Source organism: Nycticebus coucang, chromosome 19 (assembly GCF_027406575.1).
Source record: "Nycticebus coucang isolate mNycCou1 chromosome 19, mNycCou1.pri, whole genome shotgun sequence".
Taxonomy (NCBI): Eukaryota; Metazoa; Chordata; class Mammalia; order Primates; family Lorisidae; genus Nycticebus; species Nycticebus coucang.
Window position 1 is genome coordinate 41770924 of NC_069798.1, and position 144179 is coordinate 41915102.

At 41.8% G+C, this 144179-nt stretch overlaps 3 protein-coding genes and 2 non-coding genes across 10 annotated transcripts; 2 read left to right on the top strand and 3 right to left on the bottom strand.

Moving 5' to 3' along the window:
- Nucleotides 1-4702: 4702 nt before the first annotated feature.
- Nucleotides 4703-89243, bottom strand: PSTPIP2 (proline-serine-threonine phosphatase interacting protein 2). 2 transcript variants are annotated; one of them, XM_053571805.1, is made up of 15 exons: nucleotides 88872-89243; nucleotides 64034-64134; nucleotides 50206-50283; nucleotides 41131-41165; nucleotides 36465-36568; nucleotides 33319-33381; nucleotides 29841-29939; nucleotides 28956-29001; nucleotides 27899-27978; nucleotides 24046-24144; nucleotides 12883-12979; nucleotides 12680-12761; nucleotides 11094-11128; nucleotides 9141-9198; nucleotides 4703-6313 (listed from the first exon to the last, which is right to left on the bottom strand). In XM_053571805.1, exons 1-14 carry the CDS (start codon nucleotides 88902-88904, stop codon nucleotides 9149-9151), a joined length of 1002 nt encoding a protein of 333 aa, XP_053427780.1. In that variant the 5' UTR covers nucleotides 88905-89243; the 3' UTR covers nucleotides 4703-6313; nucleotides 9141-9148. The 2 variants fall into 2 exon arrangements, with proteins under 2 accessions (XP_053427780.1, XP_053427779.1); XM_053571804.1 differs by having other exon boundaries at nucleotides 36465-36571; nucleotides 88872-89242.
- On the bottom strand, nucleotides 11523-11629 carry LOC128572160 (U6 spliceosomal RNA). The gene has a single exon (XR_008376072.1). It is a non-coding gene; the product is annotated as a U6 spliceosomal RNA (small nuclear RNA).
- A 17649-nt stretch (nucleotides 89244-106892) lies between the features above and the next one.
- ATP5F1A (ATP synthase F1 subunit alpha) lies at nucleotides 106893-116573 on the bottom strand. The gene is made up of 12 exons (XM_053571806.1): nucleotides 116398-116573; nucleotides 114375-114453; nucleotides 113509-113678; nucleotides 111118-111291; nucleotides 110853-111019; nucleotides 110226-110374; nucleotides 109773-109924; nucleotides 109455-109679; nucleotides 109013-109120; nucleotides 108748-108892; nucleotides 107297-107447; nucleotides 106893-107094 (listed from the first exon to the last, which is right to left on the bottom strand). The coding sequence occupies exons 1-12, from the start codon at nucleotides 116455-116457 to the stop codon at nucleotides 107013-107015; spliced, it is 1662 nt and encodes a 553-aa protein (XP_053427781.1). The 5' UTR covers nucleotides 116458-116573; the 3' UTR covers nucleotides 106893-107012.
- A 25-nt stretch (nucleotides 116574-116598) lies between these two features.
- Nucleotides 116599-140257, top strand: HAUS1 (HAUS augmin like complex subunit 1). Of its 5 annotated transcripts, none has more exons than XR_008376003.1 (10): nucleotides 116599-116755; nucleotides 123148-123322; nucleotides 131303-131438; nucleotides 133232-133366; nucleotides 133817-133918; nucleotides 134289-134412; nucleotides 135364-135429; nucleotides 136474-136545; nucleotides 136780-137342; nucleotides 140013-140257. XR_008376003.1 is itself a non-coding variant. In XM_053571807.1 (10 exons), the coding sequence occupies exons 1-10, from the start codon at nucleotides 116666-116668 to the stop codon at nucleotides 140061-140063; spliced, it is 999 nt and encodes a 332-aa protein (XP_053427782.1). In that variant the 5' UTR covers nucleotides 116599-116665; the 3' UTR covers nucleotides 140064-140257. The 5 variants fall into 5 exon arrangements, 4 of the variants coding, with proteins under 4 accessions (XP_053427782.1, XP_053427784.1, XP_053427785.1 ...); XM_053571807.1 differs by having other exon boundaries at nucleotides 137295-137342; XM_053571808.1 differs by lacking the exon at nucleotides 116599-116755 and adding an exon at nucleotides 122291-122365 and having other exon boundaries at nucleotides 137295-137342.
- On the top strand, nucleotides 138123-138182 carry LOC128572183 (U7 small nuclear RNA). The gene has a single exon (XR_008376092.1). It is a non-coding gene; the product is annotated as a U7 small nuclear RNA (small nuclear RNA).
- Nucleotides 140258-144179: the final 3922 nt, after the last annotated feature.

Sequence of the window (144179 nt, forward strand, 5' to 3'; positions counted from 1 at the left end):
ATGAAACAATAAAAATCCTCCAAGAAAGCATAGGAAAAATACTGGAAGATATTGGCCTGGGGAAAGACTTCATGAAGAAGACTGCCATAGCAATTGCAACAACAACAAAAATAAACAAATGGGACTTCATTAAACTGAAAAGCTTCTGTACAGCTAAGGAGACAATAACCAAAGCAAAGAGACAACCTACACAATGGGAAAGGATATTTGCATATTTTCAATCAGACAAAAGCTTGATAACTAGGATCTATAAAGAACTCAAAGTAATCCACATGAAAAAAGCCAACAATCCCATATATCAATGGGCAAGAGACATGAATAGAACCTTCTCTAAAGATGACAGACGAATGGCTAACAAACACATGAAAAAATGTTCATCATCTCTATATATTAGAGAAATGCAAATCAAAAGAACCCTGAGATAGCATCTAACCCCAGTGAGAATGGCCCACATCACAAAATCTCAAAACTGCAGATGCTGGCGTGGATGTGGAGAGAAGGGAACACTTTTACACTGCTGGTAGGACTGCAAACTAGTACAACCTTTCTGGAAGGAAGTATGGAGAAACCTCAAAGCACTCAAGCTAGACCTCCCATTTGATCCTGCAATCCCATTACTGGGCATCTACCTAGAAGGAAAAAAATCCTTTTATCATAAGGACACTTGTACTAGACTGTTTATTGCAGCTCAATTTACAATCGCCAAAATGTGGAAACAGCCTAAATGCCCACCAACCCAGGAATGGATTAACAAACTGTGGTATATGTATACCATGGAATACTGTTCAGCCATTAAAAAAATGGAGACTTTACATCCTTCGTATTAACCTGGATGGAAGTGGAAGACATTATTCTTAGTAAAGCATCACAAGAATGGAGAAGCATGAATCCTATGTACTCAATTTTGATATGAGGACAATTAATGACAATTAAGGTTATGGGGGGGAAGCAAAAAGAGGGATGGAGGGAGGGGGGTGGGGCCTTGGTGTGTGTCACACTTTATGGGGGCAAGACATGATTGCAAGAGGGACTTTACCTAACAATTGCAATCAGTGTAACCTGGCTTATTGTACCCTCAATGAATCCCCAACAATAAAAAAAAAAAAAAATAGGAAAACTAGCCAGGCACAGTGGTGGTCATCTGTAGTTCCAGATACTCGGGAGGCTAAGGCAAGAGGAATTCTCCAACTCAAGAGTTTGAGGTTGCTGTGAGCTATGATCCCATGGACTCTACCCAGGGCAACAGAGTGAAACTGTCTAAAAAACAAACAAACAAAAAAAAAAAACTGAAGACAAAGAAATTTAGGAAAGAAGAATGTAGGTAGACCTCTGGGAATGTGCAACCAAATGTACAAGCCTCTGTATCTCTCATCAAGGTCTACAAGTGAGTATCTGTCATGGAGGAGGTGCAGCACAGCCAGGTAGGGAGGATGACTCATCCCAGTGGAGTTAGCTAGCCTCTGTCCTTGACAGTTCAGTAGTTCCTCAGAGCTCCCATTGGCAGAGTAGCCATGGAGACAGGAATAGAGCTAAGAAAGGACCCCCTACTCACCATCCCTGATCTAGCAACTCCCACTGAATGTCTGGCCAATTAGCCCAGAGGCCAAGGCTGAACCCTAAATATGTCACCAGCCACTTGATCATCAAACCCACTCTACCCTAAAAGAAGCAACATTTCTCTCTACTGGAACTGATTCCAACACCTTTTTCTGACAGCAGTACCTTGCTCAGCACCACTATCCAAGGGGGTATAGAGTGATGTTGTCATTATGGAATTCCATATAACATGATCTTAGATCAGTGTTTTTCAATTTTTTTTCCATTATTGCTCCCCTAAGGAGACTTTTTAGACATTTGTTTCCTAATTGCCACTACCATGAAACCTTAATACCACAGATATACCACCTCTGTTTTTGGAGTGTATGTATATCAGTGCTTACAAATAAAAACAGCTAAGGTTTGATTTGCCAATTAAAAATCAATTTTTATTTGTTTTGGAGCAATACTGCACCCATGGAGAATGCATCCCTTACACCAGGAGATTCACTTTACAGTGAAGGTGGCACGACAACGGGCAATGTCTGGGGGCTCCCTTTGTCTACTATATACCATGTCACCTTGAAGCTGCTGTCCTGATGGAATGTTGGAATGGCTGCTCAAAGGGGCAGCAGCTGGAGAATGAGACTTCACAGGGTTGGGGGTACTTGCCGTGAAGATGAGGTATTGGTGTTTTTATGGCCACAGTATGGTATGTATGTTATGACTATAAGAGATAGAAAACACAGGTCTGGGAGCCAAGAGGTGAGAGTGACCCCATCACCAAAGTTCCTACTGACCCAGAAGGGGATTTGTACTTCTGATCCTTTTAACCTTAGGCTCTGCCAGACTACAGCTCTTGGCTCTAGAAGGCTGGTAGGGGATATGGATAGGGTTCCACTAAAACTGTGACCAATGCCTGGTCATTTGGTCAATAGACCAGCAAGTAAAGAAAGTCATAACAATCCCAATAGGAGTTAGTGATTATTATGAGGAAAAGAGAGTAAGAATGGATCTATCTGGAACTCAGGAGTTTCACTGGCATGACTATATTCCCATGCCTAGTGATAAATATAAATTGACTCATTCTAAAAAAGTCTGGGGTTAAATTTTTTTAAGACCCACCATAAATTGGCAATTTCAGAAATCAGAGTCTAACAAAAGCCTGACAGCCAGGCGACGATCCCTCAGGGTTGAAGGTCCAGGTAGCCCTACCAGTCAAGCAACCTAGACAAGGAGAAGAACTAGCCAAGTGTAAGGGGATGCTGGAATGTGTATTTGATCATTTGCTAGAGCAGCTGTTTAAAAAAAAAACAAACCACAGACTGGATGGCTTACACAAGTGAAATTTATTTTCTCACAGTTCTGGAGGCTGGAAATCTAAGAGCAGGGAGATGACGGTGCAGGCTGGGTTCCCTCCGAGGCGGGTGCCCTCCTGCTGCCTCTTCTCCTGATCATCTCTCTATGCACGTGCGCCCCGACAGCTCCTTTTCTTCTTAAAAGGACATCAGTCCTATGGGATTATGGCCCCACCCCAAAGCCCTTATTTTAACTTAATTTCCTCTTTAAAGATCCTGTCTCTACACACAGTCACATTCTGAAGTACTGGGGTCTGGGTCTTCCACGTCTGAATCTGGGATGGTGGAGGGGATGTAATATGCCCATAGCGGAATGGTAGAGGAAGGAGTTGATGAATATCAATTATGGACTTAGGACCATCTACAGCGACAGGGACCATAGCTTGTCTTGTTACCCTCCTGTTTCGTTTATGTGTGTTTGTTTTGGGAAGCTGGGATTTGACATAGTGACACGATGGAGTAAAATTAATGTAGGGCACAGGTGGATCCCCTGTGTGGGGATCAGATGCTGTCAGTGTCCCATCCACATCCCCTCAGCACCTCCCATTTCATTAAACCAGCTTGGCTGCCCCGTCCCTTCCAGACTACTGCAACTCACTCTGCCAACGTCCAAGGCAGCTGTTGGAAGTGCTGAGAAGTGAATGTGTCCTGGCAGCAGCCCTCGACCAGTGTCTGACAGGAGTTAGTGAGGAAGCGCCTCCCTCACCCCTCAGGTGAGATATCTCCCAAGTGTGTGTTCTGCATTGTTTCCCAGGAGCCCCCAAAAGGAGTGACCTTCAGCTGCCATCCGTGAGCTTGCCTGATGATACACATTGTTTTTCTTCCTACTTTTCTTCCTTCCTTCATTCCTTCTCCTTCCATCCTTCCTTCCTTCTCTTCTGCCCTCCCTCCCTCCCTCTCTTTCTCCCTCCCCCCCTTCCTTCCTTCCGTTTCCTTTTCTCTGTTACACATACTCACTTCCATACTGGTGCTTCTGGGATCACCCCCCAGGAAAAGTATTTATCTCAGGGTCTGTTTCTGGCAGAACCCAAATGAACAAACCACCAGTCTACAGGGTAGCTTACATTTACTGAAGTTCTCATAGGTTCATTTGACTGGCTTCACTCCTTCGTACTCCTTATTTCTCTTTCAAGTGGCTGTTTCTTTAGCTACGTTTTCTTATAAGCCACTAAATCTTTTTTTTTTTTTGTAGAGACGGAGTCTCACTTTATGGCCCTCAGTAGAGTGCCGTGGCCTCACACAGCTCACAGCAACCTCCAACTCCTGGGCTTAAGTGATTCTCTTGCCTCAGCCTCCCGAGTAGCTGGGACTACAGGCGCCCGCCACAACGCCCGGCTATTTTTTGGTTGCAGTTGCCGGGCTTGAACCCACCACCCTCAGTATATGGGGCTGGCGCCTTACCGACTGAGCCACAGGTGCCACCCAGCCACTAAATCTTTTATATTTACTACTATGTATCAGTTCCTGGGGATCCCACAAGAAAAAGGATAGCAAAGGTTCTGCTCTCATGGAGACTAGTCTAGAAAGAAGATAGACCTTCAATAGTTAATTTCAAGAGTGAATCATGTGAAAACAAGGAAAACGGGTGGGTGAAGGAAACAGTAGTGGGATCCAACCTAGTCTGGAGGCTGGGATGGTGCCTCCCAGAGGAAAGGACATGGCAGTTGGCATCTGTGGTGTGGCCCAACCTCCACGTGGCCTCCCTGATCAGCACGTTGCCTTCCTGCAGTCTAACAATCACAAATGGGACAAGGGTCAAATAAAGCTCAGAGAAAAAATAAATAAATAAACTCAGAAAGAAGTAGGACCAACATAAGAAATGCAAAATAAATCCCAAATCACCAATAACCTTTATTTTACTTCATATCAAACTGAAAGAGGCAATAAAATAAAAATATGACTTTCCATCCATGAAACACTTCTACATCATTTACACTGACTGATAGAAAAGTGAATCCCTGAGGAATTGCCACCAATAAATAATATGCTTAAAAATAGAATGTTCTGAGTGTGAAGGGAAAGTTCCTGAGCCCATCCAGTTTGGGGAAGTTTGCAAACTTCAGTTTCTCAAAAGGATATCCAACTGATGCAAACTTCCTGTCATGACAAAAAGCTGCTACGTTCAGTAGCATCTTATATTAAAGGTGGGGAAATAATGGATCTTCTCTCAATTTGTCCATACTTTTGGGAAAGCTATTGCACAGAGCAGGAGAGGATAATATTTGCTCTTTGGGGTGACATAGAATGTTCCAACATACCAAGTAAGATTTTAACTTACTGGTAACTAAAAGGTCCATTTCCTCACAGTGTGCAAGTGTTGCACAAAACGTAGATGATCTCCTTGCTGTCTGTGCATGACAATGAAAGACCAAAATATTTGTGTAAGGATGAGACAGACACTTTAAAAATTCTAGGGCCTATCAAGGCAGAGATTCTCTGTGAAGACCCAGGATTGAAGACTGGCTTTGTAACTTCAGAATTCTCTTAAGGAATAGAATCAAAATACTGTATCTTTTTGATTCTGGGATGTACTTTTTTTCACACACTTTCAAATAGGTTTGGCCATCAACGGCCTATCACAAGTTCACTGGCAACTCCCAAACCACCTTCTGAGTGCAACATAAAGTAATGGCATGTTTAATCATCAGTGGCTTACTATATTATATTAAATATGGTGCTTTGTACTTCAGTACACACAATGATCCACATAAAAATAAATCTGACATTTAAGCCCTGGTAGTTTTTCTAAATGAAAGTGCTGGCAAAAATATTTGGCATCTTAAATTTCAGCATGAGCATCACAGCCTCAGGAAGGTTCAGAAGAATAGTGATATGGGACGGTCTTGGGCTCTAGTTCTGGTTCTAGTCCCTAATCAGCTGGAAGAACAGGAAGGAAATTGATTTTTACACTTCTTGGCTTTGTTTCCTCATCTATAAAATGGGAAAGTACAATCATATGCCTTCTGAGTCTTCCAGCCAAAAAGGAAGATAATTTTAAAGCTTGCACCATCAACAGTGTGTATCACTGTGGAAATTCCATAGCCATGCTACCCAATGCCAAAGGAGCTTCATCTGCAGTTGGTGGCTCAGACTCCTCTGTAGCCACCTCTGCTCTCTCAAGAGTCAGCACTTGCCTGCTTCCCAATTCATTCCCAAAACTCAATTCATTCACAAATGTAGTAACTGACAGGCAGGAATCGTTCTTCAGGCTGGGGCAATTTGTAAACTTTGTCAAAAACCGCAGAACTCTATTAGCTTAAGTCATACTAAATTTCTACCATAAATTTAAAATATCAAAATATTACAGCAAGGGTTCACTTCAAAGTCTTCGTGATTGATATAATTTGGCTGTAGTTTCTGTTGCTCTAGGTGCCTCTTTCCATGACATAGAAGCATTAGCCAGAACAACACTTTGCTTTCTGAAAGAAAATAACAAAGAAATTTTATTTCAATGAACCATGTTTCATCACCTGCTCTTACATTGAGAGTTCAATAAGTATGCTGTCCCAGGAAAACAATGAGGAATGGGTACTCCAAATAATGGAAAATGGAATGTGATGATAATAGCATTACTTTATGGTAAATAATATACAGATTTATATTTTTTGATACAGATGTCTTTAAATTCAAAAATTATAATCTATCTTTACCTAAACATGTTAGAATTAAAAACAAAAATATCAGCTAAAGTCAACAACTGCAAAACAAATTGCAAAATCCTGAATCTTATTTAAATTTCAATTCCAAAGTTAAATTGAATAGATTTAATTTAATTTAATTTAATCTTATTTAAATTTCAATTCCAAAGTTAAATAGTTTCATTGAAACTATTTTAAGGTTTGGCGTCCATAGCACAGTGGTTATGGCACTGGCCACATATACCAAGGCTGGTGGGTTCAAACCTGGCCTGGGTCAGCTAAACAACAATGACAACTGCAACAACAAAAAAAATAGCTAGGCATTGTGGTGGCCACATGTAGTCCCAGCTACTTAGGAGGCTGAGGCAAGAGAATCACTTGGGCCCAAGACTTTGAGGTTGCGGTGAACTGTGACACACTCAAGTGAGGGTGACATAGTGAGACTCTATCTCAAAAAAAAAAGAAAGAAAGAAACTATTTTAAATGTTATGATAAGTTGCTTAGATATTAACTAACCTAAGCTCCCTTTAAAATTCTCTATTGATACAAAAAAAAAATTCTCTATTGATATTCAGTCAATTATGTATATATATGTTGTCCCCCCACTCATTGCAAAGACACACAGACACTAATGAACCCCAAAGCAATTACATAACTCAAGTAAATCAAACTCTTAGACTCTGAGGAACTAGAGTTACTGAGTCAAGTGCTACTATTAAGCCAATATCTATGCTTTACCCAAACAGATAAAGACAGAAACAGGTAAAGGACAGAAAAGAAAGAGATAAAAAAAAATGCCCTGCCCCACAGCTGTCATCTATACGGTGCTCCAGCAAACAGGTGCCACCTCTGAACCCCAAGTCATCAATTTACCATGTTCCTGCTCTGGCCCTACTTAAGGCTTTGTCCTTTCCTTGAGAAAGAGGGAGCTTTTTTGTGTGTGTGGGGGGGGAGACAGAGTCTCACTCTGTGAGCGTGCCTTGGTAGAGTACTGTGCTGTCATAGCTCATAGCAACCTCAACTCTTGGGCTCAAGTGATTCTCTTGGCTCAGCCTCCTGAGTAACTGCCACAATGCCCAGCTATTTTTAGAGATGGGGTCTCGCTCTTGCTCAGGCTTGCCTAAAACTCTTGAGCTCAAGCAATCTACCCACCTTGGCCTCCCAGAGTGCTAGGATTACAGGCATGAGCTACTGTGCCTGGACAGAAAGAGGGAGACTTATGGAATGAAGAAGAAATGATGACTGGTAGTAAAGACTATAATTTATTAGTAGGTCAGAAGTTAATAGAGTTAGAGAATGAGATATTTTATGTCTTCAATTTCCATGTCCTTTATAGCAAAATTGCTTAAATAGTAAATGTATAAATGTATTTCTTAAGCAGTTTAAGGACTCATGCTTAAATATGTATAATAAATACTAGGTGATTATTTCTATTGAATTCAGAACTTGGCTTTTATCCCATATAGATAGTTGGCTATAAGTCACTGGGTTTTTTGAGAGGAGTGAAGACAAACAATATTTGATGTGCTCACTTTTAAGTGATATGGAACACTTTAGGAAACTACCACGGATCACTGTTAAAACTGTTTTGTTTCATAAGTGACAGTGTGTATGTATAACACCAAACCAGGAATAGCAGAAGAAGGGCTGTCCCAGTTCTCTTATGACTGCCTGCAACCCACTCATCTACTTCCTGTCACTTCTAGGAACATAATAAAATCAGAAATATGCAAGTGGATCAACTCTCTAGAATAATTTTTAGTGAGCAAAGTAACAAATTTACATTGTAGACAAATTAGAAGACAGTAAACTAAAAGAAAAAATACATAGCATTACCTGTTTAGGACTGTATCCCCACAACCCTTTTCTTTGTTCATGTATGCATATGTAGTTATACCCCCAAGATATGCCCTTTTAGGGTAAAAATATTATACTTTATGAGGAGTTTCATCTGATATTGCTACATTGGCTTCTGAGGCATTCCCTCCATTTTGTGAAAACTGATTTTGACTTGGAGCATGTGGCAAGTGCATGAGTGCCAAAGGAGAGCCACCGGGCAGTCATACTTACAGGAGAGCTTGGCTTAGCAGTGTTCAGTTCTCCTCTAAGAAACCTTGTGGTTTGCTAGTTCAGAGCATTAATAATCTGGCGCAGGGTTACGCCTACAATACCCTGTGTGAATGGTGAGTGTGATACCATTCGCACCACTTCCACTAGCTTCTTTCTACTTGACTTTTCCCCTTTTAAGGGATGGAGGAGTGCACCAAAAGCTAAATTACTCAGTGAGGCTCGTGTGTTTTCTTTGTAAGCACTGCCTTTAGTGTAAGTGTGTAATAACTAAGAGCTTAGTAAGAGTAGATAGGGAGTTATGGAATAATCAACGAAGGGAAAGTATCTCATTCAAATAGGTATGGAGTGGGCTCCAGTCTGCTTCTAGTTACAGGATTCAGAGAGGCATCCTGAAGGGGCACCACTCTGGCCAGTGTGTTTGCCTGATGCAAGGCCTTGCTGTTGGTGGTGGTGTGACGTATAAAGAAGCTTCAAAACCTTCAAAAACAAAACCACCAGTCTAAATGCAGCTTGATAATATGCAAAGAAATTTCCTTACCCTTGATGTTATTGATAGAGCAAACTGTAGTCACCAATCGTGGCATAACCAGGGTCCTCTGCAGAGGGTAAAACACAGGACAGTATTACACTTCTGTATTTTCACGATACAATCTTAACCGGTTTCAAACCAAAGCATTCCACTTAGAGATTCTGGCAACTGCCCTTTTGTAAGGATAAAATATATCTAGCAACAAAGCCTATAAACCGTAGTCATGACTGTAAACTAGAGGAAATCTGGAAATCACTATTGTGACTTCTTTGCCCTTTTCTTGCTCTTTCTTTTGTCCATGCCTAGATAGGAGCACCCATAGTAAAATCATCTTCAGAAATGGACAATGACATCCTACATTATCAAATGATAATTGTAAAACAATAAGAAATAAAATAACTTAAATCTCATATGGCTGAAAGATGTCATTCCAGACACATGTTTTCAGTCATTAAATTTGGGGGGGGCGGTTTCAATAAAAATGTATTCTCTTCTTAACAGAATATAATTGGACAAATCCTTGGCTTGGCTTCTTAGTATGGAGGTTTTTAAGGTCTAATCTAGGATTTCCTTACCAAGTAGGTTTGTTTTGTTGTTGTTGTTGTTTTGTTGGGTTTTTGTTTGTTTGTTTGTTTCCAGTTTTTGGCCGGGGCTGGGTTTGAACCCACCACCTCCGGCATATGGGGCCGGCACTCTACTCCTTTGAGCCACAGGGGCCACCCTGTTGTTGTTGTTGTTGTTTTTTTACATATACATGTGTTTATTAGGTTTCCACTTTTGCCTTCAAAGAATTAAAAAGGCTTAAAATTTAATAACAATAACAATATTTAAGATAAGGAATAGAAACAAAAACCTCGTAAAGAATGAACGACAATAAATACATTCAGAAAAGAAATACTCTTATCTGACAATGTGAATGTTACTTTCTTTGCATTATTATTATTATTGCTTAACATCTCAATGCAGCAATCCTCTGATTTCTTTTCAGTCATTAAATTTTTACTAAGCTCAGTGCAGCATAAGTTGTCTTCAGCTGTCATCTTCTTGAACATAGATAGGTTTTTTTTCTTTACTCAAATAATAAATACTTGTTGAACACCTACTATATGCTCAGAACCATGTCAGATCTTGTGAGTAATAAAGGAGAAGACAAGGCACCTGCTTTCAGAGTCTTACTATTATATTATTTATCCAGGACATACAAGTTACCCAAAAAGCTAAGATGTATAGTTCTCTCAGAGGCATTACAGGAGTTCAGTGAAAAAAGGAACAAACGTGAGTAGTGAAAGATCTCATTGTAGGCAGTGCACAAGATATGTAAAGCTAAGTTAATAACACCTATGCCTTCTATAAATTACATTTCTATATAATCCAAAAGGAACTATATATCAGTTCTGCTGTTCTCATGGTCCAAGTTAAAATACTCCCCTAGGTAAGATTACCTTAAAATAAGTTTCTTTGGGGAACGGGAGGGTTGGGGAGGAGGAGGGAGCAATAGGAGGGCATAGTAGGGGGACCACAACTATGGAGCACATCATGAGTAGAACACAAATGTCCTGATGCTATAAATGGGTAAATGAGATGAAAGCTATGCTGATTAGTATGATGTAAGCACTCCAATCTGTACAAATAACCAATAAACACTGAAATGGGCATAAATGTATTTATGATCTATGTACAAAAGACTTAATAAAAAATAAATAAAATTTAAAATAAAATAAAATAAGTTTCTTTGGTACTTTGGTTACTGAATTCTCTTAGATAGGCTAATAAAATAGTCCACCGATTACCATATTCCAGTCAATGACAAAAAGTGTTATTGTGAGATTTCAGTATAGGCTCATTCTCCTGAGAATTTAATTCTATTTCATCCTTTCATTCCCTTTATTTCAAAATTCTAGTTATTCAACTTTAAAGAAAAACGAACACAAGAATTTTAAAAGGCTTTTCTGGGTGACATACCTGGTAAAGTTTTAGGAATTGGGAGAGGTCCTCTCCTATAAGAAATGAGTTGTAAAAATACGTTTTTGTTATTTTCATAATTTTCTACTTCACACTACAAGCATATTGTATTCTCATCAAATCTGATTTCTGTGCTCGAAGGTGAAGAGAGCTCAGCTGAAGCAAATGATCTGTAGCACTGATCCACTGAAATCTGAGCTGCAGATGTCATATTACATTTTGCCGGGAGGCAGGATGCATAGTGATTAGGAGCCCAGAGCCCTGCCCCCACAACCCAGACTGGCAAGATTAAAGTCTCAGCTGTATGGGAAAGGTTTCCTGAGTCCTATGTACGTGAACGTCTTCATATGTAAAATGGGAAATACAAACAGCTTCTATCTCATTGTGAAGATTAGATCAGCTCATTCACATTAATTGGGTTTTTTCTAAAAATATATAGAATGCTTCACAAATCTGTGCTTCATCCTTGAGCAAAAGCCATGCTAATCTCCTCTGTATCATTCCAATTTTAGTGTATGTGCTACTGAAGTAAGCACTCATATTAACTGTTTGGAACAGTGCCCGGCATTCTTACATATTGATGATGATTATGCGATCCTTCCCAAACACTCCCCATCTTTACTACTAGACTGAAAAAAAAATTTTTTTCTTTTGAGACAGAGGCTGACTGTCATCCTGGCATCATCATCACTAATAGCAACCTCATACTCTTAAGCTCAAGTGATCCTCCTACCTCAGCCTCCCGAGTAGGTGGGACTATAGGCACTTGCCACGATGCCTGGCTAGGTTATCTATTTTTAGTAAAAATGAGGTCTCACTCTTGCTCAGTCTGATCTCAAACTTCTGAGCTCAAGTAGTCTACCCACCTTGGCATCCCAGAGTGCTAGGCTTATAGGTGTGAGCCACCAGGCCCATTCATACACTGAAAATTTTACAGTTTAGTCATCAAGCTGACACCACATGAGACAGAAGTTTCTCTCCCCTCAGAATCCTTTACATGAGGGGTAGTAAACTTTGCCTGTAAAAGGCCAAATAGTAAATGATTTAGGCTTTGCTGGCTAAGTAACGTGTCTGTTCCAATTCTTCTCAACTCTGCTGGCAAAGCAACCGTAGATAAAAACATAAGTGATGGAGAGTGATTATGTTCCAATACAATTTTATATAGGAACACTGAAAATTGAATTTCATATAATTTTCACATGCCACCAAATAGTAACCTTTTGATTTTTTCTAGCCATTTAAAAATGTGAAAACTATTCTTAATTCACTGGCCTTACAAAATCAGCAGATCAGATTTAACTCACAGGAGGCTAGCGTTTGCTGACTTCTGCTTTCTACAGGCTATAAGGAAAGTGTAGCATCCATCCATAAATGAGCACCCTCACACTCGAGTATGCTATAATCCTCCCTGAACTGTGACGAGTAAAAGCCTTTTAACATTTGTCCTAAAAATGCTATTTCCAAAAAGCTAGCAACCTCGCTAACCAAATGCAGCAATATATGTGTTCTAATATGTCTTAGGACATCAATATTAACAAAATCTGTTAAAATTATTTTTCTTTCCTTGAAAGGCTGGTGGTTATTACCTCGCCAAGTTAGGTGCTGCGGTCTTTCCAAGTGGGGCTGCATTCCTCTGGGGGCAGTAGAAATTCTCATACATGATGGGTGCTAGGAGAAGCATCAAGAAACAAAACATTAAGAGACAGGTGTCTTCCATCCAAAGCAACATTTAATAAGACAGACTAATAGAATTGCCTAAATGATGCTCCCCACCCCCTACCCCAATCACCTGGTGGAGTCTGTCCAGTTTTTCGTTGATTCACAAAGTATTCAACGTCCTTCTCAATGCTGCACATTTCTAAACTCTTACGGACGTTTTCATACATCTATCAAAAAAAAGGTAGGTCAATAAGCAGGAGTATGTTGATGATAATTGTTTCTTCTCTTCTTTTCTTTTGTTTTTTTTAGACAGAGGTGTCACTCTATTGCCCTGGCTGGATTTGAACCCCTGGGCTCAAGGGTCCTCCCCATCTAAGTCTCCTGTGGTGCCTGCCACCACACCCAGCTGTTGATAACAATTGTGACAGAGCTTATTAAAAGAGGAGGTTTTATAAATGACTCTTTTCCAAATTGTGTTGTTTTAAAAAGAAGAAAAAATTATGTTCCCAAGTCCCAGACTCACTTTAGGGCTCTTCTCTGATGCACATCTGCTATTAATTTTTTTTTTTTTAATGCATGGGAAATGTATCTTTGTGGCAGGACAAAAGCCTCAGCTGAAAAAATATTAAATATTGATGAGATCAAAAAATAGATATCGGGGTTGGAGAGCAAGATGGAGGTCGAGTAACAGCTTCCTTGCATCTGGGCACCATGAGTCTGGGGAGATAGGACTTCAGGCATCTCTAGCAGGTGGGATCTGCCTATCATCACCCCTGTGAGGATACAGGGAGTCAGCGAAAGACTTCTGGACCCCAAGAGGAGGACTAAAAGAGTGGAAAACTGGCAAGTGGTCGCGTGTGTTCAATCGGTCTAAACCCACCCACAACTGTAAGTTCAGTAGCAGGGAGACTGCAAACCAGAAAGGCCTTACCTGTGAACTGTTTTGGTGTCTTTGGACTTGGCACTCAGTTGAACTGCCTTGGGGAGACTGAGCGGGAGTGGGGAGAACTTTGGCGGTTGTCTAGGGCCCCAGTCTGAGCCGCTGAGCCAGACGGAGCTAATAGTGTTTGGCTGTGGGCCACAGGGAGCGATTGTGAGTGATCTACCCTGGCAAGCTCCGCCCTCAGGGTCGCAAAGCTAGAATCGGGTGGGAGCTGGTAACCTAGCAACTGAGTAGCCTAAGGGTGGGGTCTGAGCTGCCTTGCAGCCCTAACTGTCAGGGGCAGAGTGAGACTGGTTTTGGCACACTGGGTAAGTGGATAGCCATTTCAGCAGTGATTCCAGCAACAACCACGTTCCTGGGAAAGCTTTTGCTCAGCAAGTTTACAAGTTCAAAGTGCCTATCAAGTGGGCTGAAGAGAGATTTAGGGTGTCTACCTGCTGGGGTTTGAGAAATCAGCAGCCACTAGTCGTATCAGAACTGTGATTAACATCTCATACCCCAGAAGACCACGTGTTGCCCAGACAATATTCAACAACATATAAATACTGCTTTGTTTTTGGTTGTGTTTTTTTTTTCTTTTTTTTTTTGTTTGGTTGTTTTTTTGTTTATCTTGATGTTACTGATATTGTTTTGTTTTTTAATTTCAACCTTCTCCGTACAGATCTTTTTTCTTTCTCAATTTTTCTAGTTTAACTATAATTTCCAATTGCTGCCTTTTTCAATAACTAGAACTTCAATTTTGCTAGTGTTTCTACAGCTATTATTTCGTTTTTCACCCAATTTTATCCCGTAAAGTTTTCTGTTTGCTTGTTTTGGTTTGATTTATAGCATTTTTGTCTTTCCTCTCTACTTGGTGGAGGTGCCTGATCAGGTTAGCAAAGAGCTGCTGACCACAAGGGAACCACCCAACTGGGCATCCCCAGAAGGTGGGTTTTTTTTTAAGGTTGTGTCAAAGTACCCTATTGTACATCTATATTGCTCTGTCTCCCTCTTTCTGTGCCTCTCTTCTTTTTGTCAATTTTCTTTTACACACCCCCTCTCCTTTCTCTATTTTTTTTTTTCTTTTCACTCGGGCCTCCTTTATTGCATCCCTTTCTTGCTCTTCAACCTTCTCACCCTTCTGGTCCTGTACCAAAAGAACTCATTGAACTCTTAGTCACAGGCACGAGAACTTAAAGAGCAAGAGGAAGTGAAAAGAAAATTAGGGTAAGAAAACAGATAAAAGAAATCACACATGAGGAAGAATCAGCAGAAAACTCCAGGCAACATGAAGAACCAGTCCAGAACAACCCCACCAAGGGACCATGAGGTAGCTACTGCAGAGGATTCCACCTATAAAGAAATGTTAGAAATGACAGAAAGGGAATTTAGAATACACATGATGAAAACAATGAAAGAAATGATGGAAACAATGAAGGAAACTGCTAATAAAGTGGAAAATAACCAAAAGGAAATCCAAAAACAGAATCAAATAAGAGATGAACGATATGAAGAATATAAAAAGGATATAGCAGAGCTGAAGGAACAGAAATAGTCAATTAGGGAACTTAAAGATGCAATGGAAAGTATCAGCAACAGGTTAGACCATGCAGAAGAAAGAATTTCAGAGGTAGAAGACAAAGTTCTTGAGATAACTCAGATAGTAAAAGAGGCAGAAAAGAAGAGAGAGAAAGCAGAACGTTCACTGTCAGAATTATGGGACTTTATGAACCGTTCCAACATACGAGTTATAGGAATCCCAAAAGGGGAAGAAGAATGCCCCAGAGGAATGAAGGCCATACTAGAGAATATTATAATAGAAAATTTCCCAAACATCACCAAAGATTCTGACACACTGCTTTCAGAGGGCTATCGGAACCCAGGTCGCCTCAACTCTAACTGAGCTTCTCTAAGACACATTGTGATGAACCTGTCCAAAGTCAAGACAAAAGAAAAGATTCTGCAGCTGCCAGGAGTAAGCGCCAGTTGACCTACAGGGGCAAATCCATCAGAGTGACTGCAGACTTCTCTAATGAAACTTTCCAAGCAAGAAGACAATGGTCATCTACCTTTAATCTACTTAAACAGAACAATTTACGGCCCAGAATTCTGTACCCTGCTAAGCTAAGCTTCAAAATTGACGGAGAAATCAAATCATTTACGGATATACAAACATTGAGGAAATTTGCCACAACAAGACCAGCTCTACAGGAAATACTTCCACCTATTCTGCACACTGACCACCGCAATGGATCAGCAGCAAAGTAAGAACTCAGAAATTAAAGGACAGACCCTAACATCCACACTGATGCAAAAGACAAAACTAAGCAATGGACTCTCACAAAATAAGATGAATAGAATACTACTACACTTGTCAATCTCAATAAATGTTAATGGCTTGAATTCCCCACTGAAGAGACATAGATTGGCTTACTGGATTAAAAAAACACAAGCCATCCATTTGCTGTCTACAAGAAACACACCTGGCTTGTAAAGACAAATTAAAGCTCCGAGTCAAGGTTTGGAAGACAATTTTTCAGGCAAATGGAATTCAGAAGAAAAGGGGAGTTGCAATCTTATTTTCAGATTCATGTGGATTTAAAGCAACTAAAGTCAAAAAAGACAAAGATGGATCTGGGCACCGTGTGTCTGGGGAGATAGGACTCCAGGCATCTCTGGCTGGTGGGATCTGCCTATCATCACCCCTGAGAGGATACAGGGAGTCAGCGAGAGACTTCTGGACCCCAAGAGGAGGACTAAAACAGTGGAAAACCGGCAAGTGGTCGCGTGTGTTCAATCCGTCTAAACCCGCCCGCAACTGTAGTTCAGTAGCAGCGAGACTGCAAACCAGAAAGACCTTACCTGTGAACTGTTTTGGTGTCTTTGGACTTGGCACTCAGCTGAACTGCCTTGGGGAGAGCCTGAGCGGGAGTGCGGAGAACTTTGGCCTTTGTCTAGGGCCCCAGTCTGAGCCACTGAGCCAGACGGAGCTAATAGTGTTTGGCTCTGGGTCAAAGGCAGCCATTGTGAGCGATCTGCCCTGGTAAGCTCCGCCCTCAGGGTCGCAGAGCTGGAATTGGGTGGGAGCTGGTAACCCAGAGACCAAGTAGCCTAAGGGTGGGGTCTGAGCCACCTTGTAGCCCTAACCCTCGGGGGCAGAGGGAGACCAGTTTTGGCACACAGGGTAAGTGGATAGCCACTTCAGCAGTGATTCCAGCGACAAGCACGTCCCGGGGAAAGCTTCTGCTCAGCAAGTGAACAAGCGCAAAGTGCCTTTTAAGTGGGCTGAAGAGAGATTTAGGGTGTCTACCTGCTGGGGTTTGAGAAACTAGCAGCCTCCAGTCGTATCAGAACTGTGATTAACATCTCATACCTCAGAAGACTACGTGTTGCCCAGACAATATTCAATAACATATACATACTGCTTTGTTTTTGGTTGTGTTTTATTTTTTTTTTTGGCTTGGTTATTTTTTTTTGTTTATTTTGATGTTGTTGATTGTTGTTTTGTTTTTTAAGTTCAACCTTTTCCATACAGATCCTCTTTCTTTCTCAATTTTTCTAGTTTAATTATAATTTTCCATTGCTGCCTATTTCAATAATTAGAACTTCATTTTTGTTAGTGTTTCTTCCGCTATTATTTGGTTTTTCCAGCCAATTTTATCCCGTAAAGTTTTCTGTTTGCTTGTTTTGGTTTGATTTATAGCATTTTTGTCTTTCCTCTCTACTTGGTGGAGGTAGTGTACTGTGTCTGATCAGGTTAGCAAAGAGCTGCTGACCACAAGGGAACCACCCAACTGGGCACCCCCAGAAGGTGTTTTTTTTTTTTTTAAGGTTGTATCAAAGTACCCTACTGTACACCTATATTGCTCTGTCTCCTTCTTTCTGTGCCTCTCTTCTTTTTGTCAATATTCCTTTTACCCACCACCTCTCCTTTCTCTATTTTTCTTTTTTTTTTTCTTATCACTTGGTCCTCCTTTCTTTCATCCCTTTTTTGCTCTTCAACCTTCTCACCCTTCTGGTCCTGTAACCCTTAGTCCACAGGCACGAGAACTTAAAGAGCAAGAGGAAGTGAAAGGAAAATTAGGGCAAGGAAACAGATAAAAGAAATCACTCATGAGGAAGAATCAGCAGAAAACTCCAGGCAACATGAAGAACCAGTCCAGAACAACCCCGCCAAGGGACCATAAGGTAGCTACTGCAGAGGATTCCACCTATACAGAAATGTTAGGAATGACAGAAAGGGAATTTAGAATACACATGTTGAAAACAATGAAAGAAATGATGGAAACAATGAAGGAAACTGCTAAAAAAGTGGAAAATAACCAAACGGAAATTCAAAAACAGAATCAAATAAGAGAGGAACGATATGAAGAATATAAAAAGGATATAGCAGAGCTGAAGGAAATGAAACAGTCAATCAGGGAACTTAAAGATGCAATGGAAAGTATCAGCAACAGGTTAGACCACGCAGAAGAAAGAACTTCAGAGGTAGAAGACAAAGTTCTTGAGATAACTCAGACAGTAAAAGAGGCAGAAAAGAAGAGAGAGAAAGCAGAACGTTCACTGTCAGAATTATGGGACTTTATGAACCGTTCCAACATACGAGTTATAGGAATTCCAGAAGGTGAAGAAGAATGCCCCAGAGGAATGGAAGCCATACTAGAGAATATTATAAAAGAAAATTTCCCAAATATCACCAAAGATTCTGACACACTGCTTTCAGAGGGCTATCGGACCCCAGGTTGCCTCAACTCTAACCGAGCTGCTCCAAGACACATTGTGAAGAACCTGTCCAAAGTCAAGAAAAAGAAAAGATTCTGCAAGCTGCCAGGAGTAAGCGCCAGTTGACTCTGATGGGGCAAATCCATCAGAGTGACCGCAGACTTCTCTAATGAAACTTTCCAAGCAAGAGGACAATGGTCATCTACCTTTAATCTACTTAAACAGAACAATTTCCATTCCAGAATTCTGTACCCTGCTAAGCTAAGCTTCAAAATTGACGGAGAAATCAAATCATTTACGGATATACAAACATTGAGGAAATTCGCCACAACAAGACCAGCTCTACAGGAAATACTTCCACCTGTTCTGCACACTGACCACCACAATGGATCAGCACCAAAGTAAGAACTCAGAAATTAAAGGACAGAACCTAACCTCCACACTGATGCAAAAGATAAAACTAAGCAATGGACTCTCACAAAATAAGACGAATAGAATACTACCACACTTATCAATTATCTCAATAAATGTTAATGGCTTGAATTCCCCACTGAAGAGACATAGCTGGTTGACTGGATTAAAAAACAGAAGCCATCCATTTGCTCTCTGCAAGAAACACACCTAGCTTCAAAAAGACAAATTAAAGCTCCGAGTCAAGGGTTGGAAGACAATTTTTCAGGCAAATGGAATTCAGAACAAAAGAGGAGTTGCAATCTTATTTTCAGATTCATGTGGATTTAAAGCAACTAAAGTCAAAAAAGACAAAGATGGTCACTTTATATTGGTCAAGGGAAAAATACAACAAGAAGACATTTCAATTCTAAATATCTATGCACCCAATTTAAATGCTCCCAGATTCTTGAAACAGACCTTACTCAGTCTGAGCAATATGATATCTGATAATACCATCATAACAGGGGACCTTAACACTACTCTTACAGAGCTGGACAGATCCTTTAAACAGAAATTAAACAAGGATATAAGAGATTTAAATGAGACCCTAGAACAACCGTGCTTGATAGACGCATATAGAACCCTCCACCCCAAAGATAAAGAATATACCTTCTTCTCATCACCCCATGGAACATTCTCCAAAATTGATATATCCTGGGACACAAAACAAATATCAATAGAATCAAAAGAATTGAAATTTTACCTTGTATCTTCTCAGACCATAAGGCACTAAAGGTGGAACTCAACTCTAACAAAAATGCTCGACCCCACCCAAAGGCATGGAAATTAAACAATCTTCTGTTGAATAACAGATGGGTGAAGGAAGAAATAAAACAGGAAATCATTAACTTCCTTGAGCATAACAACAATGAAGACACAAGCTACCAAAACCTGTGGGATACTGCAAAAGCAGTTTTGAGAGGAAAATTCATCGCTTTAGATGCCTACATTCGAAAAACAGAAAGAGAGCACATCAACAATCTCACAAGAGATCTTATGGAATTGGAAAAAGAAGAACAATCTAAGCCTAAACTCAGTAGAAGAAAAGAAATCTCCAAAATCAAATCAGAGATCAATGAAATTGAAAACAAAAGAATCGTTCAGAAAATTAATGAAACAAGGAGTTGGTTTTTTGAAAAATTAAATAAAATAGATAAACCATTGGCCAGACTAATGGGGAATAGAACAGTAAAATCTCTAGTAACCTCAATCAGAAATGATAAAGGGGAAATAACAACTGATCCCACAGAGATACAAGAGATCATCTCTGAATACTACCAGAAACTCTATGCCCAGAAATTTGACAATGTGAAAGAAATGGATCAATATTTGGAATCACACCCTCTCCCTAGACTCAGCCAGGAAGAAATAGAGCTCCTGAACAGACCAATTTCAAGCACTGAGATCAAAGAAACAATAAAAAATCTTCCAACCAAAAAAATGCCCTGGTCCAGATGGCTTCACTCCAGAATTCTATCAAACCTTCAAGGAAGAGCTTATTCCTGTACTGCAGAAATTATTCCAAAAAATTGAGGAAGAAGGAATCTTCCCCAACACATTCTATGAAGCAAACATCACTCCGATACCAAAACCAGGAAAAGACCCAAATAAAAAGGAGAATTTCAGACCAATCTCACTCATGAATATAGACGCAAAAATTCTCAACAAAATCCTTGCCAATACATTACAGCTTATCATAAAAAAGTCATTCATCACGATCAAGTAGGCTTCATCCCAGGGATACAAGGCTGGTTTAACATACGCAAGTCTATAAACGTTATCCACCATATTAACAGAGGCAAAAATAAAGATCACATGATCCTCTCAATAGATCCAGAAAAAGCATTTGATAAAATCCAGCATCCTTTTCTAATTAGAACACTGAAGAGTATAGGCATAGGTGGCACATTTCTAAAACTGATTGAAGCTATCTATGACAAACTCACAGCCAATATTTTACTGAATGGAGTCAAACTGAAAGCTTTTCCTCTTAGAACTGGAACCAGACAAGGTTGTCCTCTGTCACCTTTACTATTCAACGTAGTGCTGGAAGTTCTAGCCAATACAATTAGGCAAGACAAGGAAATCAAGGGAATCCAAATGGGAGCAGAGGAGGTCAAACTCTCCCTCTTTGCTGACGACATGATCTTATACTTAGAGAACCCCAAAGACTCAACCACAAGACTCCTAGAAGTCATCAAAAAATACAGTAATGTTTCAGGATATAAAATCAATGTCCACAAGTCAGTAGCCTTTGTGTACACCAATAACAGTCAAGATGAGAAGCTAATTAAGGACACAAACTCCCTTCACCATAGTTTCAAAGAAAATGAAATACCTAGGAGTATACCTAACGAAGGAGGTGAAGGACCTCTATAAAGAAAACTATGAAATCCTCAGAAAGGAAATAGCAGAGGATATTAACAAATGGAAGAATATACCATGCTCATGGATGGTAGAATCAACATTGTTAAAATGTCTATACTTCCCAAAGCAATCTACCTATTCAATGCCATTCCTATCAAAATACCAACATCATACTTTCAAGATTTGGGAAAAATGAATCTGCGTTTTTTATGGAACCGAAGAAAACCCCGTATAGCTAAGGCAGTTCTCTGTAACAAAAATAAAGCTGGGGGCATCAGCATACCAGATTTTAGTCTGTACTACAAAGCCATAGTGCTCAAGACAGCATGGTACTGCCACAGAAACAGAGACATAGACACTTGGAATCGAATTGAAAACCAAGAAATGAAACTAACATTTTACAAGCACCTAATCTTTGATAAACCAAACAAGAACATACCTTGGGGAAAAGACTCCCTATTCAATAAATGGTGTTGGGAGAACTGGATGTCTACATGTAAAAGACTGAAACTGGACCCACACCTTTCCCCACTCACAAAAAATTGATTCAAGATGGATAAAGGACTTAAATTTAAGGCATGAAACAATAAAAATCCTCAAAGAAAGCATAGGAAAAACACTGGAAGATATTGGCCTGGGGAAAGACTTCATGAAGAAGACTGCCATGGCAATTGCAACAACAACAAAAATAAACAAATGGGACTTCATTAAACTGAAGAGCTTCTGTACAGCTTAGGAGACAATAACCAAAGCAAGGAGACAACCTACACAATGGGAAAGGATATTTGCATATTTTCAATCAGACAAAAGCTTGATAACTAGGATCTATAGACAACTCAAATTAATCCACATGAAAAAAGCCAACAATCCCATATATCAATGGGCAAGAGACATGAATAGAACTTTCTCTAAAGACGATAGACGAATGGCTAACAAACGCATGAAAAATGTTCATCATCTCTATATATTAGAGAAATGCAAATCGAAACAACCCTGAGATATCATCTAACCCCAGTGAGAATGGCCCACATCACAAAATCTCAAAACTGCAGATGCTGGCGTGGATGTGGAGAGAAGGGAACACTTTTACACTGCTGGTGGGACTGCAAACTAGTACAACCTTTCTGGAAGGAAGTATGGAGAAACGTCAGAGCACTCAAGCTAGATCTCCCATTTGATCCTGCAATCCCATTACTGGGCATCTACCCAGAAGGAAAGAAATCCTTTTATCATAAGAACACTTGTACTAGACTGTTTATTGTAGCTCAATTTATAATCGCCAAAATGTGGAAACAGCCTAAATGCCCACCAACCCAGGAATGGATTAACAAGCTGTGGTATATGTATACCATGGAATACTATTCAGCTATTAAAAAAAATGGAGACTTTACAGCCTTTGTATTAACCTGGATGGAAGTGGAAGACACTATTCTTAGTAAAGCATCACAAGAATGGAGAAGCATGAATCCTATGTACTCAATTTTGATATGAGGACAATTAATGACAATTAAGGTTATGGGGGGGGAGCAGAAAGAGGGACCGGGGAGGGGGCCTTGGTGTGTATCACACTTTATGGGGGCAAGACATGATTGCAAGAGGGACTGTACCTAACAATTGCAATCAGTGTAACCTGGCTTATTGTACCCTCAATGAATCCCCAATAATAAAAAAAAAAAAGAGGACAAAAAAAGCCCTAATATTAAATCAAAATCAGAAAGCCCATCTTGTCCCCCTTGGAAAATTCACCTCTCAGACACCTCTATGAGGATTAAGAGGCGACAGTTTCATGGGGGTAAATTTATCTCCAGATTCATCAAGTTGTTTATATGAAAATACACACGGCTTTTTTGTGTGTCATTCATACCTCAATAAAATGATTTAAAAAAGAATTAAATAAGATAATTCTTGTAAGCACTCAGCATAGTGATTTGCTAATAGTTTAAGTCACTAAATGGTGACTTTATTATCAGGCAAGAAGATAAGGGCTTACTCTGATTCTTACAAACCTTACAGAAAAATAAAATAAAATAACATAACATAAAATAAAATAAAATAAAATAGATATCAAGTCTCATGACACAAGACCAATGCCACACACATACTTAAAGAAGAATTTTTCCATTCAACTCTATTGGTTTTCTGGGTGTTTATTGTTCTTCCAAGAAGAATGTCCCATCTAAATGAAGGTAGCTATTTCTTAGCAAAGAAAGTTATGATAACTTGATTTAGTGCCTCTGAAACCTAGGGAGCCCCATTACTATTGCTGTGCACAAGTTAAACCTGGATAATGGCTTGGGAGTGTTGCTGTTGAAGTAAATCCTGAGCCCTGGAGTGACTATGAGCCGGGCATGGCTCAGTCTGCTAGTACTTGCCACTGTCCTGGAATAACCCCATTCTAGACTGCAGCAGTTTCTGGGATTCACATTCATGCTGTGACATCTCTAAAACTGGGTTTGGGTCCCTGCCTCTGTCCTCCTGCCCTAACTCTGAATTTTTTTTTCTTTTTAAGACTAGTCAAATGTAGTAGTGACAAGGAGGGGATAAGGGAAATAGAATACTGAATTCAATCTGTAACTAAGAGTGAGCCATTGATGGAGATATCTCACCACCTTTGGAATGGCCTAACTAAATTTCTTAATGAGAAAATCATAGTGGTGAAATGGGCCGAGAGTGAGGCAGGTTACATGTTTATCTGGGTCCTTCTATTGTGTGGCCTTGGGCAAGTCACTTTACCTCTCTGGGCCTCAAAGGAGTTGATAGTGGAAAACCAAGAAAGGTCTGCGCTTCACCTCTACAGAGCGACAGTCCTCTGTGATGCCTCTGACTTACCTCATCACTTGTGACACATTGTTGTGACAGCTGATTCATATGTAACCACAATGCATTCCGGAAGAAGTTTATTCGTTCACATTCTTGAACCTCAAACACCTACAGAAAAACAACTATGTGTATATACATATCCAGAGAAAGGGCCTACTCATTTATACTGGCTGTGACTTGAGAAACAGTGCCAATCCTCAATTATATGTAAGCTTAATGTCCAGCTTAGGGTACATCCCCCCACTGATGAGGAAGGTCATAAACTATAACACAGACAAAGCATGCAAATGGATCCTGACATCCTATTAACACAAACAGAATTGGCTATGGTTCTGAAGGTAAGAAGTAGTGATGATCCTAGACACTAGTGTTCTAACTTAAGTTCCAGCTGACATTTCCAACGTCCTAAGAAACATCTCCACCTGGGCAGCTTGCCAGAGCCCCAGATTCAAGGCACTGCCCCTTCTACCCTGGGATGAATGACTTTGACTGGCAAGATGGTCATAATTGCTGACGCTGATTAATGAGTAGTATATTGATAAACTTTTATTTGCCTTCTGTCTTTGTGTGTTTAAATTTTTCCTTATTAAAAAAGTGAAAATAAAGATTGGGCATGGTGGCTCACTCCTATAATCCTAGCATGCTGGGAGGCCAAGGAGAGTGGATTGCCTGAGCTCATGAGTTCAAGACCAGCCTGAGCCAGAGTGAGACCTCCATCTCTAAAAACAGCCGTGCATTGTGGTAGGCCCCTGTAGTCCCAGCTACTTGGGAGGCTGAGGCAAGAGGATCTCTTGAACTCAAGAGTTTGAGATTGCTGTGAGCTATGACAATACAGCACTCTACCGAGGGCAACAAAGTGAGACTCTGTCTCAAAAAAAAAAAAATAGTTAAAAGTCACTGCCTGAAATATGGTGTTTTGGCTATAAACAAATAGTGCCTTTTGAAAAATCAAACTATTCTACATAGTAAATGCTATCCTATTCAATAGCAGATGTTATACGTCAATATATTTTTAAAATACCGAATGTCATAACTAATCCATTTTAAAACTTTTTATAATATAAAATTTCAGACATACAGAGTAGAGAGGTTCAGAGAGTATGAAGAATCCGCATGTACCCTTCGCCAGCTTAAACATCATCAACTCAGGACTAGTTCTGTTTTTCCTATATCCCAACCAACTATCCTACTTCCTGGAGTACTTTGAAGTAAATGCATTATTTTAGTTCTAAATATTTTAATATCTAAATATAGATCTATCGATATATAACATCTCTCTATATAAATGCGATTACATTACTGTGTTATAATATTACATTATTCTTATTATAGAATATTTCACAAAGGCTCACAGAGAGCAGCAATACATAGTATAATGAATACTTGCATATCAACCAGCTACCTTTGCCAAAAACTCTGGCCATATTTGCTTCAGATTCTGTTAAAGCCCCTGTGTGACTTCCTCAATCTCTGTCACCTTCCTCTTTCCCAAGAAATAGCCATAATTCTAAACTTTATCATTCTCAGGTAGGTTTTTACACTAGATATATATTTTTGCATGTTTTTAAGGCTTATAATAATGGTCTCATTCCAGGCTTTCCATGAGTATGGAGTTAAGGAAGTAAAGTGGAAAAGGGGTATTTTAGAAGGAGCATGGTAGGGAAGTGCCTGTGGCTCAAGGAGTAGGGTGCCGGGGATGGTGGGTTCAAGCCAGGCCCTGGCCAAAACAGCAAAAAAAAAAAAAAAGAAAGAGCATAGTGGCCCACAGCATCAGATGGTAGAGACAGGTCAAATCAGATTACACAAAATCTGTAAAGGCCCACTGGACTTCCACCAAAGGGACTGATGGTGCCCCCACCCCCACCCCCCAGAAAGCAGCTGCAGAGAGCAAACACCAGATGCAGCAGTCTGGGGCAGGCAGGGATGGCAGGACTTGGAGACATCATCAAAGTGTGGCTATGAAGAAAGCAGAGGGTAGTAAATGAGAAGCAAGAGCTAGTGGGTTTTAAAGTGAGGAGATGTGTGCAAGATAACCAAAGTTCACAAGTTCTCTGTGCCCAAGGAGATAGGGAAAGGCTTGATTGGTCAGGGTGAAATCTTGATAGGGCAGGGAGCAGGCCCATTTCACTCTGTGTGTGTACGTGTGTGTATAAATCAGTGGCCTCATACTTGAATTCACATCAGAATCATTTGGAAGGGTTATTAACACAGACATTGCTGGGCCCTACCCAGGTCCCAGTTTCTGATTCATTGAGTACAGTGTTGGTCTGATAATTTGCATCTCTAACAAGTTCCCAGGTGACATTAAAGCTACTGCTCCTGGGACCGCACTTTGAGAGCCACTAGTAAGAAAATGTGTAGGCACAGTGGCAGACATCTGAGGAAGTTTCCAGGTTATGTCTTTTATTTCCTTTAGAAAACTGTGAGGTCATGGGAAGAAAATAAAGGGAGCAATGGTAAAATCAAAGGTGTCACAAAAGTAAAAAACAAAACACATCAAAACCTGCTTACCTGCTCTGTATTTCCCAGAGAACCCAGCGAGTACAGCAAGACTCTCCAAAGGTAATTGCTTAACAACATTTAACTGATTCAGCTGTTTCCTGCTTGCACTAACCAAGCTTTCAAGTCTAAAGTTTAGACTAAGCTTTAAACAGAGCTGAGCAGTATGGTCAGGAGGGGAAGAGGGAGAAAGATGATGCTTAGGGGAAACTATTCCAATCCCTTCCAGGCTTCACTTAAATTTATGATTTCTTATTCACCCCCAAATTCTAAAATCCTTTCCAATCTTATGTTAAACTTCTTTATGTCCAAAATAAAGATTTTCCTGTGCCACTCCAATGTCAGAAGATGTCCAACACATTGTGTGTGTGCATGCGTGTGTGTGTTTTTCTCATTCCAGGACAAAAGGTTAGTGACAATACTGAGTACATTCTTTGGCCCTCAAACACAGCTGATCGCTGGTTATAGGAAGAAACAACCTGGGCAATTTGAAAAACTGATAGTTATTTTAGAATAGACAAAGCTTATGGGAAGAGTCAACAGATCTGATCAGTACCGTGGATATTACAGATTTACAAGAAGGTCCTACCAATGGTGGAAAAAATTACTCTTTTGGCTGATGGAAGTTGCAGTTATGAACAGCTATATCCTTTGCTCATTACATAAGAAGAAGAGTGAAGAAAAAATGGAGATGCACCTTTCTTACAGGAGAAATCTCATCACTCAGTTTGTAAGCAATATGAAGAACAGAAATTCAAGAAAGAGGGGAAGACCATCACCTTCTGACACTGAGGAAAGGCTAAATAGAAGGTGCATTTTATAATGTAAAATGAAAAAAAGATCAACAAAGAATTGTATGGTTTGAAGCAGAAGAAATTCTACTGTGAGACATAAAAGAGGAAGCCTGGAGTTCATCCTGGAGATTGCTTCAAGAAGTATCACACTCAAAAAAAATTATGAACAAAAATAAACAGAGACACTTTAATTATTTTATGTAACCTAAAATAGATAATAAAATCATCAGGTGAATTCGTATGTATGTTTTTCTCTTTTAAAACTGTAGGATAATTACAAGTAATCCACCAACTTCTTTCCCACTCAAAACAAATAAAGAGATGGGGAGAATGTCAGTGGTAGAAAATTTGGATCGGAAATGAGAATGGTGCCATAACAGGGGGCAGAGCATTTCTATAATACAGGGTGGCCGTAAAGTTCCTATGCAATTTAAAATAGTCAACGATTTTAGTCAACTATTTAAATTGCACAAGAACTTTATGGCCACCCTGTATAACACATAAGTAGACTCTCTAGGTTCTAAGCAGAAGACCTGCCCTGGCCCTGCACAGCTTCCAGTTCCGGGTACCTCGCAGGCCTTGATGTGCTCACTCTGCCACTCTTCCCGGACCTTATCCAGTGCGTTGATATGCTGCATATACGATCTGTCTGCAATAGAAGGGAGGCCCAGGTTCAGAAGCTAGACAGGAGGGTGGCTCACAGACCCATCTCACAGGTTCATCTCAGATGGCAAAAGAAACTCAGTTGTGCCGACCTCACCAGGCCCCTAGGAGTGCTGAACATTGGAAGGCCATCTCTCACCCTGGTAATATCTTTGTGAAATTAGCAAAGGAGATAATCACTTTCTTTTAAAACATTGAACCATGCATTAAGCAAGAAATGTTCCAAGGGAAAAAAAAAATGAAAGCTGATGAGAAACCTCAGCCAGGGTTTCCTGTATCTAATTCCACTTCAATATTTCTGATTGCCTTTCACTTTCAGGAAAATTGTCCGATGAGAGATGTAAAAGAAAAGAGCTACCTTGAGCCCTAAAGGGGCACCAAGAGAGTTTAGTTTTCAATTTAAAGACTTCTTAAGTGAACATGGTCACTAGAGGATTTTTTTCCTGCAGGATATTCTAGAAATTATTATAATTTTATTATTATAAAAGCCTTTGCAAACACTGGGTCTAGGCTTGCTTAGATTTCAGTGACGACAAGGCCTTGCAACTTGGCAGTTTCTTTTACAGAAGATCAGGCTACAAGGGCTGACATGAGCTTTTACACAGATGTCCCCAATAAATCAGAGTGAGCACCTGATTACAAAGCAGTCATCACATGGCTCCATCACCTCTGTTCACTTACCGATGAGGCAGCAAGGTCGAAGCAGGCAGTGGCTGGAAACTGCTGCCTCACTGTCAGGGATTATATTTCTTTCTTTCTTCCCTCTATTCCTCCCTTCTTCATTTCTTTTCTCTCCCTTCCTTCCTCCTGTCTTCCCTTGTGATTTCTTGTTAATACTACTATACATGTATAACACATATTCTTTATCGTAAGGTATATAAAACAACCTTTTTCTGCACATATTGAGGATCACGTAAACCCCACCAACCAACCCTTCCCAATCTGTAGGAGCAGCCCCCTCACCAGAGTCCTCTACTGCAGTCTTTGAAGTTGCCAGTTTCACAAAAAGCTGTGAAGACAAAAAAGAACAAGAGTTGGGAATACTGGGCCAGGTTTCCACAGGCAAAACATTTAAAAGCAGTGACTATGAAGAGACAAGGTCTAGTTGAAATCCTACCAAAGTTTCCCTCATGTACGAATCACTGGACTTGCCCTCTAATCTTATCGCTATTGGAAGATATCCATAAAGTGTCCTGCCTTACATCTTCCTAAAGACATATCCCGGCCCTCGAGTTGCTGAAATCTTATATTCATATACACGAGCATGTATTACAAAATTAAGCTTACAGTCCACCCCAGCAAGAGGCAGCTTGGCTACAAAGCATATGAGCTGAGTTTTGAAGAAAGATGAAACCATCAAAACCTCTTCCCACCTCTTACTACCCCTACTCCCTCCATGAGTATCCTTCTCTAGTTCTTCCCCAATTCCAAAATTGTGGGTGCAATTTTTCTAGTTCAGAGGACTCCAACAGCCTGAAGGAAGATATTGCCAAGGGCTTAGAGGTTCTTTTTTTTCAGAGACAGAGTCTCACTTTGTCACCCTCGGTAGAGTGCCGTGGCATCACAGCTCACAGCAACCTCCAGCTTTTTTGGGCTTAGGCGATTCTCTTGCTTCAGCCTCCCGAGTAGCTGGGATTACAGGCGCCCGCCACAACGCCCGGCTATTTTTTGTTGCAGTTTGGCCGGGGCTGGGTTTGAACCCACCACCCTCGGTATATGGGGCCGGCGCCCTACTCACTGAGCCATAGGCGCCACCCAGAGGTTCTTTTTTTTTTAATTAAGATTCTTCATTGGCTTGAACCTGGTATACGTAAGTCTCTCATTCGAGTTGTCAGCCCTCTGAGGTACCTTTTCTTGTTGCTTCGGGTTTACCAGGTTGGCACTCCGGTTGACAGCCTGTTCTGCCTCATCTTTGTCCCGGCATTTCTGTTCATAATTCTTCTTTGCCTTTGTTGTTGTGAAGAAAGAGGACCGAAAAAAAAAAAAAGAAAGAGGACCGAAACAGGTGAGCAAATTGTAACCCTGAAAAGCAGCCACCCACCAAGCCTAGAACGCACAGGACCTTCTAATTAGCGCTATGCTCGTCACTAGACTGAACTTCCATAGGACAGATGCTCTTTCTTATCAATCTTTGAAAGCTCTCTCTCTAGCCTTTTTCTAAATTACATATGTAGTGGCAACATGATCAAGGAAGTAAAACTCCTATTGGGCAACAAAACCAAAGCGTTGGCTAAAACAAGATGGCTCATGTCAATAATCCCAACACTTTGGGAGGCTGAGGCAGGAGGATAGCTTGAGGCCAGGAGTTTGAGGCTGCAGTGAGGTATGATTGTGTCACTGCACTCCAGCCTGGGTGACAGAGTGAGACCCCCCCCAAAAAAACTGACTAAAACATAAGATGGAATTTAAAATAGACAAAATGAAAATATTTATGTAACTCTAAGGTATATAACACAACATATATATATAACATTCATAACCCTCAGAATTTATGTGCAATTATTTGATCGCTAGTATCAACTCACACCGATTCTAATCATGTCTCCATTTTCTAAAGTGTCTCACCACAGCACGTGGATGGTGGGAGGGCACCAATGCCATAGTTTCTTTCGCTTAAGGATTGTCATGTTCCTTTTTTATTTAAAGAATTCTGTTTCATGTAGTTTATTTTCATTTGCTTATTCATTTTTTTGAAACAGAGTCTTACTCATCACCCTGGGTAGAGTGCTGTGTCATCATAGCTCACAGCAACCTCAAACTCTTGGGCTTAAGTGATCCTCTTGCCTCAACCTCTCAAGTAGCTGGGACTACAGGCATCCACCACAACTCCTGGCTATTTTTTTCTATCTTTAGTAGCGATGAGGTCTCACTGTTGCTCAAGCTGATGTTGAACTCCTGAGTCAAGCAATCCACCTGCCTCTGCCTCCCAGAGTGCTAGGATTACAGACATGAGCCACCAGGCCCGGCCGGTTTTACATAGTTGAAAAGTAGATCACCATCCATCCTATGCTTCCATTACTACTAGTATTATGGAAACAGTTCACAAACTGTAATCATTAGTGAATAAAAAAAATTTTTTTCTATTTCAAGTATGGAAGCAAAAACCTGTTCAAACAAAGCAAAGGTGTGAGTCAAATGGCTAATCAATAAAAACGGTGGGGAAAAAAATGTTTGAGAATGAAGACTCCCCCCTCCAAGTCCTTATTTGGCTGTCTGAAAACCAGAGATTAAGCACTGGAGCCAGAGAGCCTGGGTTGGAATCCCAGTCCCACCACTGTCTGTGTGTTTTTGTGCAAATTACTTAGCCTCCCTATGACTCAGTTTGCCCATCTGTAAAGTGAAGATTTTAAATATAAATATGTGTATAATATGTATTTATCCCTCCAATATGTATAAAAATAAATGTAGATCTAAATTGTGTTTCTATAGTTCTCACACATCTATAAACAAATTTATAGGTGAAATTCAAACCCCCAAAACAGTAAAATTCAAATTAATATTAAAAAAAGAATGATGACTCCTTTGCAGAGATAGTTTGTGCTCATCAGATATTTCACATGCTTCCCTTCATTTCTCAGCCTCCCCAGAAATCCAGCTGGGGTTAGCCCTTCAATAAACAAGCTTACAATTCTCTCTCTACGCTACACACACAGAAAGGTAAGTTCATAACTTTTCTTTCTTTTTTTTTTAGTTCATAACTTTTCATAATTGCAAGAACATCAGATATGCATGCAACAACATTCATGTAATAATTCTTTTTTTATGCAACAATATCCCTGTATCTCAACACTTAATGGTTGTGAATACATACACATACTATGTGTATCTATTATATATGTATATATGCCATAATTTTCGTAACCATCTCTACTGATGAATGTGTATCTTGTTTACTATTTTTTAATCACATAAAAATACTTTGATTTTAAGCAGTTTGAATTTATCTATATAGGACAAATTCCCAGAAGTATAAATGTCTGGCAAAAGAGTATCAGCACATCAGACTTTCCTCCAAAATGGTTGCACCAATTTATACTATTAGCAAGAGATGGGGTCTCACTCTTCCTCAGGCTGGTCTCAAACTCCTGAGCTCAAGGGATCCACCAGAGTGCTAGGATTACAGGAGTGAGCCACGCACTGGTCCTCCAAACATTATATGTAAAATACACACAAGCAAGCTCTGAAAGGTAGAGAGAAGTAGACAGACCGGCCAGTGACCGTGGACTGGAAGACAAACCCAACAGTTTAATTCTCTGGGTTTTTTGTCTGCCTCACATATCACAGACTGAGTGCCAAAAAGTGGGCAACTCAGAAATGCTGACAGTCACAGACCAAACAAGCCCCAACAAGCCCCTGCTTTCTCTAGCTAAAAGACCAGAAAGGGGCAGCCTAGCTGGACAGAAACCTTTAGAAAATAGCCATTCAACTGCAGTCAAAACTACATAAAAAAAAAAAAAAAAAACTAGGCCCCTCTCTACATGTGCCAGCAAAAGCCAAGTGGACAGTCTAAACTTCCACCAGCACCAGGCTGTGAAAAGCTCCCAATTCCCCTGTCAAGGTAGCATCAGAGAAAAAATAGGAAACCAGGACTTTCATTTCCACCAGGAGGTAACAAAGCCCACACACACTGTGCCAGTGGAAACCATGCTAAGAAGCTGGACTTCACCCCCATCTGACAGTCATGAGGTGTACCCTTCCCTGCTGGGGTGGAGTTGGAGGAGGTCTAAAGGAGAGTAAGAACTTTAACCACTTTAACTCTGGCTCACATCCAGTTGGTGGTGTCAGTGGAGACCAAGGACCCCTCCTGGACCTTTACCCACATATAGAGGTAATGAGGTAACACTCCTTCTACTGGAGTGGTGCCAAAGGGAGCCCGTTAAAACGGAGGCTTAAATAAGATCCAGAGTCTTAAAACATACAATAATACAGAGAATATCCAAAATCAAATGACTGTCACTCATCACTCCAGGAACCAGAAAGATATCAAGATTCAAAATAGTCACAAGGTAAAATTACAAATCCAACAAGATAAATGATATTGCACACTATATAAGCTTTTTTGGCCTAAAATATTTCAATTAACTTGCTATGTTTCCCCAGGTTACTGGAAAGATAATAACATTATATTTCCACTGTCTAGTTTCATCTTCAGTCTTTCAAAGCCTTGAAAAAAAAAAAAATCCACTGAAGGTTGTTTTCCCTAAAACACTGCAATAATAATAATGACAATATCAAAATGTTGTTTGAGTAGGAAAACGCTCACATGTGGTACATGCCTTCAGAACGTGTTACCATTACCAAAAATGGGCAATAAAGTATGACTCACATCCATGGTTTTCTTGAATTGTAAGCTCTTTTGTTTATGGATAGCATCCATTACAAGTTCTGTCTGTGAAGAGAGAACAAAAGCACTATTAATAAAAACACAAATTATTAGTAATTCTAGCTTCCCTTGAGGGCCAGGTGTTCCATATGGATTATCTCATTCTGGCCTCACACTACCCGGAAGGTAGATGTACTATTTATTACCCCCATTTCGCAAATGAGGAAATTGTAGAACAAAGAAGCCATACAATTTGCCCAAGGTCTGGTGGCTAGTTAATAATGGAGCCCGACTCTGTTTTTGGGGATTTTTTTAATTTTTTTTTTTATTTCAAATGAATATGAGGGTACAAATTTTTAGGTCACATTGTTCTCACTTCTAGGATAAAGTTTCATTTGTAAAAGAGCCCCTCACCCAGGGGGGCATGTTATACACCTCACAATGTGCACATTAGGTGAGATCCCACCTCCGGCCCTTCCTCTTTCTGCCAATCATCCTCCCCCTCTGCCCTCTTTCAAGTATCCTCCAGGCAGGGTCCTTTCTAAGACTCTGAGACTTTATGCTCAGACCAAATCCAATGGAAATTTGATTGCATTTTATTACTGATAACACAACAATCATCCCTGTTACAGGCTGGGGAGAAGCAACAAAGGGGGAAAAGGAAGAAGAGATTTGTAAATGACCCAAATAACCCTGAGATAAATTATTAGAATAGTCACTTTATGGCCCATTTTTCTTTCTACCCACACTCCATTCTGAAAACTGTAAGCATCACTCTCTGTCACCACGGAAGTTCCTTTCTTTGGAGATGGCTCTTAACAGAGGCAAAACGACATTCTTCCCCGACCATCTCAATCTTAGCTGAGATGGTAAAACAAAGTGGGCTCCAGGCGACGGGTGCCTGATCATGTGTTGTTCTTGTCATGCTGAGGACATTTCTGGGCTGGGGAGGAGGTCTCTGCACCCTCAAACATCAAGGCCCCTGAAAACGGTTCCTGAGATTCCCCCTCCCCTGCCAATGCCTGGGGTGAGTGCCTCGGCCTGCATCTACTCATCTTTATGGCCTTTCTCTCTACTGGGTTTAGCATCAGTGTATTTCCTCCACGAGGCCTTCCTGGCCCCATAGACAAGGTTATGTGTCCTCACGGGGTGCTCAGGTGGGCCTCATTCATTTCCCTCATCATGGAAGGCTCATGACATTTTGTCACTATTCCTGCATCACATCCATCTGTTTGGCCAAGCTCTACAGTCAGTAAGAGCAGGATGATCGTGTTCATCTCAGTCAACACCCTCAGACCACTTAGCTAGAGCAGTTGACATGCCATCAGCCTCTGACCAGCCGTTCCACTTGCACCTCCCCTGGTTACTAAAAGAAACCAACTGATAGCTCTCCTTGATAAGTGGAAATGGCTTAATTTCCAAGAAGTAAAATACCAAAATATGCAGAATTTGACCAGTAAAAAAATGACAAGTTAGCACTGACACATTTTCTCCCAAAGGTTTATGTGTTTTAAAAGAAGAATATCTAAATACAGAAGTGGCACAACCCAGAGCTCCCTATGACACAAGCAATCATAAATTTATTAATAAACTTTGCACTTCTTCAAGAAAGCCTTGGAAGTATTTTCCTGCTGCAGATAGCACACAGAATAAAGGGAACTTGGAAGATACTCTATTGCTTAACACAGTTCAGAGCATGTTCTTCTAGCTACAAGAATTTGGTCTGTGTAACTTGTTAGGAGGGGAAGTTTCGGAAGCCTTGCAAAATTAACAAAACTCTCCCAGAAAGGACGGGGGCACTCAAAAATGTGAGGATATGATTCTCCTTTCCTCTTAGGGGAAATCACGTGTGCATAGACTGTGGTTGTCTAGGGCATGAGAGGGGAGGGCAGGCCTGGAAGGTCAGCCAGAGGGTCTGACCAGCTAGTGGGTATAACACCCATGCTGTCTCTGCTCTGAAAAAGCCTCTGGGCCAGAGGCACCTCTCTGCCTGATCCCTGCAGGTGTTGAGTGTGAAAGCACTTGCTGTGATGCGCCCTCAGCGTTCCGATCTGTAAGTACAGATGGTGAAAGGAGAACAGGCAGTAGGTGCTATGAGTAGAAAGGCTCTTGAGGTGCCACTACCCACCCCAGACACTGGTGGCCACAAAGGCAGCTGAAGCTAAGCTACAACTTACAACTATGGGCAAAATTGCTGGAGGTGTGGGTAGGATCAGCCTGAACAGCAGGCTGCGCCCTGGATAAGCACACTGCAGACAACAACCTCATGCTCACGATGATGAAAGGTTTCCAAAGAGACTTCCAGGAGGGGTAAAAGAGGTCACCACAGTCCATGCAGAGCTGTCCTGGGAGACCTGGGTGGAAATCTTGGGGTACAGGAAAGGAAAGCTCTTGCTCCCCATGTGAGGTTGGGTTCCAGTCTTGGAGACCAGATGTAGAAAGAAATTCTGGAAGGGTTAACCTGAATATACAGGTCTCTCAGGGATGAAAGAGAAGGGAGTCAGAGCAGTGTCTGGTGTACTCTAAGTAACACTCTGCTATGAACCTGGACTTCTTTTATCGATCCTTATAACTTCTCAAACATTTGCCAGCTTTATGGACTCTTGTTCACCTTCATCTCCTTCCATGTAGCTGGTCAAAGTAAAGCCCATCAGTGAGAAAAGAGCCTCTACACAGCTGCTTTGAAGACAGAAAGGACTTAACAGCCCCCAGGGCTGCAGCTTCCCATTGGTAGCCGAGCTACACTATGGTCTTCAAGGGCAGTGAGAGTCTCCTGCACTTCTTCCCCACCCCTTATTGCCTTATCCGGGAGAGGCAGCCTCCAGCTGGCCTGTGCTGGGTTCTAGTGAAGACAGACGGTTCCCCTTTCCAGTCCCCGTACTAATGGTGGCAGCAGATCTGAAGAGAAATGCAAGCTAGACCCCTGAATCCTCCAAGAACTTAACAAAAGGAGAACTGACCTGGGGTACAGAAATACATATACCCATCAGGATTGATCCCCACAGAAGAAGAAACTCCAATAATTTCTTAAACTAAAAGAAGAGTGGGCTTGCAGGAGGGTGAGCCAAGCTGTGGAGTGCAATGAGCAACAAGCCTGGGGTTTTCGGCAGCAGAAAAAGGCAATTGCCTAATACATAATTAAGTCCAACCTTCTTCCGTTGTAGCTTTTGCTTTTCCCTGAATTCTTCCATCTTCCTGGCCTCTTCTCTTAGAGTCTGTGCAAGCTGAATGTGACTTTGTGCCACATTGTCTACTTCTGAAAAAAGAATTTTTAAATGACAATAATGAAAGTCTACATATGTCTAAATTCAAATAAATAAAATCATACAAAATAAAAATGTGTACCTATACAAAATATTAGACCAAGTGGTAAAATGAACATCACTTCACTTGTTCACCAACATTTATTGAGCTCCTCTGTGTGCCTGGAATTGTCCTGGCCACCAAGATCAAGGCTAGAAAATCTTCAACTTTGCTTCCTACCCCTAACTCTTACTAACCAGTGCATGCCCAGGGCTGGGAGAAAAGCAGCCAAGGTCCCGGCTTATGAAGCTTATGTTTTAGGAGACATTACTAAAGCCACTGCAGTTTCAAATGTGATTCTTCATTCTCTTTGGATGACCTCTAGGATTTTTCCATCTCTAACATCTCATGAGCATGAACATTTAAAAGGTCATACACCAAAATGTGGCCTACCAATAGTTATCTCTGGGTAGAAAGATTATTGGTGGTTTTTCCACCTTACATTTTCTTAAGATCTTTACAAGGAGTATGTCTTGCCTTTACAATAGAAACCAGTTAACTTTTTATTTTACTTGTTCTAAGGAAGTTAAGTCAAAGCATGGCATTAGATCTAGAAAGACTGAGAGATGGACAGATGTATCTAGGAAAAAAAATTTATGCTTGTTAGTGTCAAAATAACCTCGGAGAAGACTATAAGTTACATGACAAACCACAAAAATATTTGAAATATATATAACAAAGACAAAATAGCTACATAAAAAGAGCTTTCACAAATCAAAAGAAAAATATATTTCAGTATTAAAAATATTAATTAAAGCACATGAAATTCAAAAAACAGTTTACTGGCTAAATGGGCAAGAAACACTTATGAATAGATAAAGGCTTAAAGCTATTGAAAAAATGCAAACCTTTAAAATCCAAACCTTTCAGCATGGCAAAATTTTAAAACACTGAAAGTTCTTCGTATTGGCAAACATAAGGAAAAACAACTGTTTTGGTAAAAAATAATCAGTACAACCTTTCTGGAGGAAATTTGGCATTTTTGTTAGGTCAAAAATTTTAAATAGTGTAAAAGAATAAGGCAGATCTATCTGGACTGAAATTGAAAGCTATCTATGATACATTGTTAAGAAGCAAATTATAGAGAAATATACATAGTATGATCTTATAAAAAGTGTGTGTGTGCGTATGTATATGTGTGCACATGCATGTGCAGTTGAGAGAGAGATGTAAATGCATAAAGAAAGGTCTAGAAAAACATACACTACTAGCATGTTTAAAAGATGATATTTTTCATTTTAAAAATAATTTTAAAATATATATCTTGTCCACCCCACTGCCATGGTATAGAACTATTTACATATGTGAATAAATACATATATACTTACTTACACATGTTTGAATGCATAAAAATGTCTAAAAGCATATTCACCAATAACTGCTTATTGCTGAGAATTATAAATTACAATGTTTACTAATCTTCTTTGTAGTTAGTTGTCACATTTAAATTGATTAAGATCAATATGTATTATTTTAATAAGAAGGAAACAAAAGCATTTTTTAGAGAAAAAAAGAAAATGAAATAACAGCCTTCAAAGAAATTTTTAGGAGACTCAGCTTATGGTGGGGTTCTCTTGGGCCACACTATGGGTGGCCTTATAGTACCTATAAGGAACACAAAGAGGTACCATCCATAGATTGAGAACTGTAATCATTGATGAGTTAAAGAGGGAAGAGGACAACTTCTGCGGAAAAGTTAAGATTAATATTTATTTAGCTAACATTTACAAAGGTCTAACGCCACTCAACTAGGTACAATAACTGTTTAAGCCCACATATATACAGGGCAGGACCCCTTGAAGACCAAGTGCAAGGTTGTCACCCTGGATTTCCTAACTCTGGGTTGTCATCACATTGCAATAATAGGAACTAAACAAAAACCCACTGGCTGAATTCCAACTTACATTTATAACCAAAGCCCACAATAAGGAAATAAGAACTGAAAGAAGAATACTGAGGGCGCCATGACTTGTGTCTTCCATTTCCTTCTAGATGTTATACCAAATAATTCACCACCCTAAAAAAGCAAAGATGACTTTCACAGGAAGAAATTGACTCCTTACCCTCAAAAAAATACAGGGAAGTAGAATTCACCCCAGCAGAGATGAACCCTGACATTTTTTTTTTTTTGCAGTTTTGGCCGGGGCTGGGTTTGAACCCGCCACCTCCGGCATATGGGGCTGGTGCCCTACTCCTTTGAGCCACAGGTGCTGCCCTGAACCTTGACAATTTTGACATTGGTATTGCCTTTTTATTTCCTTTCTGAATCAGCTTTTAACACCCACAAGAAGTGTGATAAAATTAAAATGCTCCATTCAAAATAAGAAAATAAGGCCAAAACATCAGCGAACTACCTCCCACTTGGGCTTCCTCTTAAGAGACTGAAGGAGAAAAGCAAGGAAGGGATTTCATCATTTCTGGGGTCTAGCATCCTGATCTTGGGGAGAAAAGAATAAATAAGAATTCTTAAGGAGACAACAGGATGTGGTTCAAAAAACAGATCTCAGACTTCCTTAAGTAATCACTCTGGAAGATTCTGAGATCAGCTGCAAACATTTTTAATTCAATGCCCGAGAAGAAACATTAAATTTGAAGTAGAATGTAAAATCTAGTACTTGGAAAGTTCTAGACTGAAGATACATTACCCGTCTGTACATTCTCTGTGTAAAGGCGATAGCTAATGCCAGGGATGGGAAGGGATTTATCTAGGCAGATTGAGAAGAGAAGGGCTAGGATCAATGTCTGAGGACCTGCAATACTGAAGAACTGGGTATAGAAAGACAAAGAAAGGGACAGAGATGTAACCAGAAAAGTGGAAAGAGTCAAAGGGTGTCAGAAAAGATGAGGGTGTCAAGAAGGAAGGAACGAACAATGGCATTGAGAGGTACTGAAGAGTCAAATTAGAAGAGGCCTGAAATTGTCCCTTGGACTAAGTGACATAAGGCCTGCTGGTGCCTTTGGAGAGAGCACTTCCAGGTGACGGTAGGGCCCCAAGCAAGAGGTAAGGAAACTGAGACAATGTTTGTTGTTACAATGCTTGTTGTAATTAAAGATTTATCCTGCTTTGTTTTTATTTCTGAGTAATGTCTTGGCTATTCGAGGTTTTTTCTGATTCCATATAAAACGAAGTATTGTTTTTTTCAAGATCTTTAAAGTATGACAGTGGAGCTTTAATAGGGATTGCGTTGAAATTATATATTACTTTGGGTAGTATGGACATTTTAACAATGTTGATTCTTCCCAGCCATGAGCATGGTATGTTTTTCCATTTGTTAACATTTTTAGCTATTTCTTTTCTTAGAGTTTCATACTTCTTTATAGAGATCTTTCACGTCCTTTGTTAGATAAATTCCCAAATATTTTATCTTCTTTGGCACTTGGATTAATAAAGTGTGGTATATGTACACCATGGAATATTTTGCAGCCTTAAAGAAAGATGAAGACTTTACCTCTTTCATGTTTACATGGATGGAGCTGGAACATATTCTTCTTAGTAAAGTATCTCAAGAATGGAAGAAAAAGTACCCAATGTACTCAGCCCTGCTATGAAACTAATTTAGGGTTTTCACATGAAAGCTATAACCCAGTTACAACCTAAGACTAGGGGGAAGAGGGAAAGGGAGGGGAGGGAGGGGGGAGGTAGGTAGAGAGAGGGGGATTGGTGGGATTACACCTGCGGTGCATCTTACAAGGGTATATGTGAAACTTGGTAAATGTGGAATGTAAGTTTCTTGGCACAGTAACTGATAGAATGCCAGGAAGGCTATGTTAACCAGTGTGATGAAAGTGTGTCAAACGCTCTGTGAAGCTAGTGTATGATGCCCCATGATCATATCAATGTATACAGCTATGATTTAACAAAAATAAAATAAAATAAAATATTAAAACACACACACACACACACAAAAAGATTTATCCTGGCTAAAAACGTCTGGTGATCTGGGAGAAATGGCAAGACACCCACCACATTGTCCCAAAGTCCGAAGCCCTGCAGAGGTAGCTCTGGGAGGAGGAAACCGACCCAGACAAGTCTGGCTGTGGTGGGTAGGTGGGTAGGTGAGCACCTGGACGACTATGTCTCTGAGATAGAACTAAGCAGTATAGACAACCCTCTATAGCAGCTATTCTCAGCGTGGTCCCGTGACCAGACATCAGCATCACTTAGGAATTTTCAAGCCATGCAAAATCTCAGGACCCACCCCAGAATTCCTGAATCAGAAACTCTGGAGATGGGACCCAGCACTCTGTGTTAATGACAAGTCCTTCAGGTGACTCTGATGCTCACGTCAGTAAGAGAAGCACTGCTCTAAGTAGGGGAAAGGCACATCACATGGGCAAATGTGATGGGTTCTGCGGCTCATTTCAACTCTTCAGAGCTATTTCTCACCTTAGGAGTTGCTCTAATTTTTTTCATTTTTCCAATATGAAATTGCTGTTCAAATTAAAACCCACCTTTGATGACAGACACAGAGCTTGCCAATGGCAGCAAATGCATTTTTAAAAATCACTTACGCTGCTTGAAGACTTCAAGGGCCCGCTTCAGGGTGCTAAAAAACAAGCACATATATAATCTCAGTTCTGGAAATTGTACAATCTTATTATAATGCCTTTGCATGCTTCTCTCTGTCCACATCTTAAGAGTCTACAAGCTCCTCTTTGCCCATGAACTTGAGAAGACAGCAAAAGGCCAAACCCCTCTTTCCTCAATCCTAGGCACAAGCAATTCCTCACTGTCCACTTGAGCAGGACAAGATATCAAAATTCTCTGGATTGTATTTTCCCCAATGATAACATATGAATTATGAACCTTTTCTAGTATCAGTCATTCTTCAAAGTATGGCAATTAGAAATATAAATAAAGGGCAATAAAGGAAGGGTTCAAACCCTAGCTCCTTGGATTCCCTCCTTTTTCATTCATTTAATCAATCATCATACATCTTTTGACCATAAACTATGAGCCAGGAACAGTGTCAGATGTTGATTCATTCAATGGTGTAAGAAGACATCATCCCAGACCTAAGAGTCTAATGGAGGAGACAGACATTAAACAAATTGTACTGGTGTTTTATTTTGTTTTATCTCTATTGCCGGATAGCAAACTCAACAGCATTCTTTCACCAACTTTTATTATCTCAGTTTCTGTGGGTTAGCAGTCTAGATATGGGTTATCTGGATTCTGTGATTATAGTCTCTCAGGCTGCAGTTAAGGTGTTGGCTGGGCTGAATTCTCACTGAGAGGCTTGACAGGGAAGAATCTGTAAGTTCACTCAAAGTCAAAAGTTAATACTTCGCTTGGCACTCATAGCACAGTGGTTATGGTCCCAGCTACATACATCTGGGCTGGTGGATTCGAACCCAGCCTGGGCCAGCTAAACAACAATGATAACTGCAACAATAATAACAAAAAATTGCCCGGCATTGTGGCAGACGCCTGTAGTCCCAGCTACTTGGGAGGCTGAGGCAAGATAATAGCTTAAGACCAAGAGTTTGAGGCTGCTGTGAGCTGTGACACCACAACACTCTACAGAAGGTGACATAGTGAGACTTTGTCTCAAAAAAAAAAAAAAGTCAATACTTTATAGTCAAGGCACGGTGACCTGTAATCCCAGCCCTTGGGAAACTGAGGCAGTTGGATTGCCTGAACTCACAGGTTCGAGACCAGCTTAAGCCAGAGCAAGACTTCATCTCTAAAAATAGCCAGGCATTCTGGCGGACACTTGTAGTCTCAGCTACATGGGAGGCTGAGGCAAGAGAATTGCTTAAACCCAATAGCTGGAGGTTGCTGTAAGCTGTGATGCTATGGCACTCTACCAAGGATGACAAACTGAGATGCTATCTCAAAAAAAAAGTTAATATTTTATGTTTATCCTACACAATAAAACACCTAAGAATGCTTCAACTCTGATTATCCTTCCTACCAAGTTATATGCTATTATTGTCTAATAGTTTTGTTCTATCTTATTTTTTAAATCCCCAAGATTAATATTAATACCATTTCTTTCTAAATGGTTTAGATTTACCCACACCTGCCATATTCTTTGCTCACTATTCCTTCCTGTATCCTTTGGGAGTTCTTTTACTAACAATCTACTCACAGTTAACTGTCAATTTTTGTTTGTCTGATAATATCTTTCTTTCTTTTTTTTTTTTTTTTGAGACAATGTCTTCCTCTATTGCCTAGGCTAGAGTGCAATGGCATCATCATGGCTTACTGCTCTCTGGGCTCAAGTAATCACCCTGTCTCAGCTTCCCAAATGGCTGAAACTAGAAGCATGTGCCACCATACTGGCTAAGTTTTCTAACATTTTTTGCAGACTTAGGGTATTGCTATGTTGCTGAGGCTGGTCTAAAATTCCTAATCTTAAGTGATCCACCCCCACCTCAGCTTCTTACAGTGCTAGGATTAAAGACATGAGCCACCCGACCCAGCCAATTTTTTCTTATTCCTTGAAAAATAATTTCTCTACATATAAAAATTCCAAGTTGAAGCTTGGCACCCTTAGCACAGTGGTTACAGCACCAGCCACATGCACCGAGGCTGGCAGATTCCAGCCCGGCCAGGCCAGCTAAACAACAATGACAACTGCAACAAAAAAATAGCCGTGTGTTGTGTTGTAGTCCAAGCTACTTGGGAGCCTGAGGCAAGAGAATCACTAAAGCCCAAGAGTTTGAAGTTGCTGTGAGCTGCCGGACGCGGTGGCGCGCGCCTGTAGTCCCAGCTACTCGGGAGGCTGAGACAGGAGGATCGCTTGAGTCCAGGAGTTCTGGGCTGTAGTGCGCTATGCCGATCGGGTGTCCGCACTAAGTTCGGCATCAATATGGTGACCTCCCGGGAGCGGGGGACCACCAGGTTGCCTAAGGAGGGGTGAACCGGCCCAGGTCGGAAGTTGCTGTGAGCTGTGACACTACAGCACTCTAACAAGGGTGACATAGTGAGACTCTGTCTCAATAAAAAAAAAAATTCCAAGTTGATAGTTCTTTCTTCTCAGTGCTTTAAAGATATAATTCCATAATCTCTGGCTTCATTGTTGCTGTTAAAAAATCAACTGTCACTCTAATAAATGTTCCTTAGTAGGTAGTAATTTTCTCTGGATGCCTTTATGACTTTTTCATTATATTAGATATTACACATTTTGGCTGTTTGGTGGGTACTTCTGAACTTCTTTCTTTCTTTTTCTTTTTTTTTTTTTTCTTTTTGAGACAGAGTCTCATTTTGTCAATCCTCAGTAGAGTGCCATAGCATCACAGCTCACAGCAACCTCAAACTCTTGGGCCCAAGAAATTCTCTTGCCTCAGCCTTCCAAGTAGCTGGGACTATAGGCACCTGCCACAACACCCAGCTATTTTTTAGAGATGAGGTCTCACTTTGGCTCAGGCTGGACTCAAATTCATGAGCTCAGGCGATCCACCCACCTCAGCCTCCCAGAGTGCTCCCAGGTGTGAGCCACCACACCCAGCATTACACTAAATTTTTATCTTAGGATTCTTCAGACCACTCTAATAAAATTTGGTAATTTGGAGCTCCAAATATACAAGAGGAATGGCTTGTAATTAGAGTTTGAGGAGATGCACCCCCCACCCTTCATTCATAGTTGAGGCTTAGATCATCTTTTGTGGGGGGCCGGGGGAGGGCAGTCTCATTTTGTTGCCCCTTGGTAGAGTGCTGTGGCGTCACAGCTCACAACAACCTCAGACTCTTGGGTTCCAGTGATTCTCTTGCCTCCGCCTCCCAAGTAGCTGAGACCACAGGCACCCACCTCCATGCCCGGCTGTTTTTAGAGACAGGGTCTAGGTCTAGCTCAGGTTGGTCTCAAACTCATGAGCTCAGGTGATCCTCCCCATTGGCCTCCCAGAGTGCTGGGATTACAGGCGTGAACTGGCCTAAAGTACCTTTTCTTATGCCTTCTTTTTTTAAAAAACTATTCTGGTTTAACCTTTCACTATGAAATCATTTCTCTTTAGGTTTCCTGGCTTTCTCTGGGAATTAAAAGCTAAAGCAAAAGCATGAAGCTTGAGAGCTAAGTGAGCACTGAAGGATGTCTTCATTTTACCTTTTGGCCTTTGAGGATTTTCCTTACCCTCTTGGCAGCATGGCTGCATATTTAACTTTAATTACTAAAACATATTTTAAACTACTATTTTTAAGCCTTTACAATGAGAGGGTTTTGCCAATATCTAAGCTACCATAACTTATTTTTCATACCTTATCTCAATCTCCCCTGCATCCCCTTATACCCAGACTCCATTGCTCCTGGTTTTGGTTCTCCCCCAAACTGCATTTTCATAAGTGAACCCCCATCTTACTTATTTGGACCTAAGAATTCTCTGCTTGGTGCTACTTCATGGGGGCTGACCTCCTGGAGCAACAAACTGGGCTCATTCCACCTGCTCAGATGGAGAAGGGACTTTGCAATTTAGTGAGCCCCTAGCCACAGCATCATAAGATCAGGGATCGTTTTATATGTATATATGGAAAATTCTAACATTTTGTAAATTAAAAGCCCTGTATTTTCTAACTGTCCCTTTCTTTTAGCTACCTCACTTTTTCTACTCTGCTTATTTATCTCAAAACAAAGTGTTCCTATTTCTCTCTGCCTTTTCTCACACAAACGTATGCACCAGTTATTCCAAATACATCAAGCAGAATACCCTAACTGCACATTCTCCATTCACTTTACCCATCTTATGATACAATTTTTCAAGGAGCACTATAGCACAAGTGCATTATAAAATTGCCTACACCCCAACAAATGCACCAGCAGTCAACTGGAATTAATAAGTCTACTCTTCAGGAATCCTCATTTGTGTTCAAAGAAAGGAAAAAGAAAATAGGATTTGACAGCAGGTGTTATACAATTGAAAGTCTTTCTCCACAGTGAGTGATAGGGTTGAAAAGCCAGCCTTACAGTTAAATGGTCCATTCAAGGTTTAAAAGTTTTCTCCCACCCAAATGACTGGCTGAAAGGACCACTAAAGGAGCAGCTCCATCTATCTCCCTTTCACCTGCCATTAGCTTTGCTGTCTCTCACGTCATTATGAGACATTATGACATTATGTCCTAAATACATTTCTTGTCCTAAATACAGATCTTTTGCATATTTAAAAATACAAGAAATGTATTTAGGACATAATGACAATCCAGAGAATGGAATCTGAACCTTGGGGATGCTGGCCTGGCAACAGCCATTTCCTCTTCTCCATAATATCCTCCTTCACCTCTGAAAAAGCACCCTGGCCTTAAACACTTACAGGTCCAATCATAGGCCTGAGTTGCTCAGGATGGCCAACCAGGTGAAAAATCCTGTGTAGGTCATGGACAAGCAAAGTCATGCCCTCTCATCTAGGGTGCCTTCCTAAAAACCATGGCGTTGGTGACAAAAACAGAAGTCACATAAATAAATAGCCTTTCATTTCAGCCTGATAAGCACAATCATAACTCTCACATCCTACTGCGTCTTCCTCTCTGAGTTACAGTCTTAGAAGGAAAACTGACTTTTGTCAAGGAACAGAAGAAAACGGTGTCATAGTCTCTGTGAATTTACTAAATGTGTAAGGATGCATGAAATATCATTCCAGGTCATGTTCATTCCGCTAAATATCTTTTCTAAGAAGTAGTAGCAGTAGGGTGGTATGGGATGAAAAATTACCTATTGGGTATAATGTTTACTACTCAGGTCACAGGTATTTAATTAAAAGCTTAGTTTTCTCCACTATGCCATTCATCCATGTAACAACTATTTGTACCCCCGAAACCTATTAAAATTTTAGAAATTAAATTTAAAAATTAACTTAAACTTAAAAGAAAGAAGTAATGGAGAGAATATAGCTATTTCTATCACATCACCTCAAAAGTTTTCAGATATGTTTCTAAATAGCTTATGCTTTCTTTCTAAATTAATATGTTTTTTGATCAACTGACCCAGTAATCTTCTATAACATAATATGATCTAAACATCCCTGGATGACCATGAAACTTATCTAAATTAATGCAGTTTAATCTTTGGACATACAGATCTTTTATTTTATTTTATTTTATGTTTGATTTTTTTAGAGACAGAGTCTCACTTTGTCACCCTCGGTAGAGTGCCGTGGCATCACAACTCACAGCAACCTCAAACTCTTGGGCTTAAGCAATTCTCTTGCCTCAGCCTCCCGAGTAGCTGGGACTACAGGCACCCGCCACAACGCCTGGGTATTTTTTTGTTGCAGTTTGGCCGGGGCCAAGTTTGAACCCACCACCCTCAGTATATGGGGCCAGCGCCCTACTCACTGAGCCACAGGCGCCGCCCTATTTTTATTTATTTATTTATTTTTTTGAGACAGAATCTCACTTTGTCACCTTTGGTAGAGTGCCATGGCATCATAGCTCACAGCAACCTCAAACTCTTGGGCTCAAGTGATTCCCCTCACCTCAGCCTCCCAAGTAGCTGGGACTATAGGCACCTGCCACAAAGCCCAGCCCAGAGACAAGGTCTCACTCTGGCTCCTGCTAGTCTTGAACTCCTGAGCACAGGTAATGTACCTGCCTCAGCCTCCCAGAGTGCTAGGATTACAGGCATGAGTCACCACGCCCAGCCCCATATCTTTTACATATTTAAAAAATAAAACTAAATCAAACAGGAAAAAAAATCCCTAAAATTTAAGATGAGCTGAAACAAACTTAATAATAACAACACACAGAAAATAAATGTTTTAAGCAATACCTCTTATGGCCTAAGACCAAAAGGAAATACAAAGCAGTGTTTTTGATCTTATATTCTAAAATCAAAAGGAACTACAAAGAAATGTTACACTTCATTCAGAAGTTTTATTATTAGTGGCAATATTGATATTATTTTGAAATATTTTAATACCTATTGTCAGGCTAAGCACCATGGCTCACACTGTAATTCTAACACTCTGGAATGCCAAGGCAGGAGAATGTCTTGAGACCAGGAGTTTGAGACTAGCCTGAGCAAAAGCTAGACCCCATATCTACAAAAAATAGAAAAATTAACCGGGTTTTGTGGCACATGCCAGCTACTTAGGAGGCTGAGGCAAAAGGATTGCTTGAGCCCAGAAATTTGAGGTTGCAGGGAGCTATGATGATGTCACTGCACTGCCCAGACAACAGAGGGAGACTATCTCAAAAAAATATATATGTATATATATATATATGCATATGTATATAACATACATAGTCAAATAAAACAAATAATTATGCTAATATTGTCAAGTTTTCAGTGTAGAAGGAAAGAAATATATACATAAAATGTAAACAGTTAAATAAAACCCTATAAAATTAAATTAGAATTGGAAGTAATCAATATGAACTCGCACTTTTAAATCTGTCCCCTGAGAAGGCCTAGAAACAGTGATATCTCTATGACAATAACCCTCAGTAGCACTGAAAGTTTGGTGTCTGAATAAAATTAATCACTAAGAGGAACCAGGTATACTTGGAGAAATAGCTGATTCCAGGTTTAAATTTAAAGTGTTAAAGTTGTTAATAATTATAAAATCTAGATGATGACTTACATAGACATTCATTATGTTTATATTTTTATTTTTCTGTGTTTTTAATTTTCATTTAAAACATGAAAAATAAAATAAAATATAATCAAACAATGAATAAACAAATTCTCCCTGTGCTAATATCCTATGTCGAGAGTAACAAGTTTTTCAGTTTTATGTTAACTATTGATATCTTTAGCATCTCCCAGTGGTATCCTCCTTCTTAGTAATCCAATACTTTTCTTTGCAATCTTGGATGAGTGTATGAGTGTGTGTGTGTGAGTGTACGTGTGTGTGTGTTAGAAGCAAAAGATATCCTATTTGCACCTAGTAGGACCTCTGAGGGGACATAGACCTCCAGGCATCTCTGCAGGTGTCTCTGCCACAGCCAGAGCAGTCTACAGGTAAGTATTTTATGTGATCAGGTCTGAAGACAGGACTGACCTACTTCTCCCAAGCCTCCTTTAACATACTCATGTTGTGGAAGGAAACTAAAATTTCCATTTGAGTAGGACCAGCTACATAACTGGAAACTACATTTCCAGTCCACTGCAAAATGAAAATGTGAGGCCCCTTGTTAATAAACTATTAAAATTTCAAAATAGGGGCAGCACACAATTATAAGAGGGACTATCTAACAAATGCAAACAATGTAACCTAATTCTTTGTACCCTTAATGAATCCCAAACAATAAAAGAAAAAATAATAATAAAATAAATAAATAAATATCAAGCCAAAAAAAAGGCCCCAATCTCTTTGGGGGCCTAAAATCAAATCCCAGTGCTGCCAGTCTGTAGAGATAAAACTAATCATGTATTTGTTATGCTATTTACATAGTAAAGTCATTTTAAAAAGTAAAGAAATTTTAAACACACACACACGAAATTTCAAAATAGTAACAGCAAAGCATTAAAGGAATTACAAAGCCCTTCTAAGTGTAGCTTTGTGAATAATACCCAGAAAGCCAGCTCTTATAAGAAGGAGTCTACTCCAAAGTAAGCACCATGTCCCAGTCATTTCCACGTTCTCAGAGCATTCGATGAAGGACTGAAAAAAAAATAACTATGGCACAGAACTTTCACATTAGTGGTGAGAACTATAAAATGGTACAAAGACAGTCTCTCACAGTTTTCATAAACCATAAAATAAATATATAATTTTATATATAATTTTTTTACTTTGTTATTAAATCATAGCACATAGGTCATGTGTACATTAATGCATTTATGAGGTACAATGTACTGATTTCATATAGAATTAGGAATGCTTACATCACACTGGTTAATATATATAATTTTATAGTTATCTTAATTAAAATACAGGGTGGACATAAACTTGATGTGCAATTTAAAATAGTTTAACACAGTAAATTGCATACTAAACTTACGGACACCTTGTATATATTATTTTATAAATATATAATGAAAAGCTCCTCTTAAATTTCTAGCACAAAATTAAATATAATGTAATCCTACTGATAATTTTTTTTGAGACAGGGTATCACTCTTGCCCAGGCTAGCACGCTATGGCATCAACTTAACTCACAAACAAGCTCAAACTCCTGGGTTCAAGGCTCCTCCTGCCTCAGCCTCCCAAGTAACTAGAACTACAGGCACCTGCCACAACACCTGGCTAATTTTTCTATTTTTAGTAGAGATGGGTCTTTCTCTTGCTCAGGCTGGTCTCGAACTCCTGAGCTCAAGGGATTCTCCAGCCTCAGCTTCCTAGAATGCTAGGATTGCAGGTGTGAGCTATTGCACTGGGCCAAACTTTGGAAAATATTAATAACAGGTTGTGGTTTCACAGTACATTTTAGCCTTCTTTCTACTTGTCTAGATTTTCACAATTGAAAATAAGAAAAAAAAAAAAAAACCTCCATACTGGCATCATGGCATATGCATAGGTTCCCCCACCTGCATGGGAGGCTGAGGCAGGAGGACCACAGATTCAAGCCCAGCCAGATCCCATCTCAAAAAGAAAAAAAATATTTAGCCAACAACTTCAGCCTCCTGGCCAACTCTGCCTGCTGAAGCAATGGGGCAACTTAGGCATCATTAGTCAATCTGGAAAAGGGGAAGGAGACGTGGTACCTACTTGAGCTCAGACTGTCCACATGGCTTCTTCCTGGAGAGGCTGAGCAGATCTTTGCCATATTTCTCCTCAATCGCTGCCCTAGGGGAACAGAAGAGAGGGTTATGGGCCCTTCTCAGGCTGACTTTTGGATAAGACACGGTATACAACCCTGGGAAGGAACATGCACCTTTGACAGTAGAAGCTCAGGTGGAACACCATTCTTTAAAATGCAAAACTTCCTCTATATAGTGGGGAAGAACCGTAAATACACCAGTGGCTCTGGTCACTAAGGGGGTCTTCTCTAACTAGAAGTCCCCAACATGGATATTAATGAACATTACAGTAAAACTGAGCATTTTAGAAGTGGAGGAAGAGATATTTCCATCAAATGCTACACCACAAGGCCCCCACCCTCCTCCATCTTTTCTAAGAGTGCCCTTAACATCCTGCAGAGCTCTTCATTCAGTCCATTCAGATCCGCTAAACTGTACCCAAGAAAGGGGAATTTCAGAAGAGAAATGGCAGATTTGGTAGTTATTTTTCCAGTCCTTTTTCTCTGCATTTGCGTGCCTGCATCTCACATACACACATCCGCGTAACACTCTATGTTTATGTAATTGAGATCAGTCTGTTATTTGCTGTTACATTTTTCACCTCATAATACACCATATGGAACCTTCTTTATCAATACATACAAATCCACAATGCTTATAACACAGAGCTTTCCACAGGACAGGGTGTCCTGATCTGTGTCCGGTTTTCACTGCCATGAGGGTGAGGGGAGATAAATGAACATCCTTGATCCTTGGACATATATCCACGGGCATCTCTGAGAGAGCTTTTCTAAGAGATCTGATAAAGTGGATTTACTAGATCAAAGGAACATGCATGTTAAATTTTGAAAAGTAGTGTCGAATTGCTCTCCAAAAAGTTCTTCTCAATTTATAATTCCACAAAAAGTGGATGAGAGCTCTCATTCCCAGAAACCCTCACTCACATTGAATATCAACAATTTTTTTCATTGTTATCAGTCTGAGGAGGAAGGTTGGAAAAGATAGATCTCTCATTTTAATTTGCATTTCTCTGATTTCTAGTGTGGTTGTGTAGTAATTTATATGTTTCTTAGCATTTACATTTCTCTAAGTTATAATCTTAGAGATTTACATTTCTTAGTCATTTACATTTCTCTACGTTAACTGTTTAAGTTTTTGGCCATCCTTCTATTATTTTGTAGAAGTTCTTTGTGCACTATGCATATAATACTTATTCTTATATATGTTGCAAATGTTTGTTCCATTCTGTCATTTGTCTTTTCTAAATAATGACTTTATCTATTTTATTAAAATGATACATGCTCACTATGCAAAAAGAAGAGTAAAGAGAAGATAACAACAAACCATCCAAAATTCCACCAACCAAAAACAATTAGTATTAACATCTGGTGATAGTAGTAATAGGCATTTCCTTATGCAGGAAAGCAGATAGGATGCATGAACAGATAAATACAACAAATAATTTTAAAAGAATGACACCTTACTTAACATGCTTTAAAAAGTAGAGACTTAAACTTGATTTTATTTGGGCTCGGCGCCTGTGGCTCAAGCGGCTAAGGGCCAGCCACATACACCTGAGCTGGCGGGTTCAAATCCAGCCCAGACCCGCCAAACAACAATGATGGCTGCAACCAAAAAATAGCTGGGCATTGTGGTGGATGCCTGTAGTCCCAGCTACTTGGGAGGCGGAGGCAGGAGAATCACTTGAGCCCAGGAGTTGGAGGTTACTGCGAGCTGTGATGTCACCGTATTCTACCCAGGGTGACAGCTTGAGGCTCTGTCTCAAAAAATAAAAAACAACTTGATTTTATTTGAATTTCACAGAAGAAAAAGAAATTGAAGTGAAGCTGAAGAAATTGCTGAATTTTTGTCTTATTTCAGAATGATTGGAGGTATACATGCTTTGTTTACATTGTTTTCCTACAGCTTGAATCAAATTATACTAGTAAGTTTTCCCTTCACCCAGATAGGGTGTACCATACCTAATAGGTATGAATTTATCTATCCCTTCTTCCCTTTCCCCTCAGCATGATTTTCACTGAGACTTACTTCCATGTGTGCCCTTAAGTGTAGATTAGTTAATTCCAATTTGGTACTGAGTGCATGTGTTGATTTCTCCATTCTTGCAAAGTTTCACTTAGAAGAATGGTTTCCAGTTCCCTCCAGGTTGTCCAAAAAGCTACTAGCTTTTCATTTATTTTATGGCTGAGCAGTATTCCATAGCATGCATATGCCACATTTTACTAATCCATTCATATATTGGTGGGCACTTGGGTTGTTTCCATGTCTTCACAATTGTCAATTGTACTGCTATAAACAGTCAAGGGCAGTAAATCTTAAATAATTGTTGTTTTGCCACAGGAAAAATTAATTCCTAAAAGATCCTTAAAGTTAAAAACGTTTTCATAAAAAAATTTTATGAAAATAATTAAGAGGATCGAAAGATTAAAATATTTTAACTATTTGTTTCTGTTTTAGACAGCTTTAGCTGTTTGACAGTATGCTGTGCATAGTATAATCCGTACTATTGTATCTCCACCTCCTTCATACTGCTGTTTATGTTATTTTTACTTCATTTGTGTATTCCCCAGTCATATTTACTTCCTCTAGTTACTTTGTCTTAACTATTTATTTAAATGGATTTGAGGCTCAACAGCAGTCCTATTACCATAAATATTCATCCTTAAGATTTTAATTTTTATTCATTTCTTAGTTGGGTGAATTTCATCACTTCATAAACCTTTTTTAAAATGTCTCAGGGGCTAGAGAATCAGTATTCCCTGAGTTCTTTCATATTAGAGACCACTGACTTGTGGTTTTTCTATTTATAACCTCACTTTTGTAATAAATGTTCTTTTTTTTTTCTTTTTACTGCTAGACAATATGAGAGTAATGAATGTTTATACTTTCCCTCAGAACTTGGATGAACTTATTACACTGGCTTCTGCTTCTCTGACATTGTACAGAAGTCTGAAGCCATCCCAATTTTTGCCCTGATCATTTCTTACAGGCAATTTGTTTTTTTCCTTCCTAGATACTTGAAGAATTCTTTCTTTAATTTGCTAACTTAAACAGAATGTATGTAAATGTTGATTCTTATGTAACCATAATCAATACTGATTACTGTGTTTTCTGGTTTATGACGTGCCCTTCACATCTACTTAGTTCTTCATTTCATGAAAATTTTCTTGTAATATATCTCCGAATAGCTTTGCTATTCCATTTGAAAAATGTTCTACTTAGAATCAGTTACCCAGATATTGGATTGGCTTTACCTGACTATTCTTGAGTTATGGGATCTGGTTCTTTTGTAGTCTTTGACTTGTCATCTTTCTTCTTTCTTTCCTTTCTCCTTTTTGTGGCTGAGGTGCATTTTCATGGCTGTGTCTTTGCCTTTATCTTGTTCCTGGTACTGTGAGCAGCCCTAACTATTTGCTCTGAGATCATGTAGGTAAATTCTCCTTCATTCCCCTTCTGATCTTATATAGTGCTCAGTATTACAGTTTGAGCAAGAACTCTGTTACTTCTCAGGCCTGCACTCTATTTCTAAAATTGTTGACCGCTTCTGACAATGGAAAGCGAAGTGCATATCAAACTGACTCTGGTTATAGAAAAGAATGCATTTTATCTTCCTAGTAACTTATTTCTACCCTTCGGAATTCCTGCTCACTATATCTGCATAAAAATCTATGACACTCGGCCAGGTGCAGTGGCTCATGCCTGTAATCCTAGCATTCTGGGAGGCGGAAGCAGGTAGATCACCTAACCTCAGGAATTTAGAGACCAGCCTGAGCAAGAGCCAGCAAGAGCCATCTCTACTAGAAATAGAAAAACTAGCTGGGCATTGTGGCAGATGCCTATAATCCCAGCTACTCGGGAGGCTGAGAAGCAAGAGGATCGCTTGAGCCCAAAAGTTTGAGGTTGCTGTGAGCTATGATGCCACATCACTCTACCAAGTGCCCAGAGTGAGACTCTGTCTCAAAAAAAATTTTTTTTGACACTCTACAATGAACATTTAATATTTTTACATGTAAAAATATGTTAAGGTTATTTTCATTTAAAAAAAATATATGGTAAGGCCAGGTGCAGTGGATCACGTCTGTAATCCTAGCACTCTGGGAGGCCAAGGCAGGTGGATTGTTTGAACTCAGGGAGGCCAAGACAGGTGGATTGCTTGAGCTCAGGAGTTCAAGACCAGCCTGAGCAATAAGCAAGACCCCATCTCTACTAAAAATAGAAAAACTGAGGCAAGAGGATCACTTGAGCCCAAGAGTTGGAGGTTGCTATGAGCTATGACGCCACAGCAGTCTACCCAAGACAACAGCTTGAGACTCTGTCTCAAAAAATAAAATAAAATAAAAAATAAAAAATATATGATGAGCAGACACAGTGACTCACACCTGTAATCCCAACATTTTGGAAGGCCAAGACAGAATGATGGCTTGAGGCCAGGAGTTTGAGATGAGCCTGGGTGAAATAATGAGAACCTGTCTCTACAAAAAACTTAAAAATCGTATGTACATGTATTTTATCCTTTCAGAATTACATACATTAAGACTTCCTGTGAGTCTCTTATAGTCTCCAGGAAGATAATTTACTCAATCCATTTCTTCTAACATTGAGAAGAATAAATGTTAGAATCTGAACATATCAGGGGCAACATCTGTTACTAATGGAGAGTCCTAGAACCTGGTACATTATGACTTCCAGTAAGCACAATGGTGTGCTCTTTGGAGAAAAGAAGGAGCTTTAAAGGAAGTAAAACTACGATCTCATTCTCACGAAACCAGGGAAATAACCACTGAAGTTGAGAGGGTGTTTCCCCAGCAAACAGGAAGCAGTGGGGTCCCAAGGACTGTAGCCAATGAAGGAAGCACCAGTGCTTTGCAGAAATATCCCTTGAATAGGGGGAACTTTACCTAGATCACCCTTCTACCACTTATCCAAATATTTGTTCTCATCTGATCATTAATTTGTCATTTGTGGAACGTCCACAACATGCCTGGCATCACATTAGACATGAAGGACACGGAGAGGCCTGAACACAAGACCTGCCCTGTGGAACTCTTATTCTGGTAGGAAGGAAAGATGTAAACCAATACTTTAGTTTACTTACCATATAACAAGGGCCAGATGAAAACATACAAAATAGTTCAGGAAACAGAAGAGGGACTACTCCTCCTCTTAGCACTCCACTGACTACACTTTCTGCACAAAGCCCTCCTCGAAAACCCCCACTCAGTTTGACCTCTCCCCTATCTGACTTTCCAAACCAGGAATAATCCATCTGCCATTTTCCCTTCCACGACCATGACAAAGATCATCAGATATGGCCTTTTCCATCAGGCCTGAAGTAGCCTCAGGGTGATCCTGAACCGAATGCTCCAGGCACCTCCAAATCACAATTAGCATGTAAGATGAACCCCTTTTGCCACGAAACCTAATGTTTGGATATTTTATTCATTTTTACTATATATGGCAATCATAGCACCCCAATTGAAATATAAATTCTTTGGAAAAATCCATATTGTTCGATCTGAGAAGCTCTTATAGAACGTGCAGTATGATCACTTCGTTTTACAGATGAGAAAAGTGACACCCATGAAAGTCTAGGCCAGTGATTTTCAACAGCTGTGCCACAAAAAATTTTAAAACTTATTAATTAAGTTATTTTCAAAAGAAGTTCAAAGCACAGTAAGGATACTCTTTTTTTGTCAACATAATTTAAGTGTGCCACAGAAGTTTAACTAAGGTTCAAGTGTACCATGTTAGATTAAAAAAAAAAACAAAAACGGTGAAAACAACTGTCTAGGCTCAGCGCCCCTAGCTCAGTAGTTAGGGTGCTAGCCACATGCACTGAGGCTCGTGGGTTTGAACCCAGCCGGACCCTGCTAAACACCAAAGACAACAATAACAAAAAATAGCTGGGCGTTGTGGTAGATGCCTGTAGTCCCAGCTACTTGGGAGACAGAGATAAGAGAATCAATTAAGCCCAAGAGTTTAAGGTTGCTATGAGCTGTGATGCCACAGACTCTACAGAGGCTGACACAATAAGACTCTGTCTCAAAAAAAAAAAAAGAAAAAGAAAAAAACAAAGAAACACTGCCTAGGCCCTTGACAAATATCATAGCTGGCTACAGCAATAGAGGACTGAACTCCCATCCCTGTGCTCTATGTCTGAACCCCCACCCCTGTGCTCTGTGTCTGAACTCCCACCTCTGAGCTCTATGTCTGAACCCCCACCCCTGTGCTCTGTGTCTGAACCCCCACCCCTGTGCTCTGTGTCTGAACCCCCACCTCTGAACTCTTATGTCTGAACTCCCACCTCTGAGCTCTATGTCTGAACCCCCACCCCTGTGCTCTGTGTCTGAACCCCCACCCCTGTGCTCTGTGTCTGAACCCCCACCTCTGAACTCTTATGTCTGAACCCCCACCCCTGTGCTCTGTGTCTGAACTCCCACCTCTGAACTCTTATGTCTGAACCCCCACCCCTGTGCTCTGTGTCTGAACTCCCACCTCTGAACTCTTATGTCTGAACCCCCACCCCTGTGCTCTGTGTCTGAACCCCCACCCCTGTGCTCTGCGTCTGAACCCCCACCCCTGTGCTCTGCGTCTGAACCCCCACCCCTGTGCTCTGTGTCTGAACCCCCACCCCTGTGCTCTGTGTCTGAACTCCCACCCCTGAGCTCTGCGTCTGAACCCCCACCCCTGTGCTCTGCGTCTGAACCCCACCCCTGTGCTCTGCGTCTGAACCCCCACCCCTGTGCTCTGCGTCTGAACCCCCACCCCTGTGCTCTATGTCTGAACCCCCACCTCTGAGCTCTGTGTCTGAACCCCCACCCCTGTGCTCTGTGTCTGAACCCCCACTCCTGTGCTCTGCGTCTGAACCCCCACCCCTGTGCTCTGTGTCTGAACCCCCACCCCTGTGCTCTGCGTCTGAACCCCCACCCCTGTGCTCTATGTCTGAACCCCCACCCCTGTGCTCTATGTCTCTTGTAGGTCTCAGCTTCTGGCCCACTCTATTGGGTACATGCTATGGGTGTCCCTCCCCCAGAATGTTTTGAAGTGTCAATCCCCACTATCTCAGAATGTGGCTTCATTTGGAAATAGGGACATCACTGATATAATTAGTGAAGGTGAGGTCATACTAGAATGGGGTGGGCTCTTAATATGACTGATGTCCTTATGAGAAGACAACATGAGGACATGGGGGAAGAATGCCACATGATGATGGAGGGGGTGATTGGAGTCACACAGCTATTGTCAGTGACACCAGAACTAAGAGAAAAGGCACATTCTCCATGGGAGCTTTCAAGGGCACATGATCCTGTCAACATCTTGATTTGGGACTCTGGCCCCCAGACCCGTGAGAGAATAAATTCTTTTATTTTAAGCCACTCAGTTGTGGCAGTTTGTTGCAGCAGCCCTCGGGAACCAATGTGGTCCATGATGGCTTGACTCTAACTTGGCCACAGAGTGCTAGTCCCAAGGGAATCTGTCATTCCCACTTGGCAATCAGTCATCAGTAAGCCCATCCTGATAAATAGTTGACCCACAGTGAGGGTTCTGGTATCAGAGTTGTAGCCAGGGTAGACTGATCATGGGATGTACAGAGCTGGTGGGGAAAGGGCGCAGAGTTCTGAGGCGCTGGGGCTGTGGATCCCCACTGTGTAGGTGTAGCCACTCATCTGCAAGTGGTGAGGAATTCTGTGCATGAAGAAGTTCCTCCCTCATGCTTCCCTCTTCCCTACTCAAGATCCTGTTACAATACACGATTAAGAGAACTGACTTGGCCACCAAGTTCCTGGTCAAACAGCCTTTCACAGAATATACCCAGCCTTCTTTTTTTTTTGCAGTTTTTGGCCGGGGCTGGGTTTGAACCCACCACCTCTGGCATATAGGTCCGGCACCCGACTCCTTTGAGCCACCGGCGCCGCCCTATACCCAGCCTTCTTAAAAGGACATTAAGTAAACCAGAAAAACCATCTGACATTAGGTTAATGGAAGTCAAGGCTCCACTACTTATGGATTTTTTAAACTTGAGCAAGTCGTTTAACCCTCAGTTTTCTCATCTGTAAAATGCAGCTAAAGATATATTCCCTGCCTACCTTTCAGACTTGGTAGAACAATATTCATAATGGGCACCATTGCCCATCACCTATGGTATGTGTATACCAGGTAATGTACTAGGCACTCTGTAGTGGTTAATGGCACAGATTTCAAGGCCCAATTTTCCTAGGTTTGAAACAAGATCTACTCCATATTAGCTGTCTGTCCTTAGGCAAGTTATATCACCTCTCTGAACTTCAGTTTCTTCGACTGTAACATAAGGATAATAAAACTTACCATATCAGGTTATTATGAGAATTAAATGAGATAATATGTACAAAAATATGTGGTAGCTTATATCTAGTAAGCCTCCAATAAATAGCAATTATTAATTTAATCTCATTTAATCACCCCTAACTACCCTCTGAGGTATTATTATCTTCATTTTTATATTTCTCATTTCCTACTCATACCAAGAGCTTATTATGTCATATCTGACCCAAGCTGGGGGTCTAAGGGTGGGAGAGTCATTGGGCTTGGGCTGCCAGTGACAAGATGGCTTCATTTTAGTTGTTACCAATCAGGAAGACCTCAGACTGAAGCTCTATGTAGAATGCCTTCTCTAAATTAAAAAAAAAAAAAAAAAGAAGAAGAAGAAGAGGAAAATTTGATGTGGACTTTGAAGAATGGATAGAGAGAATTTACTTAGGCATCAAGAAGGAAGAAGGACACTTCAGGCGGGGAAATATTGGAGTTACGATGTAGGAACAGAGACATCCAAAGCTTGCTCACTAATAAGCTCATTTGGCTGGAACAGAAAGAACGGGCGTGATAAGTGAGAATGTATAAAACACACATAAAAAGGAGGCAGAGACCATCTCAGTGCTGAGAACAAGCCCATCCCCCAGGAAGCCACCGGCCTGTTTACTTGGAGTTGATGAGTCATAAACACAGGGGTTGTGTAAGACATCCCTGGAGCTGTTCTGGGTTCTGCACTTCCTAGATTCCCCTGGTAAATTACATCTACAAAACTATAGTTTCCTGCAAAGAAAATGGGACTAATAATACCTTGTACAGTGTATTTAAGTGTCCAAGGGATGTGCAAGTCTCAGTGTCATGGAGATAGAAATACTGAGACAAAGCTCCTGGCACAGCTCACAGCCAATCCTCAACGTATGGTTTTGTGCATGTGTGTGTGTTTTAGACAGAGTCTCACTATGTCACCCTCAGTAGAGTGCTATAGCGTCACAGCTCACAGCAACCTCAAACTCTTAGACTTAAGCAATTCTTTTGCCTCAGCCTCCGGAGTAGCTGGGACTACAAGCGCCTGCCACAATGCCCGGCTATTTTTTTGTTGCAGTTGTCACTGTTGTTTAGCTGGCCCGAGTCAGGTTGGAACCCACCTGCCTCGGTGTATGTGACCAGCGCCCTAACCACTGAGCTACAGACGCTAAGCCAACATATAGTTATTATGATGTAGCTATTCAGATGTTGACTGTGGTTGTCATCATCACCTGTATCAATACTGTACTTTTCCAGCTGATAGAAGCTTAAACTAGATACATTTACAATTTACTGATGAATTGTTTGTTACTCTGTTCTGTAACTTGCAGTGTTAACAACAAGCCATCTCAGGGCAGGGCCTGATCGACTACAAAGCACATACTGAGACCTGGCGCAGGGATCAGGGATACAGATGGCAAGAAAGGCAGCCTTCCTGCCTGCTCCTGAGCAGCATATGGAATGACACCACATTGGGGCAATCATTCTATCTGCCCCCAAATGACTGCAGATGGACTTACCGCAATCTGCCCAGGTATAACCAAGGAAGAGGATACTTCCTAGTTTCCACAGTGAAAGTAAAATGTGGCATGGAAGGGCACAGTCCTGGGCTCCATCCAGGAAGAGTGAGGGTGAGGGAGCTTGCCCTGGAGGTATGACTCTCCTCTCTCCCCTTGATGCTCCCTGGGCTGGTAGAGCCACCAAAACTCCAGACAGGCCCATGCTAGGACTTTGGCACTTTGGGGAATCTTTAAACTGCTGCCTTAGATACAGGGCATGTTTAGCCAGAAGACCATATAAAAGTCTTAACTGTATTCAACTCAATGAACCCAAAATCATAAATAATATATATCAGACTGTAATCTTTGCCTCTGTATTTGTGTGTGTTTGGCTCTCATCTCTATAAACTTCCAATGGCCAGGGTTCCATGTGTAGTTTATAGCAGCGAGTACAATAATGCTCCAAACTCACAGAGGATGCTTCAGCAACATCAGACCATGGTCCAGACACAGTTGACCAAGTCCTAGGTCTCACAAGCATCCCAACACCTACCAGAACTAGAGGGAAGGCTGTAGCCCCACATCTGAAGACGACTGTGCTTCTTCACATAAATTATTCCTGAACAGGACATAGTAAAAGAACACACACCCCTCAGTGACAGCAGCCTCATTCCTGTGAGCATGCCACCAGGAAAGGAAGCCCAAAGCCCAGGCAGGCCCCTGCTCAGGGACCAGCCCACACTGAGGTATGCACACCTGATGCTCTGACCTATGCTGGCAAATTCTTGCCCACATTTGGAGAACAAGGGATAAGTTTCTTTCACTATGAAACTCATGGGGGTGGGGGGACATATACTTGAAGTATCAATATTCAATAATTTTTATTTTCCACATATTTCCTCCTCTTTCTCATATATTTTTGTGAAACCTTTAAGAATTTGAAATCTTTGGGTTCCGTTTGGATTAGTGTTTTTCAAATTGTGGGTCATCACCCATTACTGAACTATAAATCAATTTAATGGGTTATGACCAGCATTTTTTAATTAAATAGAATTGAATAAAATAATAGAGTAGTCCTGTTTTATTAAACTTTTTTTATACATGTGTTTACTGGGTGGCAGTGTAAAATATATTTCTTACTGAGGGTCACACTCAAAAAAGTATAGAAACTACAGATTTAGACCACCAAGCACCACTGTGTTGGAGATCCCTGGATGGTTCTGCCGGGCAGCCAAAGCCTTGGCCATTAGCCAACACCTCCTTCATCTATAGATACGTGGTAAGACCATTTCATCTCCAGGAGAAAATTCATATTACATAAGTCATAACTGGGGGGGCACACAAAGCAAGGAATGTTCTGTAGTCTCTAGATCCTGCACACTCATGAGATTCTTGTTTCCTTGCTACTTTGTCCTAATCCTGTTGAAGGAAGGAGGATGCCCACTGTTAGTGTCTGTAAAAAGAAAGTTGTATCTGGGTGTCAACACTGAGGGCCTTCTTTGGTGGGAATAAAGGAGTCTTCCCCTCAAAGGAGGAGGAACAATGGTAAGCTTCATGGAGCTGATGGTGGAGAAGCCTCTCTGCAGGCCTTAGCATCCCAGAGCTGGGCAACCAGTGTGAGTAAGCCTGAAAGTAGAGAGACTTTATTGAAAACACTTTGCTGTCTGTGTCTCTCAAGTTCTGAGCCTTCTACTTACTGCCTTACAAAGAGAACCCATTCGTTTCTCAATTTGGGTGTTAGCAAGAATTCTGATTTTCGGCTAAAAATCCCTTTAAAGCACTCCTTTATCCAGAATCTCTGAGAAAAGGATTCTTCCAAAAGAATAAGATTTTCCACAAAATTTCTGTAACTCATTAAGTATAGAGTTTTTAAAAAAGAAGAAAAAGGGGCGGTGCCTGTGGCTCAAAGGAGTAGGGCACCGGCCCCATATGCCCAGAGATGGCGGGTTCAAACCCAGCCCCGGCCAAAAAAAACTGCAAAAAAAAAAACAAAGAAGAAGAAGAAGAAGAGAAGGGGGAGGAGGAGGCATCTAAATCATGCCAGTTCCCCATGGACCACCAAGCCGCACCATCTCGGGAGAGCCATAACCTGCCTGCAGTTTTCCCACAGCTCCCTCACTCTCCTGACTCAGGCTCTGGTTCCCTCTTACTGTTAGGGTAGGCAACAGGGCTGACACTGGACCCAGGGGCTTGCAGAGTGGATGTAGATGCTAGAATGAATAACTCTTAGGTAGAAGCTAACTAGACTACTAAGAGTGGGTGCAGGTGTTAAAATCTAACTAAGAGGGGTCAATAACCATACACAAGAACCAGCTTCAGCCAGCTTGTCAGCTATCTAGATCACCTCACGTGAACTTTGGGTAATTATAAAATTATTTACACTGTGGTTTTGAAATATCTCTGCCCTTGAAATTGCCATGACGGTTCCAAAACAACTATATGAAGTATATATTGGGAGGGAACCCAATTCTAGAAGTTTCTACCCAAATTCTTAGTTAAAGGCAACCCCTTAGCCTTGGATATTCCTCCCCTCAATTCTCAAGAGTTCAAAAGACCAAAAACCACATCTTCCTCATGCAGTTGCTCCTTTTTTTTTTTTTTTTTTTGCAGTTTTTGGCCAGGGCTGGGCTTGAACCCGCCACCTCTGGCATATGGGGCCAGCATCCTACTCCCTTGAGCCACAGGTGCCACCTGTGCAGTTGCTCTATTTGAGCCTGCCTGCTCTCTTACTCTGGAGAGTGTGTACTTTCACTTTTGCTTTCTCTTTTTTTTTTTTTTTTGATAGAGACAGAGTCTCACCGTACCGCCCCCGGGTAGAGTGCTGTGGCATCACACAGCTCACAGCAACCTCCAACTCCTGGGCTTAGGCGATTCTCCTGCCTCAGCCTCCCGAGTAGCTGGGACTACAGGCGCCCGCCACAAAGCCCGGCTATTTTTGTTGTTGTTGTTGTTGTTGTTGCAGTTTGGCCGGGGCTGGGTTTGAACCCGCCACCCTTGGCATATGGGGCCGGCGCCCTACTCACTGAGCTACAGGCGCTGCCCTCACTTTTGCTTTCAATAAAAATTGCTTGCTTTGTCTTACTGGTGGTGTCCTGAAATTCTTTTCCCAAGGAGCACCAAGAACTTGAAAGGACCTACACTTGGAGAATGGTAACAATACTATTTAGGCCATGCCTATTCCCACCTCAAGCTTGCTATTGTCCCACAGATATCTGGACAGTCCTTACCAAGGACTTACCCTCCATGGGCCACTGCAAGGATTTCATCCTCTATACAGCTTCTTTCTTTCCTTTCTTTCTTTTCCTTCTTTTTTCCTTCCTTCTTTTCTTTCCTCTCTCTTTCTTTCTTTTCTGCCTTCTTTCCTTCCTTCCTTCATTCATTCTTTCTTCCTTTCCTTTCCTTTTTTTGATCAATTTACACCAATTTCTTTCTCCCATGGGATCTTTCAGTATATTCATACCACATCACTTAGTATATTTTACTTACTATAGTTTGCTGTTTCGCCATAAATCTCTTTCTTTGTTTTTTCTTTTTTTGAGTCAAAGTCTCACTATGCTGCCCTCAGTAGAGTGCTGTAGCATCATAGCTCACAGCAACCTCAAACCCGTGGACTTAAACAAGGGTTAAGCCTCAGCCTCCCAAATAGCTCAGATTACAGGTGCCCACCACAATGCCCAGCTATTTTTTGGTTGCAGTTGTCATTGTTGTTTAGCAGACCTGGGCTGAGTTGGAACCTGCCATCTCTGATACACATGGCTGGCACCCTAACCACTGAGCTACGGGTGCCAAGCCCATAAATCTTATTTCAAACCGTTTTCTAAGAACTTTAGACAAAGATATCATTTGCCTCCTGGATATCATCCCATAACTTATAGCAGAGGTCTTCATGATCATTAAATACAAAAGCAAAACAGTTAGGTAGGGGCGTCTTGGCCCACCCTCTTCAGAGAGGACAGAGTACAGTACCTTTCTTTTAAAAAATCTTCAAACTCTTTGCAGTTCTTGCGACCATTGTTCAGATGCTGGATGATACTGTCATAGCCAATGGTGCTGAGGATGTCTGCATTCTGGTGGAAAAACAACATGGCAGCAGGTCAGGAATAGCACAGACAGCAGCCACAAGGCCTGGAGAGAGGATGGGACAGAAGAGGTGGGAAACTGGCTCTCTCTACCTCCAAGACACATGTGACCAAGAGGAGCAAATGGAAGAAGGAAGAATGCATGTAGCCGTGGACAAATTTTAAAAATGATGAGACTGAAGGGCCACAAAATAGAAAAGAAGTGACATGTGATGTGAGGGAGCTGACAGGAGAGAAGGAGTAGCTGAATGCCCACTCCAGACTCCTGCAGTGCATAGAGCTGGGTAAAAACTGACCTGCACTCAGGTCCATTTAACCAGGTGCTATGCAATTTTCACCTTGTACTTAAACTCAACCCCAAGTTTGATTGTGACATCTCTTACCATAGCCAATTAGCCCTGTGGAAGGTAGAGAATATTTCTGCAAAGGAACCAGGAGGGGGAAAAAAGGGCTATCTGACTACTGAGAAGCATGAAGCTCCACGTGGTCACTGGCCCTATTTGGGGGGAAAGGACTTTTTAAAACTTTTAAATGAGCAGTTTCTTCAATTTTATTCTACTATGCTCTTAGAGGTTGGAGGGAGCTGGCTAAGACTCCCAAACCAGTCGCCCTAGATGCAGTACATTTTAAAAATCAAGGTTTTCTCAGCTCCCCAAAACAATCCAGGGACTCTTAAGGCTGAGTGCAGTGGGTAATCCCAGCACTTTGAGAGGCTGGGGTAGGAGGACTGTTTGAGGCCAAAAACAAAATTATCTAGGCTTGGTGGCACACACCCGTAGTCCTGGCTACTCAGGATGCTGAGGCAGGTGATCACTTTGAGCACAGGAATTCAAGGCTGCAGTCAGCTATAATAATGTCACTGCACTTCAGCCCAGGTGACAGAGTAAGACTCCATCTCTAAAAAATAAAAATTAAAAAAATCATAGCATCTCCTGGAGGCCAAAGTTGGGAGGATTGCTTGAGCTCAGAAGTTCCAGACCAGACTAAGCAAGAGCGAAGTCCTGTCTCTAAGAAAAAAAAAAGAAATCAAAAATGGAAAAATTAGCTGGGCATGGTAGTGTGCACCTGTAGTTCCCACCACTTGGGAAGCTAAAGCAGAATGATCCCTTGAGCCAGGAGTTTGAGGTTGCTCTGAGCTATAAAGACCCTACTGAGCTCTACAACAAAGTGTGACTCTGACTCAACAACAACAACGAAAAGAAATGATTTTAAAATTAATGGTATAAGCTTTCACAGTAAGTAATTAGGAAAAAAGAGAACAAATTAAACCTGTAGTTAGTAGAAGAAAAGAAATAAAATAGTAATAGACAAATTACTGGACAAATAGTAATGGACAAATAATAGAGAAAATTAATAAAGCCAAAATTTAGTCCTTTGAAAAGTTTAATTAAATCAATAAACCTATAGCTAGGTTGATTAAAAAACAAATGAAAGAGAGAAAACACAAATTACCAATATCAGAGTGAAAGCAGGAACATCAATACAGACACATTGTACAGATGTTAAAATAACAAGAGAATAATATGAACTATGATAAAACATCTTTGAAAGACCGACAAGAGAAACTGATACTTGCATAGTCCTACATCTTTAAGGAAACTGAATATGTAATTTAAAACCTTCCCACAATGAAAACCTTAGATTCAGGTGAATTCAGTGTTGGATTCTACCAAACATTTCAAGAGGGACATAAGACCAATCTCACCCAAACTCTTTCAGAAAATTAAAAAATAAAAAAAAAGGAAATATTTCTCAACTTGTTTTATGACACCAGCATAACCTTGTTACCAAAAAAACACAAGGATATTATCAGAAAAAGAATGGAAGAAAGTTACAAGAAAATACCTCTCATGAACAGAGTCGTAAAAGCCTTTACCAAAATATTAACGTGTCATATCCAGGAATAAATGAAAGTATTGCACATCATGACCAAATGTTATTTATCTTAATAATACAAGGTTAGTTTAACATTTAAGACAATCACTATAATTTACCATATTCACAGAAGAAAAGGAGAAAAGTCATATAATCATCTCAACAGATACAGAAAAAGGATTTGAGAAACTTCAGTACCTCTTCACAATAAAAAGTCAACAAACCAGTAATAGAAGGGAATACCCTCAATCACAGAATATCTTCAAAAAGCCTAAAGCTAACAGCCTCCTTAATGGTAAAAGACTGAACACATCTCTCCTAAGATCAGGAACAAGGGAAAGATGCCTGCTCTCACTACTTCTTTTTGTTTTTTGAGGTTTTTTGTTTTGTTTTTTTATTATTGAAACAGAGTCTCACTCTGTCACCCTGAGTAGAGTGATATATTCCACAGCAACCTCAAACTCTTGGGCTCAAGCAATCCTCTTGCCTCAGCCTCCCAAGTAGCTGGGACACAGGTACCCACCACAACATACAGCTAGTTTTCTATTTTTAGTGCAGAGGCAGGGGTCTAACTCTTACACTCAAATTATTTACCTGCCTAGGCCTCCCTAGGAGTGCTAGGATTACAGGTGTGAGCCCCCAGGCCTGGACATGCTCTCACTACTTTATTTATTTATTTATGAGACAGAGTCTCACTTTGTCATCCTCAGTAGAGTGCCATGGCATCATAGCTCACTGAAACTCTTGGGCTCAAGCAATTCTCTTGCCTCAGCCTCCTCAGTAGCTGGGACTACAGGCGTCCGCCACAACACCAAGCTATTTTTAGAGATGGGGACTTGCTCTTGCTCAAGCTGGCATTGAACTCCTGAGCTCAAGCAGTCAAAAGGCCTTAGCCTCCCAGAGTGCTAGGATTACAAGCATAAGCCACCATGCCTCACTATTTCTGTTCAACACTATAAGTCCTAGCCAGTGCAATATGGAAAGCAAGAAAAAGAAATAAAGAGCATGCATTTGGGAAAAGAAAAAGTAAAACTGCCTTTATTTGTAGATAACTTGATAATGTTTATAGAAAATCCTAAGGAATTTACAAAACAATTACTAGAAATAATAAATAAATTTAACAAGGTTTCAGCACACAAGGTCAGTATACAAAAATCAATTGTATTTCTATATAGCAGCAGGCAAAATAAGAGAGAAAAATTGTACACATAATTTATAATGTCATAGAAATATTAACTATTCAGGGCTAAAAAGTTGCACATGATTTATTCACCAAAATCACACAAATAGCATTGCTGGAAGAAATGAAAGATCTAAATAAAGGTATTATATGTGTGTGTGTGTGTGTATGTGTATTTGTGTGGGAAGATTGAAAGGGTGAATATTGTTGGGGTTTATTTTTGCAGTTTTTGGCCAGGGCTGGGTTTGAACCCACCACCTCCAGCATATGGGGCCGGTGCCCTACTCCTTTGAGCCATAGGCACTGCCCATGAAAGGGTGAATATTGTTAAAGCAACAATTTCTCCAAATTGATCTATGGATTCAACATAATCACATCAAAATCCCCAAAATCTTTTCTTTATACGTCTGCAAGCTGAGGCTCAAATTCATAAAGAATTACAAAGGACCTAGAACCAGCAAGAAAAAAATTTCAAGAACAAAGTTGGCTCAGTGCCTGTAGCTCCGCAGCTAGGGCGCCAGCCACATACACCAGAACTGGTGGGTTGGGATCCAGCCTGGGCCTGCCAAACAACAATGACAACTACAACCAAAAAATAGCCACATTGTGGCAGATACCAATAGTCCCAGTTACTTGGGAAGCTGTGGCAAGAGAATTGCTAAAACCCAAGAATTTGAGGTTGCTGTGAGCTGTGACACTATGGAACTCTACAGAGGGTGACATAGTGAGACTCTGTCTCAAAAAAAAAAGAAGAAGAACAAAGTTGGAGGATAGACAAGCAGACCAGTGGAGCAGAATAGAATCCAGAAATGGACTCAACTTGTATACAGTTAACTGACTTTCACCAAAGAGGCCAGAGCTCTTCAATGGAGATATGGTAGTCCTTTCAACAAATGGTTCTGGAGCAACTCCATGAACCTGTTGGGGAAAAGAGCTTCTCATTCCATGCTACAGGAGCCTCTGATAACTTGTTGCTGTGACTCTTTTCCCCCTGTTCTGTTCTCAAGTGGTCACTGGGCAGAAAGTGTAGAAAGCAGAGATAAAGCAAACAGAATTTGTACCTTCTCAAGCCACCATCAGGGTTACAAGGGCTGCCTGCAAGCATTCCTCACCTAGCTCTGTGCTGCAGTTCAACTACGCTCCTATCAGGATGTCTGTACACAGCCTCTACAGACATAGACTCCAGGTCACAATCACCCAGGCAGCTTGTTAAATACACAGACACTTCAGTGCCCCTTCTCCAAGACCTGCTAATTCTGAACTCAGGATTATATGGGATTCTCTACCTTTATATACTTCTTCCAAGTAGCTGGAACACAGCTTGAGAACAGCTGCCATAGAAAATATAAAAGACAAGAGAACAATCATGCTTCCTGCCTAGAGATCTTACAAGAAGAAGAAAGCAGGCTGCAGGCCCCTGGAACAATAGAACACAACAGAAAATGCAAAAGGAGATCAAACAAGACCTTCCATGGTTTGCATTTCATTTGAAAGTCTCCACATCTTGAGTAAAACATACAAATGGGCACTGATGCCTTTTGGAAGCCTAGAGAGCCCCATTAGAAAGGGGAAGAGGGCAATTACTTTGCATTTCATACAAAGGCTGCCATTTGCTTGACTCCTGGGCACAAGGTAAATAAGTGCGCTGCACTTTGCATTTAAAAACCACATGTTCCATAAACACGGTAAGACAGGAGGTATTTCCATGTTTTAGAGGTGGAGAAAAGAAGATACTAGGAAACCAAGTTTTCCTTATCACTGCCTGTAACCACTCGGAAAAATTTTAAGTCTCAACAAAAACATTTTCCAAATCTCTCAGTTATTTATTAAAAGCTATAAGACGATAGTAGAATTGGGAGAAAGATGGAGAAGCTCATTTTACCTCCCGATGCTGTCAACCTTGATCTTTATTTTCTTATTTGCCACTCAAGGAGGTAAAATCAAATAGATTAAACTCTGCAAATTGGATTGTTGTTAATTAATATTAATAATTAACAATATTATGTCTAATATACTTTGAGTACATGCTGTGTGTCAAACAACAGACTAGGTATTTTGTGTGGAATATCTTGTTTAATCTCTACAACAATAGTATGACACATGAATCATTATTATCTTCATTTTATAGGACAGGCAATTGAGCCTCAAAATAAGTACATATTTTGAAACATATTAAAGTTAGCATTCTTTCTTTTTTTTTTTTTTGAGACAGAATCTCACTATGTCACTCTCAGTAGAGTGCTATAGTATCACAGCTCACAGCAACCTCAAACTCTCTCTTGCCTCAGCTCCCACGTAGCTGGCACCTGCCACAACACCCGGCTATTTTTCTGTTGCAGTTTTCATCACTGTTTAGCAGGCCTGGGCTGGGTTTGAACCCACCTGCCTCGGTGTATGTGGCCAGTGCCCTACCCACTGAGCTACAGGCGCCGCCTAAGTTCGTATTCTTAAACCTCTTAACCACACAGCTTCTGTTATTTGAGGAGAAGGGCCATATCTAACTTTTGTTAGTCCATTTCCTTGCAATTCTAAATGGAAAACAAAAAAGCTTTAATGCCACTCTTGGGTCTGAGTCCCAATTCTGCCATTCATGAGCTACATGCTAATAGCTCAGTCACTCCAAGTGTCAATTATGGGGATTATTAGAAGGATTAAAAGCAATGTGTTTCAGTTCAGCGTCCATAGCACAGTGGTTATGGCACCAGCCACACGCATGGAAGCTGGCAGGTTGGAGCCTGGCCCAGGCCTGCTAAAGAACAACGACAACTGCTACCAAAAAATAGCCGGGTGTTGTGGCAGGCACTGGTAGTCTCAGCTACTTGGGAGGCTGAGGCAAGAGAATTGCTTAAGCCCAGGAGTTGGAAGTTGCTGTGAGCTATGGTGTCACTCTACTGAGGGCGACATAATGAGACTATCTCACCAAAAAAAAAAAAAGGCAATGTGTTTCAAATTTGTCAAGTGCTTCATAAACTAAAGGAATTGAGGGAGATACATTAGAGTTTTTCATTAGCAAAAGATAATGTGTGTGTGGGCGGCACCTGTGGCTCAACAGAGTGGGGCACTGGCCCCATATGCCGGAGGTGGCAGGTTCAAACCCAGCCCTGGCCAAAAACTGCAAAAAAAAAAAAAAGATAATGTGTATGGACCATGTGATTTTTTTCATACAGAGCATGGCGCAATAAATGCAGCATGCTAGGTCTTCTCAAGTATGTGTATGGTCATTTGGGAAGCAGCTAGAGAGATGTTAGAGCAATCTTAGCAAGGGATAATGAAAACTGCCATTGGTGTATTCAACCATGTTCTCCTAAGCCTAAGGTCAAAGTCACCACGTGATTGTGCCCTTTAACTTTCTCTTAAGCAATGACAGTGGACTGTGAGGGCAAGAATAAAATTCCACCCTAGTTCCTGCTCCAACATTGTTCTACAAGCGCATAGTCTGCCCACCTCACCTCCTGCAGCCCTCACACATCCCCAGCTCTGTGTAGGAGAGACCCACAGTTGACATTTTCACATGTCTGAATGTCCCTCCTCTCAAGACAGTGGGTCGATTAAAAAGGCAACTTCACTTAATGGAAAATAAGTGAAGTGAAAGTAGAATCTGAGAAAACTGAGCAATGCAAGAACTCATTAGGGGGGAAAAAGAAGACTGGAAGAATACACACCAAAATGCTGTAAGTCATTCTCTTCTTAGCATCTTTATATATTTTCTAAGTTTTCTATGATATACTTTTATTACTTTATAATCTGAAGTCTTTCTCCCCACCTCTATTCTTTAAGGGTAAATTGAACTCTTCTATTTATCACTCATCTGTTCCCAAGCCACACTATAATATCAAATAATCCACAGCAACAACAGAAAACAGGGAAGGACCCAATGAGGAAACTAGAGATTTATAGGAATTTCTAAATGATATGAAAAGCAGATGGAACTAGATGGGCAGAGGTTAGAAGACAGTCAAAATAAAGAAGAAAGTATATAAACATTCTTAATGCAGTACTAGAACCTGAGCCCCAAGATCCCAGTCAACAGGGGCTGAAACAAGAGCTGCCTCGAAGACATTGGCAGGGTGTTTAGAGGACACTGGGAACCCTGCCAGTGCCCTGCCCTACTCTGGGTACAAGCAGCTGGTTGTGACATTTGTGCCAAAGCCACAGTTGGTATGGACTACACCCTGCGGTAAGCTCCCAACATGGGCACGGAGACCAGAAGAGCCTGGCAGTCTTCAAAACTTCCACAATAAAAATTAAAAGAAAAAAAGACCTCAGGGCTCTGAGGTCCTTTATCTAAATGCCCCCAACTTCCAAGGAATGCCTTTCCCACCTTCTCATGCAAGACAGACACAAAAATATCAGTAGTTGTCAATACAAGTGTCTACTTAGAAAACCATAGGTCATCAAGTGAAAAACTGAGAACACAATTAAATACAACAAAAACTACAGCTTTCTTACATGTCAAAAATAACAATTTAAAAATTGTAATTTAAAATACAAAGTTCCTATTTAACAAAATCTAAGAATAAGTCTTTTTGAAGCAAAGCTATAAAACATTACCAAAGAGCATAAAGATCTCAATAAATCATAGTCCAAGATGGCAAAATATAATATTAAAAAGATTCAGTTCCTTACAAGGGTACATGTGAAACTTACTAAATGTAGAATATAAATGTCTTAACACAATAACTAAGAAAATGCCAGGAAGGCTATGTTAACCAGTGTGATTAAAATATGTCAAATGGTATATAAAACCACTGTATGGTACCCCATGATTGCATTAATGTACACAGCTGTGGTTTAATAATAAATAAATTTTAAAAAAATAAAAATAAAAAAATTTTAAAAAGATTCTGTTCCATGAAAATAAATCTAGAAAATTAAAATAACTCTAATCAAAATCAAAGTTCTAATGGGATTTCTTTTAAAATTTATTATAAAGCCAACCCAGAAAAGAGATGAATGGAAATAGCCTCTAAAAGTATAAAAAACATAAATAATAGGTGAAGACTTGCCATACCATATTAAGAAATAGTATAAAAGTATATTACTCACATTGATAATTAGGCAAATAAAATACAAATAACAGTCCAGGAATGTCCTAACTTATATATAAGGGTTTAGTAGATTTATGCTATAAAAGGAAATATTTGAAATCAGAAAGCGAAGGATGGCTTGTTCAATAAAGGTGACAATGACTTTCATTTTGTCAAAAACCAAAAACAGAGCTCTTTCTAACATCATACTCTAAGTCTGTGGTTAAAGGGATAAATATGGAAGTAATAAATGTGTGAGAAGAAAATACAAAATATGTATATATTGGGGTGAGAGATAATTATCTAAGTATAGCCCCAACCATAGAAGACATAAAGGAAAAAGACTAATAAATTAGCCTATTCTGATTCAGAAAATACAGTTTACCAAAACTGACCACTTGAGATAGAAAGCTGAACAGGCCAATTGATATGAGATGCTACCCTTAGCATGAAAATTTAATATCACGCATATACTTGGGGTAAAAATTAACTTTCCAATAAGTGGTGCACAGATAACTGGTTAGCCATTTAGAAAAATGCGAAAATTAAATGCAAACTCCAAACCACACACAAAAATAAATTCAAAATGGATCAGTGATCTAAATATAAAACCATATAAATATTGTTGTCATTGTTTGCTTAGCAGGCTTGGGCTGGGTTTAAACCCAACAACCCTGGTGCATGTGGCCTGCGCCCTAACCACTGAGCCACAGACCCCGACCCTGCTTTGGTTGATTTATGTTTCTGCTTTTCACTGAATAAACCTATGTCACTAACTTGCCTCAGAAGTAATAATGAACTTCTGTTCTAAAAACTAGAGCAAATGCTCATGCCTGTAATCTTAGCACTATGGAAGGTCAAGGTGGGTGAATTGCTTGAGCTCAAGAGTTCAAGACCAGCCTGAGCAAGAGTAAGAACGCCATCTCTACTAAAAATAGAAAAATCAGCGGGACATTGTGCTGGGCACCTATAGCCCTAGCTACTTGGGAAACTGAGGCTGGAGAATCTCCTGAGCCCTTCAGTTTGAGGTTGCTGTGAGCTGTGATACCAGGGCATTCAACCCCAGGGCAACAGAATGAGATTTTGTCTCAAAAAATTAATTAATTAATATTAGAGCATATAATAATATAACATAATATATGACATTGAGATCATTCTGTAGAATATGCTAACTTTTGTATAAGAAAGGAAAAAATGAGAAAATATGTATCTGCTCATTTGCGTTAAAAAAAAAATAAATAGAAGAATAAGCCAGAAAAGAATGAAATTAGTCACTTACAAGCTGTGATTACAGTGAAAAACACTTTGAAATCATGTTTATGTTTTATTTTTATACTTTCTTAAGAAACAGGATCTTGTGGTGTTGCCCAAGCTGGGTGCTATGGGTATTCACAGGTAGGATCATTGTGCACTGCAGCCTCAAGTTCCTGGGCTGGAACAATCCTCCCAAACAGCACGTCACTAGGCCTGGTTCTGAGTTAGTATTTTAAATGGTGGGGAAGAAACCGGAAACAAATTAACAAGTAGAGCATAAACTAAAATGGAATAAAATAGAAACAAGGACACCTAACTACATTTTAAGTGACTATGGAAGGAGGGAAAGAGAACTAACCTAAGTAACTTTGGACATGGTATTTTGACTCTGTATCACAAACTAAGATAAAAATAAATAAAAATATTAAATTCTAGCTTGCTTTTCACAACATTAGGGTTAGCAATTCTGAAACTGCTTTCTATGCATCTTAGGACTGAGTAAATGAATAAATACATTGTGGATAACAGGAGCCAGGTTTCTTACAGAAAAAGGAACAGTGGCATACTATAGCTGGCTCACATTTAGTGAGAGCGCACATCTGTGGTAATTCCCCATTCAGTAATGTCATGCTAGTAGCTTGAAACTGGCCATGGAAGGGAATTTTTACACCACAGACATTGGCAAACACTACAAATTGGACTTTGTATCCACTGGAGAGGCAGTTGTTAAACATTGACCAGCACAATAATGGAAGGGAGCCTAGAATAATCCCTATGGTGTTGGAATGGAATTGGCGGTATCATTATACATGAATATTTTTCCTAACTCTGTCTGTGAATGGTGACATCCATGAGAACACCTAGAGCACAAGTCTCAACTTCTAAATACCTATAGGAACCAGAATACTCTGGAGAAATGTCAGATTCCAGGACTAGGGCAGGGAAATTACCAATTAAGCCTGTAATATCTGTGTCAGTAAACAGAAAGTGCTCAAAGAATAATGGGTATATGTCAAAAGGAGACAGAATCCAGTTTAAAGGAGCTCCCTACTATCCAAATCTAGAACAATTAGAGCATCAAATGATGATGGTAACATTATAATCCATTGAATAAAATAAAAATCCATACTAACAGGGGTAAGGGAAGGGAAGGGAAAGGTCTTCCCTACAGTAAAATGCCAACTTCAGGATGTAGATGAAATTATAAAATCAACAAACAACCTGTGAATGTTTTCATACATTGCAAATTTATACACAAATGTTCATAGCAGCTTTATTTATAATAGCCAAAAACTGGAAACAATCCAACTGTTCATCAACAGGTCAATGGATAAATGGTAGTATTCCATAAAATAGAATAGTACTCAATAATAAAAAGGGATAAGCTATTAATATGCACAAGAATATGGATAAATCTCAAAATAAGTACAGGTGAAAGAAGCCAGGTTAAAAAAAAGTTTCAATTATACAATTACACAAATTCTGGAAAATGCAACTGAATCTATTTTGACAGCCCATCAGTGGTTTCCTGGGAAGGGGATAATGGGGTGAGAGAAATTCACAGGGTCCTGAGGAAGCTTTGGGAGTGATGGGTATGTTAACTATCTTGACTGTGGTAGTTTCATGAAAGTATACACATGTCAAAATATATCAAACTATATACTTGAAACATAGGCAGTTAATTATATGTCAAGCATTTTCCAATAAAGCTATACAAAGAAATATTGACCATCATCTGGCAACCATCTTAGTAATAACTAATTCAGGAAACTGGATATGTACATGGCTTCAAAACACCTACCCTGAAGTTACTTATTAACTACAAGGGGGGAAATCAGTAGTTTTACGATGGAGAAACCAAAAAGACACAACTATGGTGTGCTGAAGAATGGCGCCCAAAGATGTCTACATCCTGATCTCCAGAACCTGTGAATGTGTTTCCATACATGGCAAAAAAAAAACAACCTCATCACATTAGGAAAGGTTGAAACTCTCCACCATTATCAAGGAAGCATAGGGAAATAGCCACTGTCATATTCTACTGTCAGGAATGCTCACTGGCACATTTTTAGAAAGCAAATGAGCAATGTCCACTAAAACTTTAAATACATTTACCCTTTGACTACTAGAAGGTCATCCTACAGAAATAACTACACAGGTGTAAAAAGATAAGTACACAAGTACGTTCACTGAAGCATCATAATAACAAAGAACTGCAAACAACCCAAATATCCAACAAGGAAGACTGTCTAAATCAGCGGTTCTCAACCTGTGGGTCGCAACCCCTTTGCAACAATAAAAATACATCGAGGTGTTAGGAAGGTTGAGAACCACTAATCATACAGTGGAAAACTGAACGGATATTAGAATAAAGCAGAATTATATCTACTAACATAAAAAGGTACAAAATATTGTTAGAAGAAAAAGGAAAGTTACACATATAAGCCCATATTCGTTTAAAAAAAAGTATAGGTAATTTATATGTAACTACAAAGACAAAAAAAAGTCTAGTAAGGAATATACCACACATGTACTTACAATTTCTGAACTGTTTGGATTCCTATAACAAAATTGGACATAAAATTGGAAACAACTTCATACTTTATAAATACAGATTAATTTGTATTATGTATGGTGATATCCTAGCTTTGGAAATTTAACATAGAAGGCATAAGATTTAGTAGACGTCAGGGCAGCACCTGTGGCTCAGTGGATATCCAACAAGGAACTGGCCGGCCCCGGCCAAACTGCAACAAAAAAATAGCCAGGCGTTGTGGCAGGCGCCTGTAGTCCCAGCTACTGAGGCAAGAGAATTGCCTAAGCCCAGGAGTTGGAGGCTGCTATGAGCTCTGTCATGCCACGGCACTCTACCGAGTGCGATAAAATGAGACTTTGTCTCTACAAAAAAAAAAAAAAAGATTTAGTAGATGTCAATATTCAGAAAGTTGGCTAATGTTCAACATCACTCATCTAACCTTCAACATGATCCAAATCGCAGAAAAATTCAAGTCCACAGGGACATGAGAAGTGTAATTTACAAATCCATTGAAAGAGGAAAATCTGAGAACTGAAGGTATGTTTTAATTCATAAGGAACATTAAACCATCCCTTAGTGTACAACTAATGTTAATGCTAAGACATTTACAGTAATAAAACCAAGTTGGAGGTCTGTAGGCTCCACTGAGAGGTTCACGACCATGCATATCAGAAGGAAAAATCAGCAATGTGTCAGTGATGTGTGAAATACACACCCAAGGCGGCACCTGTGGCTCAGTGAGCAGAGCGCCGGCTCCATATACCGAGGGTGGCGGGTTCAAACCCGGCCCCGGCCAAACTGCAACAAAAAAATAGCCGGGCGTTGTGGCAGGCGCCTGTAGTCCCAGCTACTTGGGAGGCTGAGGCAGGAGAATCGCCTAAGCCCAGGAGCTGGAGGTTGCTGTGAGCTGTGTGATGCCACGGCACTCTACCGAGGGCGATAAAGTGAAACTCTGTCTCCACAAAAAAAAAGAAATACACACCCAAAAGTTCCCTGGAGAATCCCCCAGACATGCCTTACACATTGCCCAGGACCCAGAAGGCAAGCAAGTGCAGGGAAGCCACTATAACCAAAGCTGGAACTAGGGCCCCAAATAAGGGACCAGGGGAACAGAGTGAGATACCAAACCTCAGCAGACCAGACAGAAAAGCCAAGAAAGCAAACCAGGTCAAACAACAAATGTGCTGCCATTACTATCAAAAGCAAATATAGAAGTAGGAGCCAGGAATTCAAAGTAGGTCAAACCCAAGGGAATGTCCAAAGTTGTTCCATTAGCTGACTTGAATACCTTCTCACTCCAAGTGCAAGGTTTGACCTCAATTCATACAAATCTCAAACAGCTTCTGACAATGTTCATGTCATAGCCCGACAATAATAAAATTTTGAAGGCTTTTTTTTTTTTTTTGAGACAGAGTCTCACTATGTTGCCCTAGGTAGAGTGCTATGGCATCACAGCTCACAGCAACCTCAAACTCTTGGGCTTAAGCAATTCTCTTGCCTCAGCCTCACATGTAGCTGGGACTACAGGCGCCGACCAGACACCCGGCTATTTGCAGTTGTCATTGTTTGGCAGGCCTGGGCCAGGTTCAAACCCCCCAGCCCTGGTGTATGTGGCCGGCGCCTTAGCCACTGAGCTACGGGTGCGGAGCCTATTTTTCTTCTTTTAGAAAGCATTTATTTGTTTACTGATTCAGAAGTATTATTGTATATAAAACAGCCATCCAGACACCATTGACACAGTAACATAACGGGAATTAGATTAATTTACAAGACTTCCTTTTCATATTTCACCATTTACTATTCCACCTCTGCACCTGGAAGAGTATCTTTGTTAGAACCCATTATCTGTGCATTTGTTAATATAACATTGGAGACTTCCAAATAGTCTCCAATGTTCTCGGCTGAATAATAAGTAAATATTTAGAGTTTTTACAGTTAAGAGAACAAGGAGACCTAATCCTACACCTGTGTTTTCTCATGAGGCTTATATTTGCCAATAGTCTTTTTTCCCACTTGTACCTCTTTACATTAGGACAAATGTGTACAGTCATGGAGTCACCACCACAGTATAAAACATCTCCATCAAACAAAAAAATTTCTCCTTTTCCTTACACCTATCTCCTCTCTCCATCACCCCTGGCCCTGATACAATTTCTGTCCTTGTGGGTTTGCGTTTTCCAGTGTATGATATAAATGGAATCATACAGTGTGTGGCCTTTTCGGTCTGGCTTGTTTCACATGGCATTGCTTTTGAATTATATCGTGCGTATATCAGTAGTTTGCTCCTTTTTATTGAATAGTACCTTGTTGGGGTACTGTTCAATATTATGCTGTATTATAATTTTTTTTTAATACAGAAACTCAAGCTGTGGCCCTGGGTAGAGTGCTGTGGCATCACAGCTCACTGCAACCTCAAACTCTTGGGCGTAAGCGATTCTCTTGTCTCAGCCTCCCAAGTAGCTGGGACTACAGGCGCCCGCCACAACACCCGGCTATTTCTTGGTTGCAGTTGTCATTGTTGTTTTTAGCTGGCCTGGGCCAGGTTTGAACCTGCCACCCTCGGTGTATGTGGCTGGCACCCTGCCGACTGAGCTTTGGGTGCTGACTTATAATTTGTTTATCCATTCACTAATTGATGTGATATTTATGTTTCGAGATTTGGACTGATAATAAACAAATGCATTATAAACATTCGTATATCAGCCTTTTGACATATGATTTCATTTGTCTTGGGTAATTATTAAAAGTAGGATTTCTGAGATGGATGTTAAATGGTATGCTTAAGTTTTTAAGATGTGCTAAACCGTTTTCCAAAGTGGCTATTCCTAACAATGTATGAGATTCCAGTTGCTCAATATCTGTACTAACACTTGATTATTTTCAGTCTTTTTCATTTTGGCCATTATAGGAGATGTGTAGCAATGTAACATTGTGATTTTAATTTTTCATCAGAATGTCCTTTTATTGTCCGATTTATTTGAGTTTTAATAGTTCTTTTGTATTCTAAATACAAACCCTTTGCCATATATCTGTTTTGGAATTTTTTCTTCTATTTCTGTGGAGTGTCTGCCCATTGTCTTTTTTCTTTTTTTCAGTATGTATTCTTTACAAATTTACTTTTTTAATTTCAAAATATTAATTAAGGGAAGGAATGCAATTTTTATTATATGAATATCTCATATGCTGCTTAAACAAGGGCTTTTGGTGTGCCCATTATCAGAATAGTGTTCATTGTACCCAATAGGTAAGTTTTTATTCCACATCTACTCTCCCCCCTTTTGTGGCTTCTCATGTCCTTTATATCACTTTCTGCCCATGTGCACCCATCTATTAGTTCCCACTGATTAGTAAGATCATAGGATATTTGATTTTCCATTCCTGAGATGCTTTGCTTAGGATAATGATCAATGATCTCTGGTTCCGTCCAAGTTGCCGCAAATGACATTATTCCATGGCTTTTTATGGCTGAGTAGTACTCTGTGGTATATACCACATTTTCTTTATCCATTCATGAATTGAAAGGCATTCAGATTGATTTCACATCTTTGCAATTGTGAATTATCCTGCAAGAAACATTTGAGTGCAGGGTTTGGTTTTTTTTTTTTTTTTGATAAAATGACTTCATTTCCTTTGGGTAGATATCCAATAGTGGGATTGCTGAATCAAATGGTAGGTCTATATTTATTTCTTTGAGGAAGTTTCCCACAGAGGTTGTACTAATTTGCAGTCCCACCAGCAGTGTATTAGCATTTCTTTCCCTCTGCATCCACTCCAGTATGTTTTTTGAGTTTTTAATAATGACCATTCCAAAGGTCTTTAATCTCAATTAACTACCCTTCTATTTGAACCAGATAAGCAAAAGGGGAATAAACCTTGAAGTCTTAAGACACTGTGAAGACTATAAAATACAAAGAACAATCACTTCCCTACAGAAGTACTGGTGTGGATGCATGTCACAGCTGCTAGGCCATGTTAACTGTAAACATCGACTTAATTCTTTATCCCAAGAAATTGCAAGTTAATGGAAAATATTTATTGTTAATTAAAAAAAAACTTTTTATAAGGTAAAACCTGACCTCAGGGTGCTCATTCCCATTCTTACATCTTAGTCATCTCCCTTCCTGAAACCCTGATGCAGGGGAATCTTTAAAAAAACAAATTCCTATGTTTCCTGGACTTGAATTTTCCCAAATGAAAGTGGATTTAGAATTTCTAATAAGTTTTGTGCCAGAAACAAATTAGGGTTAATTATCAATTAATCAGAAAGTAAAACTAATCTGAATATCCTATTTCCTAAACATTCTAGAAAATCAGAGTCTACTTCCTCTCCTACCATGTTCTGGTCTCAGAGTCCTAGAATATTAGAGCTAAAGGAATTCTTAGAGATCAACATATCATTAATTTCCATCTTCTTACAAATGAAGAAACTGAGGTAGGCATAGTTGCAATTTGACCAAAGTCTGTAGTCTCTTATTACGCGCAGAAATACATACATGCAAAAGTGTTACTCAACCAGTAACATTCAGAAAATGCAGTAATCTCCAAGTCTGCACATCAGACTGACTGACTTTGCTTCTGAGAAATAATACCAAGTAATGCATTGCTTATTGCGGGTGCTGCTCATCCTCAGTGTCTTAGTGAGTCAGCCTCCCCATCCTTGAAATATGTGACACTTGTTTCTACTTGCACCTACTGATTCTTTATAAAATTCACAACAATTTGTGCTGTCTTTGTGGTTTTTCCAAAGTTTTAATTTAAATTCAGTTAAGTTTTAGATTTAGTGTATTTTTAGTTTTGCCACTGCCATTTCACTGAGGCCAGCCCACGTTCAGTTTACTTTAGGTCCATAATTTACTGGAATGAGAATCTTTACATATTCAAATTTCAGAGACTTCTTTTTTCTGAGATAAGGTCTCACTCTGTTGCCCACACTGGAGTGTAGTGACATCATCATAGCTCAGTGAAACTCAAACTCCTAGATTTAAGAAGTTATCCTACCTCAGCCTCTAGAGTAGCTGGAACTGTAAGTGTGTGCCACCACACCTAGCTGATTTTTTTTTTGTTGGGGGGGGGCGGTGGAGAGATGAGGTCTTACTCTTGCTCAGGCTGGTCTCGAAATTCCTGGCCTCAAGCGATCATCCTGCCTCACCTTCCCAAAGTGCCAGGATTAGGATAGCATGAGTCACCATTCCCAGCCTCAAATTTCAGACTTAAGCATGTCATCGATGTCAGAATTTTAGAAGCAAATTATGGAAGTATTTCTTTCAGTACATATTCATTGAAGTCTGCCTCCTTTTCTCCTTCTCTAACTTGTTGATTTCTTAGCCAGCTTGATTGAGTGAGCATCTTGCATGAGTTCAGAGCACAGAGGAGTACTCAGGCATCCTATATGTAAAACACATGCACAAATGATATTCAACTTAGCTAGACTGGTAAGTCTGATTTGTTCAAACTAAATATCAACTAAATGGAGTTGAAAACCTACACACACACTTGCACACAAATGTTTATAGAAGTCCTATTAACAATTACCAAAATTTGGAAACAATCAAGATGTTCTTCAATAGGTTAATGGATAAACTGTTATATATCCATACAACGCAATATTATTCAGCCGTAAGAAAAGAGCTATCAGAGAACAGGAAAACATGGGGGAATCTTAAATGTATTTTGCTAAGTGAAAAGAAACCAGCCTGAAAAGGCTACACACTATGTGACTCCAACTATATGACATTCTGGAAAAGGCAAAACTATAAAGATGGTAAAAAGGCGAGTGGTGGCGAGGAGTTCACAGGGAGAGAAGTATGGATGAATAGGTAGAGCACAGAGGACTTCTAGGGCAGTGAAACTGTTCTGTATGATGCCATAATGGTGGATATATGACATTACTTGTTTGTCAAAACCCACAGAACACAAAGAGTGAACCCTGATGTGAACTACTGGCCTTTAGTTAATAGCAATGAATCCATGTTAGTGCCTCCATTGTAACAAATGTACCACATTAATACAAGATGTTAATAACAAGGGAAATGAGGAGGACATATGGAGAAATCTATACCATGGTTCAATTTTTCTGTAACCCTGAAATTACCCTAAATAACAAAACCTATGAATTTTTAAAAATTGTTTAAAATGAGGAAACAGTGTGTTTTAGCTTTCTAGGTAATTACTAGAACCAAGATTTAAGTGACTTGATCATTTCAACAAATTGGCTTTTGCCAACTTATTTTCAACAATTTGGCCTACTGCCTGCTAAAGCCACACTGGTTTGTCTGTTCCTCACATAACCCTTTCCAGCCTAACCATTCCCTCTCCCCTTCCCCCAGCCATCCACAGGCTGGATCAACCTTATCCTGCATATCTCAGCCCAAAAGTCACCTCCTCCTCAGAGAAGACCCCTGTGATCACTTTGGCCCCCACTCTCCATTCAGTCACCCAATGTGGTTGGCAGATAATGACCTGCCTCTCAAAGATGTCCAAGCCCTAATCCCTGGAATTAGGGAACATGTTACTTTACATAGCAAAAGGAATTTTGCAAGTGTGATTAAATTAACAACCTTAAGGTGGGTAGAGTATCCTGGATTAGCCAGGGAGACCTAATGCAATTACAAGGTTTCCTTAAGAGCCAGAGAAGCAGAGTGATGTGATTGGGATTTTGGAAACAAAACAGGCCCCCATGCCAAGAAATACAGCAAGGCTCAGCTATTTTTTTGTTGTTCCAGTTTGGCTGGGGCCAGTTTGAACCCACCACCCTTGGTATATGGGGCTGGTGCCCTACACATTGAGCCACAAGCACCGCCCAGAGAAGGGATAATTGTTTTGTTTTTTTTTTGTAGAGACAGAGTCTCACTTTACCACCCTCAGTAGAGTGCCATGGCGTCACACGGCTCACAGCAACCTCCAGCTCTTGGGTTTACATGATTCTCTTGCCTCAGCCTCCCGAGTAGCTGGGACTACAGGCGCCCGCTACAACGCCCAGCTATTTTTTTATTGCAGTTTGGCCGGGGCTGGGTTTGAAACCACCACCCTCGGTATATGGGGCCGGCGCCCTGCTCACTGAGCCACAGGCGCCACCCGAGAAGGGATAATTGTTAATGGCTCCACATTGCCTTTTGCTTCTAGGCAAAACAATACAAAATAGCCATTGTGGTGTGTTTCTAAGAACTAGATTATCAAATTAGATTTGGCCTACAGGCAGAGTGATTACTCTGTTTATAACCCCAGCACTTTGGAAGGCCAAGGTGGAAGGACCACTGAGGCCAGGATTTTGAGACCAGCCTAGGCAACATAGAGAGATCCCATTTCTTTTTTCTTTTTTTTTATTAAATCATAACTGTATACATTGATATGCCCATTTCTTTTTTTTTAGAGACAGAGTCTCACTTTATCACCCTTGGTAGAGTGCTATGACATCACAGCTCACAGCAACCTCCAACTCCTGGGTTTAGGCGATTCTCTTGCCTCAGCCTCCCCAGTAGCTGGGACTACAGGTGCCTGCCACAATACCCGGCTATTTTTTTTGTTGCAGTTTGGCAAGGCCTGGGTTTGAACCCACCACCATCGGTATATGGGGCCGGCGCCCTGCTCACTGAGCCACAGGTGCCGCCCGAGAGATCCCATTTCTAAAACAAAATAAAACTAAAATAGAATAGCCAGATGTGGTGGTACACACCTATAGTCCCAGCTACTCAGGAGGCTGAGGCAAGAGGATTTCTCAAGCCCAAGAGTTTGAAGTTGCTGTAAGGTATGATGCGATAGCACCCTACCCAGGCTGACAGAGCACCTGTGGCTCAGTGAGTAGGGTGCCGACCCCATATACCAAGGGTGGTGGGTTCAAACCCGGCCCCACCCAAACTGCAACAAAAAAATAGCTGGACGTTGTGGAGGGCGCCTGTGGTCCCAGCTACTGGGGAGGCTGAGGCAGGAGAATCGCCTAAACCCAGGAGCTGGAGGTTGCTGTGAGCTGTGATGGTACAGCACTCTACCAAGGGCAGTAAAGTGAGACTCTGTCTCTACAAAACAAGAAATAATAATAATAATTCTATTTCTAAAAATAAAAAAAATAGTCAGAAGTGGTGGTGCACATATATAGTCCTAGCTACTGGGAACCCAGGAATTTGACGTTGCAGTGAGCTATGTATATGATCAAGCCACTGCACTCTAGCCTAGGCAACAGAGTAAGACCTAGTCTCTAAAAAGAAAATATTAATACATACATATAAATTTGGTTAAAGCTACCTCTGTAAATAGTTAGCTGCAACCTAACTTAGTATATAAACAAGATGTAACTTAGCAAGAGTGCATTCTTATAACAAGTAGCCAATCATAACAGTTGAGCTCTCACCTAATCACAGGCTGCAAACTGCTCAGACATGCCCAAATAAGGCAACTGCCAAACTATAACCAATGTGGCTGTTTCTGTATGTCACCTCCTTTTTCTGTCTGTAAATACCACCTGCCTATGTTGCTGGGTGGAGCTCTCTGAACCTTTACTGGTTCAGGGTGCTGCCTGAGTCATGAATTCTTTCTTTTATCAAATAAACTCTGCAAAATTTAACTTGTTTTAAAGTTTTTCTTTCAATAAAATCCAAAAGAGAGTATTTAAAAGTTAGAGCAGAGCCAGCCACAGTGGCCTGTAATCCTAGCACTCACTCTGGGAAGCTGAGGCAGTTGGATTGCTTGACAAGACCAGCCTAAGGAAAAGTGAGACCCCCATCACTCAGAAAAACTGAGGCAAAAGGATTGCTTGAGCCTAAGAGTTGGAGGTTGCTGTAAACTAAGAAGCCATGGCACTCTACCCAGGGCGACAGCTTGAGACTTTGTCTCAAAAAAAAAATTACAGCACCAAGGCCAGGTGCGGTAGCTCACACCTGTAATCTTAGCACTCTGGAAGGCCAAGGTGGGTGGATCACCTGAGCTCATAAGTTTGAGACCAACCTGAGCCAGATTGAGACCTCGTCTCTAAAAATAGCCGGGTGTTTTGCCAGATACCTGTAAGTCCCAGCTACTCAGAAGGCTGAGGCAAGAGAATTGCTTGATCCAAAAAGTTTGAGGTTGCTGTGAGGTGTGATGCCACAGCACTCTACCAACGGTGACAAAGTGAAACTTTATCTCAGAAAAAAAAAAAAAATTAGAGCAATAGTCTAAACATTGTAGTGCCACATGGAACAAACCTGGAAGGTGTGTGATAGTAACCTGTTTTCCTCTGTTTATCAAAAACAAAACAAAACCAAAAAACAGCAGCCTCCTACACTCTCTAGAGTACTGTACAGTTGGCCCCCCTTATCCAAATCCATGGATTCCACCAATCCCCTTCAAAAATATCCCCCCAGGAAATATAAAGTAAAAAATAACAATACAATAATAAAATATACAAATGAAAACCAAATCACTATAACAATTATCTACACTGCATTTACTATACTATATACATTTATTAGGTATTATAAAATATCTGAGATGATATGAAGTATATGGGAAGGCGTGTGTAGGTTATATGCAAACACTTCTTCGTTTTATATCAGGGACTTGAGCATCCACAGATTTTGTTATCTGCAGGGGAATCCTGGAACCAATGCCCCACAGATATCAAGGGACAATTGTATAGACAAAGGCACTGAGCAACGCTGGTAAAGCCCCAGAATACCGAGATTCCAATCTGGTCATAGTTTTGGAGCCTAAGTACAGCCCTGTTTTGACAGCGGGGCGATAAGCAAGTTCAGACAGCCCTGAGACTCCCTGGTCAATCCCCAGGCAGTGAGAGAGGCCCTGCCCACCGCAGGTACAAGGTGCCAGGAGAGCAACCAGGAGGCTGGTCTGGACGAAGAGCCTTGGGAATCAGGAAAGTCCAGTCAAAATCAGTATCTAGAGGGATTCAGGGGCAGGTTGAGCCTCACACCCAAGTGAGAAGCCTGGAGATCCCTAGGGGTGAAAGAACATCACTTTCATCTACCTTCTGGAACAGGCTCTACAGTCACCTGTGCACACCCACATCTGAAGGACACTTGTGCCTGATGATACCAATGACTGCAACTTTTCTTTACTGTGGCCCAGCTGTTTCCTGGAGCTTTAGAAACCATATCCATGGTCACTGGCTATTTCTAATGTGGTACTATCAAAGTTAACCAAGATAAATTACACAGCACTCCTTAAACAAATGGACAGAAAATGTATACATAGGGAAGGGTGGGAGAGAGGCAATACCGGTATCAGGCAAACTCATTTCAGATCCCAGATTCATATATATATATGGAGAGATAGAGAGATGGGGTCTCGCTGTATTGTCCAGGCTGGCCTCAAATTTCTGGGCTCAGCAATCCTCCTTTCTTCAGCCTCCCAAGTAGCTGGGACTATAGGCACATGACAGTTATTTTCTTTCTTTCTTTTTTTTTTTTTTTTAGACAGAGCCTCCAGCTGTCATCCTGGGTAGAGTGCCGTAGCATCACAGCTCACAGTAACCTCCAACTCTTAGCTCAAGCAATTCTCCTGCCTCCGCCTCCCACGTAGCTGGGACTATGCCTGCCACAATGCCCAGCTATTGTTGTTTGGCGGGACCAGGCTGGATTCAAACCCGCTAGCTCAGGTGTATGTGGGTGGTGCCTTAGCCGCTTGAGCCACAGGTGCCGAGGCCACATGCCAGTTCTGATCAAAGTTTTACAGAAATTGATTATTTCCTTTTGAAACAGATCCACCAAAAGGCTCCATTTTCATGGAGCACGTGAACAGCATTGTTTTTAAAGTGTGTGTTGACTCATACTTTCCAGGAACATGTGCTGCTTAGACTATGGGCCTCTCAAATGCCTGGGAACGTTCCTCTCTTGGGCCAGTGATGGGTCTTTCCTGGTTGTATCCCTTCATCTCTTCCTGGATTTTTCTGTCCCTTTTCTCTTCTTCCATAAACACAGGCAGAATTCGTTGAGTGAATTCTTTTTGAAGTTCTTATCTCTTCATTCTTTCTCCTTGAGTGTCACCCACTTTCTTTTATTGTCAACTCTCTGCCACTAATAATAATCTGGGTTTGGACGGTGCCTGTGGCTCAAAGGAGTAGGGCGCCGGCCCCATATGCTGGAGGTGGCGGGTTCAAACCCAGCCCCGGCTAAAAATAAATTAATTAATTAACTATAAAAAAAGAAAAAAAGAATAATCTGGGTTCATCCTCACAACAGTCCTATGGGTAGACACTGTTACTGGCCTAACTTTTATGCATAGACAAACTGAGGATTTGGGAGTGGAAGTAGTCTTCCCAGGGTCACCAGACCACTCAGGGGCAGAACTAGGACTCGAACCTGGGCAGTCCCCCTCAGAGCCTCTGCTGATCACTGACGATCCTCCTGCACTTCACACTGTTCTATGAGCTCTCACCTGGACATCTTTACAAGGGAAAGAGCCATCTCCACCCAGAATGTCACCCACCAGACATTAAAGAGTACTCACTGACATGGTTGCACTGGTTGTTTAAATATTAAAATACTTCCAAGCCCTACTGCCCGGCACCCTGTCCTTCCCCCTGGACACAAACACACCCTCCTCCAAGACATCCTTACAGCCAGCAACCCCTGGCCTGGTGCTGAGGGAGGGGGCTGGGGAAGAAGGGTGCTTAGCACTTTGCTGGCCTTGGCCTTGCTGGCCCTACACCTGTGGTTAAATACTGTTGATATCACTTCTGTCTCCTTCTCCTTCTCTCTCCACTAACCAGTTCCTCTGCTGACTTCCTTATTTCTGGGGCCCTCACCTCATTCTCCAGTTTACACAGACGCATGTTCCCCACAATGCCTGTTATAGAACCCCAAAAGACTCCTCAGGCCTCTGGTGAGGGCCAGCTGTGAGGTCCTTGGCTGCTCTGAGAAGCTGCCACATCCTGCACTTTAGGGTAGGCAGTGCCCCAGGAGAACCTCAGAAACTCGGGTGAACAGACCTCACAGACAGGGTCTAAACTGTGTCCCTGGGGTCCCCAAGCCAGATTTCTCCACTCAGCAGCCCACGGTGGGGAAAAGGGACCTGCCAGGCAGGCGTGAAGCTAAATGGGAGCAAGCAGAAATCCAAGTAAGCAGCTGTGGGTCAGCTTCCAGGGGTCTTCCTAGTCCTAGCTTACAGGGATGAAGCCGGAATAAGAGCACCGGTAAGTTGGTCTGGGGAAGGGGACTGGACAAGGGAAAGGCGGCCCTGCTGCCTCCAGACCCGGCTGGCCTCCCAGACTCGGATGCCCCCACCAGCTCACAGGGTCTCACACCTCTGCTTCTTTATGGTGCCCCAAGGGGCTTAGGGTAGGACCTTGGGAAGGGCTGAGAAAACAGGGCTGCCAGACAGGGCAAAGCTCCAGCAAAAGCAAAGAGAACCAGTTCTGGACGGTTTGTTTGCTGCAAAAGCCCAGGGGCGACTGCAGCTGTCAGCCCGGTTAAGCTCACCCGGCCCCATCCCAAGTCCCCCCAAACCTGCCCAAGGCTCAGCCCTCAGGGCAAACGGTGACTTGCGCTGGACAGATCGTCCTTTCGGCCTCTGTTTCCTTCGTGACACGAGGGGTTAATGTCCTGACTCTTAACGTGTTCCGGACTACCCGCGTCCTCAGGAGTATGTGTTGTTGGGGACCCGGAGAAGAGGGTGGGGGCCAGGTGGGGCCCAGGGGTCCGGTCCCTGGGACTTGTGAATACGCGGGGGTAGACGGGCTGAGACAGAGGGAGCAGCAACCTGGCTTCCGCTCTCGACCTGCCCCTTAAGCAGCGGGCCTGAGGCCGCCACCCGGGAATGAGTACCTGGGCTCTCGGCGCGCGGTCACCGAGGGCGTCGGAGCCGGGGAGCTGGGGCGCCCGCCCGCCGCGCTGCTGTCCGGGCCCCAGCTGGAGATTGGCTGACTTACCCAAAAGTTCCCCTTGAACAGTGAGCCCGTCATCCCGGCTGGAGTCGATGGGCTCGGAAGAGAGTTGGGACAGCAGACGTGACCGGGATAGGAGGCCTGACAGTCCCTGCCGGCACTCCCGCAGCCTCAACTTTTGAGTTCCACAATCGCGCGGGGGAGCCACCCCGGGTCCTAAACCACCCCCGATTCTGCGAGGACCTGGCGAAGGGACAGCAGCTCACGCCCGGACGCAGGACACTCAAAGCCCCACGGCGTCAGGCCACGATCAGTGAGTGAGCCCGAAATTCACGCCACCTCCTTCAGGAAGCCTTTGCGTTGGGCAACAACTAGTACCGTCTCCTTCCCAAATTCGGCTTCTCTTCCCACTCCAACCCCGCCCCCAACCCCGGAGCGAATCCCTGGCAGAGGAAAGCAGCTCCGCGGGTCTGTGGGAGGAGCCGGGGTCCCCGCCTGGTGGGAGGGCAGCGGCGAGGGCCGGCGTGAACTCCGGAGAGCCCGGGGAGCCACGGCGCACGGGCGTGTTCACTGCACTGGCCGCCCTCTGCAGATCAGGCCCTGGGGAACATTTTAGTCGAAGTGTCACCGGCAGCCTGAACAAGAGCGAGACCCCGTCTCTAAAAATAGCCGGGCTTTGTGGCGGCCGCCTGTTGTCCCAGCTTCTCGCGAGGCTGAAACAAGAGAATCGCTTGAGCCCAAGTGTTTGAGGTCGCTGTGAGCTGTGACGCCACGGTACTCTGCCCAGGGCGACAGAGTGAGAAGACTCTGTCTCAAATAATAAATATCGCGGAAATGTCACTGCTGCTGTTTGCCCTTAGTTCCAGGTCCCTTAGCAGGGTCCTTACAGGGATGTCCGAGAGCTCAGTTCCTCCCCAACCCGCTTTGGTTCTCCAGACAAGCAGGACCCTTCTCAGCCAATCCCACCCTCGCAATGAGAGCAATGCTTTCCTCGGCTCTTCCACCAAGTCAGACCCAGCTATGCTTTGTAGTAATGCGCAGCTCTACGACAAAGTATTGTCGCCTGCACAGAGCCTAAGTCAGACCTGAGGCCCAGAGAGGCTGACTGACCACCTGCCAAAGATCTCACTTAATTGAAGCAATGCACAGCTCAAGGTTAGAGTTCTGCCATTCTAACGCAGGCTGGGCTTGGCTGGTGTAACTAAAGCGGCTAAAGTGCCAGCCACATATACCAGAGCTGGCGGTTGGAATCCAGCTGGTGCCTGCCAAACAACAACGACAATTACAACCAAACAATAGCCAGGCATTGTGGCAAGGAGCCTGTAGTCCCAGCTACTTGGGAGGCTGAGGCAAGAGAATTGCTTAAGCCCAAGAGTTGGAGGTTACTATGAGCTGTGATGCCACCCACGGCACTCTACCCAGGGCAACAGCTTGAGGCTCTGTCTCAACATATGCAGGTGAAGATAGACGTCATTTCTAGGGCAGATGCGCCCTGGGCCAGGAGCAGGTCTCAGGGAGGGGAGGGAGGAGGTCAGGGGGCAACCCCCACCCCCACCCCGGTCCGGCACACACTAGCCTTAGAGCAGGTTCTAGCTAGTACAAACACAGTGGAAGGTCAATTGTTGGATGGTTTGAAGGACCTTAGAAGATTATGCACCATAATACTATCCCCCAGTCCCATTATGATGATACCCCACCAATAAAGTCATCCACAACTACAGAAAAGGACAGGTGGCTCCCAGCCCCTTTTCTCTCCCAAGGGCATCCACACATTTACCTGATTGTTCATATACTTTGACAGCAGTGAGGTTAGAGGGAAGTCGGGGAAACCTGGCTGCAGCACCATCAGGGGATGCGGGGGCACCAGGAGGAGGGGCTGAACCGCAGGAAGGGGTAAGAAAAAGCTGGAGTGCTGAAGACAGTACGAAGATTTTTTCCTGGAAGTTTTAAATATTTTCGATACAATTCGAATTGTCCATGTCTTGATTTTTATTTATTTATTTATTTATTTATTTTTGAGACAGTATCTTCCTGAGTAGAGTGTGGTGACATCAGAGCTCACAGCAACTTCAAACTCTTGAGCTTGAGCAATCCTCTTGCCTCAGCCTCCTGGGTAACTGGGACTACAGGCGCCTGTAGGCGTCTTGATTTTTAACAAAAAAATTTTTTTTTTTTTGAGACAGAGTGTCACTTTGTCATCCCTGGTAGAGTGCGGTGGCATCATAGCTCACAGCAACCTCAGACTCTTGGGCTCAAGTAATTCTCTTGCCTCAGCCTTCTGAGTAGCTGGGACCACAGGTGCCTGCCACAACGCCCGGCTGTTTTTAGAGACGGTGGTCTAGCTCTAGCTCAGACTGGTCTCTAACTCGTGAGCTTAGGCGATCCGCCCTCCTCGGCCTCCCGGACGTATATTATTTTTAAAATCTTAGACTCGATCTCATAAGCTCTCAGGGTACTTTGTGCTTGATTTTTGTTACTCAGAGGCCTGAGAGCCTTACATTTTAATCCTCTTCCGTCACCTGGTGGCAAAGTTGAGAATTGCAAGTGGTTATCCACGCTGCCAGAAAATATTACTCATTTCTCATTTAGTAGTATCATCACTGGAGCATATATTGTGAGTAAAAAGATAACAGTACAGTCAAATGTGTACTGTATCTAAGGAGTAGTAACAGGTTTAGGATATTTTACTAACTTTTATGATTTGAATGTCCCCTCCAAAACTTACATTGAAACTTAATCCCCAATGTGGCATAGGGGATTTAAGAGGTGATTGGGTCATGAGGGCTGATGAACGGATTAATTTAATAATGGATAAATGTTATCAGAGAATGGGACTGGTAGCTTTATAAAAAGAGGAAGCAGCCCGGATCTAGCATGCTCAGCCCCCTTTCTCTGTGCTGCAGAGTTCTCACCCTCAAAAAGGCCCTCACCAGATGTAACTTCTCACCCTTCATAGCTGTGAGAAATAAATTCCTTTTCTTCATAAATTACCCAGTTTCAGTTATTATGTTATAAAAGCAACAGAAAACAGACTAATGCCGGGCACGGTAGCTCACACCAATCATCCCAGCACTCTGTGAGGCAGGTGGCTCACCAGTTGGAGACCAGCCTAAGCCAGAGCAAGACCTCATCTCTAAAAATAGCTGGGCATTCTGGCAGGCACTTGTAATCCCAGTTATTTGGGAGGCTGAGGCAAGAAAGTCATTTAAGCCCGAGAGTTTGAGGTTGCTGTGAGCTATGATGCAACAGCACTCTATCAAGGGCCACAAAGTGAGACTCTGTCTCAAGAAAGAAAGAAAAGGAAGGAAGGAAGGAAGGAAGGAAGGAAGGAAGGAAGGAAGGAAGGAAGGAAGGAAGGAAGGAAGGAAGGAAGGAAGGAAGGAAGACTAAAAACCTAACAAGGTTAAATAATACTACTACAGCAATTATGAAACAATAAATTAAATGATCAATACCTTTAAAGTCACTACTGTCAATATTCTGGCATGTTCTCTTCTTATAAAACACATTTACATGGCTAAATTCTTACTGAACATAGAATGTTGAGTCTTCTTTTTTTTTTTTTTTTTTTTTTGTAGAGACAGAGTCTCACTTTATGGCCCTCGGTAGAGTGCCGTGGCCTCACACAGCTCACAGCAACCTCCAACTCCTGGGCTTAAGCGATTCTCTTGCCTCAGTCTCCCGAGTAGCTGGGACTACAGGTGCCTGCCACAACGCCCGGCTATTTTTTGGTTGCAGTTTGGCCAGGGCTGGGTCTGAACCCGCCACCCTCAGCATATGGGGCCGGCGCCTTACCAACTGAGCCACAGGTGTTGAGTCTTCTTTTATCTTTTTTTTTGAGACAGAGCCTCACACTTTCACCCTGGGTAGAGAGCTCTGGCATCACAGCTCACAGCAACCTCCAGTTCCTGGGCTCAAGCGATTCTCTTGCCTCTGCCTCCCAAGTAGCTGGGACCACAGGCACCCACCACAATGCCCGGCTATCTTTTGGTTGCAGCCATCATTGTTGTTTGGTGGGCCAGGGCTGGATTTGAACCCGCCAGCTCAGATGTATATGGCTGGCGCCTTAGCCGCTTGAGTCACAGGCACCAAGCCAAGTCTTCCTTTTTTTTTTTGTAGAGACAGAGTCTCACTTTATGGCCCTCGGTAGAGTGCCGTGGCCTCACACAGCACACAGCAACCTCCAACTCCTGGGCTTAAGCTATTCTCCTGCCTCAGCCTCCCGAGTAGCTGGGACTACAGGCACCCGCCACAACGCCCGGCTATTTTTTTTGGTTGCAGTTTGGCCGGGGCTGGGTTTGAACCCGCCAGCCTCGGCATATGGGTCCGGCGCCCTACCGACTGAGCCACAGGCGCCGCCCAAGTCTTCCTTTTTTAACTTATTCCATTTGCATTTTCTTTCTTTCTTCCTTCCTTTCTTTTCTTTTCTTTCTTTTTTTTTTTTTTTTTTTTTTTGGAGACAGAGTCATACTTTGTCACCCTTGGTAGAGTGCTGTGGCATCATAGCTCACAGCAACCTCAAACTCTTGGGCTCAAGCAATCCTCTTGCCTCAGCCTCCCAAGTAACTGGGATTATAGGCACCTACCACAATGCCCCACTATTTTTTACAGATTTGTTCTCATCTTGCTCAGGCTGGGCTCCAACTCCTGAGCTCAAGCAATCCACCCTCCTTGGCTTCCCAGAGCACTAGGATATTACAGGCATGAGCCACCTCCCCCGGCCCTCATTTGTATTTTCTAAAGTCATTAAATACATTTTACCTAACAAAAAGTTTGTTATCACACAGTGCCAACTACCACGTGAGCAGACAATCTTACACATAAAAATTGAAAAGCTTTGTGAAGAGAATTTGGCCACTTCATTAAAGTGCAAACTGTACCTATCTTTTGACCTGACAAGTCCATGTCAAACATTTTACTCTCCAAATATATTTTCACATGTGCAAAGTGAAATATGCATGCAGTTATTCATACCAGCATTGTTACTCTGACAAAAGCCTTGAAACAATTAAATGTCCATTGATGGAAAACTAGGTCAATATGTGTGATATATCTATATAACGAAATCATTGAAACATACAGAAGGATGAGAAAGTTCTTTTTTTTTTTTTCTGCAGTTTCTGGCTGGGGCTGGGTTTGAACCCGCCACCTCCAGCATATGGGGCAGCGCCTTACTCTTTTGAGCCACAGGCGCCACCCTGGAGAAAGCTCTTTAATGTTCAACAACTAAGTTAAAAAAAAATAAAAGCAAAATACAAAACAAGCTGCCACTAGAGTGAGGGAAAAAAAGAATAGACATGACACACATGATTTTAATGGTTCCCTCTGAAGGAAGGGAGCCCCACTTTTTTATTTATTTACTTATTTATTTTTGGTGCCATGACTCGGATACGAACTGAGGGGGAGCCCTACTTTTTGCTTTATGTCCTTTTGGACTTTTGGATTTATACCTGGTAAGTTTATTATAAACCCAAAGAAATGTTAAAATTACTCATAGTGGAATTACAGGTCAAAGAGTATAAACATTTTTAAGGATCTTGAAATATATTGCCAAATAGTTTTCCACAAAAGTTGTATCAGGGGCGGTGTCTATGGCTCAAGGAGTAGGGCGCCAGCCCCATATACCAGGAGTGGTGGGTTCAAGCCCAGCCCCGGCCAAAACTGCAAAGAAAAGTAAAATAAAATAAAATTACTTAAAAAAAAAAGTTACTTGGTAAATGGTCTGTGAAGCTAGTGAATGATGCCCCATGAATATATCAATGTACACAGCTATGATTTAATAAATAAATAAATAAATAAATAAATAAAAAATAAAAATAAAAAGTTATATCAGGCTCAGCGCCCATAGCACAGTGGTTAGAGCTCTGGCCACATACACCAGGGCTGGCAGGTTCAAACTCGGCCCCGGCCTGCTAAACAACAATGACAACTACAAAAAAAAATAATGATAACCCGGCATTGTGGCGGGCACCTGTAGTCCCAGCTACTTGGGAGGCTGAGGCAAGAGAATTGCTTAAGCCCAAGAGTCTGAGATTGCTGTCAGCTGTAATGCCAGGGCATTCTACTGAGGGTGACATAGTGAGACTCTGTCGCAAAAAAAAAAAAAAAAGTTGTATCAATCTATAATCTCATGGATAACATCATTCATGGTCCTTGTTAATTTGCTCATTGAAACTATCTCATTATGGTTTTAATTTGCATGGTCTTTAATGATAAGACTTTTTACATGTTTATTTTTTCAGGTTATTCCCTCTTTTGGGAGTTGTCCATGTCCTTTGTCCATTTATCTAAATAAAGCTTTTTTTTTTTTTTTTGGCAGTTTTTGCCCGGGGTAGGTTTGAACCCACCACCTCTGGCATATGGGGCCAGAGCCCTACCCCTTTGAGCCACAGGCGCTGCCCTTATCTAAATAAATCTTGTCATTTTCTAAACCATTTGTCATCTCTGTTGCAAACATGTCTTACTCTGTATTTCATGGTTTAACACACTCCCTAGCACATTGTTGGTGCTCAATAAATATCTATTTAATTGAATTAAATTAAGTTTCATTTAGTTAGGTTTTTTGGTCTAGTTTTCAAGTTTAAGCAACCCTATATATTGATGCCCTCTGTAATTTTTTTTCACTGCCTTTTCTGCTCAAAAGTCCTTCTCCATCCAGGATCAGTGAAACATCGATACGACGTAGAAGTACCTTAGAGTAGTGGCCAAAATGTCTCCTACTTACAAGTACTGGCTGGCTTCATAAAGTAAAAAATCATCCCACTCAGCCTGGATTAGTTACCTGTTGCTATAAAATAGAGTACCTTAAATTTTAGCAGCTTAAAACAATAAACATTTATTATCACACATGATTTCTCAGGGTTAAGAATTTAAGAATTGGGTGGCGCCTGTGGCTCAAAGGAGGAGGGCCCCCATATACCAGAGGTGGCAGGTTCAAACCCAACCCCGGCCAAAAACTACAAAAAAAAAAAAAAATAGAATTTAAGAATTGTGTGTTTCTGGCTCATGAAGTTGTGGGCAAGCTGTCATTTATGGCTGCAGCAAGCCCAAGCCTCCTGGGGCACTGGCAAACCCACTTTCAGGCACACTGCTGTGGTTATTGGCCAGCCCCCTGCTGACTGTTTGCCTGAGGTTCACATCAGTGTGGTGTGGACCTTGTCACAAAGCTTTTCACAACGTGGTAACCAGAACAACAGATCTGAGAGAGAGAGAAAAACTGAAAGAGATGCCAAGCTATTTTTATAACCTAATTTCAGAGCCTTATTTAGGGCCAAGTCACATGCAAGCGGCAAGAATTCCTACCTAAGGCTGGGCACGGCAGCTCATGCCTGTGATCCTAGGACTCTGGGAAGCCGAGGAGGGTGAATTGCTTGAGCTTGCAGCTCAAGACCAGCCTGAGCAAGAGTGTGACCCCGTCTCTAAAACATAGCCAAGAGCTGTGGCAGGTACCTGTAGTCCCAGCTACCAGGGAGGCTGAGGCAAGAGAATTCTTTGAGCCCAGGAGTTTGAGGCTGCTGTGAGCCATGATACATACAATGGCATTGCAGCAGATCTCAACCTGTGGGTCCCAACCCCTTTGGGGGTCAAATAACCCTTTTTCCTCTTTCACAGGGGTCACCTAAGACCATCGGAAAACACATATTTCCGATGGTCTTAGGAACCAAGACATCGTTCCTCATGTGGGGGTCACCACAACATGAGGAACTGTATTAAAGGGTCATTAGGAAGGTTGAGAACTACTGACTGGGGGCAACAAAGTGAGACTCTGACTCCAAAAAAAAAAAAGAATTCCTACCTAGCCAAGATGCCACCCCTGGGTCTGAATGGAAACTCCATGCAACTCAGCCCCATTAGGCACTGCTGTGTCTCCTCTCTACCCATCGATGGGCAGCCCTGCACAGTATTCACACTTCCAGCTGGTGTCCAAGGTTTGCTTTGGGTAGGAACCCATACTCCTAACAGAAAGTTCTAGGGCACTATACCTGCCGTGCTACTTTGGAATTTTGAGACCTATACAATGAGGGGGCTGTGCCAGTCTTTGTATTGCAAGATACAAAAGCCAACTCTAATCCACTCAAACAAAAAAGAAAATAATGAGTTCCCTTGACTGCAAAGTCCCTGTTGAGTGTCGGTGTCTTCACTGCTGGATCCCAGGTCGAACCAGGTTACTGAGACCCATGTGCTTCTCCATCTTGGGGCTCTGCCTTTGCTGCACTGGGTTTAGCTTGAGGCACTTACCCTCTAGGAAATCAAAGTCAGCCTCTTGTCCATAACATTTCAGCTTTCTTTTTTTTTTTTTTTTAGAGACAGAGTCTCAAGCTGTTGCCCTGGGTAGAGTGCCGTGGCGTCACAGCTCAGCAACCTCGGACTCTTGGGCTTAAGCAATTCTCTTGCCTCAGCCTTCCAAGTGGCTGGGACTACAAGTGCCCACCACAACACCCAGCTATTTTTTTTTTTTGCAGTTGTCATTGTTGCTTTATCAGGCCCAGGCTGGGTTCCAACCGCCAGCCACAGTGTATGTGGCTGGCACCCTACTCACTGAGCTACGGATGCTGCCTTCCCTTAACATTTCAAACAAGCCTTAGCCCAGCATTAGGCCAAAAGCCATGTTGCTCCTAGAGTGGATGCAATGGGCACCAGAGCCCATGACTAAGAACGGAGGAAGGGGAAGCCTCCCTAGAGGAACCACAGATTCTTCCACTGGGACAGCAAGAGGATGGGGGACGACAAAAAAACAAATGCCCCCTACACTCACCAACTTTCCTTGATTTCCATACTTCAAAAAACCTGATGTGGCTGGCACCTGTGGCTCAAGCAGCTAAGGCGCCAGCCACATACACCTGAGCTGGCGGGTTCAAATCCAGCTCGGGCCCGCCAAACAACAATGACGGCTACAACTAACTGCAACCAAAAAATAGCCGGGCATTGTGGCGGGCACCTGTAGTCCCAGCTACTTGGGAGGTGGAGGCAGGAGAATCACTTGAGCCCAGGAGTTGGAGGTTGCTGTGAGCTGTGATGCCACAGCACTGTACCCAGGGCGACAGCTTAAGGCTCTGTCTCAAAAACAAAAGCAAAAATATCTGAAGTGTACATTTCTCTCCCTTCTCCTCTTCTCTCCCAGCCCAACCTCATACTGATTATCAGCTATTCTTTTAAATATTTCATCCTTAAAACACTGATTTCTTCATGTCTCTTTTCTCCTCACAAAGCTACCAGCTTCCCTGTTGCCCATCAAAATTAAATTCCAAATGCCTCTGCCCAGCCCTCTGGAGCTCCCCAAGTCTGGCCCTGCCCCAGTCCTTCCCACCTCCTTGCCCAGCCAAGGCAAGTCAGGCAGTCCTCATCCTCACAGCCCGAGTCTGCTAATGTTCTGCAGCCCATGGGGGCTGTCCCTCCTCCGGCTCAAGCACCGGCATCACCACTGTCCAGCTTCTCCAGCCCTCAGTGTCTTCTCGCTTATTGAATTTCTCTGTCTTTTTTTTTTTTTTTTTTTGACGGAGTCTCACTATGTCACCCTCAGTGGAGTGCTGTCGCGTCACAGCTCACAGCAACCTCAAACTCCTGGGCTTAAGTGATTCTCTTGCCTCAGCCTCCCAAGTAACTGGGACTACAGGCATCCAACACAACACCTGGCTATTTTTGTTGTTGTTGTTGTTGTTGCATCTGGCCTGGGCCAGGTTCGAACCCACCACCCTTGGTGCATGTGGCTGGCACCCTACTCACTGAGCTATGGGCGCTGCCCTATTTTATTTATTTTTTATTTTATTTTTATTTAGAGACAGGGTCTGGCTTGTCACCCAGGCTAGCATGTAGTGGTGTCATCTTAGCTCACTGCACCCTGGGCTGAAGTGATCCTCCTACCTCAGCCTCCTGAGTAGCTGGGACTACAAATGCATACCACCAAACCCAGCTCCTTTTTTTTTTTTTTTAGATTCAGTCTTACTATGTCACCCTCAGTAGAGTGCTGGGGCATCATAGCTCACAGCAACCTCAAACTCTTGGGCTTAAGCAATTCTCTCACCTCAGCCTTCTAAGTAGCTGGGACTATAGCTTCCCACCACAAGGGCTATTTTTTCTGTTGCAGTTGGCATTGTTGTTTAGCTGGCCCAGGCCGGGTTCAAACCTGCCAGCCTTGGTACATGTGGCTAGCACTGTACCCACGGTGCTACCAGTGCCAAGCCCACTCAACTACTTTTTGAATGTCTAGAATTTGCCATCCTTATCATACGAACAAGCTCTTAATAATAGATTACTAACGTCCTTATTTTCTTCTAATTTCTCTTCCTCTTGGATACCTTATATCCACAAGAAAACTGCAGAGCACCTCAAGATAAGGATAACATTTTCTCATGTAATCTTAAGTATTAGACAATGACAAAGCCAGCCAGGGAATTCAGTAAACTCTCTCTGATCATCAGCAGAGGTGCTAATTTTTATTTCCCTTCTCATAATCTGATTCCTCCCTCCAAGGGAATAGGGGCAAACCTGGCAGGGGTGCTAATCAGCAGCTGGAGGCAGGTGGGATCCCAGGAACCACAACCTGGTGAAGCACAGCCCCTGGTACCAGAGCACCAGAGAGCAGGGTAAGCTGTGTCATCAGGTACACCAAGTCAGTATCAAAATCAGAGGGGCCCAATTTTATCACTCCAGTTAGAAGCTGAGCAGACTGAGGAACGGAGCCAAGGGCAAGGACACTCAAGGAACATAATACAAGGGACAAACCTGCAGAGGGAGGCTGACGTGCCCAAGGGCACTGCACGGTAGGGAGGAGGTTTGTCCAGTACAAGAGTAAGGCTTAGGGTAAATACCATCAAGATTCAAATCTTCTGGCTAGGCGTCCTCCGTAGCACTGGTTACAGCATCAGCCACATGCACCAAGGGTGAGGGGTTCCAACCTGGCCTGGGCCTGCTAAACAATGACAAGCAACAACAACAACAAAAATAGCTGGGTGTTGTGGTGGGCGCCTGTAGTTCCAGCTACTTGGGAGGCTGAGGCAAGAGAATCACTTAAGCCCAAGAATTTGAGGTTGCTGTGAGCTGTAATGCCATGGCACTCTACCCAGGATGACATAGTAAGACTGTCTAAAAAAAAAGATTCAAATCTTCGTTAGTAAAAGTGAGTGAGACAAGTGACTCCAGGTATCCATTCCTGGTTGAAGGAGTGTAAAGATGGAAAACCTTAGATATTTGCTGTCACAGACAACAGCCTATAGTTTGTATGTATGCTTTGGGGGGCTTTTTTTCGTCAAAAGCCACCATCAAGAGACTAAAAGGTAAAACACAGACTAGGAGAGGAAATTTATAATATATTTATCCTACAAAGGACTCATACATAGCCAGTGTATATATAAAGAGCTTTTAAAATGAAAAAAAAAAAAAAGGCAACATAATTGTTTTTAATAGCCATAGGGACTGCTTCTAGGGCTGTGGTAGGAAATATACAAGATTAGCCTGAAATATCTTGTAGGTCCAGGAAGCACACTGGTGCACACAATTTAAGGGAATAGCAAAAGAATGCAGGAACCAACTGAAACAGTTCCCAATGGCCAAAAATGGAATAATTTGAATAGCAAAAAAATATAATATTAGGTCATAATCCAAAATATAAAGTAAACAACCATGAGTCCACATGATAGAAATAAGTGATTAAATACATAAATAAATGGGACACCATAGACAAACCTTTCATGCAGAAGAATTTTAAAGAATTTATGTAGATACTCCACCTTCAAGAAGGTGAAGCATAACTTCCTTCCCCTTCAGTGACTTATTTCTGAATACAGTAGGGAAGGGGTGGCAGAGCTTTACAGGGGAAAAGGCTGACAAACACCACATCAGGCAGGTGATCAAGCCTAATGTCAACAGTAATAATTCATGCTGATAGTAGTACCCCTATTATCATGTGATGAGAATGGCCCAGGACCTCCTTGGTCTTCTGCCCCCAACCCATAATCCCTGTCCAATTATGAGAAAAATATCAGACAAACTCAAATTATAAGACATTCTACAGAATAGCTGACCAGTACTCCTCAAAACTATCACGGTCATCACAAACAAGGGATGTCTGTCTAAGAAACTGTCACAGCCAAGAGCAGCCTAAGGAGACATGATGACTAAACACAATATGATATCTGTTGGGGACCAGCCCCAAACTATACCTTGAGTTCTCTCTCAGTGACTGGCAGAGACGAGAGGATGAGAGAAAAATGAAATAGTCAAGACACAAAGAGAAAGTTTTTTTGAGGCTCGGTGCCCATAGCTCAGTCGTTACGGCACTAGCCACATCACTTAAGCCCAAGAGTTTGAGGTTGCTGTGAGCTGTGACAGCACAGCACTCTATAGAGGACAGCATAGTGAGACTCTGTCTCAAAAAAAAAAAAAAAAAGAAAGTTTTTTTGAAAGCAGCTAGGTAGAGGTCACTGACTACCTTCAGTGAGGACTGGTGGAAAGCCCCTCACTCTGAGCTAGCTGTTTTTATTACATACATTAAAGTGGGAGAGGCTGTACCCTTACATCATGGTTCTTGTTGGATCTGCATTTTCTTTCTTTTTTTTTTGAGACATTGTCTCACTATGTCGCCCTCCCTAGAGGGCGGCAGCATCACAGCTCACAGCAACCTCGAACTCTCGGACTTAAGCAATTCTCTTGCCTCAGTCTCCCAAGTAGCTGAGACTACAGGCACCCGACACAAAGCTCGGTTATTTTTGTTGTTGTTGCAGTTGTCATTGTTGTTTTAGCCAGCCTGGGTGTATGTGGCTGGCGCCCTACCCACTGAGCTATGGGCGCTGCCAGGCTTCATTTTCTAACCAAACTATTTCTTTAACTACCTTAACTGCATTGATTTACTTCGTACTCTACGTGATCCTAACACAAACAGAGCCTGGGACAGGAACACAGTCCAGGTGCAGGACGTCAAGGCCAACCCCAATAGACAGCACACAAATCTCAGGACGAACAACTAACCCTGGGAAGACTTGTGCTCAGACAAGCTGGCACTTCTGCCCATATGGAGATGACAAAAGAAAGGAGGTATTTTTCTCCTTCTCTTTTCCTGTGAGATTTTTTTCTCTCCTAACGAGGTTTAGATGCTCTTCCAGTCTCCCTTGTGTTTGTGCATTCCCTAACTGCCCCAGAGCACTCTCTCTCCTTGAGAGGGCAGCCCCTCCGGGTGGAGAGCAAGAGCGGAGCCTTCCCTCTCAGCCGCACAGATCTCGGAGCCCAGTCGCGCTGGCGGGAGGGGTGAAGTCTCAGCAAGACCGGCTCCTTGTCTTAAAGGGCCAGGCTTTCTGGTTGTGGCACTTTGCAACAGATTTTGGGCTTCTCTGATTCACTTCTCTCCTGTCTCTGTTCCCTTTTGCCCATCATCTGCAATCATTTTCTTATTTCAATTCCTACCCTACTTATAATAAACAATTGAATATTGGTTTTGAGTTTATTAAATTATTTCTAGCAATGCAAGCACATGAAGATATGACTATAAGGGACTACGGTCAGACAATTAAGAGGTATTTCTGGATAGCCTTGGCCTCCCCAGTATAGATTGTCTTAGGAAACCTTCACTGTCGTCTCTTATATACTACCTATTACATAAAGATCTCCAAGAGGATGTTCTTTATTCCTTTAGTGTCCTCCTTTTGAGGATGATAAAGAGAAATTTTTGCCTTAATAAGTTGAATTGATAGTGGAGCATCTGAGGTATTAACCTCAACAAATATATAACAAAATTACCAGAAACTAAATGAGGTAACTTCCACCTGTTTTTCCTCATTTCTCTGATTGCATAGACTGGAAGTCGCAAGATCAGTGTTAACTTCTCTTTCATTCACTATTTCCAATTCTGTGCATAATATTTCTCTATTATGTCCCTCAAATCCACTCTCTCTTCCCCTTTCTACTCTCTCCTTTGCCAGGAATTTTGGGTTGGCTTTTTAATTTTTTTGCTCCAAACTATTATTAATATTTCCCGAAAGAATAGCTTTAATCATGTCTGCCTCCTATTCACATGTCTTCAACAACCCCCATCATTGAGGATTCCAGATGCTTTAGTATGGTATTCAAAGGCCTCCATCTCAGGGGGCTTGTGTGTATAAACCACAACCTGGCATACGGAAAATTAACTTCAGCCTAAAGCTGCACTGCATCCTCATATATTTTAAGTTTGACCTAATGTTTTCTTCATACATAGTGTACTGTAACCTAACAGGATATGTAAACAGATTATATTCTTTTCACAGAGCAAATCTGTTCTTAAGTATTGCTTTCCCATATTTATTAGATAAACGAACCCAGAGCTATACTATTTCTTTGGTCTACTCTTTTAATGTGCTTATTTAGAATCCAATTTTTTTTTTTTTTTTGTAGAGACAGAGTCTCACTTTATGGCCCTCGGTAGAGTGCCGTGGCCTCACACAGCTCACAGCAACCTCCAACTCCTGGGCTTAAGCGATTCTCCTGCCTCAGCCTCCCGAGCAGCTGGAACTACAGGCGCCCGCCACAACGCCTGGCTATTTTTTGGTTGCAGTTTGGCCGGGGCCGGGTTTGAACCTGCCACCCTCCGTATATGGGGCCGGCACCCTACCGACTGAGCCACAGGCGCCACCCTAGAATCCAATTTTTAATTGTGAATTAAGAGAAATGCAGCTTGTATGACTTATGAGCTAATAAAATGCTTCTTACAGCTACCTCTCTGTGAGCCTTGGTAGGCTCTTTGTACACAATATTCCAAAACAGATACATTTAAATTTGGTAAGTTATCTGTTTGTGTAAATTAAGATTGTGCTAAAGGATGTCAAGCGCTCTCCTAAATCTTCATAGACCTTCCCTGGTAATTCTGAGATTAAACCCCAGCCCATTTTTATTACAGCAATGAGCCAGAAGAAACAAATTCTGAGATTCAAATAACTTCACTTTTGACACGAGATGTGTGGGTTTTCCCTATACCAGTCAGTTCACTAATTCTCTGTGGACACTTTCCAAAGCAAAAGCAGGAGAATCTCTTGACATCAGGAGACGATACTGAGAAACAGAGACCCCATCTCTACAAAAAATGGAAAACCCAGCCAAATGTGGTGCGTGCCTGCAGTCCCAGCTACTTGGGAGGCTGAGGTAGGAGGATTGCTTGAGCCCAGGAGTTTGAAGGTACAGTGAGCATGCTCCAAACCCCTTCTCCCGTACCATGTCCTGTACATCTCTTAACATCTGTTTCTGATTTGTATCCTTTCAAAATGAACACATCATCTAGTAAGTAAATTGCTTTCCTGAGTTCTATGAGCTGTTAACAATTGACACAACTAAGGTTTGTGATGACTGATTTACAAGTTGGTTGGAAAACAGGTGATAATCTAGATTAATGATTGTTGTCAGTAGGGGCAGTCTTGTGAGATTGAGACCCCCACCCCCACCCCTTTATTTATTTAGACAGTCTCACTATGTAGCTCACAGTAGAGTGCTGTTTTGTCACAGCTCACAGCAACCTCAAACTCTTGGGCTTAAATTGGGCTTATACCATTCTCTTGCCTCAGCCTCCCGAGTAGCTGAACTACAGGCGCCCGCCACAACACTCAGCTATTTTTTGTTGCAGTTATTTAGCTGTTGTTTTAGCTGGCCCAGGCCGGGTTTGAACCTGCCACCATCCATGTATGTGGCTGGTGCCATAACCACTGTGCTACAGGCACCAAGCCAAGACCCCCCCCCCCCACCTTTTTTAAATTGAGGCAGGATCTTGGCTCATGCCACTGCCATTTAGCCCTGCATTCTGCAAGCCCTCTCCAGACCTGCCACTCTCCCAGTAGCTCCCAGCAACCTGAAAGTTTCAGAACCCTGTCCACTTGGCTTTTCACATAGGCTTCATTACACAGGTACGATTGATTAAATTACTGGCCATTGGCTTGGTGGCTGTAGCAGTGGTTACTGTGCCATCCGCATACACCAAGGATGGCGGGTTCAAACCAGGCCCAGGCAAGCTAAAAAGCTAAAAACAAATGCAACCAAAAAATAGCCGGGGGTTGCGCAGGTACCTGTAGTCCCAGCTACTTGAGAGGCTGAGGCAAGAGAATCGCTTAAGCCCAAAAATTTGAGGTTGCTTGAGCTGTGATGCCATGGCATTCTACCGAGGGTGACAGATTAGTGTGCAAAAAGACACGTCATACCAGCCCCAGCAATATCAAGACCCTGTCTCTACGAAAAATAGAAAAAGAGTGAGGCACGAGGATCTCTTGAGCTCAAGAGTTTGAGGTTGCTGTGAGATACGCCACAGCACACTACTCAGGACACCAGAGACTGTGTCTCAAAAAAAAAAAAAAAAAGAAAGAAAAAAACAAACCCACCAAAAAAACATATCCTAGATTCCAAGGGTTTTAAAAGCTGTGTGCAGGGAAATGGAGGTTAAAACCAAACTATATATTTCTTACTATAGTACCCAGCTTTTGGTCAAATACCAGTCTAGATGTTGCTTTGAAGGTATTTTTTAGACGTGACTCAAGTCAGACTTTGAGTAAAGCAATTATCCTCCACAATGTGGGTGGGCCTCATCCAGTGGAAGACCTAAATGCCTTACCTAGGTCTCCAGCCTGCCCCCCGGCCAGCCTTCTCTGTGTACAGAACATTCTACTGGTTCTACACATTTTTCTGGAGAACTCTAAAATTAAGCTCCTATTCGACAAAAGGAAACCTTTACAACTTTAAAATCTTTTAAAACTCTCTAGTAGAGGGCAGCACATATGGCTCAGTGGGTAGGGCGCCAGCCCCATATACCGAGGGTGGTGGGTTCGAACTCAGCCCCGGCCAAACTGCAACAGAAAATAGCCGGGCATTGTGGCAGGCACCTGTGGTCCCAGCTACTCCGGAGGCTGAGGCAAGAGAATCGCCTAAGCCCAGGAGTTGGAGGTTGCTGTGAGCTGTTTGATGCTATAGCACTCTACCAAGGGTGATAAAATCAGACTCTCTTAAAAAAAACAACTCTCTAGTAGAAAAGGTTTTGTTTTTTTTTTTTTGAAAGTCTCACTATGTTGCCCTCAATAGAGTGCCTTGGCATTACAGCTCACAGCAACCTCAAACTCTTGGGCTTAAGAGATTCTCTTGCCTCAGCTTCCCAAGTAGCTGGGACTGCATGTGCTCGCCACAATGTCCAACTACTTTTTTGGTGTTGTAATGGCTGGTGCCTTAGCCACTAAGCTATAGGCAAATGAGCCAGAAAAGTTATTTTTGTAACTGGAGGTCACAAAAATAGAAAAATAGAAAGCACCCCACCCCAACCCCGCCACCAAAAATAAGTATATTATATCCATTTGATTACATTGTAATTATGGGCTGCTGCTTGTTAAAGTTTGTTAAAAAGAACAAACTACGAGAGGATACTGACAGGGTGACATCTCTTCCATTTTTTTGGCCCTATTTTTCATACTTCACTTAGCAATTATTTCATTCCCTTGAGAATTTTAGTTGTCCTTTTCTTTTCTTGCCTATAGTACACCTCTTTATATAGGTAAGTCTGGGCAGAGAAGCCAGTCACGCTCTTCAATATAAATTTGCCACATATATTCAGTTACACTTCTTATGAATTTCTCTTTAATCTACCACAAAGTACTCCAGAATCTTTTTGTCCTGGCCCATAGAAAATTTTAATTCTATCATCATAATCATCATTATTCATCCCCAAGTAGTCCAGAAAAGAGCACAGCCTTGAATTATCTAGTCTGTACCAATATTCAAGTAGAATAGATTAAGAAGCATGTTTGACAATTTCTTTTTCTTTTTTTTTTTTTTGAGACAGAGCCTCAAGCTGTTGCCCTGGGTAGAGTGCCATGGCATCACAGCTCACAGCAACCTCCAACTCCTGGGCTCAAGCGATTCTCCTGCCTCCGCCTCCCAAGTAGCTGGGACTACAGGTGCCGGCCACAATGCCCAGCTATTTTTTGGCTGCAGCCATCATTGTTGTTTGGTGGGCCCGGGCTGGATTCGAACCCACCAGCTCAGATGTATGTGGCTGGCACCTTAGCCGCTTGAGCCACAGGTGCCGAGCCCGACAATTTCTTAAATAGTAATACAAACAGAAAACCACCACACGAATATGGAACCTTTATTTTTAATGTGATTTCTGTACAATACAATACTTTTACAAACGAAAATGATTTACCAGAAGAAACAATGACAAAACCAAATCAGTAGCTGATGTAAATCCATAGCAATTTATGCTTCAAATCCAGCCAAGAAGTTTGTTACAATCTCTTTCAGTTTTGCATCTGACTCTTCTGAGATCTTTCCATCAGCCCTGTTTGGAAACAAAAGCAGATCATCGGTTCTCATCTGGACAAAATTTTAACAAGACTTTACCTTAGGACACCTGTACTCAGTGGTCAGAGTGTTGGCCCTGTGCACCAGGGGTGGCGGGTCTGAACCTGGCTCAGATCTGCTTAATAAAGACTTTATTTTAAAACATAACTATAAAATCAGGCCATCGTTTGTGTTCATACCTGATAGTACCCAACAGGGCTTGGTGCTGGCTGACAACATGAGACAAGAAAGCATTCTCAAACTTTGTGATCTTGCTGGGCTCCAGTTTATCAAGATACCCTCTTACGCCTGCATAGATCACAGCCACTTGTTCTTCAATAGCCATAGGAGCTGAAAAGAAACAAAAGAATACAAAATGAGTTGCTTAAATAAATAAAATGCCATGCTACCAAAGTCAGGGAAACAAACTTTTTCCTCCAATTATTAATACGTCCCGATGTAGTGCCTACATTTTGCATTCTCAGCAACCTAGAACTCTACTTAATACTCCTACACACCTCCCTCCCCAGGAAACAGTTCTATACAGAGGGTGCCAAAAAAAAAGTATATATAGTTTAAGAAAGGAAAAAATACTAAAATAGTAATACTCTATACTAATAACAAGATGAATGTCCATGTTTCACTTCTGCAATTACAAGAGATGCTCAAAGTATAATACATAGATAACACAATAATATACATAGATAACATCTTTTGGTATGTACACATTTTTAGGCATCCCTGATTCTATTTATAATCTGGCAGTGTTTGTCATTTTAGGTGTCCACCGTTTGCTGAAATTATTTGGCAAGATAAAAATATACTAAAATTCTTTTAAATTTGCCAAATTCCTGACCTCAGGAGTTTGAGACCAGCCTGAACAAGAGTAAGACCCCGTCTCTAAAAACAGCCAGGTGTTGTGGAGGCACCTGTTGTCCCAGCTACTTAGGAGACTGATGCAAGATCGTTTGAGCTCAGGAGTTTGAGGTTGCTGTGAGCTATGAGCTATGATTCCACAGTACTCTACCCTGGGACAAGAGAGTAAGACTCTGTCATAAATAGATAAGTAAATAAATCTGCCAAATTTATACAGCCAAGGGTGCAGGGGACTCTACTAAGTCTCGATTCCTGAAAAGAAAGTATTAAATATACTAAGTTTTCCAGGTTATCGCATTTACATTCAAATGTTGATAAGAACTATAGGTGTTGACTGAGAGCGGTGGCACAAGTCTGTAAACTCTGGCACTCTGAAAGGCCTATGAAGGAGGAGCACTTGAACTCAGGAGACCAGCCTGAACCAGAGCTGAGACCTGTTTCTACTAAAAATAGAAAAATTAGCCAAACATCACGGCATGCACCTGGAGTCCTAGCTACTCAAGAGGATAGGTGAGAGGACTGCCTGTGTCCAGGAGTTCAAAGCTGCAGTAAGCTATGATGATGCCACTGTACTTTCCCTGAGGTGACAATTGAGAATCTATCTTAAAAGAGAAAAAAAAAATAGTAAAACAGGTTTTAATCACACCCAAAAAGCATGACTTTTGATGAAAGATAACAACAGGTCTTGAAGTCTGCCTGATGTGACATAGCTCCGCAGGCCTGAGAAGACCCTAAAACACAGTAGGAACTTGACCAAATGAAAAGAACCACTCACAATATTGTCCTTGCTTCAGCAACTCAGTCAAACGCACACCACGACTCAAGAGTTGTTGAGTGGCAGCATCAAGGTCAGAACCAAACTGGGCAAAAGCGGCAACCTCACGATATTGAGCCAATTCCAGCTTCATGGTACCTGCCACCTGAAATACAAAAATTATTGGGACTGTAACTCAGTAACACAATTACTCAAATATAATCAATATACTTTAAGATGTATATCTAATGGTATCTCCCCTCCTACCAAAATGATGCAAAATTACCTGCTTCATTGCCCTGGTTTGGGCAGCAGATCCAACACGAGACACAGACAAACCAACATTAATGGCAGGGCGGATACCCTTGTAGAACAATTCTGTTTCCAAGAATATCTATAATGTAAGGAGAAAATACATGCTAGCAAGCTTAAAGTAAGAAACTAAGTATTTTCAAATTTAAGTCACTATGCCAAAAACCTGACACCCCAAACCTGAATGCAAAATGTCAATCCCCCAAATCTTTCACAACCCAAAATGACCTATACATCTTTTGCTGAAATTAGGAATTACGTATAAGAGGGGTTTCATCATAGTATTCCCCTACCTTCTCCATACATTTGGAATTCCCATAATAAAAATAAAGGCATTTATCAAACCAGTTAATAACCACTAGTCTCAACCAATGCTTTGAAATTACTCTAACCTCTTTTAACTGTTAATGTAGTACCTGTCCATCAGTGATAGAAATGACGTTTGTTGGAATGTAAGCAGACACATCACCAGCCTGTGTTTCTATAACTGGTAAAGCAGTCAAAGAGCCACCACCAAAAGAATCATTCATTTTGGCTGCTCTCTCCAGCAACCGGGAGTGTAGGTAGAATACATCACCAGGATAGGCCTCACGACCAGGAGGTCGGCGCAGCAACAGAGACATCTGACGGTAAGCAACAGCCTACGGTACAGAAAAGGGTTGTGACGTTCAAGCTGCCATCTATGAACTTTTGTCATAGGGCAAACAGATTCTAAAAATGTTATTTCCTTTGACCTGTTTGGATAAGTCGTCATAGATAATCAAAGCATGTTTGCCATTATCTCTAAAATACTCTCCCATGGAACAGCCAGAGTAAGGAGCCAGGTACTGAAGTGGGGCAGCATCAGAAGCTGTAGCTGACACCACAATGGTGTACTTCATGGCATCTGCGGAGAAAACATATTTTAAACTTTACGAAGTTTGATCAATTTTGTGATTTTAAATTGGAGGCTACTATAATAAAAATTGCCTAAGTGTTAAAAAGATTTACTACTAAGAATTATTAATCAAAGTTAAACAGCTTCCACTTTAAAAAACCCAACAAAATCTTTGAATGTATTGGTATTCTATATTATTTCTCACTTTGATCTTTCTTATTTATATTAGAAAGTTCAGCTCATTAGGGAGTAAAATCAATCTTCATTGAGGAGAAGCTATTCTAAGATGAGCAGCGGTAGGTCTTAATACCTGCATCTGTAAGTCTCTTCACCAACTGGGCAACAGTGGATCTCTTCTGACCAATAGCAACATAGATACAGTACAGCTTTTTCTTTTCATCAGTTCCATCATTAAACCGTTTCTGGTTAATGATTGTATCAATAGCAATTGAAGTTTTCCTTTAAAAAGGGAAAATAAACATTCCTAAATACTTCAAAGAATTTCACAGGTGAAACTTTACTATTACTACTAATACTCTTAACACATCCTACTAACCCCATTATAGCCAAAGCATTACCACTATAAAACTAAAAAATAATCGGGTGGCGCCTGTGGCTCAGTCAGTAAGGCGCCAGCCCCATATTCCGAGGGTGGCGGGTTCAAACCCGGCCCTGGCCAAACTGCAATCAAAAAATAGCCGGGCGCTGTGGCGGGCGCCTGTAGTCCCAGTTACTCGGGAGGCTGAGGCAGGAGAATCGCCTAAGCCCAGGAGTTGGAGGTTGCTGTGAGCTGTGTGAGGCCACGGCACTCTACCGAGGGCCATAAAGTGAGACTCTGTCTCTACTAAAAAAAAAAAAAAAAAAAAAAAAAAACTAAAAAATAATCTTTCTATAGAGCAAATTTTAGTTTGAACTTTTAACATGCTTGAGTGTTTACCCAGTCTGTCTGTCACCAATAATGAGCTCACGCTGACCACGACCAATTGGCACCAAGCTATCCACAGCCTTAATGCCAGTCTGCATTGGTTCCCGCACAGAGATTCGAGGAATGATACCAGGGGCTTTCAGGCCAACTCTTCTCCGGGTCTTAGAACCAATTGGACCCTATAAAAGAATAAAATAAAATAAAAAGGAACTCTCAGAATAATCAGTTTTGATGTTTCTTGGAAGCTATAACCACATCTAATTAATATTAAACCTACCTTTCCATCAATGGCATTGCCAAGAGCATCTACCACACGACCCAACAGCTCCTCTCCAACTGGAACATCCACAATGGCTCCTGTCCTCTTCACAATATCTCCTTCCTTAATTAGCTTATCATTTCCAAACACAACAACACCAACATTGTCAGGTTCCAAGTTCAGAGACATGCCCTGCACATAAGACACAAGTGGATACCACTCAATGTAACTGCAAATATGAAAATAGCCGGGGCAGGGGAAGTGTCCTTTTCATCTGGTTTATTCTGGAGTATTTTTCCAACAAACAACCTTCTTTGGTCAGGACTTTTTTTTTTTTTTTTTGTAGAGACAGAGTCTCACTGTACCGCCCTCGGTAGAGTGCCGTGGCGTCACACGGCTCACGGCAACCTCTAACTCCTGGACTTACGCGATTCTCTTGCCTCAACCTCCCGAGCAGCTGGGACTTACAGGCACCTGCCACAACGCCCGGCTATTTTTTTTGTTGCAGTTTGGCCGGGGCTGGGTCTGAACCCGCCACCCTCGGCATACGGGGCCGGCGCCCTACTCACTGAGCCACAGGACTTTTAAAACAGCAACATGTTTCATTATTATTGTAATAATGCTAGCACTATGATAACATGTTGTCACATCCTTGAATTAAAAGCAGCCAAGAAATTGGTGCTTGAGCTGAGAGATCAGTAAGAAAGTGATCAGGAATTATTTTATCAGAACCTACACTCCTCAGGCTAGTAAAAAGTGCAAGGGGGGGGGGTGCCCGTAGCTCAGTGGTTAGGGTGCTGGCCATATGCTCTGGGGCTGGTGGGTTCAAAACGGGCCTGGGCCTGCTAAACAACAACAACAAATAGCCGGGCGTTGTGGCAGGAGCCTGTAGTCCCAGCTACTAGGGAGGCTGAAGCAAAAGAATCACTTGAGCCCAAGAGTTCGAGGTTGCTGAGCTATGACATCACAGCACTCAACCCCACAGTGACAAAGTGAGACTGTCTCAATTAAAAAAAAAGAACAGAAAGGTATCCTGTTGCAGCCAACCAAGAACATACTTTCCTAACCTAATAGCACCAAGTCCTTTCTAAACATTACAATTGTATTCCAGGTCCCTAAATCATGTCTCACGCAAAAAGGCTGTTCCCAACCCAACAGCAGAGTCTGCAGTAATGAAAGCTCTGGGGAAGTACTTACAATCAATACGGAATATCATGGCAGGTTCAAAAACAATCTATTTCTCTGATGTTTAATATAGTATCCACTAAGCACATGTGACTAAATTTAAATCAGTCATGTTTAAAAGATCAAAATTCAGTTCCTCAGTTACAACAGCCACATTTTACATGCTCATTAGTGACACAAGTATAGTTGGCATCATATATATATATATATTTTTTTTTTTTGTAGAGACAGAGTCTCACTTTATTGCCCTCGGTAGAATGCCGTGTTGTCACAGCTCACAACAACCTCCTACTTCCGGGCCTAGGCCATTCTCTTGCCTCAGCCTCCTGAGTAGCTGGGACTATAGGCATTTGCCACAACGCCCGGCTATTTTTTTGTTGCAGTTTGGCCGGGGCCGGGTTTAAACCCGCTACCCTCGGCATATGGGGCTGGCGCCCTACTCACTAAGCCACAGGGGCCACCCTAGTTGGCACCATATTAAACAGCACAGGCATAGAGCATTTCCATCACTACAAAAGTTCTACTGGACATTATTATTAAAAGCTAAAAGGAAACTGAGCTCCTCTACTTCAACCTCACCTTTCAAGGATATATGCTGTAAAAAACAAACAAAAACAAAGATATACATTGTATACTGAAGATAAGAAAGGTTAAAACTTTTGGCCAAGGGGGCTCTATAATTAGTCTTCCACATCAAGTGGCTCTTTTTCCATACTGGACACAAACAAGAGGATCAAGATTCTTTTCTATGTCTGTGAGGAGACAGTCCTACTGCACCCTCTGAGTTCCCCAGAGAACCCAAGACTCCAACAATTTTTATTCCTTATCCCACTGGCCAACAAGGCTGAACCTAATAAAAAGTGGATTTGGATCATTAGCCTCTGCTCTACAAAGTCACCGATTTGCAACTTTCCATGAGAAATAAATTAAGTTAAAATTATCTTAACAGCTATAAAGAACAGACCTGAACTTATGACTGACAAAGAGTTTACTCAATTTTGTATTTTGGTACCAGTGGCTACAACTTATGTGTAAATCAGTTCCTAGAGTAAAAAACCCAACTAACCAAAATCCTTAATTTATTCTCTTTATAATCTATGATAAAGACAAAAAAAAAAACCTGAGACAAATTATTGAAGCTTATAAAATCTAACATAATATCTGAATTGCTAAATCAATGACAACATAGATACTAAAACACCACAACCTCATTTTGTAATTTACCTTTAAGCCTGAAGAAAATTCTACCATTTCTTCTGCTTGAACATTCCTCAGCCCATGTACTCGGGCAATACCATCACCAATACTTAAGACACGCCCAGTCTCTTCAAGGTCAACAGAAGTATCAGCTCCAAGAATACGCTCTTCAAGAATAGATGACATCTCAGCAGTGCCTATTGAGGACAATTCAATTTAAATTTTGGGCTCTATAATTACTCTTCCACATCAAGTGGCTAACAAAGTGTAAGTAACTTTCCTTTTATAGGCACCCAGCTAATACTTAACATGTGGGCAACATATACCATGCTGTGTTCCTGAGTTCACTTTGTATATACACAAATAACACACCTAGTGTATCTCACCTTTACTTAAAAAGCCCTAATACACATCTCAAAAGAAATTTCTCAACCTATAGCTTCTTCCTATGCTCACCTTCCCATTTTGTCACATCCACAATTCACAGATTACTAGCATACAGCAGCAGCTACTGCCTTTGGGGGGAAAAAAAAATCTACTGGTGTGAATTACTTACTTCTTTACTAATGCTTTGTAGAAGGAAAAAGAAAATCTTTCAGAGGTCAAAAAGATTCTACTACCTAGTATGAATACTTTGCTTGATCTAAGAGGCATTATCAAAACAAAAAAGATATGCTAATATCATAAAAGATATGTAACTGTAGTTCATTTCACTGGGGAACCTATCCAGACAGAGCTAAATGGCCCATTATGGTTTAGGAACCTGAGATTCTGTAGAAACTGAGAGAAAAAACTAACAAATGAAAAATCCACAACAATTACTAAAATATGTAATTTATGTCTTCATTTAATGATAAAGTAGTAAGTGTGCTACAGACTAAGAAATGACTCACCAGTCTTCTGAAGATGAGTGTGAGAGGCATGGAGGTTCCTTGTAGCAATGAAAGATGAACCCAAAGCATTTCTGGAGACCTAGTGCAAAAACATTCAATAAAATATGATTTCAAAGAAAGCCTTCAAAAAACTGACAAGCTTCAACAAATGCTGGCTTAGTCTGATCAAATTACTAATAAAATTATTAATTATATATATGCTGGCATGGTGGCTCACGCGTATAATCCTAGCACTCTGGGAGGCTGAGGCAGGTGGATTGCCTGAGCTCACAAGTTCCAGACCAGCCTGAGCAAGAGGGAGACACTGTCTCTAAAAAAAGCCAGGCGCTATGGCAGGTGGCTGTAGTCCCAGCTACTTAAGAGGCTGAGGCGAGAAAAATCACTTGAGCCCAAGAGTTTGAGGTTGCTGTGAGCTATGCCGCCAGGGCTCTACTGAGGGCAACAAAGTGAGATCTATCTTTATATATATTTATATATATATAAATTTTATCTTAAACATTTTGCTTAAAATTTTAAGACTATTAATTACATGAGAAAAGTACCTTTTCACATACAGGGAGTCTCCAGATTACAAATGAGATAGGTTCCAGAAGCTTGTTCTTAAGTTGAATTTGTATGTAAGCTGGAACAAGTGCATTTATCTATTATCTGTAATAGCCTTTATTTGTAAGCGCAAGTCATACATCAGACAGAGGTTTGTAACACAGGGACTATCATGCAGCTCCTAGTACACAGTAAGCACTCCATGAACTCCTAGTACACAGTAAGCACTCCATGAAAAGCTTATTTTTAAAATACAACCTCTATTTAAAAAAGTAACTCCTCTGTATTAAGTATCTGTTTTTAAAGGTTTCCAGATACTGTTATTTTGACTTTAGATTTATTTCAATTGAGTTGTAAAAATTCTCAATAACTGCTTCCTACAAGGGGCAAATCTCAATATACTTCACTCCAGCCTGGGTAACAAGAGCAAATATATAAAAATTGTGTTAGTAAATAAATGCTACAGTTGGTAAAACTGAGAGTTATTGCACAGGGACTTTAATTGTCCTCAACAAAGTCTGCAGCAATTTGGAAAATGGACCTCCCTTTTCCTTCCTTCAAGTATTATAATACTGTGTGTGACTGGTCACTGTCAAATCCAAAGCTACTACCTTCTAAAAAGCTAGATAATAACCAAACGTCAATACGTTTACATAGGATTTATGGGTTATGTCAACTTCAAGAGAGATAAGAAGGGCCCTGACCCTTATGGGCAATATCCAACCTTTTGTTCTACTTTACTTGAATTCTTAATCACCATCAATTCCTCAAGACACCAGGTGGACAACTCAAGAAAAAATTCTTTCAGCAAAGTCTTCTTTCTGCCAGGCTGAGACATCTTAGAATCCAGCTTCATTGCTGCCACAGTACTGCACACATTAAAATACTTCTCTGCGTGTACATCGTGCATTCACGATCGTTTAAACATTCAGAACTAAGAGACTGCCTACACAGGAATTCAAAAAACCACCATCGTTTATTCCATTGCTCCGAACTGACCTCCGGGCAGAGATAGATGACATGCTGGGGCCTGCTGACCTTCATACAATGTCAGGCTCCCTTGACTCACTTCGATAAGAGCGGACAGCAATCCTTATGTCTCCCGCCGGACAAGACCCGAAAAATTGGCAGGGAGGAAGCTCCCTATTTCGGAGGTCTTGGAAAACTGGCGCCCAAGTTCTGACCTTCCCTCAAGACCCCTTACTCTCAGGGCGCTATCTGCCGAAGACAGGCATCCTGAGGTCCTATCTCTGGACAACAATGAGATCACTGCCTCTGCTGGACCACTCTGCCTCATCCCGCACAGGTGGCGAAGAAATGAGTCCCTCCAAGGTCCGCTCTGCTTACCCGGAGCAGCAACGGAGGCAAGATGGCGGCGCCCGCCACATCCCCTCCCTGTCCTGCAGCGCTCCCAAGCCAGCGCACCACCACCCGCTGCAGCCCCGCCGGGCCGCTCCCCAACGCAGGACCCAGTGCTCACCAGCCCCGCCCGCCGAGGGAGGGTGCGGGCCACGGCCGCAGCGACGCGCACGGACAGCATCTTTGCAGTTTCTCCGCGAAGAGCTTCTCTGCAGCCGCAGCCTCAGACCGACTGGGACAAAATGGCTGTGCTGCAAGGAAGGTCAAGGCAGCCAGCGCACCTGACCCGGAAGCACCGCCCCTCGCTTTGACCTCCCGACGCGAATCTGCCTTTTTGGGCAGGCTACTTATTTTTAAATATCATTTTTTACCTTTAAGCCTCAAAATGAATGATTAGGTATTCGCCAGCTTTGGGGGCCATTTATTACACATTTACTTTAGGCTTTCCAATCGACCTTGTGGTTGCCCCGGGAAACCACGTGAGTAGCGGAACCAGCTAAGGGGCAGTTACCAGGCCCCAAGGGTGCGAGGTGGTGTGGGCGTCAACCTGTCCCGGGGCGCTGCTGGTTTGAAGGTGAGGGGCATTAATAATAGCCTCCGTGTCCTGGGTGTGAGACGCAACCACAACAGGGACTTTAACAAATGCAAACTTTGTAACCTAATCGTTTGTACCCTCATATTAACCTGAAATTTTAAAAACTAGTAATAATAGTGTTACTGGGCGAGATAAGACCACCGACTCAAAAACTTCAAAAAGGAGTCTTTTATTAACCAGGGGGCTGTCTCAGCAAAGTCTAAAGCAGACTGAGTGAGAGAGCATGGACCGGTATGAAGTTGGGGTTTTTCTAGTCTAAAAGTTGGCAACGAGCCAAACAGGTGGTCTGAAAGTTAGCAATTAAAAGTAAAAAAATTGGCAAAAGAAGCAGAAAGCAAGCACGGAGTCAGGATGACCCCCTTTTATAGAAGCAAACTAGCAGTTTAGTGGATTAGCCAATAGGTAACGTAAAGGTTAGTTAGATAACAATAAGGTAACATAATGCAGATCTAGCAACTAGTGGATAAGTAAAACAATTTGTCACAGCACTTAGCTCATTAACTCTGGAGATGACAGTTCTTGGCCCATGGGTCCTGTTCCAGCAGATCCCACCAGATTTAAGAGTAATGGTACTTGGCATCATTTCATTTACCTCTTTTTTCCCCTTCCTCCTGGGGGTTGGGGGGTGGGGTGGGTAGTGTGAGGTTGCTGGCATCCATCTTATGGGGGTGATGAGGCTGCTGGCACCCATCTCAATAGGGCGGTGCACTAGTACAGTGGGTAGGGCAACGGTGTCATACACCAAAGCTGGAGGGTTCGAGCCCCGCCTGGGCCAGCTAAAAAACAACAGTGACAACTGCAACAACAACAAAAATATCTGGGTGTTGTGGTGGGTGCCTGTAATCCCAGCTACTTGGGAAGCTGAGGCCGGAGAATTGCTTAAGCCCAAGAGTTTGAGGTTGCTGTGAGCTATGACCTCACGGTACGCTACTGAGGGCGACATAGTGAGACTCGTTTCAAAAAACAAACACTTGCTATACCTATCCAATAAGATTGGGGAGAGGCGCCCTCACATACACACAATTTTCTTTTTCTTTTCTTTTCTTTTTTTTTTTTTTTTTTTTTGAGAAAGAGTCCCGCTGTGTGTCCAAGGGAGAGTGTTATGGCCTCATGGCCTCAGCCTAACTCACAGCAACCTCAAATTCCTGGGCTCAAGCAATCCTCTTGCCTCAGCCTCCTGAGTATCTGGGACTACAGGCCCTGACACCTGGCAAATCTTTCTACTTTTAGTAGAGATGGGGTCTGGCTTTGCTCAGGCTGGTTTCAACTCCTGGGCTCAAGCTATCCTCCCCTTCAGTGTCCCAGAGTGCTAGCATTGCAGGCATGAACCACTGCACCTGCTCCCACAGAATTTTTTATACTGAGATTTTTTTTTTTTTGAGACAGAGCTTCAAGCTGTTGCCCTGGGTACAGTGCAATGGCATCACAGCTCACAGCAACCTCCAACTCCTGGGTTCAAGCAAATCTCCTACCTCCGTCTCCCAAGTAGCTGGGACTACAGGCACCTGCCACAATGCCCGGCTGTTTTTTGGTTGCAGCTGTCATTGTTGTTTGGTGGGCCCTGGCTGGATTTGAACCCGCTAGCTCAGGTGTATGTGGCTGACGCCTTAGCTGCTTGAGCCACAGACACTGAGCCTATACTGAGATTTTTGTGATAGGTAAAGATTTTGTGTGTGTGTGACTATTGATGTTGTCTTCACTTGTAACTGTTCTGAGAAGCATCTTTTAGCTCCATCCACCAAGTCTTGGCTTACACCCTAAACCTTAAGTTTGTGTGAGACATGTAAGTATCTAAGTTAAAAGGGTCATCACCTTACAAATGTAGTCAGCAACCTTTTTCTCTACTCCTTTCCAAGTTGAGCTATGGGCAAATGTGACTACTCTTTTGGGAATGAGGGGAAGGAATAAACTAACAGGAAAAAATATGTTTGTAAAAACAACAAAATTGCAGGGGCTTGGTGCCTATAGCACAGCGGTGAGGGTGCCAGCCACATACACTGAGGGTGGCGGGTTCGAACCCGGCCCGGGACAGCTAAACAACAATGGCAGCTGCAACAAAAAATAGCCAGGCATTGTGGTGGCTGGGAGACTGAGGCAAGAGAATTGCTGAAGACCTGTAGTTTGAGGTTGCTGTGAGCTGAGACGCCGCAGCACTCTACTGAGGGCAACATAGTGAGACTGTCTCAAAAAAAAAGCAACAATGACAACTACAACAGAAAAATAGCCAGGCATTGTGGCAGGCTCCTGTAGTCACAGTACTTGGGAGCCTGAGGCAAGAGAATTGCCTAAGCCTAGGAGTTGGAAGTTGCTGTGAGCTGTGACGCCACAGCACTCTACCCAGGGTGACATAGTGAGATTCTGTCTCAAAAAAAAAAAAAAAATTGCAGGAATAGCTTGTAAAATTTGTAGTGATCAAAATGGACAAGGATCCAGTGTAATGGCACATGCCTATAAACCCAGCTCTGTGGGAGGCCCAGTGAGGAGGATTGCTGGGCCCCAGGAGTTCTAGGCTGCCTTGAGCTATGACGGTGCCGCTATATTCTAGCATAGAGTGACAGAGTAAGACCCTGGCTCTTAAAAAAATAAAAAACTGAGGCGGCACCTGTGGCTCAGTGAGTAGGGCGCTGGCCCCATATGCCGAGGGTGGCGGGTTCAAACTCAGCCCCGTCCAAACTGCAACAAAAAAATAGCCGGGCGTTGTGGTGGGCGCCTGTATTCCCAGCTGCTCAGGAGGCTGAGGCAAGAGAATCACGTAAGCCCAAGAGTTAGAGGTTGCTGTGAGCCGTGTGACACCACGGCACTCTACCCAAGGGCGGTACAGTGAGACTCTGTCTCTACAAAAAAAAATAAATAAAAATAAAAAACTGGCTTGGTGCCGTAGCTCAGTGGTTAGGGATGGCCACATATACCAGGGCCAGACAGTCTCACTATGTCACCCTCGGTAGCGTACTGTGGCATCACAGCTCATAGCAACCTCCAACTCTTGGGCTTAAGCGATTCTCTTGTCTCAGCCTCTCAAGTAGCTGGGGCTATAGAGCCCTCACACAAAGCCTGGCTATTTTTGTTGTTGTTGCAGTTGTCGTTGTTTAGCAGGCCTGGGCTGGGTTTGAACCTGCCAGCCCTGGTGTATGTGGCCTGTGCCCTAACCACTGAGCACAGGCGCTGAGCCAATTTTTCTATTTTTTGTAGAGATGAGGTCTCACTCTTGCTCAGGCTAGTCGTGAACTCCTGACCTCTCATCTCATCTCAGCTCCCAGAGTGGTAGGATTACAGTTGTGAACTGTTGCACCCAGTCCCTGATCCATAATTTAATATTAAATCACACATAAGTTCAGTACATGGTACTTTTCTTTTTCAGTTTTTTTTTTTTTTTTTTGGCCGGGGCTGGGTTTGAACCCACCACCTCCGGCATATGGGACTGGCGCCCTACTCCTTGAGCCACAGGCGCCGCCCCCTTTTTCTTTTTATTATTAAATCATAGGTACTTTTCTTTTTTTGAGACAGAATCTCACTATATCGCCCTGGGTAGAGTGCTGTGGCATCATAGCTCACAGCAACCTCCAACTCTTCTGCTTAAGCAATTTGTTTGCCTCAGCCTCCCAAGTAGCTGAGACTACAAGGCGCCTGCCACAACGCCCAGCTATTTTTTTTCTTTCTTTTTTCTTTTTTTTTTTTTTGAGACAGCATCTCACTCTGTTGCCCTGACTAGAGTCCTGTGGCAGTAGCATACTTCACAGCAACCTCAAACTCTTGAGCTCAAGTGATTCTCTTGCCTTAGCCTCCCCAGTAGCTGGGACTACCAGCACCTGCCACAAGCCCAGCTAGTTTTTCTATTTTTGGTACAGTGTCTCACTTTTGCTCAGGCTGGTCTCTAAATCTTTAGCTCAAAGAATCTGCCTGCCTCAGCCTCGTAGACTGTTAGGATTACAGGCCTGAGCCACTGCGACCTTGTTCCTTCTTCAAGCCATCTTCTTTTCTTGTACAGTGTTAACAGTACAGTGTAACAGTACACTGTAGGAGGTTGCTGGTAGCAGTGTGGAGACTGAAACACCCATCTCAAGGCAGAACACTTTGTTCAGGTTCCAGCTCTGCTGCCTAATCTTGGTCAAGTCATTTAATCTGTGTGTGTTAATGTGAAAATGGTTAAATAATGCATGTCTACCTAATACATTGTCCCTGTTAGAATGAAACAAAAATATAAACACACATAGAAAACTTTAGATTCCTGGGCGGCGCCTGTGGCTCAGTGAGTAGGGCGCCGGCCCCATATACGGAGGGTGGTGGGTTCAAACCCAGCCACGGCCAAACTGCAACAAAAAAATAGCTGGGCGGGAGGCGCCTGTGGCTCAAGGAGTAGGGCGCCGGTCCCATATGCCAGAGGTGGCAGGTTCAAACCTAGCCCCAGCCAAAAAAAAAAAAATAGCTGGGCGTTGTAGCGGGCGCCTGTAGTCCCAGCTACTCGGGAGGCTGAGGCAAGAGAATCATGTAAGCCCAAGAGCTGAGGTTGCTGTGAGCCGTGTGACGCCATGGCACTCTACCGAGGGTGGTAAAGTGAGACTCTGTCTCTACAAAATAAAAGAAAAGAAAACTTTACATTCCTGTATAAATACAAAGAATCTCTCATAGTGTTAAATACAGAGTGATGGAAGGGAGGAGAGAACCTTTGGGATGGAAAGAAATTAATGCAAGAATGGGTGAGTGGCAGTGACAGTCTCAGCTGAACATTCTCCTGCTTATTTAGCCTCTTGGTAACGGTAAATAACGGATAAGGTTAAAATTGCCACAGCTTATATTGCCAGGGTAGAATAAAAATTATAAATTCATGTTGCCAATATAGAAGAAACACAAATATCTGCTAACCAAGAATCAAACGTTTCAGCTTGGCGCCATACACAGTGGTTATGGCGCCAGCCACATGCACTGAGGCTAGCGGGTTCCAGCTTGGCCCAGGCCAGCTAAACGACGACTGCAACAAAAAAATAGCCAGGCGTTGTGGCGGGCGCCTGTAGTCCCAGCTACTTGGGAGGCTGAGGCAAGAGAATCGCGTAAGCCCAAGAGTTAGAGGTTGCTGTGAGCTGTGATGCTACGGCTCTCTACCCAGGGGGACAGAGTGAGGCTCTGTCTCAAAAAAACGTTTCAGGTACTTTTTAAAGACAAATGATTCAAGAGAGAAATAAAATAAAGGAAAAAATCAGCCCTGTCCAGGCGGCTGTACTTCTCATTCTGAAGTTTCTACGGTGGAGGGCGGAGACAGCAGGGAAGTGGCAAAGGAAGTGAAGCTTGCAACGCTGGAGCCGGAGTTCAGCCTCGTCCAAGGGCTCAGCAGCCTCGAGTCCGAGTAAAAACCACAACTCCCAGAAATCCTGGGGAGGGGCGGGCCCAACGGCGTGTGGGCAGGGCTTAAGGAGCGCGCGGGACTCTGGTCCCGCGAGGAGTTCCGCGGGAAGCGGCGGGAGCGGCAGCTATGGAGCCGCAGGAGGAGAAAGAAGCGCAGGTGACAGGGCGGGAGTGGGGATTTACCGACTCCTAGGCTGCATCCTTGTCACACCTACGCCATGGCGGATCGTTTGCGCACGCCAAGTCTACTTTTCCTCTTCCCTACTCCACACATCCATCTTTAGTGCCGACTTGATGATCTGCAAGTCCCCTGGACCTTCTTGAAAGGGGCATTTCCCTTCCTTCCTTGGCCTTCCCTTACTTGGACCCGGACTTGGAGAGGCAGCCCCTAAAACGAAACCGCTCCGAGCAGACTGGAGTGGGACTGAACCCAGACCCACCTTCCAGCCAAGCCTCACCGGTCACTGCTGATTCCTGCTATTTCACACCTAACCTGCTTAGCGTCCAGCATCCCAACTCTGGGTGGCTCCCGGCACTGCGGGGCTTATGGTGTGTTAGGGACAACTCTATTTTTTTTCGCCCCAGACCTGTCACATATTTTAGTGCTTTTGTACCCGCATATTGGACTTTAAGGTTTTTCAAGTGAAGCAAATTATTAGTCTGTACTTTTTTGTGTAGCTTTGGGAAAGAAAGGGTTGCTCTGGTAATTTTGACTATTGTACTGTTGTAGTTGCTGTGAGTTAGGCTGATGCTCACTTTGTATTTCCTACCATCTGATATCTCCCTAAAGACAAGTGAGAATGTGAAGTAGGACATCTGAATGATCACACAGAGTGTTAGAAAAACATAGAAATTTTGTTTTTGATCACTTTGCTATATTCCCATCGTGCCATTACAGTAAACAAGGCTTATAGTATTTGTCTTTCTTTTAATGGTCAGGTTGCTGCGTGGTTAAAAAAAATATTTGGAGATCATCCCATTCCACAGTATGAAGTGAACCCACGGACCACAGAGATTTTATATCACCTTTCAGAACGCAACAGAGTCCGGGACAGGGATGTCTACCTGGTAATAGAGGACTTGAAACAGAAAGCAAGTGAATATGAATCAGAAGGTGAGATTAAGTCCATTGTTTTGAATGAGAATAAATAAAGGTAACCAAAATTTATAACAATAAAGTATGCAAGATTATTGTAGTGTAGACAGATTGTTTTGCTTCTTTATTTTACCTGGATTTGTCTTCCACACTGTAATAATAGTAACGTTTTTTGTAACTTTCGAAATTATTAATTTCATTATAGTAAATATTTTATTGGTACTCTGATAACAAAACAGTAAGCCCTGAACGATAAGGGTTGAAACTTTTTAGCCTGACACACAAGATGCCCTGTGGGTTTTTACTTACAAGTCTGTTTAGTCTATGCCCAGTTCCCCTGATTTAGTCATACTGAGTTGTCAGCACACCTAAGGTGGCAGCCATGAAGTGTATGAATTGGACAAATGACTCTATGGATCGGGGCTCACATTAGAATTTTCTGCTGGGCATATGTAGTTTGAAAAAGTATATTGAAGACAATTACAGTTTTATAAGATAAATTACAAACGTAAATTGGCAAAAATCTACATTTACCCTAAATTTAACCAGGTTTGTGGAATAATGTAGTGTATTATTTACATTTAATTTGATTGCATATGTACTTCTTTATAATTTTCTTTTGAAAATTAACATACAAAAAAAAAAAAGAAAATTAACATACAGTAAAACTGACTTTTTGGTTTTGTATACTGTTAACATGCAGAGTCCAGAACCAGTCCTACAATCAGGAACCATAGTCAAGATGCAGAACAACTCCATCATCCCAAATATGTCTTCTGTGCTGCTCCTTTGTAGCCATATCCTCCCACATATGTGATTTTATTTTAAATTGTTTGATTTTATTATTATTTCATTTAAAATGATTTTATTTGTTTAGTTATTGAAGTGCCGTATAGGCCAGGCATGGTGGCTCACAGCTGTAATCCCAGTACTTTGGGAGATTGACTTGGGAGGATTGCTTGAGGCCAGGAGTTTGAGATCAGCCTGAGCAACACAGCCAAGACCCCATAGCTTAAAAAAAATAGTGTACTTGCTCAGCACCGGCTGCATGCACTGAGGCTGGCGGGTTGGAACCCAGCCCGGGCCAGCTAAACAACAATCACAACTACAACAACAACAACAAAAATAGCTGGGTGTCATGGCAGGCACCTGTAGTCCCAGCTACTTGGGAGGCTGAGGCAAGAGAATCGCTTAAGCCCAGGAGTTTGAGGTTGCTGTGAGCTATGATGCCATGTTACTCCAAGGGTGACATAATGAAACTCTGTCTCAAAAAAAAAAAAAAGAAAAGAAAAAATTGTGTACCTGTATTACCAGCTACTTGGAAACTGAGACAGGAAGATCACTTGAGCCCAGGAATTTGAGGTTTCAGTGAGCTATGATAATGCCATTGCCTTCTAGCTCAGGCAACAGAAAGAGCATGGTGGCTTACAGCTATAATCCTAGTACCCTGGGAGGTCAAGGGGGGGAGTATCACTTGATCTCAGGAGTTTAAGAGCAGCCTAAGAAGAGTGAGACCCCATCTCTACTAAAATAGAAAAATTAGCCAGGCCTTGTGGCATGTGCCTGTTGTCCTAACTATTCAGGAGGTTGAGGCAAGAGGATCACTTGAATCTAGGAGTTTGAGGTCGCTATGAGTTAGGCTGGTGCACTGTAGCCTGGGGTAATAGAGTAAGACTCTTCTCTCCCCCCACCCCCCAAAAAAAAGAAGAAGAAAGAAAAAACAGTATAAACAATGAAACTTTGAGTCCAGAAAAATCTCATTTTATTAGAACTTTCCATCTTACACTATAACTAAAACTGAAAGATTTTTTTCAAAATAAACTTATGTCTGACCTTAAGTAACTTTCAGGATGATACATTTAAATAGCGAATGTTCTTATTAATACATACAACATTTTTAATACAATTTTTCATATTTAGGTATCTAGAGTGCTGACATCATTGATATTTGCAACTGTACACATCATACACTTTAATCATCATTTCTCTGGCTAATGCAATGGTATTGGGTTATCAGAACTTACAAACATTATAAAGTCTGTATACAGGCCAGGCACAGTGGCTCACACCTGTAATCCCAGCTCTCCAGGAGGCCAAGGCTGGAGGATCCATCCCTTCAGCTCAGGAGTTTAAGACCAGCATAAGCAAAAGCTAGACCCTGTCTCTACTAAAAAAAGAAAAATTGTTGTGATGAGGGCCTGTAGTCCAGCTACTCAAGAAGCTGAGGCAAGAGGATCACTTGAGCACAAGAGTTTGAGGTTGCTAAGAGCTATGATGCCATGGCACTGTAACCTGGGGCAACAGAGCAAGACTGTATCTCAAACAAAACAAAACAAAAATAAAGTTTATTTTTCCTTCTTTAATACAGTGATGATGTTGAACAGAAAATGGAAAATTTTAACAAGTATAGATTTATGTATATTGCTAAAGCAGTCCAGCTTTCTCAGTTTATAATTCTAAAAATTGTAAGTAGTGGGCAGCACCTGTGGCTCAGTGGATAGGTTGCCATCCCCATATACCAAGGGTGGCGGTTTTGAACCCAGCCCTGGCCAAACTGCAACAAAAAACATAGCTGGGCATTGTAATGGGTGCCTGTAGTCCCAGCTACTTGGGAGGCCGAGGCAAGAGAATACCTTAAGCCCATGAGTTTGAGGTTGCTGTGAGTTGTGATGCCACGGCACTCTACTGAGGGTGACAGCTTGAGACTGTCTCAAAAAAAAAAAAAAAATCATGCAAATCATTTTTAGGTACTGTTTTTATTTCTGCAAAGAACATTTTTTTACAGTACTTTAAATTGGAACATTTTGGAAATATTTTCAGGAATTGAAAGAAGATGTAATACTTACATGAGTATTTTTTTATCATGAGGAGTACAGATGGAACTGTTAAAACCATTCATTGTCTTGTCCCTGGTCTCAGAGGGAGCACATCCAGTCTTCACCATTAAGTATGTGGGGTTTGTATAGACAATTTTTATCAAATTTGAGAAAATTTACTTGTATTCCTGGTTTATTGAGTGTATTTATCATGAAAGGGTGTTGGATATTGTCAATTGCTTCTTTTGTGTCTATTCAGGTGATACATGATTTTTGTTCTGTACTTTTTTTTTTTTTGAGACAGTCTCACTATGTTGCCCTCAGTAGAGTGCTGTGGCGTCACAGCTCACAGCAACCTCAAATTCTTGGGCTTAAGTAATTCTCTTGCCTCAGCCTCCCAAGTACCTGGGACTATGGGTGCCCTCCACAATGCCTGGCTTTTTTTTTGTTGTTGCAGTTGTCATGTTATTTAGCAGGTCCCAGGCCAGGTTCGAACCTTCTTGCCTCAGTTATGTGACTGGCACCCTAACAACTGAGCTACAGGTGCCGAGCTATTTTGTTTTATATTCTATTGATGTGATATATTACATTCATTGACTTTCAGACATTGAACCAACATTTTCCCCATTTACTCATGGTGTATAATATAGGTTACTGTATTCAGTTTGTGAGTATTTTGTTGAGGGTTATCATGTCTGTATTCATAAAAGATATTCTGTAGTTTTTCTATAATGTCTTTGTCTGGTTTGGGTATCAGGATAATACTGGACTCATGGAAAAACTTGGGAATTATTCTCTCCTGTCTATTTTTTAGAAGAGTTGGCAAAAAATTGGTAGCTCAGTGGCTCACATCTATAATCCCAGCACCTTGGGGAGCCTGAGGCAGGAAGATTGCTTGAGGCCCAGAGACCAGCATGGGCAGCACAGTAACAACCTATCTCTAGTCCCTTTTATTTTATTTATTTTTTTTATTTTTTGCAGTTTGGCCGGGGCTGGGTTTGAACCCACCACCCTCGGTATATGGGACTGGTGCCCTACTCACCGAGCCACAGGCAAAGGAATACTTTCTAAGGTCAGTTAGATGTTGGATGGCTCCTCCTAGATGTCTTACTCCCTGGTTAGCTACAAACTAGCTAACGTACAGTTTAGCCTGTATTTTGACTCTGCTCTCAATTCCTCTTGTCACAACTTCTACTGTTTTTGAGAATGCCCTTAGGCTTGAACCTCTCCAGTCTCTCTGTTGCAAGTGAAGTCAGTTGGTTTGGGAAGAGATGAGAAGCCATGTGTTTTATGACTTGTTTGTATACCACCACCCCTTGCCTTCCCCTGCAAATTCTTTGAGCCAGGACTTGCATCTGGGGTTAGGGAGAGTACCAAGTTTCTCTATGAGTGATACTCAGTGTGAAGGAATGCTTAGGTCCTCCTGGCTCACCTCTGTTGGTGTGGAGCCACTACCTTACAAGCCAGTGCAAGAACAATTGGGACGCCAGTACGCTCAGCATATCTCACTCAAGGTAGAGCTTCCATTCGAAGAGCAGTGGCTGGGTGGACACACCTGTCAACTACCTTCCCCTGGGACTCAGACTAAGCACCAGATAGCTGGTGGCAGGAAGAGAACAACTAAAACCTTCTCTTCCCAGGAACAAAGCCCTCTAGGTAGGAGCTAGGGGCAGAGGGAGCCCTGTGTCCTTGACTACAGCACTCTGGAGTGGAGTCTTCACCTCAGGAAGCTAGAAGGGATAAGAGAGGGAACAGTCTTGCTTCAGATACCACAGATTGTCAACTTTCTTACCAAGTTCTTTTTTTTGAGAGACAGAGTCCTCACTTTATTGCCCTCAGAGTGCCATGGCGTCACAGTTCACAGCAACCTCCAACTCCTGGGCTTAGGCAATTCTCTTGCCTCAGCCTCCCGAGTTCCTGGGACTATAGGCGCCCGCCACAACACTCGGCTATTTTTTTTTTTGCAGTTTGGCCGGGGCTGGGTTTGAACCCGCAACCCTCGGTATATGGGGCCAGCGCCCTACCCACTGAGCCACAGGCGCTGCCCTCTTACCGAGTTCTTATAAATTTTCTTAAATAGTTGTTTCTTCATTTGCTGTTTTGCCCTTGGGACTATATCTAGAGACCTTGGCTTAAATAGTTGTTTTTTTCCTTTTTCATAATTTTTATTAGTTTCACAGAAGAGTTCAGCAGAACTCCCACATTGTTATGCTAAAAATTGATCTCCTGGTCAATTGATTTTTGACAGAGGTGACAAGACAATTCAATGGAGAAAAGAATAGCTTTTTTAACAAATGGTGCTGGGACAACTGTATATACACTTGTGAATGAACTTGGGCCCTAAATCACACCATTTATAAGAATTATCTCAAAATTAGTAAGAAGATGGGCAGCCCCTATGGCTCAAAGGGGTGGGGCGCTGGTCCCATATGCCAGAGGTGGCAGGTTCAAACCCAGCCGTGGCCAAAAAACTGCAAAAAAAAAAAAAAAAAATTAGTAAGAAGATAAAAAATGTGGACGGAACCTGTAACTCAGTGGTTAGGGCGCCAGCCACATACACCAAGGCTAGTGGGTTCAAACCCAGCCTGGGCCAGCTAAAACAACAGTAACAACTGCAACAACAACAAAAAAATAGCCGGACGTTGTAGGGGGCGCCTGTAGTCCCAGCTACTTGGGAGGCTGAGGCAGGAGAATTGCTTAAGCCCAAGAGCTGGAGGTTGCTGTGAGCTGTGACATGACAGTACTCTATTCAGGGTGATAGCTTGAGACTCTGTCTCAAAAAAACAAATAAATAAATAAATAAGGCTTGGCACCCGTAGTTCAGTGAGTAGGGCGCTGGCCACATACACTGAGGCCCAAGGATTCAAGCCCAGCCCTGGCCTGCTAAACAATGACAGCAACAGCAAAATATAGCCAGCCATTGTAGTTGTGGTGGGTGCCTATAGTCCCAGCTACTCAGGAGGCTGAGGCAAGAGAATTGCTTAAGCCCAAGAGTTTGAGGAGGTTGCTATGAACTATGAGGCCATGGCACTCTACCAAGGGTGACATAGTAAAACTCTGTCTCAGGAAAAAAAAAGAAAATAGAAGAAGATAAAAAGTATAAGAGCTAAACGTAAAACTCATAGGAGGTAATATAGGTACCTACCTTTGTGAAAAAAGAAAAATGGGTAAATTAGACATCATCCCAATTAAAAACCTTTGTTCTCTAAGGAAACCATCAATGAAAAGACAACTCCTAGTATTGGAGCAAATATTTGTGAATTACACTGCGTATCAGACATGAAATGTGTAACTACAATATGTGAAATAGTTTTATGACTCAATAATAAAAGGACAAATAAGCCAATTAAAAAGGAAACAGTAGGCTTGGCGCCTGTAGCTTAGTGGTTAGGGTGCCAGCCACATACAGAGGGGCTGGCGGGTTCGAACAATGACAATAATAACAAAATAGCCAGGTGTTGGGGCTGTCACCTATAGTCCCAGCTACTTGGGAGGCTGAGGCAAGAGAATTGCTGAAGCCCAAGAGTTTGAGGTTGCTGTGAGCTATGACACCGACACTCTACCAAGGGTGGCACAGTGAGACTCTGTCTCAACAAAAAAAGTGGACAAGCCAGATGGAGTGGCTCATGCCTGTAATCCTAGCACTTGGGAGGCCGAGGCAGGTAGATTGCCTGAGCTTACAGGTTTGAGACCAACCTGAGCAAGAACAAGACCCTGTCTCTATTTAAAAAAAAAAAAGTGGAGAGTAGATATGAATAGACATTTCTCCCAAGAAGATACACAAATGGCCAAAAAATCGTAGCATCATTAGCCATCAGAGAAATGCAAGTCACAACCACAGTGCCACTTCATACTTACTAGCCTGGCTATAATTAAAAGATAGGTAATAACTGTTGAAAAGATTTGGAGAAATTGGAGTTCTGTTCACTTCTGATAGGAATGTAAAATCAGTCATTTTGGAAAACATTGTGGTGATTCCTAAAGTGGTTAAACATACAATTATCATTTGACCAACAATTCCACTCCTAGGTATATAACCAAGAGAAATGAAAAATATATATCCATATCAAAACCTAACATGAATGTTTATAGCGGCATATTCACAATAGCCAAAATATGAAAACTACCCAAATGTCCATTAGTTCATTAGTAGGTAAATGGGTAAAAAAAAAAAAATGTGGCATATTCATACAATAATTTTCTTTTTCCTTTTTTCTTTTTTAGAGGCAGAGTCTCACTTTGTCACCCTCGGTAGAGTGCTGTAGCATCACAGCTCACAGCAACTTCCAGCTCTTGAGCTTAGGCGATTCTCTTTCCTAAGCCTCTCGAATAGCTGGGACTACTGGCACCCACCACAACGCCTGGCTATTTTTTTGTTGCAGTTTGACTGGGGCCAGGTTTGAACCCACCACCCTCAGTATATGGGGCTGGTACTACTCACTGAGCCACAGGCGCAACCCTTTTTTTTTCCTTTCTTTCTTTTTTTTTGAGACAGGGTCTCTGTCACCTGGGGCTAGAGTACAGTGGCTTCATCGAAACTCACTGCAACCTCACACTTCTAGACTCAAGTGATTCTCGTGCCTCAGCCTCCCACTTGGCTGAGATTATAGGTGTGCACTAACACTGGCTAATTTTTCTAGCTTTTGTAAAGATAGGGTCTCAGACAGGCTAATCTCAAATTCCTGGACTCAAGCAATCCTCCCACTTCAGCCTCCCAAAGTTCTAGGATTACAAGCAAATGTCACCATACTCAGCCATACAATGTTATATTATTCAGCCATAAAAAGGAATGAAGCACCGGTACATGATACGGTGTGGATGAACTTGAACATTATGATAAATAAGAGAAGCCACAGAGAACCACATGTCATATGATACTGTTTATATGAAATGTCCTGAATGGGCAAATGAATAGATAAGGGAAAGGGGTTACTAGTGTTTTGTGGGTTGGGAGATTGGAATGACAAAGGGATGTAGATTTCTTTTTGGGGGTGATGAAAATGTTCTAAAATGGATTGTGCTGAGGGATATACAACTTTGAATATAGTACTAAAACCATTGAGTTGTATACCTTAGGAGAGTGGATTTTATGGTATATGAGGTATTTCAGTAAAGCTATTAAAAGATTTTAAAAAAATACACAAACCATCTTAGTCACCATGGAACTCTTTGTCTTTTTTAGCCAAGCATCTTCAAGACCTTCTCGTGGAGAGTGTGAATTTTTCCCCTGCCAATCTCTCTAGCATTGGTTCCAGATATCTGAATGCTTTGGTTGACAGTGCAGTGGTCCTTGAAACAAAGGATACCTCACTAGCTAGGTAATTCTTGTGACAGTTTAATTTCTGCAGTCATATAGGTTTTGACCTAAGGACAGTTTGGTTCTCATGGTAATCCTATATAGGAAATTAACAAAAAATGCAAAAGCATTGAACTTAGTTACTTATCTTTGCAAGTATAATTAATTCAGATAAACTTAATATAGGTTAATTTTTAGTGTTTTCTTTTTCCAGGATTAGGTTTGTAAAAGGTGATTCTCATGTATAGAAAAGGGATTAGGTGTCACATTGTTCCCTGTATACCATAAGAAAACAGTAGGCTACACGATCTGGTTGAGCATAGTTAATTTTGGTTATGAACTTAACCTATTTGTAGAGTTGGTTAGGGACACCTATATAATGACATGATTATTCCACTAATCCTAATAGGAAACTGAGGGTCAGAAGTGGTGTGGGATAAATAACTTCTGCAAGGTAGTAAGTAAATGACAGAACTGGGATTCAAACCTAGTCTGACTCCAGAGTTCATGTGACTGTCACTATTGACCTGTCTTAGCTAGGACTAACACTACAATTTGTCATAATCAGAGAACTATGCAGCTGTTCTGATTAATCATCAATTTAAGGGCTATTTTTATGTATGTTGAAAGAGAAGTTTTAGGGGTGGCGCCTATGGCTCAGTGAGTAGGGCCCTGGCCCCATATACCGAGGGTGGCAGGGAGTTCGAACCTGGGCTTGGCCAAACTGCAACGAAAAATAGCCAGGTGTTGTGGCGGGCGCCTGTGGTCCCAGCTGCTTGGGAGGCTGAGGTGGGAGAATCGCCTGAGCCCAAGAACTGGACGTTGCTGTAAGCTGTGACGTCACAGCACTCTACCAAGGGCGACAAAGTGGGAGACTCTGTCTCAGTTTTAGGTATAAGAACATGTAGGCTATATGGCAGCAGAAATCTACGGGATGTCCCAAAAGTCACCCTAAAGTCGCCCTACATAGGGAAAATGGCAAATTGCAGCTAAATGTACCTTTATTTTATTTTATTTATTTATTTTTTGAGACAGAGTCTTAAGCCTTTGCCCTGGTGGAGTGCTGTGGTGTTATCGCTCACAGCAGCCTCCAACTCTTGGCGCTCAAGCAATCCTCTTGCCTCAGTTTTTCCAGTTGTAGTAGAGACGGGGTCTTGCTTTTTACTCAGGCTGGTCTCAAACTCATGAGCTCAAGCAATCCATCCATCCTCCCAGAATGCTAGGATTACAGTTGTGAACCACTGTGCCCAGCCTCTAAATGTAGCTTTATTTATACAATATTCATTACAAAATTTTACAAAGAAGTGTAAATAAAGGTACATTTAGCTACAATTTCCCATTTTTCCTATGTGTGGCAACTTTAGGGCTGACTTTTTGGGACACTAATAGAATTAAATCAGTTTAGCAGATGCCAGCTACCATTTGTATGCTACTGTGTAAGCTCTGGGGAAGTAGAGATGAATAGGGTAGTAACAGTCTTCAAGAACAGTCTCTGCTCATAGTTGTGTAAGGAAGATGGAGAAGTAAAAGTGTATAACATGGTCTGACCCCTACAGCAGTTCAAGAATGTACGGGTGGTAGCTGGGAAGCACAGAAGGGTCAGTGAATTGCAGCATGGGGGTAGATCTCAAGTTTCAAAAGAGGCCAGCTGATGAAAGGCATTCCAGGAAATGGAAATGGCATGTAAAAAATACATAAAGGTATAAACAGCATGGTTATGTAAGAATCCACAGAAGTAAAATTATTCTTAGGAATGAAGAAAAATTATAATTACTGTCCTTAATGTCCATTTATGTGACCAGAGTTTTCTTTTAGTTTTATCCCTGCAGTGAATGATTTGACCTCTAATCTTTTTCGTACCAAATCTAAAAATGAAGAAATCAAGCTCGAACTGGAAAAACTTGAAAAAAATCTAACTGCAACTTTAGTATTAGAAAAATGTCTGCAAGAGTAAGTAATTGAGTTGAAAATGGTGACAGTTTTTATTGTAAAGGAGTAATAGGATATTGTCAAATTTAGTTTGGGCAGTAGATATGTTTTGAAAAACACATTAGATAGTCCCAGCTACTTGGGAGGCTGAGGCAAGAGAATTGCCTAAGCCCAAGAGCTGGAGGTTGCTGTGAGCTGTGACACCACCGCACTCTACGAGAGCGACAAAGTGAGACTCTTGTCTCCAAAACAAAACACATTAGGAAATGGGATTTGTAAGACATTTTTTTTAAGTACAACTTTAAGTGGAGGTGGAGGTAGGTGGGTACAGCCCTTTTTCACCTTTTACTTCATATGATTTCTTTTTTTAAATGTGGTTTTATAATTTTCAAAAGGTATGTGCGTTTTTTACTTATAAACTACCATACAACTTAAAGTCACATAATATTTTGTTGTGTTTTCTTACTGTAGCTCTTATGTCCCTGTTTTCATGCTGTGGCCTTCTTTAAGTTTCTTGTGCCAGAGATTAGAGCCAGTAGCTCCAGCGTGTGTATCTGCACAAGTAATTTGGCGGTGTGTAAATTTGTTCAACAAATATTGGATAGATGTGTGCAAGGTACTATAGCATGTCATATCATATTGAGTAAAGGAGGCCTTTGGGATTTTCTATTTCAAATTGACTTTAGGATATATTAAATTGCTTTCTTTGAATGGCAGGTTTACTTTCTCTAAGAATAACTGGTTTATCTTAATCTTAAAGTTGTTTTGTATTTCTTGAGGAAAATCCCAAATGGAGGGGAAAATAACCTAGAAAGATGCATGATAGTTTGGGATATAGAATTTGTGGTAGGGAATTGAGTTCAGAGTTGAATCCAAAAAATAGTAGATAATAATTTTACTGAAGAGGAGGAGAAGAAGATGTTTTTAATTTTACTTTTCAAAGGGATCTCAAAAAAGCAGAGTTGCATCTGTCTACAGAAAGGGCCAAAGTTGACCATCGTCTTCAGAACATGGACTTTCTGAAAGCAAAGTCAGAGGAGTTCAGATATGGAATCAAAACTGCAGAGGTTTGTATGAAAGATTGGATATAGTTAGCTCTCTTCAGGCTTCTTTTTAACCATCATCCTCACAAGTAGGCAGTATCAGATTATTCCTTTTCTACAGAAGAGGAGACTACAGAGAAGATAGGTAACAAAGCAGATCCAGTTATGTGGTTAACTTCACATCCAGATTCAGGCTCTGAAACTCAGGCCTGAAGCATGCACTCTACCCATCTTGTCACAAATACGTGAGTGTGGAAAAGATTCACATGTAACATAGAAGTGCTGAGGAGTGTGTACAGTTTTTCTTCTATGATTCATAGCTCCTGGTTACTGTGTTGAAAATATTTCATGATTGGGCAACGCCTGTGGCTCAGTGGGTAGGGCGCCCGCCCCATATACCACGGGTGGCGGGTTTGAACCCAGCCCTGGCCAGCTAAAAACAGCAGTGACAACTGCAACAAAATAGCCAGGCATTGTGGCGTGCGCCTGTAGTCCCAGCTACTCAGGAGGCTGAGGTAAGAGAATTGCTTAAGCCCAAGAGTTGGAGGTTGCTGTGAGCTGTGATGCCATGGCATTCTATCAAAGGACGAGAAAGTAAGACTCTGTCTCAAAAAATAAAAGAAAGAGGGTGGCACCTGTGGCTCAGTCGGTAAGGCGCCGGCCCCATATACCGAGGGTGGCAGGTTCAAACCCGGCCCGGCTGAACTGCAAACCAAAAAAAAAAAAAAAAATAGCTGGGCGTTGTGGCCGGCGCCTGTAGTCCCAGCTACTCAGGAGGCTGAGGCAAGAAAATCACTTCAGCCCAGGAGTTGGAGGTTGCTGTGAGCTGTGTGATGCCATGGCACTCTACTGGGGGTGATAAAGTGAGACTCTGTCTCTACAAAAAAAAAAATAAAATAAAAGAAAGAAAAGAAACTGTTTTATGATCCCTTCCAAATTTATTTTCTAACCAAACCCCCTTTTCTGTACTTCTAGGAGCAGCTTTCAGCCAGAGGCATGGATGCGTCTCTGTCTCATCAGTCTCTAGTAGCATTATCAGAGGTGAGCTTAATTTAAGTTTTTGAAAAATAGTAGTCCACAATCTGCTTTTTCATTCTTTTCTTTTTAGATAGCTGTTACTCACTACGGATCTGCTTTCTTTTCATTTACCTTTGTACTTTATGTTCACCAGTATTTGTATCTTTATTATTTGATTGCTATATATATCCTCACATTTGTTTGGTTTCCTTTATTAGTATAGGCTAGAACTTTGCTAGAACCAGTTATATACTTTGATTTATTTATTAAACAAATTTGTTGAGAGACAATGTGCTAACCGTCTAGGTGCTCCTCTTTCTTCTCTTTTAGTGTACGATAAAATGATGCCCCCAAACTCCTGTAGTTACCACATGCAATCCCATTTAGTGTTTAGGGGTTTTGTTTTATCTTGTTATTCATAAGTTTTTTATACTTTGATTTTTAGAATCTTAAGTTGACAATTCATAAGTACGGATGTGAAACCCTACATTTCTTTTACATTTTGATTCTTCTCAGTAACATTCTTTTGTGTTCTTAGATAGTGTATATCAATCCTATTCTTAATAAACAGGAGTATAACTTTCCTGTTTTATGCATATTGCAAATATTGTTTCCATTGGGAGTGGATTTGTCTATCCATTTATCTTTGAAGCTCTTTGATATATTATTTAAAATATTCTAATATTGGCTTGGCACCCATAATTCAGTGAGTAGGGCGCCGGCTACATATATTGAGGCTGACGGGTTTGAGCCCGGCCCAGGCCTGCTAAAATGACAACTGCAACCAAAAAATAGCTGGGCGTTGTGGCAGATGCCTGTAGTCCCAGCTACTTGGGAGGCTGAGACAAGATAATCACTTAAGCCCAAGAGTTTGAGGTTGTTGTGAGCTGTGATGCCACGGCACTCTACTGACTGAAGGTGACATAGCGAGACTCTGTCTCAAAAAAAAAAATAATAATAAAATATTCTAATATTAATGCTTTATTATGCTTTATTTCAGAAATGAATAGTATTTAATTACGTTGTGAATATTTCTATTACCTTGTGATTCTTTTTTTTCACCCCCAGAAATTGGCAGAGTTAAAACGACAGACTATTCCTTTGAAGAGAAAATTGGGGTCCTATTTAGATTTAATGCCGGTAATTATTTTTATGAATTAAAAAAAAATTATTTCCTTCATCCTTCCCCAAGGGCACTACATGATCATGAAGATAATCTTTACAGATTTAAAGATAGTGTTCAGCTAGATGCAATGTCTCGTGTATATAATCCCAGCTCTTTGGGAGGCTAAGGCAGGAGGATTGGCTTGAAGCCAAGAATTCAAGACCAATCTGAGAAGCATACAAGACCCCCATCTCTTTTTCTAAAAATAGAAAAATTAGCCAAATATGGTGATGCATGCTTGTAGTCCTACCTACTCAGGAGGCTCAGCCAGGAAGATCACTTGAGCCTGGGAGTTGGAGGTTGCGGTGAGCTATGATCATGGCACTGTACTCTAGCCTGGACAATGGAATAAGAGTTGGGTGGTTTCAAGACCAGCCTGAGCAAGAATGAGACCCCGTCTCTACTAAAAAAAATTGACAAAAACTAGCTGGGCCTGGTGGTGGGCACCTGTAGTTCCTGCTACTCAGTAGGCTGAGGCAAGAAGATTTCTTGGACACAGTGGGCTAAGGTTGCTGTGAGCTGTGATGCCACAGCACTCTACCTGGGGCAACTGAGTGAGTCTCTGTCTCAAAAAAAAAAAAAAGTGCTGAATATCGGTATTATATGTACATTGGATATTCCCTCTATAAGATTTTTTGCCTTTTGAAAAGATTGTGATACTTTTTGCCCCTTAAGTCTGGATCGAGGCAATATAACCTTTCCTTGTTTTATTTTTCTCTAAAAGAATCCATCTCTTGCTCAAGTGAAAATTGAAGAAGCAAAACGAGAATTAGTAAGTAGATCCTGGTTTTTAACTTTAGATGTTTTTAAAAGAGATAAATGCTGGCCAGTGCAATGGCTCACACCTACAATCCTAGCACTGTGAGGGGCGAAGTGGGCAGATCTCTTAAGTGCAGGAGTTCAAAACCAGCCTGAACAAGAGTGAGAACTTGTCTATTAAAGTAGAAAAACTAGCCAGGCACTGTGGCAGGCACCTGTAGTTCCAGCTACTTGGGAAGCTGAGATGTGAGTATCACTTGAGCCAAGAGTTTTACATTGCTCTGAGATCTGATGATGCCACTGCACTCTATCCTGGAGTGACAGAGTGAGTCTCTGTCTCAAAAGAAAAAAAAGAGAGAAATTCTAATTTAATTAAAGCTCCCTTCATCTTTCTTTCCTTTCTCCTTAGCTGCGTATCATTCCCATGCATCTTTCAGTACTTCTCTGGTAATGTGTGTATATGTATATTATTTTCCACTAAAAACACAGGTTGGGCCAGGCCAGGTGATTCACACCTATAATTCTAGCACTCTGGGAGGTGGAGGCAGGAGGATCACTTGAGCTCATGAATTTGAACCAGCCTCAGCAAGAGTAAGACCCTGTCTTCACTAAAAATAGAAAAATTAGCCAGCATCTTGGCCCATACTTGTAGTCCTAGCTGCTGGAGAAGCTGAGGCAAGAGGATTGCTTGAGCCCAAGAGTTGGAGGTTGCAGTGAGCTACAATGATGCCACTGCACTCTACCTAGAGCAACAGAGTGAGACCCTATCTCAAAAAACAAAAAAACATATCAGCAGTTTTACAGCTCTTAGAAGTTCTCCAGCAGGTTTTCCAGTCCTCACCAGAAAACCCCCACACATAACACACAAAAAACATAGTGGTCGGCTCGGTGCCTGTGGCTCAAGCAGCTAAAGCACCAGCCACATACACCTGAGCTGGCGGGTTCGAATCCAGCCCGGGCCTGCCAAACAACAATGATGGCTGCAACCAAAAATTAGCCAGGGGTTGTGGCTGGCGCCTGTAGTCCCAGCTACTTGGGAGGCAGAGGCAGGAGAATCGCTTGAGCTGAGGAGTTGGAGGTTGCTGTGAGCTGTGCTGCCACAGCACTTTACCCAGGGCAACAGCTTGAGGCTCTGTCTTAAAAAAAAAAAAATAGTGGTGTTTTATGCCTTTTAATATTTTGCATACATTTTCATAGTAGAAAAAAGGAGTGTTGAGAGATATTAGAATATTCAAGGCAGGCTCGGCAGGCTGTAGCACAGTAGTTACAGTGCCAGCCACATACACCAAGTGTTGTGGCAGGTGCCTGTGGCAGCTACTTGGGAGGCTGAGCAAGAGAATCACTTGATCCCAACAGTTTGCAGTTGCTGTGAATTATGATGCTACAGCACTCTCCCAAGGGTGACAAAGTATGACTCTGACTCAAAAAAAAAAAAAAAAAAGAATATTCTAGGCAAAAAGAATTAGCAAAGTCATAAGGACTTTTACGCTGTGGCAAGTGATGAGGTCCAGCTGCACAGGAGCAAACAATGTAAGAGCTGAAAGAGGTCAATTGGTTTATGATATAAAGTGCCTTCAGTATAAAGAGGCTTGAACTTAAAAGCTGTAGGGACAACTGAAAGTTTTCTAATCTCAAGAGAAATGTGATCAAAACTACACTTTTTGATCAGGCTAGTGCTTTAGGAAGATTATTCTATAACAAATGTATAGGGTAGATCAAGAGAGGGAGATAGAAAATTGCAGAAACCAGTTGGCCTATTTTCAGGCCAGATAAGAAGTAAGGAAGATAGTGGTGATCAAAGGGAAAAGAAGTGATATGACAGATTTTTCTTTTTTTTTTTTGAGACAGCCTCAAGCTGTCGCCCTGGGTAGAGTGCCGTGGCATTACAGCTCACAGCAACCTCCAGCTCCTGGGCTCAAGCCATTCTCCTGCCTCTGCCTCCCAAGTAACTGGGATTACAGGCATCCTCCACAACGCCCGGCTATTTTTTGGTTGCAGCCATCATTGTCTGGCGGGCCAGGCTGGATTTGAACCCTCCAGCTCAGGTGTATGTGGCTGGCGCCCACTTGAGCCACAGGTGCAAAGCCGATATGACAGATTTTCTGGAAGTACTTGCTTTAGGAGTAAAGTTTACAAAAATCTATTTAGGTATCAGTACAGATTCATCCTTCTAAAGGTTTTTTTTCTCTTTGGATATTTATGTAAATCTTCTGGGAGGGTTTTGAAGGAAAGACAGGGTAATTGTAAAACCAAGGGAATGTCTAAAAGCATATTTGATATTCATAACAGTATTTTTAAAATTTCTATTTAAATGTTTTTCTGCTTTTCTTCCTTTATTTTAAATAACATTAGAAAGGCTGGACGTGGTGTCTCACACCTGTAATCCTAGCACTTTGGGAGGCTAAGGCAGGTGGATTGCCCTGAGCTTACAGGTTCCAGACCAGCCTGAGCAAGAGCAAGACCCCGTCTCTAAAAACAGCCAGGCATTGTGGTGGGCACCTGTAGTCCCAGCTACTTGGGAGGTTAAGGCAAGAAAATTGCTTGAGCCCAAGAGCTAGAGATTGCTGTGAGCTATGATGCCACGGTAATCTACCAAGGGTGACAAAGTAAAAACTGTCTCAGAATAAATAAATAACATTAGAAGTTAAAGCATCTGTTTTATGGTGTTTCTTTCTTCCTCTAGGATTCCATTGAAGCTGAACTTACAAAGAAAGTAGATATGATGGAACTATGACCAGAGCCAAAATAAACAACCTTTCCCCTAACAAAGTCAGTTTAAGTTTTTTCCCTTTGTTGTTTCTTACTAATATAATTTCTGTGTTCTTAGATGAGATAATAATGTCATTGACAAAATAATGGTTTCTTGTTATATATTGCATTTTGGTGCCCAAATACAAAGTTTGCATATTAAAAAACCCTTTTCTCTTACTTGTTGGTTTTCTGTGTGGCTGGTGGTTAAGAATCCTTCAGGAGCTCTCCTAGGTGACAATACAGCAGTTATCACGGACACGTTAGTTCAGCTCAAGTGAAAAGGAAAGGCTCTGCAGCTCCAGTTATGTTTCTCCCAACATTGTCCTTCTCCAGAGGTTTGCTGTCATTCTTTCTGTTCAGCTGACCTGCCTACCTCTAAATGTTAATATATGCAGGAATTTAGTTTATGAACAAAACCTTTTAAATCAGTAGTAGAAAGATGGGTAATTCATCACTTGGCACTAGATCCGTACCTTACAGCTTATGTTGGGGTGATTCAAAAGATCAAAAATTTAAATATAAAAAATTTAAAAATAAATGTCATTAGAAGAAATCATAGGGGAGTTTCAATATTTTCATTTAAAAATAATTATAGAGTTGGAAACATGACCAAACCCAGGAGCCATAAATGAAGCAATTTAAATATTTTGAAATATTAATTAAGAATACCTGCATGGTGCCGGATGCAGTAGCATGGGCCTATAGTCCCAGCTACTCTGGAGGCTGAGATAGGAGGACTGCCTGAGCCCAGGAGTTCTGGGCTGTAGTGCCCTATGCCAATCGCGTATCGGTACTAAGTTCAGCAATCCATGTGACCTCCCAGGAGCAGGGCGTCACCAGGTTGCCTAAGGGGGAGTGAACCGCCCCAGGTGGGAAACAGCAGGTCAAAACTCCTGTGCTGATCAATAGTGGGATCATACCTGTGAATAGCCACTGCACTCCAGCCTGGGAAACAGATAAAAAAAACAATGTCTGCATGGCATGTTCTTGGACATGACATATGTAGTACAAGGAGGAGGAAAGATTTTTCCACCATATACCTTTTGGTACTTTTTAAAGAATTAAGAATCCATTTTTTTAAAGATTATCTAAATGATGTTAAAAATTTCCCTATTTTTCTCCTTTCCCTTGTTCCCATCTAAGAAAGACATTTGTGTTTCCTGTTGGAAACTGTCCATATCCTTTAGCCTTTTGTGTTAGCTTCTAGTCTGTTTCTTAACAACTTTATACAAGTTCCTTGTGTAATAGCTAAATTAATCGTTAGTGATTTGAGTTGCAAATATTTTTCCAAGTTTGTCACTTGACTTAATTATGGTGCTTTTGGTAAGGCAATTGGTAGGTTGATCGTAAAATGACCATAATTCCCCGTGCACTCAGCTCTTTGCAACATAACTTTTCTATTCTCCATCTCTTATACCTGGCTTCGCCCCATGACTTGTTTTGACCAATGAGACGATAGTAAATGTGACAAAAACTAAGGAATAAAAACTGCTTGTGGGCCAGGCATGATGGCTCACACTATGTCATCATGAGCTATGATAATACCGCTGCACTTTACCCAGGGCAACAGAGCAAGACTGTCATACACACAAAACAAAACAGACAAAAAAAACCCCCACCTGTTTGTGTACTGAAGCTTGTCCCTTCCCTCTTACTCTGCTCTTTGGAATTCTGAGACTGCCTTGTAAAGAAGCCTGGACAGCTCAGGAGTTCAAGACCAGTCTGAGCAAAATGCTTTGTGGCTTGGCGCCTGTAGCACAGTGGTTATGGCATCAGCCACATGCACCGAGGGTGACGGGTTCAAAACCAGCCCAGGCCAACTAAACCAACTGGAACAAAAAAATAGATAGGTGTTGTGGTGGGTGCCTGTAGTCCCAGCTACTTGGGAGGCTGAGGCAAGAGAATTGCTTAAGCCCAAGAGTTTGAAGTTGCTGTGAGCTGTGACGCCACAGCCCTACAAAGGGTGACAAAGTGAGACTCTGTCTGAACAAAAAAAAAAGAAAATGCTTTGGTTAAAAGACAAAGATTAAAAGAATAAGGCCAGGGGCAGTGGCTCATACCTGTTATCCTAGCACTCTAGGAAACCAAGGCAGGATTCCTTGAGCTCAGGAATTTGAGACCTCTGTGTCTATTCAAAATAGAAGAACTAGCCAGGCATTGTGGGTGCAAGTTCTGATCATTTTGGTTGTATAGAACTCCAGGTTTTTTTCTTTCCAGCCCTTTAAGACTACCAAAAACAGATTCCCTGAGCCTCGCGCACGGTGGCTCATGCCTGCAACTCTAACACTGGGTCAAGGCAGATAGATTGCTTGAGCTCAGGAGTTCAAGACCAGCCCGAGCAAGAGTGAGACCCCCATCTCTGAAAATAGAAAAACTAGCTGGGCGTTGTGGCAGACACCTATAGTCCCAGCTACTCAGGCTGAGGCCAGAGGACTGCTCAGGCCCCGGAGTTTGAGGTTACCATGAGCTAGGACTCCATGGCAGTCTACCCAGGGCAATAGAGTGAGACTCTGTCTCAAAACACAACAAGTAAACAAAAAAACATCAAAAAACAGATTCCCTGCTTCTTGGCAACCAAAGTTTGCGCAGCTTTTCTGCATGTTTATTCCACACTATTTATGATTCCTTATTGGGGAAAGAGGCAACCCTCCTGAGTTTCCCTTCTCTCTTGAAACTTGGCTCCTCACATGCTGGCTGCCTAAGCAGCTCTCTCATACCTTCAACCAAATTTTTCTGTTTTCATTTTTCTAGCTTTTCTGGTTATTCTTGGCAAAAGTCTACCCACACAAGCCTGCATTTATACTTTGTGTAGATGTCTCCATACCACCCTTCCTTATCTGAAGTTAACCACTATAGTTCACATTCTTTTCATAGAAAGCTAATATTTATATCACAATCCTGATAGGAATTGGACATATGTTTATAACTGACTTACAGACCTTGGGAGCATTGTGGATGTATAAAGGTACAAACATTTCAAATTCATCTTTCATCTCCTCTTTTATTATTCACATGGGATGCCAGAAACAATATTCAATTCAACACTGGGTGGGAGAAAACCTAGTGGGAAAACCTTCAATCTTCCTGCTCATCTAATAAAATCATTGCCCAAGCAAAGCATTTCTGAGAGAAGGTATTCAGACTTGCTCTCTGAGCAGCAGTTTCTATTTAGAATAAAATGGATTTCTCAGGAAAATTTGTGAAGAGTGGTGGGTGCCTCTAAGAAGTCCATAATTGTTATGCCCCAACTCCATCTAGCTAAAGGCTTTCAACACTCCCCTTTAAGACAGGAAGCTCAGCTAAAAAAGAGTTTAGTAATAACTGCAAAACCCCAGCTTCCCCTTATAAGGACTCCCCTTACCAGGAGTTGGCTCTTGTCAAATTTGGCTTGCATTAAGGACCCCCCCCTCCCCTACTGAAAGCCCCTTATAAAAGGTTTCCACCCCCTGCTTCTAGGAGTCAAGAAACGAGCCTGCTTTCGGCTCAGCCGATCAACAAAGGACTCTTGCTGGGTGGTGCCTGTGGCTCAAAGGAGTAGGGCTCCGGCACCATATGCCAAAGGTGGCAGGTTCAAACCCAGCCCCAGCCCAAAACTGAAAAAAATAATAATAATAATAAAGGCCCCTTGCTTAATTTGGACTCCATGTGTTGGTGTTTCTCTATTCCACTTGCTTCAGGTATAACATTTGGAGGCTCCAGTGAGATTCACCAGCTGGAGGGTCAGCCTCCCTGTGTAGGCCCCTGGAGAGGACAGGAATTATAGGGGGGGCACCCCTGGGGTGTTCCAGGGCCCCATAATTCCCTGAACTCCTGAAGTTTTCAGAGGAACTTATTCCAACTCCTCACCCAAATTCAGGTCCTCCAACTTACTCTCGAGAGGTAATTGTCTGTGGTGTTTGAATCTGTGGTGTCTGTTTGAAATTAGTTTTTTGTTTAGAAGGGCCCTTAGGGACCTCTGAGGGGGGAATCACTGGACAGAAGCCTCACGGGTTACCCTGGCTGTCAGAGACACTAGGACACTAGTGCCATCTGGATGTGGGTGCTTTGGTCTTTTGGCCTCAGGGAAGTTTGGATGCAGAGGCACAGGGGAAAAGGGATT

Excerpts from the sequence above, each read along its gene's own strand:
- ATP5F1A (XM_053571806.1), bottom strand. The coding sequence starts at position 116,457 with ATGCTGTCCGTGCGCGTCGCTGCGGCCGTGGCCCGCACCCTCCCTCGG. Across the intron at positions 113,679-114,374 it reads CACTCATCTTCAGAAGACTG|GCACTGCTGAGATGTCATCT; the intron begins GTGAGTCATTTC and ends TGTCCTCAATAG. Across the intron at positions 110,375-110,852 it reads ATTGGTGACAGACAGACTGG|GAAAACTTCAATTGCTATTG; the intron begins GTAAACACTCAA and ends CCCTTTTTAAAG.
- PSTPIP2 (XM_053571804.1), bottom strand. The coding sequence starts at position 88,904 with ATGACGGGCTCACTGTTCAAGGGGAACTTTTGG. Across the intron at positions 41,166-50,205 it reads TGTGGACAGTCTGAGCTCAA|CACCCTGAAGCGGGCCCTTG; the intron begins GTAGGTACCACG and ends CTTGTTTTTTAG. Across the intron at positions 29,002-29,840 it reads ACCCGAAGCAACAAGAAAAG|CTTTTTGTGAAACTGGCAAC; the intron begins GTACCTCAGAGG and ends TTGTCTTCACAG.
- HAUS1 (XM_053571807.1), top strand. The coding sequence starts at position 116,666 with ATGATTAGGTATTCGCCAGCTTTGGGGGCCATTTATTACACATTTACT. Across the intron at positions 123,323-131,302 it reads AAGTGAATATGAATCAGAAG|CCAAGCATCTTCAAGACCTT; the intron begins GTGAGATTAAGT and ends TGTCTTTTTTAG. Across the intron at positions 135,430-136,473 it reads CTCTAGTAGCATTATCAGAG|AAATTGGCAGAGTTAAAACG; the intron begins GTGAGCTTAATT and ends TTTCACCCCCAG.